A 116,949-nucleotide genomic window follows, 5' to 3' on the forward strand; every position below is an offset into this window, starting at 1 on the left:
AACATAGAATATATAACATAGTATTTATATCATATAAATAGAGTATAAATTGGTGAATATTTGTTTTTTGATTCAGACTGATGCTGATTTAAAAAAACAAATAGACTAAATGAAAGTGGAAAATAATATAAATGTATATTAAAAAATCCTTTGAAAAATGCTAAAAAAAAAAAAAGCAGTTTTCAAAGGATTTTTTTTCTTATCCAACTCTGCACAAAAAATATTAATGCATCAAAATCAAAGTTGTTGCTAATCACTGAGATAAAAAAAAAATTCCCCTGGCATTTAGTAAAAACAAAAGCCTGTTTTATCATCTATTTGACTCTAAATGGGAACATCATTTAACTTAAAATCATGCTGTATTAACAAACACTTCATAATAATGATAATAATAATAATAATAATGCATTTTATTTATAGGCGCCTTTCAGGACTCTCAAGGTCACCTTACAATAAACAATTAAAAACAAAACAATAATAAAACAGCAATGGCAGTAATAATAAACAACAATGAAACAATTACAAATTAGAACAATAAAAACAACAATATATGTGAATATTTTTTTTTTTTTATTGGGTTTTATAATACATACAGCACAAGAACATCCATGAACTCAAACACATCCAGAAACTCAAATGTATTGTGCGCACACCATAAAATCAATAAGAAATAATAATAATAAAAATAAACATGATTAGAATGTCCCAAATATATTAGCGTTAATGACAATAAGAAAAATAAACAGACATTCTGACACAAAGAAAAGCAATAATGGTAATAAAAACAACAATGACAGTAATAATAAACAACGCTGAAACAGTACAGAGAAAAATTGTAATTTAAAAATGATGAATATATTAGGGATAGGCTCGTCTAAACAGGTGTTTTGAGATGTGACTTTTGAATCTCTCCGTCCTGCAGCAGAGAGATAGGAGCCGTCCACTGATGGTGTTGTTTTGCTCCATGAAGGTTTTGTGTATCAGATGATCTGGTATTTAAAGATGGCCTCCAACATGTTGACAGGTCATCTCTCCACCACCTCCTCCAGTGGCTCCAACCTGGCTCCAACCACAGAACCAGCTCTGTAGACCAGAACCAGCTCTTTAGACCAGTCCAATTTGTGTCCATTTCCATAATTTTGTGTCCTTTTTTGGTAATTTTTACATCTATTTTTGGCCAATTTGTGTCTTTTTAGAATTTATTTATTTATAGATTTAGAAGATAAATGCACAATTAATAATAATAATAATAATATTAATATATATAGAATATATAAAACAATCTGAGCAGGGCCTTTCTGCATAAAGAGTACTTTTACTTTTGATGTACTATTACTTAAGTTAGTTTTGAGTACAGGATTTTATTTGTAGTGGACTAATTCTGTAGTGTGGTATTAATACTTTTACTTAAGTAAAGGTATTATATTACTTCTGCCACCACTGCTCTTTATAGATTAGAGGAAAGGTTTTATACTCCCCCTGGTTGGCTTCAATCCAGATTATGACCGAATCTTTTGCAGTGGTGGAATGTAACTAAGTACATTTACTCAAGTACTGCACTTAAGTACAATTTTGAGGTACTTGTACTTTACTTGAATATTTCCATTTTATGTAACTTTTTACTTCTACTCCACTACATTTTTAGGCAAATATTGTACTTTTTACTCTATGATTTAGTTGCCATCTTTAGTTACTTTTCAGGTGGAGATTTAACATAATATATATGGTCAATGTAAAGTGATTAAACGTTTTTTTAATTAAGTCTTTTAACAGTATATTAAGTAATTAAATGAGCCCAATCTTTACAAAATTAAAACACTGCATACATTAAAACACCAATACAAATAATGTAATAATATATTTAGAATATATAAAACAATCATAGTGGGTCCATTCTGCATAACCCGAGTACTTTTACTTTTCATACTTTAAGTAGATTTTGATGCTGATACTTTTCTACTTTTACTTCAGTAAGATTTGGATGCAGAACTTTTACTTGTAGTGGAGTAATTTACCAGGGTGGTATTAGTACTTTTACTTAAGTAAAAGATCTGAATACTTTTTCCACCACTGAGCTTTTGTTCCTGAGTTACAAAAGTAAACAATAGACCCGTTTTGCACGAGCACTTTGTGTTCTGAACATTTTGACGGACAAATCAGGAGAAAATTAAATTTTCGATAAGGCCTCTGTCTTTGCTGCCAACTCTCGCGAGACTTTGTCAGACACATTTACAGACGGAAGCCGATTAGGTTCAGATTGACTCTCAGACGCGGAGCAGAGGCACGCTGCATGTCTTCTGCCTGTTTTTTTTTTTTTTTTTTTTTTAGACAGGAGCAGTTATATTCAACTTATACGTGTTTATTTAAACTTGCTTATTAGAAAAAATATAGTATAAACAACTCGTTAGTTCGCTCTTATATTTTAAACGAGGTTTCGTTTAGCTACACGAGCCGAAGTTGCATCTGTGCACGTGGACGTCCCAGTTCTGCATTTGGGTAAGTAAACTGCAAATAATATCCACTGTTAATGTATTTATTTCATGATACATTATTGTAGAAAACATAATGGGTCCGTTTATGCTGTATAAAGTAAACCCACCGCCTCTAGAGCACGTGGTTCAGTTCTGGCGCCACACCAAACTCTTACCAAACAAGTATATGTGTGTATATATATAATTATTTATAATATTTGTATGTGACTATATCGATTAGCCATATATGTATGTATATACTGACCCGTTAAGGGGTAGAACATTATTAAAAACCTATTTATTCTCCTTGGCGTTCAGTCCCAGCTAGGCAAGAATCCATGGCTTTCTTTTTTTACTTTTTTACCCTTTTATTTGTCTTTTTATCTCTAACACTGTTTTGGATTGAGTTTTTATTACTATTTTATTCTATTTTATTTTATATATAATATATATATATATATATATATTTTATTTTATATATATATATATTTTTTATATTGTTTTTACTGTTTTTAGTATTTTATTGTTTTCATTGTTTTTATTTATACCTATTTGTGTATGATTTATTCTATTTTAATAACTGTACAGCACTTTGGTCAACTGAGGTTGTTTTTAAATGTGCTCTATAAATAAACCTTGACTTGACTAGGACTAGATACGTTTTTTTTTTTTTTTACAACTTCCTACCCCCTTTCGAGCTTGCAGAGCCTGTTTTTTTTTTTTTTCAATTTTTTTGCTTTTTTTGTTTTGTTTATTAATCTATTAATATTTAAACTTGTTTTTTTTTTTTTTGCTTGCATGCTCGAAATAAAGACAATCAATCAATCAATCAATCAAGTAGTTATTTAACGTGAACCCACTTTTTAAGATTAACGAGTCAAAAGAACAGAACTCAAGCATTTTCTAAAGTTATAGCAGCAACTCCTCAATTCGACATGCATCCAACAATCCTAATACTTTTTTATACAATAATGTTCTAACATATTTCCCTGCAAATCACATTTCTGATCTAAATCTTGTTTTTGCAGATGCATGGAGAATAGAGCATTGTGGAGCTGACATACAAGTAAGTATTGCAATTATGTTACGTAATGAAGTGAACAGCCATCCCAATGATTATATCAATCACTACCCATCTGACCCATTCATATGTCTGGGAAAGATTATTCATGAATTTTAACTGAGGGTTTTTGGCATGAATTTTTCATGTAAAGAGCTTGTTCTTTTTTAGTGTGAAATTTTCTAAAAACAACTTTGTTCTTTCAGGGTCGACCTGGTGAAGTGAACATTCAGTTCAGGGGATTTCTTGACACCATTACACATCACCAAAGCACTTGAGTGGTTTGTCTTTATTTTAAGTTATTCATTGTTGTGTTTAAGTCCTTTTTTTTGTTCAAGCTGTGTCGACTAAAAACTTTTTTTGTGTCTGTGATGGAGGAATGAATGAGAAGTATGTTATTTATGTATGTAGACATTGAAATAAAGTATACATTTTGATAAACACACATTGTCTTGTCTGTTTTCTACAACAATCTTGATATTTTCCTTATGCAGGAAATGTTTTTTTTTTTTTTTTTTAAGGGAAGTCTTGCAAGGGACATTTATGCTTGGAATAAATAGCAAGGGTGAACTACTATTAAAACGTATTTATATCCAAGCTAAATTGTTTTGTATAAGACATGTCTGAAGCCAAATTAACTTGCAATTAAATTTACATGGTTAAATCAACATTTAAACAATGCAGTTTTCCTATATTGCTACTTATATTGTTTTGAATTGTATTCTAAATAAACATGGTTTACATTTTCTAGGTGTGTGGAGGGTTGCAACTACATTTCACAGTGGAAGTCTATGTTGTAGAAGTCCTTAAATCAGACAAACTTAAAAAAAAAAAAACCCGGAAACTATTCCATGGAAAAATATAGTTGGCTTTTAGGTTTTAATGTTAACCCGCTAAATGTTGCTAACACTTAGCATGCTAGCAGGGGTAGCAGTGTAGCTTATTGCTAGCATGGTTAGCATGCTAGTAGCGTTGGTTGGGCAATGTATAACTAGCATAGTTGGCAGGGAAGTAGTGTTTAGACCGTTAAATGTTTAGAAGTAGATTTATTTTATTTAACTATAGCTAGCATTGTTAGTATACTAGTTTGAGTGACCATAGACATTTAAACATGTCTGGTGTAATCTATAGATAGCATGCTAGCACGGCTAGCAGCGTAAATATAGCGGAGTTGTAGACAATAAACTAACCAGCCGAGTTAGCATGCTAGCACGGCTAGCAGAGTTAGCATGCTAGCACGGCTAGCAGCGTAAATATAGCTGAGTTGTGGACAATGATAAACTAACCAGCAGAGTTAGCATGCTAGCACGGCTAGCAGAGTTAGCATGCTAGCAGAGTTAGCATGCTAGCACGGCTAGCAGAGTTAGCATGCTAGCAGAGTTAGCATGCTAGCACGGCTAGCAGCGTAAATATAGCTGAGTTGTAGACAATAATAAACTAACCAGCAGAGTTAGCATGCTAGCAGGGGTAACAGTGTAATATATAACTATCTTAGATAAGTGGGGAGTGATTCCTAGACTGTTAAATGTTTATTAGATGTGTTATTATTGAACTATAGCTAGCATCAGTAGCATTAGCAGGTAGCGGCGCAGACGTTCCCCGGAAGTTCTTCTTCTTCTTCTTCGTGGCAGGAGGAGGCGGTAGCTTAGTGCCACGTTGATGGAGACCAGTGGGGACGTGGAAATCTGTCTTGAGTCGGTAGCCGGGACCCGGTAGCCTCTTCTTCTGTTTTTATTGCCTTTAATCCCGAAGCACAACCCAAAGTGGAAGCTGTACGGGCGGAGGAGTGTTATAGGGCTGGTCACCTGGTTTATGTTCATGTAAGAGGGAACCAAAAAGGGAAGGTAAGCCGCTTTAGTGAAGTAATAAGATGTGTGCGTGTAACTGTCTTCCCTCTGTTGTGTTCTGCAGGTTGCAGCTAGCAGGCTACACCACCTACTATCCCCTTGTGGCTGTAGGACATGTTGTTCCATGTTCTAGTGTTCCTTGTACAAAAAGTGACAACAAACTGCAGCAAGTCTACTGTGTTATGGCTTTAATTTCCCCCACTCCTGAGGCTCCTTGTGGGCAGAGCTGTGTGTCTTTTAACGGCTCCATCAGCTGTTAGCATGTTGCTAGCTTGTACTTTTTCCCTGATTTTTAACCTTTGATTGGGGAAAAAGGACTGGTGCTCTAGTTTCCCGAGAGCTAAATATCATTTGTAATGTAATTTCTGCAATACTGCTTTACAATGAAGTGGACAAGAGTTAACCCTATAAAGCCAAGTGTATCATATTTGATACACAAGTTTTTGAGACCTATACATCATCAGTGTGATATTTCTTTCCTGAAAAACCTGACATGTGTTGAAAAAAAACAACAACTGAGCAACAAATTGCACAAAAATACAAAATATAGCAAAAATTATATGCAGGTGATCCACTGGTGGATCAATCATTGCTGCGTGAAAACTTCATATCAGCAGATGTATGATGTTGTGTTATATGGAAAAAAATATTTTGCATGTTTGAGGAAAATGTTAAAAGAAAGTAAAGCCTTAAAAGGTTAAAAATGTTTTTGTTAGTTCAAGAAAGACAAACTGTGAGCAACAAATTGCACAAAAAGAACTGATGTATCAAATATGATACAAATTAGAATCATATATCCCTATTGTTTTTGGATTTTTTTTTTAAATTATCTGTCAGCAGGTTCAATAAACACTCAAGTTTAAAAAAAAATAAATTCTGGCAATTATTTAATGGTTCAGGCTTTATAGGGTTAATTAGTGTCAGCCAGAGTGGGCCTTTTGTGTGTAACTGTCTGACTACTGTATTTAATAATATACAGTAGCAGGGCTGAATGGTGGGAATGCACTACATAAAAATGACAACGAAACTTGAATTACGTGTTAAGGTAACATAATTACAATGTGCATTGACTAGTGTGTCCCTCTTCATAGCTTTAAAGCACGAGTTAACATTTTTATCTTAACACAATCATTTAACTCAGTTGCCAGTTTATTAGGTACACCTGGCTTTAACTAATAAAGCCCTGCAATAATCATGATGTTCAGTTTTAAACTGTTTTGAGAGGTTTCGATTCAACTCTACTGTCATTTTTTTAAGGATGTGTTTCTATTATCATGTCCACCCCATTTAAATCAGTGAGGGTAGACTAAATCACACAAATGCTCCTCCTGCAATTCAACAACATTGCAAACTAAAGCATGCAAAATGAGCGTAAAAACAACTGCTTTAAACTGTTTCAGCACACACTTATTATTCAACATAACTTGTCATTCTATCCTTCATGAAGGAAGGATTTAATGCTGAGCTTTTATATTAAACTGCATACATTTAAGCTATATGTATCTATTAAACTAGCAATTTATATTTACATGTGTTTGTGCATGCATAATTGTTCTTGCTGTCCATACTGTCTAGTTATGTGCTTTGTTGTTGCATGTTGCTATCCTGCCAACAAGGGAACACAAATGAAAAAAGTCTAAATATAAATGCATATATACGGTGCTTTGGTATCACATTACAAAAGGATCTTTTCAAAGCCAGTATGGACAGTAGGAACAAAAACTGCAACTAATAATGCTTTTATTGTTAATGAGGACATGCATTTGTATATTTTGTATGATTTACCACATGTTCCTTCAACGTGTGCACTTATTTTTCCAGGATGAAACTTAAAGAGATCAACCGCACAGCCATCCAGAGCTGGAGCCCTGCACAGCACCACCCCATCTACCTGGCAACAGGTATGAGCATGCAGTATATTATATCATTTCATTCATACAGCCCCTTAAACTGAGCATGCACTTTGCTTGTTTGCCCTTTTTTGGTCCACTGGCAAATGAAAATAACGGATAACGATGCTGTATCATTTACAGCAGCTATTCTCAACCTTGGGGTCGGGACCCCAATTGGGGTCGCAAGATGATTTCTGGGGGTCGCCAAATCATTTTGGAAGTCAGCTCTGTCTCCACTGTGTTAAAGTGTTCATGTGTTAATGTGTTTTAGTCTTTTTGGTCATTTTTAATGATTTTTTGTGTCTTTTTTTATCATTTTGTGGTCAATTTGTGACTTTATTGGTCATTTTATTTCTTTTTTTTTGTCATTTTGTTTCTTTTTTTGGTAATTTTGTGTCTTTTTTGGTCATTTTGTGTCTTTTCTGGTCATTTTGTGTCTTTTTTGGTCATGTTGTGTCTTTTCTGGTCATTTTGTGTCTTTTTTGGTCATGTTGTGTCTTTTTTGACCATTTTGTAGTCAATTTTTGTCTTTTTGGTCATTTTGTTGCCTTTTTTGGTCATTTTGTTTCTTTTTTGAGTGATCTGAATCTGTGTGTGAGTTTGTATTCAGTGAGCGGGGGTTGCGGACAACATGCATGTTAAATTGGGGGTCGCGACTCAAAAAGGTTGAGAACTACTGAATTAGACTATGGAGACTCATCTCCAGAGTGCTCAGAGGATATGCTACTCAGCTGTGTGTAGTTTTTCAGCCCAAAAAGGTTGAGAACTACTGATTTACAGTACCATACAGTTTGGAAGTATTTTTAAGTTTATTTTGCACATTAACGTGTACATTTTAGAAGTAAAATAAGAGATGAGGCAACATCGTGTCTCTTTCTGCAGGAACTTCAGCCCAGCAGCTGGATGCCTCATTCAGCACCAATGCCTCTTTGGAGTTTTTCGAGCTGGACTTGACTGAGCCGTCTCTGGACATGAAGTCATGTGGCAGCTTCTCCTCCTCTCACAGGTACTGAAACTTCTGACTAGGGCTGCAACTAACGACTATTTTAATAGTCGACTAGTCACCGACTATTGAAACGATTAGTCGACTAATCGGATAATTATTAATTTTTTCTTAAATTTAGCACGAAGTTGCTTTAAATATGTGGCAAATGATAATAAACACAAGAAAGATGGGTACTTAAATGAAAAATGCATCTTTTATTCAACAATTCAGCTGCTGATTCATACAAAAAATTAATAAACCTCTGTCCATTTTTTCTGGGCAGGAAAATGTGTTTTATAAAACTGTATTTCTGCTCCATCAAGTGGGTGGAACTGGTTCTGGGTTCTGGATGTAGTCTGGGTTGAACTGGGCTCACCTGTTGGAACCTCGTATCACAGACCAGCACCAGTACTGACTCAGTGAGGAGCCTGTTGCTGCTGCACATCTGCTTCTTCTGCAGAAAGGCTCCATGCTGGCTCTCTTCCTCAGACTGCATGCATTTAATCTAAAATACGTTCGTCAGACATAACGTTAAAGCTCTCTTTTAAAGCGAAAAAATGCGCTCGGCAGAGATTGTAATGAAGTGAGATGCCTCACTCTGTTGGAGAAACACGTCTGGCGACAATAGTCGACAATGGAATTCATTGTCGACTATTTCTATTATCGATTTTTGTCGACAACTTCGACGAATCGTTGCAGCCCTACTTCTGATTACACACATATTATTCACTTACCTTCCCCACCTTTAAGTAGAGCTGTTCACCACATTCTCCTTCCTTCCACAGATACCACAAACTGGTCTGGGGTCCCTATGGAATGGACAGTCAGGGTCACCCAACCGGGGTCCTGGTTGCAGGAGGCGAGAATGGTAACGTCATCCTGTACGACCCTGCAAAGATCATGGCGGGAGAGACGGACGTGATCTTTGCTGAGAGCGACAAACACACGGGGCCGGTCAGAGCCCTCGACGTCAACCCGTTCCAGGTAGGATCCTTTTAACTCCAGTCTCAGTTAATCCAATATCATGTGCATTTATTTATTTACTTTTTATTTATTTAACACGAAAGTATAATGACATTTAAGAGGTTACATGGTGGAGATGCTTATGATAGATAGATAGATAGATAGATAGATAGATAGATAGATAGATAGATAGATAGATAGATAGATAGATAGATAGATAGATAGATAGATAGATAGATAGATAGATAGATAGATAGATAGATAGATAGATAGATAGATAGATAGATAGATAGATAGATAGATAGATAGATAGATAGATAGATAGATAGATAGATAGATAGATAGATAGATAGATAGATAGATAGATAGATAGATAGATAGATAGATAGATAGATAGATAGATAGATAGATAGATAGATAGATAGATAGATAGATAGATAGATAGATAGATAGATAGATAGATAGATAGATAGATAGATAGATAGATAGATAGATAGATAGATAGATAGATAGATAGATAGATAGATAGATAGATAGATAGATAGATAGATAGATAGATAGATAGATAGATAGATAGATAGATAGATAGATAGATAGATAGATAGATAGATAGATAGATAGATAGATAGATAGATAGATAGATTGATTGATTGATTGATTGATTGATTGATTGATTGATTACTTTCCCCGAAGGGAAATTCGGTTGTCACAGCAGTCCGATATTCAAGTACAATAAAATACAATATGATAAAATACTGAGGTAGCATAAATAAAAACAACAATAGAAAAAAACACAGAATAGAACAAGGACACTTAAGAAGTTAAAAAAAGAAGATCAGTTGCTAGGAAGATGATGGTAATTATAACTATACTGATGATATGATGGCAACAATGCTATAGTGACTAGACGGTATATAATTGTAATAATAGTACAGTATATAATATATAATATAATATGAATAATAAATAGTAACAATATAAAATAAAATAAAAATAAATAAAATAATATCATATATAATATATAAATATATAATAATAGTAATAATAATAATAAATAAGGCCGGTATAATAATAATAGTAGTATATTACAGTATATAGTAATAATAATAGTAATTCAGCAACAGTATATATAATAATAATAATAATAATAATAATAGTAGTCATAATATTAATAACATAGCAATGTGTCGTGCGTAGATTTATAGATAATAGTAATAATAATAATAATACATTTGTTTATATTTATGTTCCTATCATAATCCTTTTGAACATTAGACAAATAAATACATTGTATGTAAATAAGTATACACATAGAAAAACAATGATGAAGACAAAATAAATAAAAACATTAAAAAACACACAAAATATTAATAATTATAATAATACGATTTAAAAAAAAATGGGAATAATAATATATAAAAAAAAACAAAGTGTCTAGGGCTCAGGAATCCCCCATATTAACGGCAACCATTATTTATTAAATCTATCAATTTTCAACTGTAATCTTGCTGTAATGTTTTCCATGTTAAAGGCTTTTTTTTTTTTTTTTTTTAAACAATATGTTTATTGATTTTCACAGCACACAGTGAAAAACAAACACAAAGAACAATCAAACAAATAAAATAAAATATATAAAAATAAAATAAAATAAAAAGAACCCACACTGGGCTATACTACACTACAACTCGGCTCACAGACACAGAGAAAAAATAAATAAATAAAAATTACATATCGACAGATGTAAATCCTCGTGTAAATATGGTTTAAATATTGTTAAAGGCTTTTTTATGCAGGAGTGGATAGACAATATAGTAAATTTAATTCGTGTTATCGGAAAAAGAAGATTACATTCTCTCTTCATCTTCAGAAAAATGTGTTCTTTAAATTCTGGACCAAGTGGATTAATTATAAAAAGCCTTTACAACCTTTTAAATGACCCTGAATGAATGATCCTGTACTTTCATTTTATTTTTCTGTCCCCTTTCTGTCTACATTTTATCTCTCCCAAAATGTACAAAGTTCAACAATTGTGGACATATAATTGACCGGGCATTGATGTATTTTTGTTACATTAAACTGTTGCCCAAAAATAAAGAATTAGAAAAAAACAAACATGCAGTGACATATTTTGTTTTGGGTCTTCTCTGCTGCAGACGAACCTGGTTGCATCAGGTGGGAATGAGTCTGAAATCTACATCTGGGACATGAATAACTTTGGCTCTCCAATGACACCAGGACCTAAAACTCAGGTATTTTTCTTTTTACTGTATTAACAAAATGTCACTTCTTTTCTGGTACAATTTGTAAATATCAAGGATTAAATAAAATATAGTTACTGCATCTTTTCACTGTCAAAATGTGAAGTTTTTCTTCCAAAACCGTTTCAGCATGTTTTATTGCTCCGGTCACATTCTACTCACTGTGGCCTTGTTTTACACAGTAATATATTAAATATAAATAAAATATTTCAGTCCTGCACCTCTATGGTGAAAAACATGTTAAATGAGAGCTCCATGCTGTACATATTGAACTCTTGACATTTTGACAACCTGTCCTGTCCTCTCTCCTCGGCTCTGTGTAACAAGCCTGCAGCCCCGTCCATGTTTCACAGCATTTTTGTCACATGACCGTTGGTCTCAGTGGAGTAATTTGTGGCTTCACTTTTCAGAATTAAAAGATTTTTTACAGGCTGTGGTTAGTTCACGCGATTTAATTTTGGCAGCATTTTTAATAAAACATGAAGAATACAGTGACTTAAATTAAATATCACTATTTTACTTTCAAAAGCGTTTATCACACATCATTTTTTCAAGGACCGTCACAAAGTTGAATGATGAACTATGATGTATTTCTGGTGAGGGTTTTATTTAGAAGAAGATGAATACTTTATTAATCCCACAATGGGGAAATTCAACCCTTTATCCTTTTTTTACACACAAGTGAACACACCATGCAAGGAGCAGTGGGCAGCACATTACTGCGCCCAGGGAGCTGTGCAGGGGGGTTAGGTGCCTTGCTCAAGGGCACTTCAGTCCTAGACCTGTCAGTACCGGGATTCGAACCGGCGACTCTCCAGTTACAAGCTTGATTCCTAACCTCTATGTCATAAGAAAACAAGCTTTAAGGTTTAAGGTTTAAGGAACATTGATCAGTTTTTGATATCATCTGTATCATCTCATGCATGTAAATAATGCTTGGAACAATTTGAAGGACTGTATAAATAAATGTGTATTGACGAGAAGCTCCTGTTTTGTTTTCCAGCCTCTGGAGGACATCAGCTGTGTGGCGTGGAACCGACAGGTCCAACACATCCTGGCGTCCGCCAGCCCGAGCGGCAGAGCCTCCGTGTGGGACCTGCGCAAAAATGACCTCATCATTAAAGTTAGCGACCACAGCAACAGAGTACGTGGTTCCTTCTGGAGAAAGTCCAAGACCCAAGAATCTAAATCCTTTTAGCCATTGTTTATTTATTGTTTATTGTTTATTGAATGGATCCCCATTAGCTGACACCTTGGCGGCTGCTAGTCTTCCTGGGGTCCCTAAAAAGACATAGAACATGACATACAAACAACATAAACAAAAACAGTACATACAAGAAAAACAATAACAAACTCAATTAATACATACATGCAATACTGTTAAAAAAAAATATTCTACGTTCATATTTACCCGACAAATGTTATACTGTAAAAATCATTAATTCAGATGTCTATAGTGTCAATATCAGCTGTTTACACTTATAATTTATCATTTCATTAGAGAACATTTAAAAGGAAGAATCATCCGGCTACAGATATAGCAGAGAAAAAGAAATAAAATAAGATAAGATAAAATAAAATAATTAAATTAAATTAAATTAAATTAAATTAAATTAAATTAAATTAAATTAAATTAAATAAAAATTTAATAAAATTTAATAAAATTAAATTAAATTAAATTAAATTAAATTAAATTAAATAAAAATAAGATAAAATCTACTTAACTTTTGTGTGCATTTGTCTCATTTTAGATGCATTGTTCCGGGTTGGCGTGGAACCCAGAAGTGGCGACTCAGCTGGTTCTGGCCTCGGAGGACGACCGGATGCCAGTCATCCAGATGTGGGACTTACGTTTTGCTACCTCTCCGCTCAAAATTTTTGAGAATCACACACGGTAAACTCACCTACTAATACTAATCTCATCTCATACACACATGATTGCACTATTGCACTATTGCACTTAAGGACTTGGACTTTTTAAAACACTGTTACTTAGATATACACTACTGGTCAAAAGTTTTAGAACACACCAACATTTCCAGAATTTGATTGAAAATTATGCAGTTTAATGTCTCAGTGTACTCTGAAATTAATGCACATTTGCAACATTTAAAATTCTTTATTGAGCATGATAGTGTTTTGAAAGTAAAAAAAAGATTCAAAATCACATTTTATGTTGGACTAAAGGACTAAAACAAAGACACAAAATGATTAAAAAAAGACACAAAATGACCAAAAAAGACACAAAATGAAAAAAAAAAAAGACACCAAAAGAAACAAAATGACTTAAAAAAGACACAAAATGACCAAAAAAAGACAGAAAATGACAAAAAAAAAGACACCAAAAGACACAAAATGACTTAAAAAAGACACAAAATGACCAAAAAAAGACACAAAATGACTTAAAAAAAGACACAAAATGACAAAAAAAGACACCAAAAGACACAAAATGACTTAAAAAAGACACAAAATGACTAAAAAAGACACAAAAAGACACAAAATGACTTACAAAGACATGAAAATAATTCAAAAATGGACAAAATAGCCCAAGACTCCATAGAGTTAAGTTGTTAACCCATTTCTTGTTCCCTGAAAAAGGCCTACTTGTATAATTCTGAAATGTACATTATTTTCCAGTTTTGGTTAAGCTTACCTTTTTTTATTTACCTCTGGCAGTTCACCACTTACCTTTGGACCCTTTCAAGCTGTTCATTTGACTTGAACTGCTTGAATTTCATTAAAAAACTGGAAAAATTGGGGTGTTCTAAAACTTTTGACCGGTAGTGTACATTTTATTTATACAGCGTTGATAATGTTGTGATTTTGTTGTAAGTATTTTTCTATATTGATATAAATATCAATATTTTTTTACTGTGCCACTGGAGGAGGACTGCTCCAAACAAAATTTTGTTGTCTTGTACAATGACAATAAAGTTCTATTCTATTCACCTGCTGAATTTGGTTTCAGGGAAAATAAAGGGGAATATCTTTTGTGCACCAACTGAGTTCCCTTCCCTTGTGTTTTAATACTACTAATAATAAAAATTTATGATTAGGGGCATCCTGTCCATCGCCTGGAGTCTAGCTGATCCCGAGCTGCTCCTGAGCTGCGGGAAGGACAACAGGATTCTGTGCTGGAATCCAAACACGGCAGAGGTAAATGTTTACCATGCATGTTATTTACTTACAAGTTATTATCCAGCCACAACCAATAAACAAAAAGAAAATGCCAATACTGATGTAATAGGGGTGTGCCATATCGTATCATTCACGATAATATCGGTATATTTTTTTTATGGTTAAAAAAAAAAAATGCATATCTTGATATTGGCAACGTTTCTACTTCTTGATGTAGTGGTTAAAGTTGTTTTAATCCCAAAAACCTACTTACTTCCTGTAGCTTTCAAAATAAGAGCACAGTGTGTTAAGAGAATCCACCACAGAATTTACAAGAAGACTGTCAAAATAAGATGCCTTAAATAAAACATACAAGAACCTTTATTCTCCTTTACAAAATGTCATTAAAATATGTCCCCGGAACCCCTAAATGGTTATTTTTATTATTTGCTCATACTCAAGAGTCAAGAGTAAATTTTTTTGTATTTGGCAACTGTTGAGATTTGCACTTCAAACTACATTTTAGATTTTAAATTATTTATACAGACTAAAAAGAAAATTATGTTTTCTATATATTTTTAAGTATTTCCTGATATCGTCAAGAATATCGTCAAGTCAAGTCAAAGTTTATTTATAGAGCACATTTAAAAACAACCTCAGTTGACCAAAGTGCTGTGCAGTTATTAAAATAGAATAAAATCATACACAAATAGGTATAAATAAAAACAATAAATACTAAAAACAGTAAAACAATAAAATAAAATAGAATAAAATAGTAATAAAAGCTCAATCCAAAACAGAGTTAGAGATAAAAAAAAAGACAAATAAAAGGGTAAAAAAGTAAAAGAAAGCCAAGGATTCTTGCCTCGCTGGGACTGAACGCCAAGGAGAATAAAAAGGTTTTTAATAATGTTTTAAAGTGCTCAACAGACTGAGCAGCTCTGACCTGGAGAGGTCGGCTGTTATCGCAAAAATAGCCTAAAATATGGTGATATTCTTTTAGGGCCATATCGCCCTACCATGTGAGTTAATGATGTTCTTGGGTCTTCAGGTGTTGTATGAGCTGCCGACCAGCAGCCAGTGGTGCTTTGACATCCAGTGGTGTCCCAGGAACCCTGCAGTGCTGTCGGCTGCTAGCTTTGACGGACACATCGACATCTACTCCATCATGGGAGGAACCAACCAGGCGCAGAGCAAGAGACACGCCGACCAGGTGAGATAAAGATCTCTCCAGATAAAAACGTTTGTGTGTGTGTGTGTGTGCTGCGGATATGAAATGTTTAATCTATCTCCTGTTGTGTTTCCGTGCAGGTTTGTTTACTTTGTCAGCAACAACTTTAGCTAATATGATGTTTAACAAACAGCAGCTTTACCGACTGTTTTAAGACTTGTTTACTGTTCTCAGACCCAGATGTGTCACAGAGTGACTTATTGGTTATGAAGCATTCAGACCCCATAGATCAGGGGTGTCAAACTCTGGCCCGTGGGCCAAATTTGGCCTGCAGTATAATTATATTTGGCCCGCGAGGAAATACCAAAATATAATACTACAAATCCCAGAATGCTCTGCTGGTGTTTTGGCTTGAACACAGTAGATCAGTGTGGAGCAAACTGAGCAACAATTAAAGTTGTCTTTATGCACTTTTTCTTGCTAGTCCAAGGCTTGAATGGCTGCACATTCATTGAAGGATATTATTATTAGTCATTTGGTTTATTATTGTTATTTTATTCTTACATTTATTTTTAGCCTGTGGAAAAAGATTACCGTTAAATTTAAATTTAAAGAAGGCCGCATATAAAATAAAGGGACATATGATTTTTATTTAAATTTTATTTAAGAAATGAATGCCATTGATGTTTTTGTTTGTTTTATTTGATATTCGATTTTGCATGTTTGCAATATTAAGTTATATCAAGCTTTGCTTGTTCCATTTCGTTTGAACTTGTTCAGGTCAATTTTTTCAATAAATATCAATGTTGGCTCGCGACTTTGTCCAAGTTTAAAATTTTGGCCCATTGTGTATTTGAGTTTGACACCACTGCCCTAGATCATCTGGGACACGTTTAATCAGTGTTCCCAAAACCAAGCAGCTCTCTGCTAGCTCTCTGAATACTTACTCTCTTAATAAATATTTAAATTCTACTTTTAATGCAGCTTCCAGTGACTTTAATGTCTGTATGTTTCATGTATTGTCATGCCTCTGTGAAGCACTTTGATGACCTTGTGTTTGAATGCTGCAATACCAATATATTTGCCTTGCCTTAGCCTTTTTCAACCCTGTTTTAGCTCTTGGCTGCTGCTGCTTCAGAAGTTGACCATTAAATTTGCAATTTACAATCGTTCACCACCAGTTCATTTCTAGTTTTGAGCTTTCCCAATGTCCTTGGGACATTTTGTGAATTATGACTCTGTGTTACAGATTAGCAACTCCTTTGGGAACATGGATCCTTTTGGTACGGGACAAACTTTGCCCCCGCTGCAGCTGCCCCAGACTGCTGCCCCTCCAGCTACAGTTAACCCCTTAAAGAAGCCGCCCAAGTGGATCCGCAGACCCGTCGGAGCCTCTTTTGCCGTGAGTCCCTTTTCTTTACTCCGCACGACACTGAAGATTGATTTTTGTTGCTTCACTGTCTAAAACGGGTGTCAAACTCTGGCCCGCGGGCCAAATTTGGCCCGCAGTGTAATTTTATTTGGCCCGCGAGGCAATACCAAATTATTATCTTATTATTGTATAAGATATGAGTAAAATTAATTTATTTAAATATTTTATTGTTGTTGTTTTGGTTTATGTATTTATTTATTTATTTAGGGTTTTTTTTCTCTTATCTTTGTGGTTTCTGTGGAAGTAAAAGTATGCCATGATTATTTTTATTTTATAAGCAACTTATACAACAAATTAACAAATTGTGAAGTTTACAATTTTATCCAGTTATACAGACAGACACATTCATTATAGTGAGGATTTCTGACTTGTAAAAAAAAAAGAAAAAAAAGCGCACTGATATTGAATCAATTCTCAAAATTGCCCTTTAAATTGAGTTTCAGAAATTAATTAATATAAAGAAAGTTTCTGAAATTCTCTAAAAACAATCTATAAAAGCTGACCTGCCGGTATTATACGGCGCATTTACCGCTAATACTACAAATCCCACAATGCCCTGCTGCAGGACCCAGAAACGCTCCTCTGTGACAGTCGTCATAGCAACCTCAAGCTAGAGCTGTCTCCCAGCTACCCCTTCCCAAAAATGGAGAAAAGAAAGGCAGAATTTATTAACCTGTTGAAAAAGTTTATTTTGATATTTAAATCAGAAGGATGCAAATAGAAAAGAGGCATACGATTTATTTTTTATTTAATAAATTAATGACATTGATGTGTTTTTTATTTGAATTTTGATTTTGCATGTCTGCACTATTTAGTTATATATTGTATGTTTATAAGCGTTGCTGGTTCCATATTTAATGTTAAAGCAAAACATGTTTGGTATATATTAAAAGGTTTATTTGTTCAATGTTGGCCCGCGATTTTATTCAAGTTTTACATTTTGGCCCATTGTGTATTTGAGTTTGACACCCCTGGTCTAAAACGTTCCTTCTGGCTCTGGTTCCCTCTGTAGTTTGGTGGGAAGCTGGTTTCTTTGGAGAACACAAAGCTGAACCTGCAGCAGCCTCAGCAGCCCGCTGCACAGTCACATGTTGTCCACATCAGCCAGGTTGTCACAGAAACGGCGTTATTGAAGCGCTCCGAGCAGCTGCAGGCCACTCTGAGCGCAGGCAGCTTCGTGGGTTTCTGCCAGGAAAAGATCGATGGAGCTGAAAATGAGTTTGAAAAGACTCTTTGGTCTTTTCTCAAGGTATGAAAGCCAGAAAGAATATTTTCATCTGGAAAAATGTTGTGTGAAATAATGCTGTCATTCTGATATTTTTTTGTGTGACGACTTTTTTGTGTTTTCAGGCTAATTTTGAAAGCGACATCCGCAGCAAATACCTGGAACTTCTGGGGTATAACAAAGAAGAGCTAGCCTTAAAGGTGAGATTTAGCTTCTGTGCTACTGTATGACAATGAAAACTATATATATATATAGATATATATATATATATACACTACTGGTCAAAAGTTTTAGAACACACCAACTTTTCCAGTTTTTTATTGAAATTCAAGCAGTTCAAGTCAAATGAACAGCTTGAAAGGGTCCAAAGGTAAGTGGTGAACTGCCAGAGGTAAATAAAAAAAGGTAAGCTTAACCAAAACTGAAAAATAATGTACATTTCAGAATTATACAAGTAGGCCTTTTTCAGGGAACAAGAAATGGGTTAACAACTTTTTTAATTCTTTTCATGTCTTTGTAGGTCATTTTGTGTCTTTTTCTAGTCATTTAGTGTCTTTTTGTGTCTTTTTTTGGTCATTTTGTGTCTTTTTTTTAGTCATTTTGTGTCTTTTTGTGTCTTTTTTTTAGTCATTTTGTGTCTTTTTTTAGTCCAACCCACATAAAATGTGATTTTGAATCTTTTTTTTACTTTCAAAACACTATCATGCTCAATAAAGAATTTTAAATGTTGCAAATGTGCATTAATTTCAGAGTACACTGAGACATTAAACTGCATCATTTTCAATAAAATTCTGGAAAAGTTGGTGTGTTCTAAAACTTTTGACCAGTAGTGTATACATATATTCTGTTGCATAGTTTTTGAAAGTGCCATTAAGTGCATATGGTAATATATGTGCATCATTTTTGTTGTCAGATTTCTGCAGCACTGGAGGAAAAGCCTGCTGATCCTCCACAGGTAAGTTTGTGTTGAGAAGTTACTTCTATGGTGCTTTTTTATAGGAACAGTTTGAAAATTTGGTTAATACCCTTAGCAGGATGAGAAGACATTCTGTCCGATGAATTTAGAGTCCGAAGATTGATAAACAGCCTGTCCGGCACTGTGTTATGGTTAAAAAAGCATGTCCCTGCACCTCCTAAAGCTCAATAATTAAAGGGAAATTTGAGTATTTTTTTAGCCCGGACCCTCTTTTCCCATGTTTTTTGTGACATTTTCATGAAATTGCTCCAGTATTTAGATCAAAGTGCTAAATACATCCACTTTAAAGTGTTTGTTTTTGCCAATGACAGGCTCAGATTGTAATTTTAAGTGTCTGTTATGGAAAGGATCCCTGCAGAGAAACAGAGAAACTGAACAATGGCTATTGGTAGTAATTAGCGCCTCAGTTCTGGGCTGGAGTCTCTGTCTTACATTTGGCAATAAAAGAGTTGCAAGGACACATCAAGATGAAGCTTTGTCTCTGTGCTAAAAATACTACTTCCCTTTTTCAGACAGCTTAGAGGAAGCTCTGCACAGACTTTTGATTTTTACAAACACAGGGAAAAACTATTTATTCTGCGTCACGCTTTGTCTGTCACTCTGCCACTCTGAAGCCACTAAAAAGCACTTTTTTCATGGCATCCACCTCAAAAACACATGCCTTTTATTGGAAAATACAGCAGCCTGCGTCATGTTTCACTGAGCAAAATGATTTGACAGCACTCCCAACAGAAAGCTACAGGACTGGTGGGTTATTTTGGCCGTCCTGCTCACACAGAAAATGCCAAGCAGCTGACATCTTTGCAGATAAAGTGAATGCAAGCGAAAGTAGCTGCATTTGTCCACAACAATGCATGTAACATTGTCGCTGTTTTGGCGCATTCACTGCAGCTGGGGTTAAATTAATATTCTAACGTATCTGAACCACAGCATGTCTGCATGCAAGGCACTAGTCTTGCATGCAGAACGGAGAACCATCCTGTTGCATCCTTTATCATTCTGCTTAATGCCATGGCTCAATAGAATTTCTTTAAACCAATCACAATCGATCATTGGTATACTTTCATTTATAAGGCAATATTGGGGCTGCTGCCTTTGTACATTTGCAGCTTAATTACTGTGAGAAATGCTGGATCTTATTCTCTTCGTTCACCAGATCAGTTGTTGCTTTCTGTCCCTTCTGCTCTACAGAGTTGGTAAAAGGGCATTTGTTTACTCTGCACCTTATGCTGGAATATGCTCCAGAAAGAATGGAAATTAACTGAATTTGTTTCTTTGAGCACTTTTAAATCCAAACTAAGAGTTATTGAGGCCAATTCCACAACATGCACTAGTTTCTCATGACGTGTTTACCCATTGACGCCTAAAACGCCTGTAAAACCTCTGGGAGATTTTAAAATAAGCCCCTAAAACCTGAAGTTTTTCTGGAAATTCGACAGAAGTGTCAACGCTTCCTACTAAATAATAGACTTTTCAGCCTCTGTAGCAGATAGAAATGAAATTCAAAAAGTATTTGAGAGCTTATACAAATACTACAAAACGACGTAAACGCTTTCCAGGCTTCAATGGGTTAAAGTCTGTATGTTCTGTAAATATGTAACTGTATTTAGTGTTTGCTGCCTCTTGGCCAGGGCTCCCTTAAAGAAAAAGAGGTTCCTAATCTCAATGGGATATTCCCTGGTTAAATAAAGGTTAAATTAAAAAAATAATGGTTGTATGATGGGGGTGGCTAATGGTATCTGTGTTATTTTGCAGTTTTTTAAACTAACAATCTCTTCTGTTTGAACCCAAATCTTCCCTTGAAACTCAGGTGGAAGTGCCCGCTCCTGCTCCAGCGAGCCTCCATCCTTTACCGGACCTCAGCCTTGTGCCGCCACCTGCTGACACTCCCGAGGCAGCGTTCGACATGATCGCTGCCGCCGCCGCGCCGCCTGCTGAGGACGCGTTCGACCTGATCGCTGCTGCAGCAGCAGCACAGCCTGCTGACACTCCTGAAGCAGCGTTCGACATGCTTTCTGCAGCCGCCGCACCGCCTGCTGAGGAAGCATTCGACATGATCGCCGCTGCAGCCGTGCCGCTCGCCGACTCTCCCGTGGCGGCGTTCGACATGATTGCTGCAGCCGCCGTGCCGCCTCCTGAGGACGCATTCGACATGATCGCTGCAGCCGCCGCGCCGCCTGCTGACACTCCAGAGGAAGCGTTCAATATGATCGCTGCAGGAAATCTTGAACCAGCAGCCACGCTGGAACTGGACTCTGTTCCTGACCCGGAAGAGACTGAAGCGCCAGCAGCAGCAGCAGCAGATCCAGAGGACGCTCCGGCCAGCGAACCAGAAGAAAACATGGACCAGGTTCTCCTAGAGGAGGAAGCAGAGGAAGAGGAGATCCCCTTGGAGGAGGAGGAGGAGGTACACCTTCATCACTGCACACTGCACACTTGTGTTTCACCTGTTAAAGGCAAGGTTATTATAGTTAACGAAAACTGACGAAACAACAAAAACTAGAATTGAAAATACATTTTTGTTAACTGAAATAAAAATAAAAACTAGAGTTTTTAAAAAAACGATAACTAACTGAAACTGTATTTTGTGGTTACAAAACTAACTAAAATTAGAGTGAAAATGTCCTTAGTTTTCGTTTTTGTCAACTTTTTTCATTCATAATTCAGCGTTTCTATTTGAACATGCAACACATGGTGAATATGTTTACTGAGACTGGGATGTTTACACTAGAACCAAAATACAAAACACCCAGAACTGTAAGAGTTAATAACCTTATTGGGGCTGAGATGATAAACCAAAGGAAATAAAGGAAACATTTATTATGACCTCTTTGAATCTGGCACCCAACGTATAGCCCATTACAAAAAAACTAAAACTAACACTAAAACTAATAAAAACTAAACTAAAACTAGAAAACTCACTCTAAAAACGAACTAAAACGAACTGAATTTGAAAACAAAAATTCACAACGAAATTAAAACTAAAACTAATGAAAAATCCAAAACTATTATAACCTTGGTTAAAGGCCCTGCAAACATTAAGTACAGTGAACACACATGGCTGATTTTTTATAATAATTTAAGGTTGATTAGTTCTTTTCTGTGTGGGGAAGCACAGACCGGTTCCACAAGCAGCTACTTGCTTGACATATTTCTGGTAACTGCCACAGTGACCTTTAAGACCGAGGTTAATCAAAGATCAGATGCCTTGTTGGTTTAATTTGATGTCCACACGTAAGTAGGATCAACCCTGCAGCATTAGATTTATAATCAAATAACAGTTAAAACTAGGAGCTGAGAGGAGTAACACAATTATTAACCCTTTATCAGGCAAAGAACTATATTTGGTAACTTCAGGTAATATTTCGAGAAAAAAGTTGCAAATTTACTAGATTAAAGTGGCAAATCTACAAGAAAAAACACTGCAGACTTAAGAGATTTAAAGTGGCAAATCTGTGCTAAAAAAGTCGCAGATTTACGAGAAAAAAGTAGGAAAAAATAAACTTTTTTCTCCCAGATTCACCACTATAAATCTGCACATTTTTTTCTCGTAGATTTGCCACTTTAATCTCGTAAACTTTTTTCTCAAAATATTATTTTCGTATGTCTTTTTTACACATTCTGGCTCATTTGTGATTAGTCTGGTGTTAGCCATGCTAAGTGAACTGTGTAATTTATTTAAAAAAAATTTTTTTAAGACGACACCTGTCAAACCCACAATATATATGTGTGCTGCAACACAAAGGGGAGAAGAGTCAACTTTAGAGCTGACAGGATGTTTCTCTGGTGTTTCAGGAGACTGTAGCGCCAGCAGAGGAGGAGGAGGAGCCCAGTCCTCCAGAGATCTCGCCTCCAGTTGAGGAGCTGACTGAGGCTTTAGCTCCAGTTCCAGCACTGGCTCCGGCTCCGGCCCCTTCCCCGGCCCCGGCCCCGTCTCCTGCCCCCGCCCAAACAGAAGGAGTTAGTCTCAGCATCAGTCAAGGTAACAACTCTCAACCAATCACCCAGAGAGGAAAAAAACTAGATTAAAAAAATAGTTTGTTGTTTAGGCTCCGTTTACACGAGGACGATTGCGGGTAAAAACTACAAAATATTTTATGTGAAGTGCCTTTCGTTTAGACGGTGACGGCGTTTTGGGGGCTTAAAAACGCAAAAATCTGAAACCACCCTCCAAAGTGTAAAAGTGTAATCCTCTCCTCCGTAGCGTGTCGTCTACACTGACAAGACACAAAACTCTGATCTGATCTGCTCACGTCACGTATGTGTTTACGTCACATACATGCTCCAGGACAGGAAATAAAGAAACGTGGGATTATTTCCATGGTGGGACCTTCAAGCTGCTCTGGCAGCTCTAATAAACTTACAGGAGTCTTTCCACCAAATGTCCAGGATATGTACAGATAGTATTAGTGAACAGAGAAGGATCTGGAATTACCTCCATCACATTCTGGATGCAGCGATTGGTGGGAGGAGCCAGACGGCTGTGAACGAGACCTGGGAGATCTAGTGATGGAGGAGAACTTTGTGGAAGGAGTAGCTGATGAAAATGTGTGGCGTGAAAACTTCCACATGCCCAAAGATGCTCTTATGGCTTTAAGTGATGCCGCCTGGCTGCATACAATCACATTTCACACACTTTTGCGTCACCGTATGCAGCAGATTTTCCTCCTGAAAACGCTCGTCTAAACCAGCTATTCTCAACCTTGGGGTCGGGACCCCAATTGGGGTCGCGAGATGATTTCTGGGGGTCGCCAAATCATTTTGGAAGTCAGCTCTGTCTCCACTGTGTTTAAGTGTTCATGTGTTTTAGTCTTTTTGGTCATTTAATGTATTTTTTTGGTCATTTTGTTTCTTTTTTGTGTCATTTTGTGTCTTTTTTTTGGTCATTTTGTTTCTTTTTTTGGGTCATTTTGTGTCTTTTTTGGGTAATTTTGTGTCTTTTTTTGGTCATTTTGTGTCTTTTTTTGGTCATTTTGTGTCTTTTTTTGTCATTTTGAGTCTTTTTTTGTCATTTTGTGTCTTTTTTGGTCATTTTGTGTCTTCTTGGTCATTTTGTGTCTTTTCTGGTCATTCTGAGTCTTTTTTTGGTCATTGTGTTTCCTTTTTTTGGGTGATCTGAACTGTGCGTGTGAGATTGTGTTCAGTGAGTGGGGGTCACGGACAACATGCATGTTAAATTGGGGGTCGCGACTCAAAAAGGTTGAGAACTACTGGTCTAAAGGAGGAATAAAAAGTGAAGACGTGACGCCTCTTTTGCGTCTTCTGTTCAGACCGTCCTCATGTAAACGGGGCCTTAATTGTGACTATCTGTCCTCCCTCTAGATGTGGATGGGCTGATCACTCAGGCCCTGCTGACTGGAGACTTTGAAGGCGCGGTGGAGCTCTGCCTCCATGATAACCGGATGGCCGACAGCATCATCCTGGCCATCGCCGGAGGAGCCGAGCTCTTAGAGAAAACCCAGAGGAAGTATTTCACAAAGACACACAGCAAGATAACCAAGGTAGCAGAAAAAGGGATATTTTATTCAGAGAATTTTTAGGAAGTGAGAGTTTGTTTTACAACTTGTGTGTGTTTTTTTTTGGTCCTCCAGCTGATCAGTGCAGTCGTGATGAAAGACTGGCACGACGTCCTGAAGACGTGTGACCTGCAGAACTGGAAGGAGGCTCTGGCTGCTGTCATGACCTACGCTCAGCCCGACGAGTTCTCCTCCCTCTGTGGTGAGTTCAAGGACACATGCAGTCTTTCCTCTTATGAAGCTCCTCAGGTGTGAATCCGTCCTCTTCTAACTGAGCGCGTCTTGTTTGTTAGATCTTCTCGGGGACAGACTGGAGACGGCAGAGGACGCACAACTGCAAGCTCAAGCCTGTCTGTGTTACATTTGTGCTGGAAATGTGGAGAAACTTGTGTCTTGCTGGACCAGGGCACAGGACGGACACTGTCCTCTCTCTCTCCAGGTGAAAAACTGATTTTATTGGGGGCAGCATCTCTGTCCACCTGATGAATATATGTTGAGTGTTTTTGGCCTCCAAGCGTTAACGCCACAAAATGCCCCTCACAAAGCTGAAAAAGGGTTTCTGTTTTTCTGACATGAAAAGTTGACTATTTTACAGTAAAAATAGATATAAGGAAGAATAAAGGAAAGGAAAATTTAGAAATGAATTCATGATATTAGATTAGATTAGATTAGATTCAACTTTATTGTCATTGAACAGAGTACAAGTACTAGGACAACGAAATGTAGTTTAGCATCTAACCAGAAGTGCAGAGTAGTAAAGTGCAGGGTATTTACATATGAACACAGAGTATAAATATAGTGCAGGTATGAATTGAATATGCTATAGGATATACATTTATGCTCTATTTAATTATAATTTGTTTAATTGAATAGTTATATTTATCAGCTCTTTCAACTCTCATTTAGTTAATCATACATTCATTATCGATTATTTATTACTTATTTATGTATACATTTATTTATACATTTTTACTGGGTCTCCTTACTGTTCTCTTTAATAAGAAACAGCGCCCTCAAAAATCTAAATATATTACATCACTATATCTGTATTTAGGACTGAGCTTAGTAACATTATTATGATGTAACTTTTTCCTGTCGAAGTGTTTTTACTGGCCGGTCTGGAACCGCTCATCTATTGGTTGTTTGTGTTACGTCACTGTGACTTAAGATAATATCAAACATGTTTGATACACATATGATCCAAACCAAGACTAGGAAAAGACTGATATGAAACAGCAGATTACTACCTTAAACTTAACCATGGAGATGACTGGAGCGCTGTGACTCCAGTAAAACTCCTAGATTTACTGAAGACTTTTCAGTTTTTAGTCTGGGACTGGGGGAAATGGTTTGGTGTAAGCCCAGCATCAGAATATTTACCTTACAGCCCTTCCCGACTGGCAACTTAAGTCTTTATCTGAATCCAGCTGTTGTAAAAGACCTGACAATATGTTATGTGGTGCTAATGCTAATGCTAATGTGTGTTTCCGTGCCTCAGGATCTGGTGGAGAAGGTGGTGGTGCTGCGGCGTGCGGTGGAGCAGACGCAGCGCTCTGGACCCGCCGCCATCGGCATCCTGCTGGCTGAGAAGATGAGCCACTACGCCAACCTGCTGGCCTCACAGGGCAGCCTGTCCACCGCCATCACATACCTGCCTGACAACAGCAACCAGGTATGTAACACACCTGGACACCACTGCTCCTGCTCCTTATTAATCCATTCATACGTTTGTGTTTTGAGGTCTGAGTAATAACGTATTACCTAGTGAAACCTTTAGTAAAGTGTAAATAAGTTGCTGGGAAACATCTTTTTTCTTTGCATCATTCAATTAAAATGACCAAAAATGTAGGTAACTGCAAATTACAATAAAACCTTTAGAAAGGCTTCATTGTCATTTTACAGAATATATTTTAAAATTGGGAGCACTACTCTTTTTATCAGTGAAAAAAAAAAGATGCAGGAAAACACCTAAAAAAGTTAAATAGTTAAAATTAATACAATGTAATTTGCACTAGGATACATCAAGTAATTACCCCAGTATGAATGTAATTAAGCTTAAAATTGTGATATTTCTGTCAAAATCACTTTATTCTACATGTATTATTTAACAAATAAACCATAGTACTAATATCACATGGTGAAAATACTCTGTTACAAGTAAAAGTCCTGCATTGAAAGGTTATTTAAGTAAAGGTGCAAGTAAAATGAGGAAAATGTTATTAAAGTGTTAAAAGTGAAAGTACTGAGTGTAGAAGAATCCTTAATTTTGAGAAGCTACAACCATGAAAATAGTGCTGTCAGTCATCTAACTGATCGATTGGATACATTTATAATAAACCCTCATATTTTATGAATTTTTCATATGTTTTGTGTGCAAAAGTTTGTATTCATTTTGTAATTTTGAAAGTAACTTGTAACTAAAGCTGAAAAATACAATATTGCCCTCTAAAAGTGTAGTGGAGTAGAAGTAGAAAGAGGCAGAAAAGAAAAGTACCTCCAATTTGAATTTAAATTTGAAGTGGATTAACCTAATCCTATTAACCTGATGATTGCAAATTAGAATTTTTTTTAGAATGGGTCTAAAATAGTGAGCTAATAAAAATGAAAGATTTTTTTTTCATTTTACAAGACAGTATAATATATGGAGCTAATTTTCAATATTTTTCCTCTTTGGAAAGAATGTCTAATAAAATAAAACATTTTTTAAACGTTTTCAATAAATTGTAAAGAATGTCTAATATATGGAGCTAATTTGTCTTTGAAGTGACAAACAAACAAATAATGAATGAATGAATGAATGCTTTTATTTCGGTTACAAAAAACAACAAAAAAAAGACAACAAAATAAAATCATGTTTTTACAAAAGAATCCATCAGACAGCAACCGAAAAAGGAACAGGCTGAAGCCCCACTAAAGGCTTATTTTTGCCTCTCCTGTACTATCTACATGCATATACATTACATTATATACATTACATTAACTGAGTAATTCACATTGTTACAAAACACATGATACCTTAAACTGAAAAATCAAATTAAATCAAATTTCATTGTAACCCTTGATAATTTTAGATTTTAAAGTCTTCTTGAAAACTAACATAGAATTACACATCTTTATTTCATCATTTAGTCCATAATTCCATAATTTTACACCTAATACATAATGAACCAAAGAGGATACCTGAAGTTCCCTCTTCTCATTTTTTACCCAGGTTGCCGTGCAGCAGCTCCGTGACCGCCTCAGCAGAGCTCTCGGGCAGCAGGCGGTGGCGGTGGCGGCTGCTCCTGCTGCTCCTGCAGCTCCGGTTCAGCCTCAGAGAGTTCAGTCGCAGCTTCCCGCCCGGAACCAGCCTCAGCCCGCCGCCGCCATGCCCCGCCATCCCTTCACCCCCATCCAGCCCGCCATGGTGCCTCAGCCCGCTGCAGCAGCTCCAGTGCCTCCGCCTGCTGCCTCGGCCCCGGCTCAGCCGCAGTATTACCAGCCAGTACGTCCTCACATAACACTCACACAGGTTTTACTGTCCTAAACTCTGAGATATCCCTCCTGGATCTGAGTGAAACCTGCTGTCTGAACATCAGACATCAGGATTCACACAGTTCTTCCTCTTAAACCTCTTCAGACCACATGATGGGGATGGGTTTGATATGTTAAGGCAAAAAAACTGGATAGAAGAAAATTCTATAGACCCTTTAACCCATTAAGGCCTAAAACGCCTGGAAAAACTGCCTGTAAAACCTCTGGGCGATTCTGAAAGAACCCCCTAAAACCTGAAGTTTTTCTGTAAATTCAACAGAAGACTTTTCAGCCACTGTAGCAGATAGAAATGAAATTCAAAAAGTATTTGAGAGCTTATACCCGTGACTTTCATGAGACGTTGAGTTTATTTGTCCAAACCGTCAATAAAGTTTTTTTAAAAATCAACAAACTCAGCAAATGTTACATTTGACTGAATAAAAATCCTATGCATAATACTAATACATGCCCATTAGCAAGATGCTAACATGATATGACCACTGGAAGAACAAGACATAGTTCTCATCAGCCTACTGTAATAAAAATAAAAATAATTATCATAATAATAATAATAATAATAAATAATAATAATACATTTTATATATTGCACTTTTCAGGATACTCAACGACGCATAAAGTAATATAAGACATAAACAGTCATGATTTCTTATATCATCATCACAATCAATTATTATTATTATTACTAATAATATTATTATCTCCAGATGGCACATGCACGCACGTCTGTTGCAGAAGGAATCAAAAGTCTAAATGCCTAAATACAGGAGAAAACTTCCCAGGAGGAGTTGTTATCTGTTTGAAGATGTCGTGTTATGTGGCGGGCTGCCAAAACCAAAATATCAAGACAGCATTTCAACGGTAAAATAAATAAATTGTCCCAGGCAGGCATTATCAGTGTTTGCATACAAATAATTGGTCTATTTATTTATATTTTCTTTTACTAACATTAGATATTTACACAGCGAACAGTCACATTAAGTGTTACAAAAATGTGTTAGCGTACGTAAACTATTAAGTTGTAAGTTAGACGCTCATTAAACGGTTTTGACACAGTTTGGCTTATTAGTTTTTTCGGCCTTTAGGCAAGGCAAGGCAAGGCAAGTTTATCTGTATAGCACAATTCAACACAAGGTAATTCAAAGTGCTTTACATACACATTAAAACAGCAAGACACAATTGAAAACAGTAAAAACAGTCAATTAAAACAGGGAAATAGAAATAATAATATAAATAGGATAAAATAAGATACAGCAGGATAAAAAAAGAGATAAAATAATAAAAAGCACAAGTCAAACATTGTGTAGTTAAAAAGTAAGGGCAGTAGAGTAGAGCAGATAAGTGTTAAAGTTAAGAGTACGCTGCAGTAAACGATATTCACTTGTAAATGCAACAATAAACCTTGGAGATTAGAAAATATTCACATTTAGGTAAATCATAATTTGAATCTGATGAAATTCTATCCAACCCATCCCCGTCAGTCTCTGACTAGCTGGTGAATTGCTCGTTGCTGTTGTGTTGTAGTCATTTCATGGAGTGGGTTTCCATTCTAGCCAGGGTTTAAATTATTAATTAATGAATAATGTGCTTATTGTGGAAAATCCAAAATGTACAGACTTTGTTTTTGTGGATGGAGTTTTGTTTCTGTAATTTGAACCCTGGCTCTGGTGCAAAGCGTTGTGCATTGTGGTGTTATTTGGTGTCCCGACCCCCGACCCCCGACCCCCCCCCCCCCATGCTGCGGCCATCACAGGTGTGTGCCGTGTGTCTCTGTGTGCTTCAGGTGAGGGCTGCCTCCACTGTCACCTCCTGGAGTAACCAAACTCCCACAGCCCTCCCCAATCTCCCTCCTCCTCCTCTTCAAGTAGGCAGAGCCTCAGAGCAGCAGGTACACTGACCTCACACACCTTTACACATGTTTACACATGTTGCACATTAACCTGATGATTAAAAAATGAGTGTTTTCATTAATTGGATCATTAGCTGCTGCGGTCAGAACCCGATCAGTACCAGAAACCTGAAATGTTCTACTTCCTGTCCAAGAAGTTAAAGGCAGTCTTTGATTTAAATACAATAATGTTATCATTGGTTTTAATAGTTATGAAACAGTTTTCAAAATTAATTAAATACTCTAGTAAAGAAAATAGTATAAATAGTATAGTTTATGATGTCTAAAATAATAATTAATTGATGGGTTCCTCATTATGAAATAGATAATTTAAATGTTTAATACATGTATTTATGCTTTTTTTTAGAATGGGTCTAAAGTTATGAGCTAATCAAAATGAAAGATTATTTTTTTTTTCTTTTCACAAGAAAGTATAATATATGGAGCTAATTCTCAACATTTTTCCTCTTTGGAAAGAATGTCTAATAAAGTAAAACATTTTTTTATTTTTTTTTATGAAGAATGTCTGACATATGGAAGTAATTAATCCATTAACCCTTTATCAGGCAAAGAACCGTATTTGGTAACTTCAGCGGATATCCAAAAAAAAAATATTTCGAGAAAAAAGATGCAAATTTACTACATTTAAAATGGCAAATCTACAAAAAAAAATTGGAGATTTAAGAGATTTAAAGTTGAAAATCTGTGCGAAAAAAGTCACAGATTTATGAGAAAGAAGTGGAAAAAAAGGAACTTTTTTTCTCGTAGATTCACCACTTTAATCTAGTAAATTTGCAACTTTTTTCTCGACCCCATTTTGATATCCACTGAAGTTACCAAATATAGTTATTCGCCTGATGAAGGGTTAACAAAACTGTAGAAACGTTTGTACTGCTAAAAATAAAATAAATCCAGGTTTCCGTAATGGATCGGGTCGTGACGACGCCATTTCTCCCGCCTTTCCTCATAGCTGCTCCACTTCCTGTTGACACTCTGGTCTCCTGTGCTGTGATGCATGCTCCATTTGTTTCTCTTGTTGCATTCCAAATATTGGGATTTGACTGCAAAGTACAAAGCGGTCAAAACTTAAACAAAACATGTTTTACAAGTGCTCCACCTGCTGTTGTGGAGGGTAATAACTCCAATTAATCCTCAGCACAATGCAACAGAAACATTGGGTAACGCTTTATATTAAGGTCCTTGTAATAACCATTAATTAACAAGTAATAAGGCCCTTGTAAGTCCTTACAACATGCTTATTAACATAATTGTGTGTTTATAAGCTTATATAAGTGTTAATAATGGCATTACAAACACCCATGACCCACCCATTATGTCTTTGCCATGCCTTTATTAATCTTATTTTGTTTGCTTATTGATATTAAAATATACTTTATTGCTCATCTATTATAAGTTAACTATGCTTTTTGCAACTACCGGATCTACCTACTGGTACTAAACCTGATCAAGACCTACTGGTACTAAACCTGATCAAGACCTACTGGTACTAAACCTTATCAAGACCTACTGGTACTAAACCTTATCAAGACCTACTGGCACTAAACCTTATCAAGACCTACTGGCACTAAACCTTATCACGACCTACTGGTACTAAACCTTATCACGACCTACTGGTACTAAACCTTATCACGACCTACTGGTACTAAACCTTATCACGACCTACTGGTACTAAACCTTATCACGACCTACTGGTACTAAACCTTATCACGACCTACTGGTACTAAACCTTATCACGACCTACTGGTACTAAACCTTATCAGGACCTACTGGCACTAAACCTTATCAGGACCTACTGGCACTAAACCTTATCAAGACCTACTGGCACTAAACCTTATCAGGACCTACTGGCACTAAACCTTATCAGGACCTACTGGTACTAAACCTTATCAAGACCTACTGGCACTAAACCTTATCAAGACCTACTGGCACTAAACCTTATCAAGACCTACTGGTACTAAACCTTATCAAGACCTACTGGCACTAAACCTTATCAAGACCTACTGGTACTAAACCTTATCAAGACCTACTGGTACTAAACCTTATCAAGACCTACTGGTACTAAACCTTATCAAGACGTACTGGTACTAAACCTTATCAAGACCTACTGGCACTAAACCTTATCAAGACCTACTGGTACTAAACCTTATCAAGACGTACTGGTACTAAACCTTATCAAGACCTACTGGCACTAAACCTTATCAAGACCTACTGGTACTAAACCTTATCAAGACCTACTGGCACTAAACCTTATCAAGACCTACTGGTACTAAACCTTATCAAGACCTACTGGTACTAAACCTTATCAAGACCTACTGGTACTAAACCTTATCAAGACCTACTGGTGCTAAACCTTATCAAGACGTACTGGTACTAAACCTTATCAAGACGTACTGGTACTAAACCTTATCAAGACGTACTGGTACTAAACCTTATCAAGACGTACTGGTACTAAACCTTATCAGGACCTACTGGTACTAAACCTTATCAAGACGTACTGGTACTAAACCTTATCAAGACGTACTGGTACTAAACCTTATCAGGACCTACTGGTACTAAACCTTATCAAGACGTACTGGTACTAAACCTTATCAGGACCTACTGGTACTAAACCTTATCAAGACGTACTGGTACTAAACCTTATCAAGACGTACTGGCACTAAACCTTATCAAGACGTACTGGCACTAAACCTTATCAAGACGTACTGGTACTAAACCTTATCAGGACCTACTGGTACTAAACCTTATCAAGACGTACTGGTACTAAACCACGTCAGAATGCCTTATTACTTGTTAATTAATGGTTATTAAGGACCTTATTATAAGTGTGTCAGACTCATCTGTCTTCATGTTTGTTTGCTTTGAGAAAAGATTTCATGTTTATTTTTTGTGTTTGCAGGTGGAGCCTCCAAACCAAATGTACGGGATGCAGCCGGCCAGCACGGCTGCTCCGCCTCCAGCCTCCACCCACGCATACATGTACTCCCATCAGTACCAGCGTGAGTCTTTCTGTTTCTTTGCTAAATATGCAGTTGTGGCTAACTTTAGCTTGCTGTATAAGTTCAGTTGTAGGAGACAGTGTTGCATCCAGACATGAACATGAACTAAAACCTTTCTTCTCTGTGAAACACTGACAAGCATTCTCTTCATGAAATGTTTGACTCTAATCTGTGCTGGTGTACTCCCAGTTAGCAGTGGTGGAATGTAACTGAGTATATGGACTTTATTTGAGTATTTCCATTTTCTGTCATGTTAAACTTCTACTTTGCTACATTTTAGAGGCAGAAATTGTTCTTTTTACATAAAACATGATCAATTTAAAACGATTATGCAAAGTAAAACACATTTTAAGAAGTAAACCACATTACACTATATTAAGTAGTTAATAATGGTAATAATAGCAATTTGAGTGAATCCATTCTGCATAACGGGTACTTTTACTTTTGACACTTTAAGTACATTTTGAGGTAACGCTTTATAATAAGGTCCTTAATAACCATTAATTAACAAGTAATAAGGCATTGTTCTCGCTTTAGATCCGGTAGTTGCAAAAAGCATAGTTAACTTATAGTTAACTTATAATAGATGAGCAATAAAGTATATTTTAATATCAATAAGCAAACAAAATAAGATTAATAAAGGCATGGCAAAGACATAATGGGTGGGTCATGGGTGTTTGTAATGCTCTTATGAACAGTTATAAGATACTCATGAGGCTTTTATTAATGTTCTTAAGCATTTCATTTGCAAACTGTTAACACGTTTCTTATCAGTGCTTATAAATCTCTTATTGCCTGCTATTAGCTGTATTATAATGCCATTATTAACACTTATTTAAGCTTATAAACGCACAATAATGTTAATAAGCATCTTGTAAGGACTTACAAGGGCCTTATTACTTGTTAATTAATGGTTATTACAAGGACCTTAATATAAAGCGTTACCCATTTTGATGCTGATACTTTTGAATGGGCGACTTTTTTCTTTTTTTTCCACAATATTTTTATTTTATTTTCAGTTTATAACACTTTGACATACAGCTTTTACATTAATGTATCGTCATTCAACTTCCATATTCTCAAATAGCTGCATTTACATATGAATGGAGGACTTTTACTTGTAGTGGAATAATTCTGCAGTGTGGTATTAGTCCTTTTACTGAAGTAATGGACCTGAATACTTGTTCCACCACTGTCAGTTAGTCACTAACAGAAGATGAAATAACTTTTTTCTTCTCTTGAATGTTTTGTGTCCTAAAAGCTAAACATAGAGCATGTTAGCATGTTAGCATGCACTGACCTGTAGCTGTTTACTGCTCAGTCTGTCCTGTTGCATGGTTTATATAGAAGATGTTCTGCACTAACAGCATCCTGTGTGACTCCAGCCTACCCCCAGGTCAACCAGTACCAGCCTGGAGCTGGGGGGGCTCCTCCTATCTATCAGCCTCTTCAGTACTCCTCCTCCTCCTCTGCTGCTCCTCCTCCTGCAGAGCCTCCCGGCTTTCTCTCTCACTACACACAGCCGACATCTCCGGTCTATCCGCCTCCCATCAGCCAGTGCCTGTCCTCCTCTCCTCCCTCCCATCCTCCTCCTTTCTATCCAAACGCCTCCTCCTCCTCCTCATTTTCTGCTCCTCCGTCCTCCGGAGCGCCTTTCCAGCATGGCGGGCCAGGATCTCCTGTGTCGTACATGCCTCTACCTCCACCAGGAGTCTCAGGTACACAGCTGGTCTGCAGACTCTGATCCTCCAGCACGACGGGGGTTGGATCTTTAACTAACAGACACGTTTTTAGGGCCAGTTTTAGTCAAGTCAAATGTATTTAACCCATTGAGACCTAAAACGCCTGTAAAACCTCTTAGTCTAGACGGATTTCAGAATAAAGGCCTCCTATAAGAAGTGAGGAGCATTTATGGGTACAAGTCAGGAACCGGCCTACCTTACATATCTCAAGGGTGCTGAGTCCAAAAAAAATGGTTCCCAAGTGAAATTTTGAGTTTTTGACCTTCTAATTTGTATCAAATGGCCACCAAATTGCCCATCTTGCTCAGTCATTGGACCATTTCCCCTTAGTTTTTTTGTAAGTAGGCAATCAAGATGAGGAAATTAAGTTTCTGGATCTATAGTCTAGAGTCAGAGCAAGAATATAGTGGAGGCTCAGTGCCTTTTTTATGTATATATATGTATATGTATGTAAAATACCAACTGGAACATTTAAAAGTGATATTGATTGGATATTTATGCCGGCCTTAAAAAAAACACACAAATAATGCTTAATTTCACCTTAAAAGTTGGTATTTTGCATATATACATTTCGTTGTCCTAGTACTTGTACTCTGTTCAATGACAATAAAGTTTAATCTAATCTAATCCAATATATAAATATACATAAAAAAGACACTGAGCCTCCACTATATCCTTGCTCTGACCCTAGACTATAGATCCAGAAACTTAATTTCCTCATCTTTGATTGCCTACTTACAAAAAAACTAAGGGGAAATGGTCCAACAACTGAGCAAGATGGGCAATTTGGTGGACATTTTGATATGCAAATGAGGAGGTCAAAAACTCAAAATTTCGCTTGGGAACCTTTTTTTTTTGGATTCAGCACCCTTGAAATAAGTAAAGTAGACCGGTTCCTGACTTGTACCCGTAAATGCTCCTCACTTTCACTTTTTGGACAATTCCGTCTAGACTATCTGGGTGATTTTAAAATAAGCTCCTAAAACCTGAAGTTTTTCTGTAAATTCAACAGAAGTGTCAACTCTTCTACTAAATAATAGATTTTTCAGCCTCTGTAGCAGATAGAAATGAAATTCTAAAAGTATTTGAGAGCTTATACAAATACTACAAAACGACGTATCCGCTTTCCAGGCTTCAATGTATTTAAAGCACATAATAAAAATAACTCATGTTCACCGAGGTGCTGTACAGACCAGAGCAGGTATAAGTTCACAAATAATAGACAAATAAAGAAGCCATGGGCACCAATAAAAGTATGTTTTGAACCAGGATTTAACTCTCTGAACCCAATTGTTTGAAAAGTATGTTTTCTTTTAAAAAATCGTCCAAAAATACTGCATTTATCGTAAAAAGAAAGTCTAAAATAGGCCTTACTCTTCCTTGAACAGATGATAAAACATCTATAATACTGTGATGGATAAATGAAATTAAATCTTACCAACTCTAGTTGACTAGAAATAGAATAGCAATAGGCTTTTGCAGTGTTAAATTACAACTTATTATCAATTAATTGTGTGATAAACTCACAAAAAGCTACTATGAATAATAGTGAAAAGTTTCATCTGCATTAAAAACATTAGAAAATAGATTTTTTAAAAATGGAATTGTAATTTTTAATGATTGATTGATTCTGTAGGGCCTCAGAACGGCTGGAACGACCCTCCGGCTTTGATGAGCAGAACATCAAAGAAGAAAGTAAGTAAAAAGAGATATCATACCACCTTCTTCTGCATTTGCATATTTTTTTTATTGAGGTGAGATTTTTTTCAATTTTTTAATTATTTTTATCTCACTTGCAAAACTTGCTTCTATTTTTCTGTTGTTGGACCTTGATTTATTGTGTAAATAAAAAACAACAACAGAACAAATAATGATATTAATAAAAATATATACAGAATGCGTCTTTTATATTCCTTTATTTTAAAGGAAAATATTTATGAATATTTAATATGTTGCTGGGTTTATCATTCCTCTCTGGCAGTTTTAACCCTTTATCAGGCAAAGAACTATATTTGGTAACTTCAGGTAATATTTCGAGAAAAAAAGTTGCAAATTTACTAGATTAAAGTGGCAAATCTACAAGAAAAAAAGTCACAGATTTAAGAGATTTAAAGTGGCAAGTCTTTGCGAAAAAAGTTGCAGATTTACGAGAAAAAAGTGGGAAAAAAGCAACTTTTTTTCTCCCAGATTCACCACTTTAACCCTTAATAGGACACTCATTGAAATACTTGCAAATTACAAATTTCATGGAATATTGGAGAATATTGCATACAGCCAGAATGTGTAAAAAAACATACGAAAATAATATTTTGAGAAAAAAAATTACGAGATTAAAGTGGCAAATCTACGAGAAAAAAATGTGCAGATTTATGAGATTTAAAGTGGTGAATCTGGGAGAAAAAAGTTGCCTTTTTCCCACTTTTTTCTCGAAAATCTGCAACTTTTTGCGCGCAGATTTGCCACTTAAATCTAGTAAATTTGTAACTTTTTTCTCGAAATATTACCTGAAGTTACCAAATATAGTTCTTTGCCTGATAAAGGGTGAAACATTTTAAACTATTGTTGTTTTGCCCTTTTTTTTTGTAATTTGGTGTCTTCATCATCCAGCAGGTTCCATCAAACTACACCCCTCCTGCCCCCATCACTGCTCCCATCATGGCCCCTCTGGGTGGGGACCCCCAGGCACAGCCGGTCCCTGCTGGGGCCCCTCAGGGCCTGAACCAGGGCCCCTACCCAGGCATGCAGCAGCAGCAGCAGCAGCAGCAGCAGCAGCAGCAGCAGCAGCAGCCTCCACCCATGAACCCTGCGATGCCCAAGACCAGTATGGAGGGAGCACCAGGAGCTCCGACTGGAGATCTCATACAGGTACGTAGTTAGGGTTCTATCACACAATGTAAAGATTTGGTAACGCTTTATATTAAGGTCCTTGTAATAACCATTAATTAACAAGTAATAAGGCCCTTGTAAGTCCTTACAAGATGCTTATTAACATTACTGTGTGTTTATAACCTTGGGGTAAAAATGGACCCTCAACTCACCTTTGAGTCACACATTAATCACCTCTGCAAGACCGCCTAAATGTAATGTAAATGTCTTAACCTTTCTTTTTATCTCTCAGCCTCTGCGCTCCATCCCTGCTGAGAAGATCCTGAAGAAGCCGATCCCTGAGGAGCATCTGGTCCTGAAGACCTCCTTCGAGGGACTCATCCAGAAGTGTTTGGCTGTAGCTACAGACCCCGTGAGTCTATCTGACGGGATATTAATACTGTTATTAATCTCCTCTTATGAATCTCAGTCATCAGAAGTCTAATTGTTCTGTGTTTTATCTTTCCACAGCAAACGAAGAGGAAGCTTGATGACGCCAACAAGCGTCTGGAGGCGCTCTACGACAAACTCAGAGAGCAGACGGTGAGTCTTCTGTTGGATCGGTTTCTTATTTGGAGTTAAAATATATTTCAGACATTGACTAAATCAGCAACTTAATTTCAACAATAGATTTTATTTATTTCAATTTATTCAATTTTGTTGTGTTTAATAATGGCATTACAAACACCCATGACCCACCCATTATGTCTTTGCCATGCCTTTATTAATCTTATTTTGTTTGCTTATTGATATTAAAATATACTTTATTGCTCATCTATTATAAGTTAACTATAAGTTCACTATGCTCTTTGCAACTGCCAGATCTAAAGCGAGAACAATGCCTTATTACTTGTTAATTAATGGTTATTAAGGACCTTATTATAAAGCGTTACCTAAACATCTTTTGATTGCAGTTTTAAAAGTTTTTCTCTCAAAATCTGTTTTGTTTGCTTGCCTGACAAGTAACCCCAAATACATTTAGAAAGAAATCCATTTATGCAAATACCGCTAGTCAAATTAACATCAAAAAATGTGTTTTGTGATATTTTCTTTCCACTCGTCTTAAATTCAACATGTTATGGAAGATAAATAGCCTAAAGTGGAATTGACCAGTGCAAGTTTTTGCCTGAAGTGTCTCGTCTAAAAGTAGTGCTGTGATACTCAATGTTTTTTTGTTTTTTTTTAAGAATTTTATTTTATTAATTTCTGTGGGTCATCATATTAGGTACCAGGAAGGACATAAGAACAAAATAAATAAATAAAACAAATAGCAGTTTCAGAATTTCATCAATATCAGTTTCATAGTATTTAATTAAATCAAAGTTACTTCAGAATTTATCTGTCTTATTATGTTCAATGCTTCCCTCAATACTAATAATTGGTTGTACCGACCCAAAAATTAAATTTGGCTGCATTGACTATTTACTTTGATTGACTTTTTATTTTTGTCTTCTGACATTGAACTTTCAATACACAAGTAATACTTCATCAAAGCCTTCCACTTCTCTATTGACGGTGCTTCCTTATTCTTCCAGTTTTTCGATATTAGTTTTTTAAGAATAAGAGAGGAAAAAAGTGTCAGTAAAACTGCAGGTAACTCGATGTTAGCTGCAGTTTTACTGCATTGTAAAAAGTTAATACTACAGTTAACTACTGGACCTTATTATAAAGCGTTACCAACTTTTCTTTTTCAGAATGTACACTGTTGTACAGAGAGGTTTCTTACGAACACTCTCCTGCTGTTTTTTCTCTCTCCAGCTCTCTCCGGCCATCGTCGGAGGACTTCACAACATCGCCCGGAGCATCGAGTCTCGGTCCTACGCCGAGGGCATGAACATCCACACACACATCGTCAGCAACAGCAACTTCAGCGAGACGTCGGCGTTCATGCCGGTGCTGAAGGTGGTGCTGACACAAGCCAACAAACTGGGAGTGTGAAACTCCTCCGAGTCTTGACGGAGACGGAGCGGCCGATTGGTCGAGCTCGTCTCACAGGGAGCTGCAATCTTTTGACTCACAGTGCAAAAAAAGACGAAGGATTCAGAGATGTAAACAAATCCTGTTAGATTCTTCTTCTTCGTGCCATTCATGATTTCTGATCAGACACAAGCCATGCTATCAGTCGCACTCAGTGGTGAAAGTAAAGTCTGAGCCCCGTGCAGACAGAAGGGCTGCAGACTGGAATCAAGTATAAAGTAATAAAACGTTTGTTTTTAATCACAGCCATTAATGAGAGATTAATGAGAGTGTAGTGCAATAGTTGTATTGAAGCGAAATCTCCAAATTAGCAAGCAAAATAAACGTTTTTTGTGGCGGTTGTGGAATAAATATAGTTTATAGATGAAAAAAGAAGGAAAAGGAACAGAAAATTCAGGAAATTTTAAGGGCATTTCTATCTACTTTTGTTAAGATGAAAGAAAATTAATGTATTTACAGTTTAATCTCGATGAATTTGGCATTAACGGCACGCGCAGCATGCTTTTACCTCATTAATCATGCAAACAACAATCATGAAAGAAATATTAGCTCCCTTTATAGTCTTTGGATATTTGTGCACTACATTAATGCTCAGATGCCTTTATAATCCATAAATGCATTGAATTTACTCGTAAAATCGTGCTTTATTTTTACATATAAGTGCATTGCATGCATTTTGCAACAAACCTGCAGACACTACAGGTTGGAGAAGATGGATTAATTTTAAAACGGGGCATTAGATTGACTTAAAGTTCCCCTCACAAGCATTTAATGCATAATTAAGGCTTTTATTTGTACTCTAATCTGCTTTTACTGGCTTACTTTCACCACTGGTGTCACTACATGCAAAACATTGGACCAAGATGTTGTCAGTGTGTGGGAAACGTCAACGCAAAGCAATGCAATCCCATTTGTTGAGGATGTTTTAATGTTTTAGTTCCTTTTTATTCCTTTTTTTTTTTCTTTTCAGTGTAATCATGAGGCTCAGCAGAGTGCAATGAACTTAAAAAAAAACAAACAACGAGACTGCTTTTATGGAATTTTAAAAGTATGCATGCTTAAACAAACGCTAGCGATCTTTAATGGCATCGGAGGTAATTAATTAATCGGCTAATTAATCAGATCTCGGATGGAAACTGGAAACTGGAGACTTGTACTTGATTTTCATTCCAACTACAATGAGAGCTGCAGTCTGAGTGGTCAACCTCAGTTTATGTTGTTAATAAAGGAAAACAAGTCTTTGTTTAAGATTGACTACATGCAATATTTTCAATAAATAGTATTTATTTACAATTTCAGGTTGCTGTCCTAAATGTTAATATTTATGCACATGAGAATTACACTTTATTTCTGCAGGATCAGCAGGTACTATACTTAAATCATTGAACTGGATGGATTTATTTCACAGAAATTAAATGTAAGTAAGCACATTTACACCAGTACTTAAGCACAATTTTGAGATTTTTCCATTTCATGCTACTTTATACTTCTGCCCCCTACATTTCAGAAGGAAATATTCCTTTTTAATGCACTTTATTTTTAAAAAACAGCTGAAGGTACTTTGCAGATTTGCTAAATTATGATATTGTATCAGTATGACTTTAGTTTCTAAAGTAATATATAAAATCTGTATTAAAAAAAGATTAACGCCACCTTTTATTAGCTGCAACATTAAAGTGATGAACTCGATGCATCAATATTTATGATTTAAACATTTTTATGTTACTTTTTATTTCTACTCCTCTACAAACTCAAACATTGAACTTTTTACTCCACTTGTTTTACCACATTTTGTAACAGCTTGAGTTACTTATAATAGCTCCACTTGTTGCATTCACACCTTTCAATTTCATGAAACTTTATACTTTATGCTGCTCAACAATTGGATAATTTTTTTTACAGCTTTAGTTATTCAAATAAGCCTCTATGACCTCTATGTGCTCCAAAAGGTGATACAAACTAATCAATCACTAATTCTAATTTCTTAATGTAATATATTATTCTGAAATAATGAGTACTTACTTACTTTTGGTACGTTTAGGTATGTTTTGATGCTAATAATTATAATAAATAATTGTATTAAATAATATTTTGAATCCAGGACTTTAACTTGCAAGTGAGTGTTTCTACACTGTAGTATTGCTACTTGTACTTTAATAAAAGATTTGCGTCGCTGCATACAGTCTGTCACAGTATGTATATCGTCGCACTGTTAAAATAATCGCCTACATCATTTTTTGTCAAAATTGTTTTGTTTTTTTTGCCTAAATCATCTCCTCATAGCCACCTATGGTAAAATCTCCTACATCCTCAGTTGATCAGATCATGTGATTTTACCCCTTTAAGATAATGGCCTATGTCAAGTGTGTGACTTAAGCTGATTTATTATGCCTAAATCAAAATAAAATGTGACTTAGGCAATTTTTTGAACAAGCCTTTGTGACTTAAGCAAGATATGGTAACACTTTATTTTGAAGGTGTCTACATAAGATAGGATGTGATGTGTCATGAACATTAATGACACTTTGAAGTAACATTAATGCTCATGATACTTGTCATGTCATGTTTGTGACAGGCTTGTGTGACTCTTATGTAGACACCTTCAAAATAAAGTGTTACCATATCTTGCTTAAGTCACAAAGGCATGTTCAAAAAAGTGCCTAAGTCATTTATTTCTCTTAAGTTACATAATTTACACACAGTGTTATTACTATCAATCAATCAATCAATCAGACTTTATTTGTATAGCACTTTTCATACAAGCGAGATGCAACACAAAGCGCTTTACATAAAAAAGAAAGGAGAAAATAAATTAATGATAATAAAAAGATAACAAAACATAGAAACAAATACCCTCCACCCCACCCACCTTCATCCCACCATCCTATTAAAAACAGCACAAACTGAGGAAGCTCCATCTCAACATGGAGCAGTGAGGAAACACTGGAGGCAGCTTAGAAATAAATTAGATAAAGGATAAAGTAAGGGAAAATAAAATAATACTATGCCAATAGCCATCCTTTGTTACATCCTTTTTGAATGAAATGATCAATAAATGTCATAAATTAAATGTAAGTAAGTACATTTACACAAGATTTTTTCCATTTCATGCTTCTTTATACTTCTGCCCCCTACATTTCAGAAGGAAATATTCCTTTTTAATGCACTTTATTTTTAAAAAACAGCTGAAGGTACTTTGCAGATTTGCTAAATTATGATATTGTATCAGTATGACTTTAGTTTCTAAAGTAATATATAAAATCTGTATTAAAAAAAGATTATCCTTTGTTACATCCTTTTTGAGTGAAATGATCAATAAATGTCATATGTTACACTTTTGGTGAAGTTTTTTGTGTTTCCTGCAAAACTTGGAAAAAAAATGAGTTAGGCGATTATTATTAACAGGGTGACGATATTTTTTATTTACATACGTGCTTTTATTTTGAAGAACAGACCGGAAACCCGTCTATCCGGATAAACTCATTATACCACACTTGCTGTGACACCGCGACAAGTCGACGTTATTACGCTTTTACCTGTGTATTGATACGCTATAAACTTAATGTATTAGCTAGTATAGTCATTATTAACGTTACAACAGTCTGACGTCACACACGGAGCCGTTGGAGCGGCGGGAGATCCTCAACCGGGCGGACACATCTATCCAGAATAAAGCAGGTACTTTCTGTTTTAAAACCAACAACCATATCCGGGTTCATCCCCTTTTATGTTTACAGTGTTGTGTTCTGCTGCACTTCCTGTATTGATAATACATTTTATTGTTAATGCTAAATAATGTTTTTTTTTAAATCTGGTAGAGGTGTGTGTGATGCAGGTGAGCTTAAGCTGGTCTCACCTTCAGCAGGTGACTGGCTGAGGCTCTGAGCAGTTTGTTTGTTTGTTTGTTTACTGTACTAAAACAGTAAACATCATGCTTTCTATATTTAAGGCCACACTAGAGGGCACTTCATAAAGTTTTCTTCATTTACAGGCACCCTGTGGGCAGGGCCATATTAACACTTTGCTGTAACCTAGGCAACAATATTCAAGACCATCATCACGGCCCCACAATCACCATAATCTGGCAAAATACAGAATAGATTACAGTAATATATAGTTAATATACTCAATACATCATCTTTTCTGTATTTACAGGCAGCCTCAAGACACTAAAGCACATTTTCTTGATTAGAAGAGCACCTGATAAGGCACTTCATCATATGTTCAGTACTAAGAGGGCAGCCTCTCAACATGTTTTCTCTACTAGAGGAGTATTCAAGGTAGCGCTTCATCACATTTCCTCCACCCTGGAAGGCATCTTTTCATGTTTTCTCCAGTAGAAGGGCACCCTAGATAACACTTTAATTTATCTACCATAGGGGCATCCTTAGGAGCACTAAGAAAATTCTTATTCTTATGCTTATTCTTATTCTTATTCCATTAATCTTTTTTTTTATTGTTTTACACAGTTCTCTAAAATTGACTTTGTCCACAGAGAATCTTGCAAAAGCAGCACTTTAACTTTACAAGTTATGTTGTAATGTTTATGCTGACATGTATCTCTGTTTTAAAATATTAAACAAATTCATCCTTCAGATAAATAAACGTGGTTTCTTCCTCTGTGGTGTCAGAGGACTCAACATGTGGAGCTGCAGTCCGTGGGCTCTTCTCCCTCCGATCTACTCCGCCTTCACTGCTGTCGGACTCTGGGTGGTGTAAGTTCTGTTAATTATAGAGTACCATTAGATGTCAGCCTGACTGCAGAATTTAGGAAATTATAATGATTTAAAAGAACAGAAGCCACATCTCAGGCTTTCTTTGACTATTTCCTACTACTACCTACTCTCGTCCCAGGTGACATTAGAGTAAAATATAATTATTTTATGTTCCCTCTGATGTTTTAACAGATATTTTGTAGCTGTGAGTGATGAGAAGATCGCACCGCTGGGTTCAAAACACAAGTAGGAATTAAACAATATTATATACTGTACAGCTAATAATGACTTTTTATCTTTGTATTAATCTTTAATTTTTGTTTGTTTTTAGGAGGAGAAATGGATCCTTTTATCCTCCCTACATCAGGTACATATTTTCCATTTTAGAATGGTTATTATTGTGATTAATCTTCATTTTTCAGCAGTAAATACAAACATCTCCCTGTTTTTATCATCACAGTATTGCAGGAAACTCTCCGCCAGCCAGCTGCATCTTCAGCGAGGTCCTCAACTTCGCTGCGTTTGTGGGTAAGAAAACTCCTGATTGTGTTACTACAGTTATAATACAAGCTCTCATGAATACAAACTCTGATATTTCAAGGGATTTCTGTATTTTTCTTATTGCAACATTTGCACAAAAAGACCAGCAACGTGTTAGTGTGTCATTTATGGGCTGTTGTATTTATTGGATTTATTTGTTGTTTTTATTTAGAGTTATGTATCATTCTGTAGCTTCTCAGTTGTGTTTCTTTATATATTTGTAGGTGAACATTCACATTACTCCAAATTATCTGTGTTTTGGCGTCAAAATTCTACTTTTCAGTAGGGGTGGGTGATATGGTCCTAAAAGATTATCAAGATATTTGAGGGTATTTTTGAGATAACGATATTCTTGAAGTACAATGTGATCAATCTTGTCAACTTTGAGAGCTAAATGTGAGCAAACACCTACCCACAGAACTCTTTACAATGTGCTTAAAATATAAGGCAGTGTAAAATTACAATTGTTTAATTCATTAGTAGAATATGTTGAGAGACAGAATGAGACTGGGTTTCTGTCTCAGCCTCTGACACTTGTCAAACACAGATGTAATTGATAACATTAAATGGTAAATGGACCTGCACTTCTATAGCGATTTTGTAGTCGCACACACATTCATACAGGTGGCAGAGGCTACCGTAAACGGTGCCACCGTTGAGAATTCATTCATACACCGATGAACGAAGCATCGGGAGCAATTTGGGATTCAGTATCTTGCTCAAGGAGACACATAGGAGGGACATAGGATGTTAAGGGATGTTACGCTGTTAGGCTCGTGTACAAACCCTCTGGAAGACCAATAAAAAATTACAGAAATGAAGCAAAGTAACTTTGAAGCCTCATAGTAATCCAGTAATATATAATATTCCATCAAAAACAGTCACTTTGCATCGGCAGTGGTCGAGTTTATCTAATCTAGTTGACTCTTTGGTCCAAAATACATTTATATTTTAATAACTGCCCACAGACTGTTTCGTATTTTCAAAAATTCCGTAGATATGTCTAATTTGCTGCTCATTCTCCGTCATAATTCAAAATCACATGTAAATATTAGTATATATTAGTAATATCACCCTTTTCGGAACTTCTATGTCCAATTTCCAATCCAATTTCAAACACAATGATATACACCTTTAAGGGGTGGGATTTAAAATGCGAACAAGGAAGTCGAACTTTTCGACTATTTTATGCGCTTAATTTAGTTTAAAAGTGGAAAATGTTAGTTAGTTTTTTTGCAGAACAGATGAGAGGAGAGTAAAATCCTTTTGACTATTTATTTAAGACAGTAATGAAAGAGTACATGTACATGGACCTTCTCTGTTCAGAAATCACAGGCTGCTAAGCAGTTAGCTGTAACCACCTCCCAGAAAAGGATGCCTATTCTTACTTTTACACAGAGTTTTATAATATGAATGTGCGACTATCTGATTGGTCAAAACTGTTGGGGCAGCACCATGGTTTAGACTCAGTCCGCCCATTACGTTGGCACACAGGCTAGTCCTAGCCTCTTGGTGCTTCAGCTTCCAGTCACCGCACTGTGGAAGGAAAAAAGCTAACAGCACACTACTGTATCTTGTCTAGTGTAGGGCTCACAGCTACTCCAGAAGATTCATTTGGATTTAAGACTGAATTCAGTGAGAATTGTCAACAAATTCTCTCCATGCTTCAAGATGGAGGTCGTTCTTTGTCCCCCTCCAAACAAAGACAAACGACCCCACCCCCACAGGTATCTGGAGATACCTAAAGGCGTCTCATTGGCTGATACCAACAGGAAATACAACTTCCAGGTTGAGACACAAAAGTGTCCTGCAAACACCCCTTCTGGCTCTTCTCTTCTCAACTCCCTGAGGAACAGCATGTCTGCTGTCCTGGTCTGATCTTCCAGGAGGAAGATCAGACACCTTCCCTCTGTCTCCAGCTCTAAAGGAAAGGCTGGTGAGGCCCAAACCAAGTGGGCCCACCGCGACGCTTCTGGGTTTCCTGCCTGTGATCTATGCTGGACATGGTCACAGAGACCCTCGCCAAGCTTCTGGAGCCAACAGCAACCACCGGAGCCCAACCAGGAACCAGATTCTTCCTCAAAAGGAGTGCTGTTTTCCCCTTTCAACTCTGGACACTGTGGTGTAGTGCTGGGCAGTTAGTAAGCAAGAACAAGTGTGTTAAGCTTTAATCAATGGTGTTGATCTGTTGTGTGTTTAAGTATATTTGTTGGGATATTTTGTGTAGTTAGATCACTTGAAGTTGTATGATTAATGTTGCTCTACATATCTCAAGCTGTACATGTAATTTAACTATAACTCATTTGATTTGCTCACACACTAGTCCACATGAAGTATACTTTAATTTGGCTTCCTACAACACATAGACCTTCAAGACCGCATGGTCTATTGTTCTCCAAGAGCAAAAGGGCTTCCGCCATTTTGATTTATTTAAATGACCGCCTTTCGGCAGCCATTTTGTTACGCATTCTTTCACCCACATTTCCACTGTAAGTGGTCTTTTAGATTGGTTATTGTGTGTTCTGTTTGCTTTGCTTTATTTAGAATAAATATGTTTTTGGATTGATATGCTTCTCCCTTTAATGTTGCACATGAATGAGTGATTTGCTAACCTCTGCTATGGAAAGAACTCAAAATTCCTTCAACCGTTACTAAATATTAATAAGGTAATTCGATTATAATTATATTTATAATTAATAATCAATGTTCCAAATTGATAATTTGTTAACTTTATGAGACTGATTAACTATGATTTGCTATCTTTTCCTATTCCTAAGTGAATAGGTGGTGCCCCATCGAGTAACTTTAATTCATTTAAAGTATTAAATATTAATTTAGTCAATTCCCGATAGCAAAATTGACCTAAATTAGCTTTACCTCTAAATATTTTGGTACCCCTAATGGAGGCAATGTGTATCTGAAGCAGATACCCCTACATTATTATGGTGCCCCGTGTGAGGCATAGTATAGTTGGCAATCATTCATAATTGTGCAATATTAATAACAGCATATTCATTTTTGGTCCACACCAAAAATATTTTTGATTCCAAATTTTAGACTTGCCAGAAGTCTTTACATTTTACACCGGTAGTCTGCTACAGGAGTAGACCCATCTGTACTCAAAAGTACATAGTGGTGTAAATTAATTAATTTATAAATTAAGTAAAAGCAATTTGAGAGATTTGTGTATTGGTAACTACCACTTTTTAAACCAGTTAAGTCATTCTGCTAAGTTAACCACTTGCTGCTGCTAACTAACTAGGTAAACCTATTCTGTAGAAGTTTAAGAACTTTGTTTCAGCATTTGAATACAGGATATTCAATGCAATCTTTTCAGACATTTGCTGTTAAATAAGTGCTCCCCTTTTTTTTCCCCTTGAGTAAGACACAGCGTGCCCCTGGCCCTGTGCATATAGAGCTGTATTTTTGCTGTTACTGCCGTGCATTTCAGTGTAAAGAAGAGACTGAGTTTGAGATAGAGCCACAGCGTGCTTCCAGCCCTGTGAATAATTGTTGTACCTTGCAGCTTCTTCCATGTGTTTCAGCTTGAGTGCAATCTTTGAGAAACAACCCTCTAACTGTTACTGCCAAGCATTTCAGTTAGTGTGCAAGTTTAAGCTTCAAAAGCAAACCTGCCTTGTAAACTTTGGTTTACATTTTCTGGTTAAAACCTCTACCCACTAGAGCCGCTAGTTGGTGCTGTAGCTGTCCTCTTTCACAGGAAGCTATTGTCTATAGTGTAGCCAGCCTTTTGTTTGGTTAGGCCAGTGTAAGTGTTAAAACTACACTGACGGGTGTCTGTCAAAACAACACCTCAGCCAACCATTTGTTTGTACTAAACCCCCCTGTTTAGTCTTTGATTCCCTAATCATGGAGAACCCCTGTGTAGATAAGTTTATCTCCTCCCTAGCACAGAGCCTTCAACCTGGCTATCCTGAACTAATCAACAAGTTAAACTTCAGTGAGTGCAGTGATGAGATCAACTCCCTACTCAGTGGTAGTTATGATGCGAAAGCTGCATCTAAAGGCCCTTTGGTCAGATGTTTGCTTTTGAATTTCCACAGGCAAGCCAACATTGCTTCTCAGAGCAAATCTGCTCTTGAAAGGGAGGTGGAGTCACTGAGAGCACAAAATGACTCTCTTCTCCAGGAAATTCAAACAGCAAACAAGAAATCCATGCGCTATCTAGAGGATCTGCACTCAGCTGAGTTAAATCTCTGTGTGCACAAGGAGGAATTGTTCAGGCTTAGAGCCCAATGTCTCCCTTCATCACAGACATTTGAACAATGTGACTCAGGTTACTGTGATTCTAACTCCTCCTCTTCTAGTGACAGGTCAACTCCCCCACCTGTCAAAGGATGGGAACACATCCCATATGACTCCAAGTCTGTGGAGATAGGGTCAGCTTCTCAGCTCCCAGTGAGAGACAGAGGTTACAGCCGCCTGACCTCCCATCTCCCTAAAACCGATGTTGAAGAGATTTGTAGCTTATCATCTTCCAGATTTTCTACCAGCTCTTCTTTTCAGTCAGCATCAAATCAGCCTCCCCTCAGACATGCTAATTTGGTCTTGCCCTCAGCAGAGAGGAAACCACAGGCTCCCCGCTGGGAAGAGCTTGACTCTTTAGCAAAAGATGTTGAGATTTTCAATCCAGGAAATGACCAACATGTAGAGGATTATTTCTCTGTATTAGAGTACAATCTAATTGACCTGCCCCATGCAACCAACAGAGAAAAAGTTAAACTTGTGTGGCAAACCAGCGGTAAAGCTGTTCGCAAGTTTATATTGACGTTATCTGCCAGTGTCAGAGATGACTATGCTCAACTCCGTCAGGCATTAATAGAAGAATTCTCTTCTTCTGTTGACAACCTCACATCTCTAGTTGCAGCCCTCACAATCAAACACTCTCGTCGTGAGAATCCTAGAGATTATTACAACCGTTTGAGGTATGCGTATTTTCAGGGCAAGAATGCACCAGGCTTAGAGGAAGACAGTAACTTTAAGGCCTTATTCTTGAGAAACCTCCACCCATGCGTACGCACTCACGTTGTACTCACAACAAATAATGGTAAGCCCTCTATGCACGAGTTAAAGAAAGTGACACAGGTGGTTTGGGAAACTGTTGTCAATTCCAAAGCTAGAGCGAAACCATTTGAGCCTGCAAGTGTAACCACGGCAGCGTCTCAGAGCTCCCCTGCTCTAAACTCTCACCCTCCCAGCAAACCGAAAGGGGGTGAGAAAAGGCAACGCAGGGAGACTAAGCCAGATCGCAGCGTCCACCGACTATACAGAGATAGGCATTCACATAGCAGAAGCTGTAGGAAGCCATACTCTGAGATCTTGGCCCAGAATTATGACCAGACAATGAGCCCTTCAGATGATGACCTCAGCATCTCTGAATCCAGTTCAGAACGTGGTCATAATCAGTTTGACAGCGCCTCTGACTGCATCTCTGCATATGGCCACATGGAGCGTTACAGCCCTGAGCCACGACAGCAGAGAAGTAACAAAAGCTACAGAGGACGCTTTTGAACCCAGACAGGATAGTCCATTTCCGTACTGACAGCAGAACAAATGCTGATTCAGTACCTCACCTTTCTCTTCTTCTTTGGCAGTTTCTTAGGTAAACTTGTGTTTGTTAGCAACAGCAACAAATTTCAGTTAATTTTAACCCAGTAATAGTCAGACATCGTCCTATTAACTGAGTTAAAGCCTAAATTCTGATTGGACTAAAACACCACTGTCTAATTTTACATGTACACTTGGACAACTCCTCGTTAGTACCTTCTCAGTGAGACAGCTTTTGTTTAACATTAGCTTAGGACACACTACCATGACATCACAATAAGTCATACATAGTACCACACCCTTCTCTCCTCTCACCTAACACATTTACACAACTAACATTTTTTTTTTTGTTCTCACTAACCCTGATGTTCAACTGTGTTAGTTATCTCACACCATGTCATTATAGTTGTGTTTATCTGGATTTTGTTTATATCTACTGTTCTTGCTTAGCCAGATAGATAGAATAAACTGCCCAGACGTTACCAACTAAATGAACTTACAAATGAACACTTTCAACTGTGGACCCTTCTTTTCTTCATTAGCTCGCAGAATTACCCATCGAGAGAAACTCTGCGACCGAAAAGGGGGATATGTAGGGCTCACAGCTACTCCAGAAGATTCATTTGGATTTAAGACTGAATTCAGTGAGAATTGTCAACAAATTCTCTCCATGCTTCAAGATGGAGGTCGTTCTTTGTCCCCCTCCAAACAAAGACAAACGACCCCACCCCCACAGGTATCTGGAGATACCTAAAGGCGTCTCATTGGCTGATACCAACAGGAAATACAACTTCCAGGTTGAGACACAAAAGTGTCCTGCAAACACCCCTTCTGGCTCTTCTCTTCTCAACTCCCTGAGGAACAGCATGTCTGCTGTCCTGGTCTGATCTTCCAGGAGGAAGATCAGACACCTTCCCTCTGTCTCCAGCTCTAAAGGAAAGGCTGGTGAGGCCCAAACCAAGTGGGCCCACCGCGACGCTTCTGGGTTTCCTGCCTGTGATCTATGCTGGACATGGTCACAGAGACCCTCGCCAAGCTTCTGGAGCCAACAGCAACCACCGGAGCCCAACCAGGAACCAGATTCTTCCTCAAAAGGAGTGCTGTTTTCCCCTTTCAACTCTGGACACTGTGGTGTAGTGCTGGGCAGTTAGTAAGCAAGAACAAGTGTGTTAAGCTTTAATCAATGGTGTTGATCTGTTGTGTGTTTAAGTATATTTGTTGGGATATTTTGTGTAGTTAGATCACTTGAAGTTGTATGATTAATGTTGCTCTACATATCTCAAGCTGTACATGTAATTTAACTATAACTCATTTGATTTGCTCACACACTAGTCCACATGAAGTATACTTTAATTTGGCTTCCTACAACACATAGACCTTCAAGACCGCATGGTCTATTGTTCTCCAAGAGCAAAAGGGCTTCCGCCATTTTGATTTATTTAAATGACCGCCTTTCGGCAGCCATTTTGTTACGCATTCTTTCACCCACATTTCCACTGTAAGTGGTCTTTTAGATTGGTTATTGTGTGTTCTGTTTGCTTTGCTTTATTTAGAATAAATATGTTTTTGGATTGATATGCTTCTCCCTTTAATGTTGCACATGAATGAGTGATTTGCTAACCTCTGCTATGGAAAGAACTCAAAATTCCTTCAACCGTTACTAAATATTAATAAGGTAATTCGATTATAATTATATTTATAATTAATAATCAATGTTCCAAATTGATAATTTGTTAACTTTATGAGACTGATTAACTATGATTTGCTATCTTTTCCTATTCCTAAGTGAATAGGTGGTGCCCCATCGAGTAACTTTAATTCATTTAAAGTATTAAATATTAATTTAGTCAATTCCCGATAGCAAAATTGACCTAAATTAGCTTTACCTCTAAATATTTTGGTACCCCTAATGGAGGCAATGTGTATCTGAAGCAGATACCCCTACACTAGTGTTCATCAGTGTCTATCTCCACCTGGGCCTGTGGCCTTGAATTGGAGCACAAAGAGTGCTTTAGTTTTTTATTTGCTTGCCCTCAAAATATGTGGCGATGTGCAAAGCGTTATCAGTATGTCCTTTCTGGTGATACTCCTTATTTCTGTGTGCTGTGCCTGCAACATGAAATGTGTGTTCCATGCCCCACCAGACACACCTCTAAGCAGCGTTTTACTAAAGGTCATAATGCAGACCATTGCTAATTTTATTACTCTGTAACAGTCCCTCCTTTTACACCTCTTTGAGGTATAACAAACCAATTTTGTCCCTAGTGGAGAGAAAAGTTATAACTCCCTCCTTTTACACCTTTTGAGGTGTAAATACATTTACATTTACATTTAGTTATTTAGCAGACGCTTTTATCCAAAGCGACTTACAGGAAGAGTAAAAAGCGAACAATCAAGGTGTAGTGCAATACCTTGATTGTTTGCTTTTTACTCTTCCTGTAAGTCGCTTTATAGTAATAAACATATTACTCTGTAGGGACTGTCTGGGATTTGTTTTTAGTTGGCAAGCATATCTAAGTTTTAGCTTATTTACAAAAAGCAGTTGAGAGAGAGAGAGGAAGAGAGAGACATCAAGAAAGGAAGAGAGAGAGAGACTCAGCTGATCCTTTGTATTCCCTGTTCAAGCCATCCGTTGTGGCCTGGAGCTTTTAACCTTCTTATTGATGACCAATTGGACCAATTGGTAAATCTGGACAGGTGCACTGGGGAGGCACGCCTCCTGCTGGCAGGGCTTGTCCTCTTGTTTGTCCACAGATGGCTCTTGAGTGCTGGGCCTTTTTCTCAGGGGAGGAGTGTCGTCAGGGCTATCAGCTTTTTCTGATGTCTGCTCTGTCGGCTTTGCTATCGAGCTGAGTTTTCAGCTTCTCCACCTCTCTCTGGAAAAGGCTCTGCCCTGTGATGGCTTTGTCAGCACTCTTAGCCCTGAGCTCCTCGGAGAGCTCACGGTTGAGAGCCATCTGAACATTGAGCTGAGTTTTCCGCTGCGGACTCTTGTCTGGACAGGTGCACTGGGGAGGGACGTCTCCTGCTGGCAGGGCTTGTCCTCTTGTTTGTCCACAGATGGCTCTTGAGTGCTGGGCCTTTTTCTCAGGGGAGGAGTGTCGTCAGGGCTATCAGCTTTTTCTGATGTCTGCTCTGTCGGCTTTGCTATCGAGCTGAGTTTTCAGCTTCTCCACCTCTCTCTGAAAAAAAGGCTCTGCCCTGTGATGGCTTTGTCAGCACTCTTAGCCCTGAGCTCCTCGGAGAGCTCACGGTTGAGAGCCATCTGAACATTGAGCTGAGTTTTCCGCTGCGGACTCTTGTCTGGACAGGTGCACTGGGGAGGGACGCCTCCTGCTGGCAGGGCTTGTCCTCTTGTTTGTCCACAGATGGCTCTTGAGTGCTGGGCCTTTTTGTCAGGGGAGGAGTGTCGTCAGGGCTATCAGCTTTTTCTGCTGTCTGCTCTGTCGGCTTTGCTATCGAGCTGAGTTTTCAGCTTCTCCACCTCTCTCTGGAAAAGGCTCTGCCCTGTGATGGCTTTGTCAGCACTCTTAGCCCTGAGCTCCTTGGAGAGCTCACGGTTGAGAGCCATCTGAACATTGAGCTGAGTTTTCCGCTGCAGACTCTTGTCTGGACAGGTGCACTGGGGAGGGATGCCTCCTGCTGGCAGGGCATGTCCTCTTGTTTGTCCACAGATGGCTCTTGAGTGCTGGGCCTTTTTCTCAGGGGAGGAGTGTCGTCAGGGCTATCAGCTTTTTCTGATGTCTGCTCTGTCGGCTTTGCTATCGAGCTGAGTTTTCAGCTTCTCCACCTCTCTCTGAAAAAAAGGCTCTGCCCTGTGATGGCTTTGTCAGCACTCTTAGCCCTGAGCTCCTCGGAGAGCTCACGGTTGAGAGCCATCTGAACATTGAGCTGAGTTTTCCGCTGCGGACTCAGGTGCACTGGGGAGGGATGCCTCCTGCTGGCAGGGCATGTCCTCTTGTTTGTCCACAGATGGCTCTTGAGTGCTGGGCCTTTTTCTCAGGGGAGGAGTGTCGTCAGGGCTATCAGCTTTTTCTGATGTCTGCTCTGTCGGCTTTGCTATCGAGCTGAGTTTTCAGCTTCTCCACCTCTCTCTGAAAAAAAGGCTCTGCCCTGTGATGGCTTTGTCAGCACTCTTAGCCCTGAGCTCCTCGGAGAGCTCACGGTTGAGAGCCATCTGAACATTGAGCTGAGTTTTCCGCTGCGGACTCTTGTCTGGACAGGTGCACTGGGGAGGGACGCCTCCTGCTGGCAGGGCTTGTCCTCTTGTTTGTCCACAGATGGCTCTTGAGTGCTGGGCCTTTTTCTCAGGGGAGGAGTGTCGTCAGGGCTATCAGCTTTTTCTGATGTCTGCTCTGTCGGCTTTGCTATCGAGCTGAGTTTTCAGCTTCTCCACCTCTCGCTGAAAAAAAGGCTCTGCCCTGTGATGGCTTTGTCAGCACTCTTAGCCCTGAGCTCCTCGGAGAGCTCACGGTTGAGAGCCATCTGAACATTGAGCTGAGTTTTCCGCTGCGGACTCTTGTCTGGACAGGTGCACTGGGGAGGGACGCCTCCTGCTGGCAGGGCTTGTCCTCTTGTTTGTCCACAGATGGCTCTTGAGTGCTGGGCCTTTTTCTCAGGGGAGGAGTGTCGTCAGGGCTATCAGCTTTTTCTGATGTCTGCTCTGTCGGCTTTGCTATCGAGCTGAGTTTTCAGCTTCTCCACCTCTCTCTGAAAAAAAGGCTCTGCCCTGTGATGGCTTTGTCAGCACTCTTAGCCCTGAGCTCCTCGGAGAGCTCACGGTTGAGAGCCATCTGAACGTTGAGCTGAGTTTTCCGCTGCGGACTCTTGTCTGGACAGGTGCACTGGGGAGGGACGCCTCCTGCTGGCAGGGCTTGTCCTCTTGTTTGTCCACAGATGGCTCTTGAGTGCTGGGCCTTTTTCTCAGGGGAGGAGTGTCGTCAGGGCTATCAGCTTTTTCTGATGTCTGCTCTGTCGGCTTTGCTATCGAGCTGAGTTTTCAGCTTCTCCACCTCTCTCTGAAAAAAAGGCTCTGCCCTGTGATGGCTTTGTCAGCACTCTTAGCCCTGAGCTCCTCGGAGAGCTCACGGTTGAGAGCCATCTGAACATTGAGCTGAGTTTTCCGCTGCAGACTCTTGTCTGGACAGGTGCACTGGGGAGGGATGCCTCCTGCTGGCAGGGCATGTCCTCTTGTTTGTCCACAGATGGCTCTTGAGTGCTGGGCCTTTTTCTCAGGGGAGGAGTGTCGTCAGGGCTATCAGCTTTTTCTGATGTCTGCTCTGTCGGCTTTGCTATCGAGCTGAGTTTTCAGCTTCTCCACCTCTCTCTGAAAAAAAGGCTCTGCCCTGTGATGGCTTTGTCAGCACTCTTAGCCCTGAGCTCCTCGGAGAGCTCACGGTTGAGAGCCATCTGAACATTGAGCTGAGTTTTCCGCTGCGGACTCTTGTCTGGACAGGTGCACTGGGGAGGGACGCCTCCTGCTGGCAGGGCTTGTCCTCTTGTTTGTCCACAGATGGCTCTTGAGTGCTGGGCCTTTTTCTCAGGGGAGGAGTGTCGTCAGGGCTATCAGCTTTTTCTGATGTCTGCTCTGTCGGCTTTGCTATCGAGCTGAGTTTTCAGCTTCTCCACCTCTCTCTGAAAAAAAGGCTCTGCCCTGTGATGGCTTTGTCAGCACTCTTAGCCCTGAGCTCCTCGGAGAGCTCACGGTTGAGAGCCATCTGAACATTGAGCTGAGTTTTCCGCTGCAGACTCTTGTCTGGACAGGTGCACTGGGGAGGGATGCCTCCTGCTGGCAGGGCATGTCCTCTTGTTTGTCCACAGATGGCTCTTGAGTGCTGGGCCTTTTTCTCAGGGGAGGAGTGTCGTCAGGGCTATCAGCTTTTTCTGATGTCTGCTCTGTCGGCTTTGCTATCGAGCTGAGTTTTCAGCTTCTCCACCTCTCTCTGAAAAAAAGGCTCTGCCCTGTGATGGCTTTGTCAGCACTCTTAGCCCTGAGCTCCTCGGAGAGCTCACGGTTGAGAGCCATCTGAACATTGAGCTGAGTTTTCCGCTGCGGACTCTTGTCTGGACAGGTGCACTGGGGAGGGACGCCTCCTGCTGGCAGGGCTTGTCCTCTTGTTTGTCCACAGATGGCTCTTGAGTGCTGGGCCTTTTTCTCAGGGGAGGAGTGTCGTCAGGGCTATCAGCTTTTTCTGATGTCTGCTCTGTCGGCTTTGCTATCGAGCTGAGTTTTCAGCTTCTCCACCTCTCGCTGAAAAAAAGGCTCTGCCCTGTGATGGCTTTGTCAGCACTCTTAGCCCTGAGCTCCTCGGAGAGCTCACGGTTGAGAGCCATCTGAACATTGAGCTGAGTTTTCCGCTGCGGACTCTTGTCTGGACAGGTGCACTGGGGAGGGACGCCTCCTGCTGGCAGGGCTTGTCCTCTTGTTTGTCCACAGATGGCTCTTGAGTGCTGGGCCTTTTTCTCAGGGGAGGAGTGTCGTCAGGGCTATCAGCTTTTTCTGATGTCTGCTCTGTCGGCTTTGCTATCGAGCTGAGTTTTCAGCTTCTCCACCTCTCTCTGAAAAAAAGGCTCTGCCCTGTGATGGCTTTGTCAGCACTCTTAGCCCTGAGCTCCTCGGAGAGCTCACGGTTGAGAGCCATCTGAACGTTGAGCTGAGTTTTCCGCTGCGGACTCTTGTCTGGACAGGTGCACTGGGGAGGGACGCCTCCTGCTGGCAGGGCTTGTCCTCTTGTTTGTCCACAGATGGCTCTTGAGTGCTGGGCCTTTTTCTCAGGGGAGGAGTGTCGTCAGTGCTATCAGCTTTTTCTGATGTCTGCTCTGTCGGCTTTGCTATCGAGCTGAGTTTTCAGCTTCTCCACCTCTCTCTGAAAAAAAGGCTCTGCCCTGTGATGGCTTTGTCAGCACTCTTAGCCCTGAGCTCCTCGGAGAGCTCACGGTTGAGAGCCATCTGAACATTGAGCTGAGTTTTCCGCTGCGGACTCTTGTCTGGACAGGTGCACTGGGGAGGGATGTCTCCTGCTGGCAGGGCTTGTCCTCTTGTTTGTCCTCAGATGGCTCTTGAGTCCTGGGCCTTTTTCTCAGGGGAGTAGTGTCATCAAGGCTGTCAGCTCTTTCTGCTGTTTCTGCTCTGTCGGCTTTGCTATCGAGCTGAGTTTTCAGCTTCTCCACCTCTCTCTGGAAAAGGCTCTGCCCTGTGATGGCTTTGTCAGCACTCTTAGCCCTGAGCTCCTCAAAGAGCTCACGGTTGAGAGCCATCTGAACATTGAGCTGAGTTTTCCGCTGCGGACTCTTGTCTGGACAGGTGCACTGGGGAGGGACGCCTCCTGCTGGCAGGGCTTGTCCTCTTATTTGTCCACAGATGGCTCTTGAGTGCTGGGCCTTTTTCTCAGGGGAGGAGTGTCGTCAGGGCTATCAGCTTTTTCTGATGTCTGCTCTGTCGGCTTTGCTATCGAGCTGAATTTTCAGCTTCTCCACCTCTCTCTGAAAAAAAGGCTCTGCCCTGTGATGGCTTTGTCAGCACTCTTAGCCCTGAGCTCCTCGGAGAGCTCACGGTTGAGAGCCATCTGAACATTGAGCTGAGTTTTCCGCTGCGGACTCTTGTCTGGACAGGTGCACTGGGGAGGGATGTCTCCTGCTGGCAGGGCTTGTCCTCTTGTTTGTCCTCAGATGGCTCTTGAGTCCTGGGCCTTTTTCTCAGGGGAGTAGTGTCATCAAGGCTGTCAGCTCTTTCTGCTGTTTCTGCTCTGTCGGCTTTGCTATCGAGCTGAGTTTTCAGCTTCTCCACCTCTCTCTGGAAAAGGCTCTGCCCTGTGATGGCTTTGTCAGCACTCCTAGCCCTGAGCTCCTCGGAGAGCTCACGGTTGAGAGCCATCTGAACATTGAGCTGAGTTTTCCGCTGCGGACTCTTGTCTGGACAGGTGCACTGGGGAGGGACGCCTCCTGCTGGCAGGGCTTGTCCTCTTGTTTGTCCACAGATGGCTCTTGAGTGCTGGGCCTTTTTCTCAGGGGAGGAGTGTCGTCAGGGCTATCAGCTTTTTCTGATGTCTGCTCTGTCGGCTTTGCTATCGAGCTGAGTTTTCAGCTTCTCCACCTCTCTCTGAAAAAAAGGCTCTGCCCTGTGATGGCTTTGTCAGCACTCTTAGCCCTGAGCTCCTCGGAGAGCTCACGGTTGAGAGCCATCTGAACGTTGAGCTGAGTTTTCCGCTGCGGACTCTTGTCTGGACAGGTGCACTGGGGAGGGACGCCTCCTGCTGGCAGGGCTTGTCCTCTTGTTTGTCCACAGATGGCTCTTGAGTGCTGGGCCTTTTTCTCAGGGGAGGAGTGTCGTCAGTGCTATCAGCTTTTTCTGATGTCTGCTCTGTCGGCTTTGCTATCGAGCTGAGTTTTCAGCTTCTCCACCTCTCTCTGGAAAAGGCTCTGCCCTCTGATGGCTTTGTCAGCACTCTTAGCCCTGAGCTCCTCGGAGAGCTCACGGTTGAGAGCCATCTGAACATTGAGCTGAGTTTTCCGCTGCGGACTCTTGTCTGGACAGGTGCACTGGGGAGGGATGTCTCCTGCTGGCAGGGCTTGTCCTCTTGTTTGTCCTCAGATGGCTCTCGAGTCCTGGGCCTTTTTCTCAGGGGAGTAGTGTCATCAAGGCTGTCAGCTCTTTCTGCTGTTTCTGCTCTGTCGGCTTTGCTATCGAGCTGAGTTTTCAGCTTCTCCACCTCTCTCTGGAAAAGGCTCTGCCCTGTGATGGCTTTGTCAGCACTCTTAGCCCTGAGCTCCTCAAAGAGCTCACGGTTGAGAGCCATCTGAACATTGAGCTGAGTTTTCCGCTGCGGACTCTTGTCTGGACAGGTGCACTGGGGAGGGACGCCTCCTGCTGGCAGGGCTTGTCCTCTTATTTGTCCACAGATGGCTCTTGAGTGCTGGGCCTTTTTCTCAGGGGAGGAGTGTCGTCAGGGCTATCAGCTTTTTCTGATGTCTGCTCTGTCGGCTTTGCTATCGAGCTGAGTTTTCAGCTTCTCCACCTCTCTCTGAAAAAAAGGCTCTGCCCTGTGATGGCTTTGTCAGCACTCTTAGCCCTGAGCTCCTCGGAGAGCTCACGGTTGAGAGCCATCTGAACATTGAGCTGAGTTTTCCGCTGCGGACTCTTGTCTGGACAGGTGCACTGGGGAGGGATGTCTCCTGCTGGCAGGGCTTGTCCTCTTGTTTGTCCTCAGATGGCTCTTGAGTCCTGGGCCTTTTTCTCAGGGGAGTAGTGTCATCAAGGCTGTCAGCTCTTTCTGCTGTTTCTGCTCTGTCGGCTTTGCTATCGAGCTGAGTTTTCAGCTTCTCCACCTCTCTCTGGAAAAGGCTCTGCCCTGTGATGGCTTTGTCAGCACTCTAAGCCCTGAGCTCCTCGGAGAGCTCACGGTTGAGAGCCATCTGAACATTGAGCTGAGCTTCAGATGGCTCTCAACCGTGAGCTCCTCGGAGAGCTCACGGTTGAGAGCCATCTGAACGTTGAGCTGAGTTTTCCGCTGCGGACTCTTGTCTGGACAGGTGCACTGGGGAGGGACGCCTCCTGCTGGCAGGGCTTGTCCTCTTGTTTGTCCACAGATGGCTCTTGAGTGCTGGGCCTTTTTCTCAGGGGAGGAGTGTCGTCAGTGCTATCAGCTTTTTCTGATGTCTGCTCTGTCGGCTTTGCTATCGAGCTGAGTTTTCAGCTTCTCCACCTCTCTCTGGAAAAGGCTCTGCCCTGTGATGGCTTTGTCAGCACTCTTAGCCCTGAGCTCCTCGGAGAGCTCACGGTTGAGAGCCATCTGAACATTGAGCTGAGTTTTCCGCTGCGGACTCTTGTCTGGACAGGTGCACTGGGGAGGGATGTCTCCTGCTGGCAGGGCTTGTCCTCTTGTTTGTCCTCAGATGGCTCTTGAGTCCTGGGCCTTTTTCTCAGGGGAGTAGTGTCATCAAGGCTGTCAGCTCTTTCTGCTGTTTCTGCTCTGTCGGCTTTGCTATCGAGCTGAGTTTTCAGCTTCTCCACCTCTCTCTGGAAAAAGGCTCTGCCCTGTGATGGCTTTGTCAGCACTCTTAGCCCTGATCTCCTCGGAGAGCTCACGGTTGAGAGCCATCTGAACATTGAGCTGAGTTTTCCGCTGCGGACTCTTGTCTGGACAGGTGCACTGGGGAGGGACGCCTCCTGCTGGCAGGGCTTGTCCTCTTATTTGTCCACAGATGGCTCTTGAGTGCTGGGCCTTTTTCTCAGGGGAGGAGTGTCGTCAGGGCTATCAGCTTTTTCTGATGTCTGCTCTGTCGGCTTTGCTATCGAGCTGAGTTTTCAGCTTCTCCACCTCTCTCTGAAAAAAAGGCTCTGCCCTGTGATGGCTTTGTCAGCACTCTTAGCCCTGAGCTCCTCGGAGAGCTCACGGTTGAGAGCCATCTGAACATTGAGCTTAGTTTTCCGCTGCAGACTCTTCTCTGGACAGGTGCACTGGGGAGGGACGCCTCCTGCTGGCAGGGCTTGTCCTCTTGTTTGTCCACAGATGGCTCTTGAGTGCTGGGCCTTTTTCTCAGGGGAGGAGTGTCGTCAGGGCCAACAGCTTTTTCTGATGTCTGCTCTGTCGGCTTTGCTATCGAGCTGAGTTTTCAGCTTCTCCACCTCTCTCTGGAAAAAAGGCTCTGCCCTTTGATGGCTTTGTCAGCACTCTTAGCCCTGAGCTCCTCGGAGAGCTCACGGTTGAGAGCCATCTGAACATTGAGCTGAGTTTTCCGCAGCGGACTCTTGTCTGGACAGGTGCACTGGGGAGGGACGCCTCCTGCTGGCAGGGCTTGTCCTCTTGTTTGTCCTCAGATGGCTCTTGAGTGCTGGGCCTTTTTCTCAGGGGAGGAGTGTCGTCAGGGCTATCAGCTTTTTCTGATGTCTGCTCTGTCGGCTTTGCTATCGAGCTGAGTTTTCAGCTTCTCCACCTCTCTCTGAAAAAAAGGCTCTGCCCTTTGATGGCTTTGTCAGCACTCTTAGCCCTGAGCTCCTCGGAGAGCTCACGGTTGAGAGCCATCTGAACATTGAGCTGAGTTTTCCGCTGCGGACTCTTGTCTGGACAGGTGCACTGGGGAGGGACGCCTCCTGCTGGCAGGGCTTGTCCTCTTGTTTGTCCTCAGATGGCTCTTGAGTGCTGGGCCTTTTTCTCAGGGGAGGAGTGTCGTCAGGGCTATCAGCTTTTTCTGATGTCTGCTCTGTCGGCTTTGCTATCGAGCTGAGTTTTCAGCTTCTCCACCTCTCTCTGAAAAAAAGGCTCTGCCCTGTGATGGCTTTGTCAGCACTCTTAGCCCTGAGCTCCTCGGAGAGCTCACGGTTGAGAGCCATCTGAACATTGAGCTGAGTTTTCCGCTGCGGACTCTTGTCTGGACAGGTGCACTGGGGAGGGACGCCTCCTGCTGGCAGGGCTTGTCCTCTTGTTTGTCCACAGATGGCTCTTGAGTGCTGGGCCTTTTTCTCAGGGGAGGAGTGTCGTCAGGGCTATCAGCTTTTTTCTGATGTCTGCTCTGTCGGCTTTGCTATCGAGCTGAGTTTTCAGCTTCTCCACCTCTCTCTGAAAAAAAGGCTCTGCCCTGTGATGGCTTTGTCAGCACTCTTAGCCCTGAGCTCCTCGGAGAGGTCACGGTTGAGAGCCATCTGAACATTGAGCTGAGTTTTCCGCTGCGGACTCGCGTCTGGACAGGTGCACTGGGGAGGGACGCCTCCTGCTGGCAGGGCTTGTCCTCTTGTTTGTCCACAGATGGCTCTTGAGTGCTGGGCCTTTTTCTCAGGGGAGGAGTGTCGTCAGGGCTATCAGCTTTTTCTGATGTCTGCTCTGTCGGCTTTGCTATCGAGCTGAGTTTTCAGCTTCTCCACCTCTCTCTGAAAAAAAGGCTCTGCCCTGTGATGGCTTTGTCAGCACTCTTAGCCCTGAGCTCCTCGGAGAGCTCACGGTTGAGAGCCATCTGAACATTGAGCTGAGTTTTCCGCTGCGGACTCTTGTCTGGACAGGTGCACTGGGGAGGGACGCCTCCTGCTGGCAGGGCTTGTCCTCTTGTTTGTCCACAGATGGCTCTTGAGTGCTGGGCCTTTTTCTCAGGGGAGGAGTGTCGTCAGGGCTATCAGCTTTTTTCTGATGTCTGCTCTGTCGGCTTTGCTATCGAGCTGAGTTTTCAGCTTCTCCACCTCTCTCTGAAAAAAAGGTTCTGCCCTGTGATGGCTTTGTCAGCACTCTTAGCCCTGAGCTCCTCGGAGAGGTCACGGTTGAGAGCCATCTGAACATTGAGCTGAGTTTTCCGCTGCGGACTCTTGTCTGGACAGGTGCACTGGGGAGGGACGCCTCCTGCTGGCAGGGCTTGTCCTCTTGTTTGTCCACAGATGGCTCTTGAGTGCTGGGCCTTTTTCTCAGGGGAGGAGTGTCGTCAGGGCTATCAGCTTTTTCTGATGTCTGCTCTGTCGGCTTTGCTATCGAGCTGAGTTTTCAGCTTCTCCACCTCTCTCTGAAAAAAAGGCTCTGCCCTGTGATGGCTTTGTCAGCACTCTTAGCCCTGAGCTCCTCGGAGAGGTCACGGTTGAGAGCCATCTGAACATTGAGCTGAGTTTTCCGCTGCGGACTCTTGTCTGGACAGGTGCACTGGGGAGGGACGCCTCCTGCTGGCAGGGCTTGTCCTCTTGTTTGTCCACAGATGGCTCTTGAGTGCTGGGCCTTTTTCTGAGGGGAGGAGTGTCGTCAGGGCTATCAGCTTTTTCTGATGTCTGCTCTGTCGGCTTTGCTATCGAGCTGAGTTTTCAGCTTCTCCACCTCTCTCTGAAAAAAAGGCTCTGCCCTGTGATGGCTTTGTCAGCACTCTTAGCCCTGAGCTCCTCGGAGAGCTCACGGTTGAGAGCCATCGGAACATTGAGCTGAGTTTTCCGCTGCGGACTCTTGTCTGGACAGGTGCACTGGGGAGGGACGCCTCCTGCTGGCAGGGCTTGTCCTCTTGTTTGTCCACAGATGGCTCTTGAGTGCTGGGCCTTTTTCTCAGGGGAGGAGTGTCGTCAGGGCTATCAGCTTTTTCTGCTGTCTGCTCTGTCGGCTTTGCTATCGAGCTGAGTTTTCAGCTTCTCCACCTCTCTCTGAAAAAAAGGCTCTGCCCTGTGATGGCTTTGTCAGCACTCTTAGCCCTGAGCTCCTCGGAGAGCTCACGGTTGAGAGCCATCTGAACATTGAGCTGAGTTTTCCGCTGCGGACTCTTGTCTGGACAGGTGCACTGGGGAGGGACGCCTCCTGCTGGCAGGGCTTGTCCTCTTGTTTGTCCACAGATGGCTCTTGAGTGCTGGGCCTTTTTCTCAGGGGAGGAGTGTCGTCAGGGCTATCAGCTTTTTCTGATGTCTGCTCTGTCGGCTTTGCTATCGAGCTGAGTTTTCAGCTTCTCCACCTCTCTCTGAAAAAAAGGCTCTGCCCTGTGATGGCTTTGTCAGCACTCTTAGCCCTGAGCTCCTCGGAGAGCTCACGGTTGAGAGCCATCTGAACATTGAGCTGAGTTTTCCGCTGCGGACTCTTGTCTGGACAGGTGCACTGGGGAGGGATGTCTCCTGCTGGCAGGGCTTGTCCTCTTGTTTGTCCTCAGATGGCTCTTGAGTGCTGGGCCTTTTTCTCAGGGGAGTAGTGTCATCAAGGCTGTCAGCTCTTTCTGCTGTTTCTGCTCAGTCGGCTTTGCTATCGAGCTGAGTTTTCAGCTTCTCCACTTCTCTCTGGAAAAGGCTCTGCCCTGTGATGGCTTTGTCAGCACTCTTAGCCCTGAGCTCCTCGGAGAGCTCACGGTTGAGAGCCATCTGAACATTGAGCTGAGTTTTCCGCTGCGGACTCTTGTCTGGACAGGTGCACTGGGGAGGGACGCCTCCTGCTGGCAGGGCTTGTCCTCTTGTTTGTCCACAGATGGCTCTTGAGTGCTGGGCCTTTTTCTCAGGGGAGGAGTGTCGTCAGGGCTATCAGCTTTTTCTGATGTCTGCTCTGTCGGCTTTGCTATCGAGCTGAGTTTTCAGCTTCTCCACCTCTCTCTGAAAAAAAGGCTCTGCCCTGTGATGGCTTTGTCAGCACTCTTAGCCCTGAGCTCCTCGGAGAGCTCACGGTTGAGAGCCATCTGAACATTGAGCTGAGTTTTCCGCTGCGGACTCTTGTCTGGACAGGTGCACTGGGGAGGGACGCCTCCTGCTGGCAGGGCTTGTCCTCTTGTTTGTCCACAGATGGCTCTTGAGTGCTGGGCCTTTTTCTCAGGGGAGGAGTGTCGTCAGGGCTATCAGCTTTTTCTGATGTCTGCTCTGTCGGCTTTGCTATCGAGCTGAGTTTTCAGCTTCTCCACCTCTCTCTGAAAAAAAGGCTCTGCCCTGTGATGGCTTTGTCAGCACTCTTAGCCCTGAGCTCCTCGGAGAGCTCACGGTTGAGAGCCATCTGAACATTGAGCTGAGTTTTCCGCTGCGGACTCTTGTCTGGACAGGTGCACTGGGGAGGGACGCCTCCTGCTGGCAGGGCTTGTCCTCTTGTTTGTCCTCAGATGGCTCTTGAGTGCTGGGCCTTTTTCTCAGGGGAGGAGTGTCGTCAGGGCTATCAGCTTTTTCTGATGTCTGCTCTGTCGGCTTTGCTATCGAGCTGAGTTTTCAGCTTCTCCACCTCTCTCTGAAAAAAAGGCTCTGCTCTGTGATGGCTTTGTCAGCACTCTTAGCCCTGAGCTCCTCGGAGAGCTCACGGTTGAGAGCCATCTGAACATTGAGCTGAGTTTTCCGCTGCGGACTCTTGTCTGGACAGGTGCACTGGGGAGGGACGCCTCCTGCTGGCAGGGCTTGTCCTCTTGTTTGTCCACAGATGGCTCTTGAGTGCTGGGCCTTTTTCTCAGGGGAGGAGTGTCGTCAGGGCTATCAGCTTTTTCTGCTGTCTGCTCTGTCGGCTTTGCTATCGAGCTGAGTTTTCAGCTTCTCCACCTCTCTCTGGAAAAGGCTCTGCCCTGTGATGGCTTTGTCAGCACTCTTAGCCCTGAGCTCCTCGGAGAGCTCACGGTTGAGAGCCATCTGAACATTGAGCTGAGTTTTCCGCTGCGGACTCTTGTCTGGACAGGTGCACTGGGGAGGGACGCCTCCTGCTGGCAGGGCTTGTCCTCTTGTTTGTCCACAGATGGCTCTTGAGTGCTGGGCCTTTTTCTCAGGGGAGGAGTGTCGTCAGGGCTATCAGCTTTTTCTGATGTCTGCTCTGTCGGCTTTGCTATCGAGCTGAGTTTTCAGCTTCTCCACCTCTCTCTGAAAAAAAGGCTCTGCCCTGTGATGGCTTTGTCAGCACTCTTAGCCCTGAGCTCCTCGGAGAGCTCACGGTTGAGAGCCATCTGAACATTGAGCTGAGTTTTCCGCTGCGGACTCTTGTCTGGACAGGTGCACTGGGTAGGGACGCCTCCTGCTGGCAGGGCTTGTCCTCTTGTTTGTCCACAGATGGCTCTTGAGTGCTGGGCCTTTTTCTCAGGAGAGGAGTGTCGTCAGGGCTATCAGCTTTTTCTGATGTCTGCTCTGTCGGCTTTGCTATCGAGCTGAGTTTTCAGCTTCTCCACCTCTCTCTGGAAAAGGCTCTGCCCTGTGATGGCTTTGTCAGCACTCTTAGCCCTGAGCTCCTCGGAGAGGTCACGGTTGAGAGCCATCTGAACATTCAACACATTCAAATGTACACGTTTCAAACAAGAAATGTTCCAGCACTTGACTAAAACTTGAATAGAGAAAACAACTCACCTCATTCAGGCAGAAATGGTATCGTCTTTACGGCAAATGTCCTTTAAAAATGTCCAAACTTGAGTTTTGAGCCAATCACAACAGGGTAGCACTGTGGCCTGAGGTAAAACTTTGACATTTAAGTCTGTTAAACTTACAAAGATGAGTACACCCAATGACTGTCTCAAACACTCTTCATATACTCATACTGTTTCAGTAATGCAATAAAACTCATCTTTAAGTGGAGAGTGGAGTGGAGTGGAGATTCTTCACATATGTGTCTTCTAATCAGTTCTTCCCATTATATAGACTTGATGATGTCATCTAATATGTCATACTAATTCTCTGATGTCAACTGATGATGTCATCGCTTTGATGTTGCGTTCTATTCTTTCCTTTGATCTTCCATGGTTCATTTAATTTTAAAAAATCAATTGAAATTGAAAAACTTTATTGATATTAACAAAACTGTATTGGTATTAACAACACATGTTGTTTACACAGCAAATGAATACAATAAAATACAATATTTCTTCATAAATAAATTTCTTCATTCAAATATTTTCTAATGTAAACACAAGGGCTGCCCCATTATGAATAGGATCAAAGCATTATGCACTGCTATAATCAGATTATAATGCATTATAAGTATGTTGATAATGCATTTTTTAAAATGCGAAACGTATGAAACATATTTAACTTGTCTATGATGTTCCAATATTTCTAAATTATATTTTCTGTCCGTTTTCTGTCTTCAAATGAAAGGAAATGTCTCAATGTCGTCTCCAGTAAACATCATTAGGATATTTTTGGTTTTGTTCTGTACACACACATGTACACACACACACACACACACACACACACTAACACAGGGACACACACATGGACACACAGGTAACATACACACAAACACACTCTCCCTCTCACACACACAAACACTAACACATGCATACACACTAACACAGGGACACACACACACACTAACAGGGACACACACACATTAACAGAGGGACACACACACACACACACACACACAGGTAACACTCTCTCTCTCTCTCTCTCACACACACACACACACACTAACACAGGTACACACACACTAACACAGGGACACACACATACATACACACACAGACACACATTGACACACACAGGTACACACACACACAATCGCTCTCACACACACACAAACACAGGCACACACACACACACACACACTTCTACAGAGTCTCTGTAGAAAAACAGACTTCCCTCTCAGCTCAAAAAACAGACTGAAGCCTTTTCTATACACTAAAAACGCTTCAGTATCCTGACTACCAGTTCTGAAGCTGTTCTTAATTATTAAATCCTCCACTTTCAAGTTTTTATTTTCTTGCCATATCCATACAGAGTGTTATTGTTTCCCTCAGCTCCTGATGGTGATGCTGCTCACTGTGTGTGAGGGGCTGAAATTGGGATTTCAACAATAAAATACTTTCTATTTGAATTAAATTTAATTAAAATTAAATTATCAAAACATCTTTCATTTATTTCTACAGATGAAAAAACTTTTTTCCCTTATCCTAAGCTAAGCTAATCATCTGCTGACTACAGTGTCATATTTAAAGGATGGATATGAGTGTTATCAATATTCTCATTGAACTTTTGGCATTAAAGTTAATAAACATATTTCAAATTATTTTTGTAAGGGCACCCTGGAGAAGCTTTCCAGAGAGGATTTGCTGTTATAAACATAACTCATCAAAGCATAACATAATAATGCAGTATAACATGCAGATTACAGGGATATTTCCTCATTATACTTTATATATAGACTGCAATATATTGATAAAAAATATTGATGTATGTAGTGAAGGGTTAGGCTAATGTACGGCTCAGTTGCTCTACTACTCCACATGTCTGTGGTTGAAGCGAAAAAAAGCTCCACTGTAGACAGCAAACTGTATTCTTACTGTGGGGAATGTTTTTGACGATATATTGTAAATGATAACATATCCTTTCAGTGGCCCCAAAACTCCTGTGTTCTGATTTAGGTCAAATTACTATTTTTGTCAATGAAGTCTGGTGGCTTTGAAGAGAGCAATGTGTACTGCTGTGGATGGGGCAGCAGCAAAACTTATTTCAACCACTTAAAAATAAACCAATAACATTTAGTGTGGAATATATTATACATATATATATATACGTCTCCTCTCTCTCCGTTGCAGGACGGATAGATTCAAAATATCCTTGTCTCATTCTTCAAGAGATTCTACCAGACTAACTGAATTTCCCCTCGGGGATGAATAAAGTTATTTTGATTTGATTGATTTGATCTATGCGTTCCTCAAAGTTACCAGACTCCATTGACAAAATTGTTATTTTTTAAACATTTGGTGGTCTAGGCTTTAATACACACATAATGCTTGTTAGCAGCATTAAATAATTACATTATTTCTGTTGATTCTTCTTTATTTCAGGGTTCATAATCGGCGTCCTCAGATACCTTCAGCTGAAACACAGATTGGACAAACAGTGGCTGAATGTCTGCAGTCTGGTGGCGTTTTCTCTCGGCTGCTTTGGAATGACGCTCGTAGGAAACTTCCAGGTAACGTGCAACACTGACACATACATGTATGTCACTTTTTTACAATAGCTTGAGCTGCTTAAAAACTTTCATGCAGAAATTACGTCAACGTTACCTTGATTAAAATTATAGATTTCCCCGGTTTGAATTGTTAAAAACACTTAAAAATAAAGAAAATATAAGAACAAAACTCAACAATATATAAAACATAGGTCTAGTTGTTTTTAGACAATTTAATGCAGAAATGTTGCACACAGTATTATACTTTTATTAAAAATAAAATTATTATTTAATGAACTGACAAAATTACTGACAGACAGATTTATAGTTTGTGATAATAGCATTAGTGAAAATATCTATAAAATTCTTAAAATAATTATACAGTTTAAAAAGGATTCATATAATACAAAAACACTTTAAATATTTTTAAAATCCTTAAATAATTTAAAATAACTTAAAATTATTTTTTTAAACTAAAGTCATTTTTAAAAAGGAAATAAAATCATAAAAAAATTATGAATAATAAAAAAGTCTTAAAATATATTATTCAAAGCCTTAAAATAATAATCAAAAAGCACTAAAATACATTAACTTAAAATAACATAAAAAAGCCTTATGATAAAGATAATTTTTTTCCTAAATAATTTGAGGAAACCCAAATAAATTAATTATGAAAAGCCTTAAAATAATTCAAAAGTCTTTAAAAATAATAATTTAAAAAGTATAAAATATTTTTTTAAAGCCTTAAAATAATTGATTGATTGTCTTTATTTCGAACATGCAAGCAAATAAAAAAAACAAGTTTAAATATTAATAGATGAATAAATAAAAAACAAAACAAAAAAGCAGAAAAAAAGAGAAAACAGACACTTTCTCTATATCTATATACATATATATATATGAATAATCAATATAGTCACATACAAATATTATATATATGTATATATATATATATATATATATATATTTATATATATACTATAAACAATTTATATTACATTGTAAAAACCTATACATGTATATTGTAAATTACTATATATATATAAATATTATAAACATAAATACAATTACCATGTGTATTACAAAACTACAGTCTACATATGTCCATGTTACAGAGGCTTTTCTAAATTTCTATAATAATTACAAAAATAAATAAATGGCATATTATACCTTTATTTCACTGGTTTTGGTTTCAGTTATTCACTGAGGAGATGGTCCATAACTTCGGCACCTCTCTGACCTTCGGACTCGGAACGCTGTTCTGCTGGTTGCAGTCGTACATCACGCTGAGAGTTAATCTGAAGAATGAAGGGAGGAATGCTGCTATCATCCGTTTCCTGCTGTCTGCATCCATCACCATCTGCATGATTCTCTGTATCCTTTAACCCTTTATCAGGCAAAGAACTATATTTGATATTTGAACTTCAGGTAATATTTCGAGAAAAAAGTTGCAAATTTACTAGGTTAAAGTGGCAAATCTACAAGAAAAAAGTTGCAGATTTAAGAGATTTAAAGTGGCAAATCTACAAGAAAAAAGTTGCAGATTTAAGAGACTTAAAGTGGCAAATCTACAAGAAAAAAGTTGCAGATTTAAGAGACTTGAAGTGGCAAATCTACAAGAAAAAAGTTGCAGATTTAAGAGAAAAAAGCCACTTTTTTTCTCCCAGATTCACCACTTTAAATCTCATAAATCTGCACATTTTTTTCTCATAGATTTGCCACTTTAATCTCGTAAACTTTTTTCTCAAAATATTATTTTCGAATGTTTTTTTTTTTTACATTCTGGCAGAATGTAATATCCTCCAATATTCTCTAGGGTTGAAATTTGGAATTTGCAAGTATTTCAATGAGTGTCCTACAAGGTTATTATAGTTCACGAAAACTAACGAAATAACAAAAACTAGAATTGAAAAAACATTTTCGTTAACTGAAATAAAAATAAAAACTAGAGTTTTTAAAAAAACGATAACTAACTGAAACTGTATTTTGTGGTTACAAAACTAACTAAAATTATAGTGAAAATGTCCTTTCGTAGTGGAATAATTTCAGAGTGTGGTATTAGTACATTTACTTTAGTAAGGGATCTGAATACTAAGTATAAAGTTACATTTTTAATTAAGTACATAAATGTTAATTGGAAACAGCAATGCTGGGTTAATTTTAAATCATAAAGGGGTTTACGAGAGATCCCAGGTTGCCATGTTCTGTTTTAACATGCTGTAATCCCTCCTTCTGGACGCTAACCTTTAACTCCCCCGCTGCAGACTCATCTCTTATGGCTCAAGGCCTCCACATGCAGGCGGCTCAGGGCCAGTGGGCGCTGGTCATGTTCTTCCTCGCCTTCATCGGCACGTTTGGCTTCGAGTTTCGCCACAACCGCTTTGAAATCATGTGCACGGACCACACGCCACTCTCTGAAGCGTCCCGATACGAGCCGGACCAGCTGTAGGCCTGTTACATCATCTCACGGTTAAAGATCCTCAGGTTTAACTGCAGGAGTTGCAGCTTTAAGAGGCACTTCTTCCATCAGAACAAGCAGTTTTTAATTTATTTTACAGGGATTACAGATCAGTCTCAAAATACATTTATTCACAGTGTTATTATAGCACCCACACCTACTGTATCTTATAAAATGACATGGAAATCTCACTTTATTTTTACAATAAGGGACCTGAAACTCTAATTTTTATTTATTTTTCCTATGGTTTTTATGGTCTTACCCTTACAGAAGGTGCTATGCAAATAATGATTGATTGATTTATTATTATTGACTGTACTGTTACTATTAGTGACACATTATCATGACTTCATGTATGCATGGCTTGGCTGTTACATGTATTTTTAATCGACAAGGGTATTAAAGGGATTTATAATTTCACTTATTTACATGCAAACAGGTTTTAATTGGTGAATTGGTTTTTACTTCTTTTTAAACATCTACGTGTTTTTTTTATTACTTTTTTAATGTTTTGCAGGTATGTATAAATCAATTGAAGTTATGATTTAAATTGCAATTTTGCACAGAATTAAATCAGTATCAATAAAAAGAAAGCACAATTTTGTTTTTTGACAGTTTTGTCAGTCTTCTTTTTGACAGTTAGAAAATAAACATATTTCCCCTAAAAAAAAATCGTTAAAACATGTGTCTGTATGATTCAATAATACCATAAGTGCAAATTGAGTTACTTTTTTGAGGATTTCGACCCTTTAAAGGGGATCTATGATGCCTGTTTTCAGATTCATATTTGTTTTCCACTACAACAGGTTTACATGCTTTAATGTTTAAAAAAAAAAAGTTGTCGTACGGTCAATACTGTATTTACCCCCTTAAGTGTTTGATACTTTCACAGTATCTATAGATCACCTACACTGTAAAAGAAAAGGGTATTTTCAGAAATGTACTGTATTACTTGACAGAGTCTTCTTGTTTTGTTTTCCTCTACATTAAGTGCAAATGAAAAATAAAAATAATAAAAAAGGGTACATTTATTTTATCACAAATATTAACCAAAACTAAAAGTTGAAATCCATAAATTAATAAATGGGACATTTACGATTTTTACAGTATTAGTCTTGATTGTTAAATTACAGTGAATTTAATGTTAAAAAATATATAGAGAGGAGGCAAAAATGAAAAAAAAAAAAAAGTAATTAAAGTTTAAAAAAAACTTGTTTATTCACTGTATTATTTCAAAGGATTTTTTTTCAACGCTTTTTCTACATGCAAGTGAAAATACCATAAAAAGGACATTTAAATCTGTAAATTAATTTAATGGGACATTATAGATTTTTTTACAGTATAATTCAATTGCCTAGTGGTCTTGAATTTTAAATGACAGTAAATTCTATGTAAATAAAAATAATACTAAATGGACTAACCCACTTATATAGCACTTTTATCCAAAGTATTATTATTATTAATAATATCCATATTAAAATAAAAAACACCTTTATTCTATTTTTTTTCTTTAAATATATTTACTGTATATTATCCATATTTTTAAAGTTAATTGTAAAATAACTTAAGTGGATATATATATAATATATATTTATAATATATTATATATATAGAATATATTATATATATATTATAACAACAAACAAAACAAAAAATAACAACAAAAACAACTTTATTCTATATATATATATATTTTAAAAATAGATATTTACTGTATATTATCCATATTTTTAAAGTTAATTGTAAAATAACTTAAGTGGATATTTATATAATATATATATATATAATATATAGTATATATATATATTATATATATATATATAATATATAGTATATATATATTATATATATATATAATATATATTTATATAGAAAATATATAAAATATATATATATATATTATATATATGGGACCTTTAAACTTAGAGTTACAGTCTAAATGTTTCCATCTAGTATTTTAATTAATAATTGGACATAAGCGTTTGGACGGAGGGAGCAGACAGACTCTGTGTGAGACAAGGCATTTATTGGAAGTTTTTAGATCATTTCCTGAATAATACCAATTATGTTTCACACAAATAAATCATCAATTTGGCAATTTTTTTTAAGGGTAACTTTCCAACACCAACATTACAAGGATGGCACATTTAAATAGACACCATTCACCTGCTGAGGGGAGAGAGACTAGTCAAGACAAAGTCTGAAATGAGAACTTCCTGTCAGCAGCGTCTCTGCTCAGTGCATCTATACTGTAGCTTCTACTACTTTCTAAAACATTACAATCACTGGATAAAACTTCTGCAACACGCGTGTGTATGTGTAGAGGGAGAAAACAGCACATGGATGGAAAAATGTTTACAAAACGGTGACAAATACGACACAAACAGTTGGAAAGTTCTGATTGGAGAACAACCGTGTACGCTTCATGTAAAAGGTAAAAAGGTAAAGTAACTTCACAGGTTGTGTGCAGTTTCCCTTCAGGCTGTGTTTCTTTTTTTTATTTATTTATTTACAGCTTTTCTTTCCTCTTCACAGTCAATCAAATGGTCCGATGAGAGCGATTACGCTCCGTAGATGTGAAAGGCAGACTGGGCAGACTGGGAGAGTCCCAGCAGCATCTCCTCCTACAACTTCAACTGTCAACAAACAAAAACATTAGAGTTGCAAAAAAAAAAAAAAAAAAAAAGGGAGGGAGGTGAGAAGGGCAAAGAAGAGAAGGAACAGGTCATTATGAAATGAAGTCAGAGAAGTTTTCTGCCTCCTCGCTCCGTGTTAAACCTGTCCCGTCAGTTCAAGTTGGCTAAAGGATGAAACCAGGTTATAGTGGGAACGCTCGTCATCCGTCAGCTCCATGTTCCCGGGTCGCACCACCACCACCACCTTCATCCCCGCTTCTTCAGCTGCTTTAGCCTCTGCAACGACAAATACACTACCGGTCAAAAGTTTTACAACACCCCAATTTTTCCAGTTTTTTATTGAAATTCAAGCAGTTCAAGTCAAATGAACAGCTTGAAAGGGTCCAAAGGTAAGTGGTGAACTGCCAGAGGTAAATAAAAAAAGGTAAGCTTAACCAAAACTGAAAAATAATGTACATTTCAGAATTATACAAGTAGGCCTTTTTCAGGGAACAAGAAATGGGTTAACAACTTAACTCTATGGAGTCTTGGGCTATTATATATATATATATATATATATATATATATATATAGTCTTTCCTGTTGTATTGTGTACAGCCTTTATAGAGCTCTGTTGGGAGAGCTTGTGTTATAGGCAGTGTTTTGCTGTCATTTCCTTTGTAATATGCATAATGTTGCAAAGTAAAATAGTCACTATTTTTCCAGTTTGTCTATATTTGTCATTTTTATAGTTCTACATTTTTACGAGTCCTTTTTCTGGGAAAAGATGGCCCATCCACTTTTGTACTGGCCCACCCGAAATATTATTTCTGCCTTCGCCACCGGGTGTCTCCATGGATACCAGATGATGACTGAGAGATGCAGATCAGAAGGATTGCGGGTCACTAGAAACTTTGTGTATGTAGTGCAATCCGTTTTGGACCCAGAGGGAATACTACCAGTGGCGAAGGCAGAAATAATATTTCACACAAGCTCTCCCAACAGAGCTTTATAAAGGCTGTACACAATACAACAGTAAAGACAAAACATGCGTATCGGCTCTATCGCACGGCACAATAAATCATTTTATTGCACAAAGTGCTCACGAGAAAAGTATCTCGTGCTCACGAGAAAGTATCTTCTGTTTCTCTCGTGAGCACGAGAAACATTTCTCGTGCTCACGAGATACCACATTTTTATTTTTATTTTCACCATGTCCCTTTAGGGGCTCCGTAGAGGGTGATATAATAAAACAAAATAAAAGTACAGTACTAAATCCTAAAGGCTTTATTTATTAATATGTATTTAAAATGCAGAGACCTGTCATAACCATATTACTGCTATAACATATTTACCTCGAGTGACGTCGGTCAAGAACGTGATTTCCTCTGGTTGACAACCGATCCTCTCTGCAATCCTCTCATAACTTTTGGCGTCCACTTTAGCTCCTATATTGGTGTCAAAGTGTCCATCTAATAACTGAAATAATAAGAAAAATATTAGCCATAGTATATAAAACATTAACAGCATGAATTTATAATTGTTTTTAATTCATTAATGCTGGGATTAAACCAAACGATTTTCACAGTCCCAGACTAAAAACTAAAAGTCTTTAGTAGTTTAAGTTTAAGGTAGTAATCTGCTCTGTTTCATATCAGTCTTTTACTAGTCTTGGGTTTGTGATCATATCAAACGTGTTTGATATTATCTTAAGTCACAGTGACGTAACACAAACAACCAATAGATGAGCGGTTCTAGAGTTTTTTTCAACACAAACCACTGCACACACTAGAGCAGCTGGAGCCAAAAGCTGCTTCTCCTCCATTTTGTAAGTTTTTACTAAAAGCATGATGGGAAAAAAAATGCAAGGTAGGTAAAAAATGCTAAAAGAATCTAGTTGTAATCTTGTAAATAAGGACCCTGCAAGATTCACAGTCTGTCTAAAATCTCAGTGTGAGACTTAAGCCTGATTTCCACCGGGCGCGTTACTGCAGCGTCACGTCAGCGTCGCGTATGACGTTGCAAATAGGTAACACTCTAATCAATGAGAGCGTTTCCACCGGGCGCGTAGCGTAACGTTACTGCAGCGTCTCAGCAGCGTCTCTACGCAGCATTAGGTAGGACTTCTATTTCTCCGCGAGACGCTGCCAAATCGCGTGAATCTCAACAGAGCAGATCGCACCAGACAGGAAGTCCGACTCAGAATCAGCGTAAAACACTTCCGCCCCTTTCAAAATAAAACACAATACGCAGTTCATGCAGCCTAAAACTACTTCACATCAACATTATGTTATGACCGGGGCACCAGATCAGCAATCAATCAATCAATCAATCAATCAATCAATCAATCAATCAATCAATCAATCAAAGGGTCTCAGAGGATCGGCGACACGGAAGACAAGAAACTGATTGTTGAAGTGGAACATCATACAATCATTTATGACATAACATATTGTTTTTATAAGGATAGATGGTCAGATCAACATATCTTTCACCTCAGAGAAGCAAAGTAAGCTGTTGGTTGTTGTTGTTGTTGTTTACTTTATACACACAGTTTATCCATAGACTGTATAAATAGAGTTTAAAGTTTATCACGGGAGCTTGCGGTCTCCCGTATGGTCAGGATTATCGCGTGATCTCGTTATCTCGCGTGTATACGGCCGGCTCGCTAAGCTGACGTGCTGCTGCTGTAACGCGCCCGGTGGAAATCCCCAGTAAAAACTCTAAAACACTTTAGATGTGAGCAGGTGTGAGGTGATAGTCTTCCAGGAGTTGTTTCCAAATCTTTTCAAAGTCTACGTAGCATTCGGCATGTTTTTTAGGAAATATGTTAATTTAGGCGACTGTGGCTCGGTTGGTAGAGTGGTCGCTCCCTGATGGAAAGTTAGGTGGTAATTCTACTCCTTAAAGAATCATCACTAGCACTTATTGATGCACTAATAGCTCTTATTGCACTATACCTTTCATTGTTTGCTTTTACTCTTCCTGTAAGTCTCTTTGGATAAAAGCGTCTGCTAAATGACTAAATGTAAATGTAATGCTTTGGATAAAAGGAGTATATAAGTGCAGTCCATTTACCGTTTAATTTTCTGATGAGTCTGAAATAAACACAGGATGAGAGTCGGCTGTACTCACATCTAGAACGTCTCCTTCCACTGAGTATCCAAACAGCAGCTTCTGAGCCTCCACACTGCCAGACGAGTAAATGAACACTTTGAGGCCTCGTTCTCTCCACGTTTTAATGGACGGGATTACATCCTGGTACACCCTGTAGGCAACAAGAAAAGAACCAGAAAGAAACATCATTTAATGACTTTTTTTTTTTTTTTAAACATATGTTTATTGCACATTTTGTTAATTTACAAACGGTGAACAACATAGAACAAGAAGGCACATACAAGAAAAAATTATAACAATAATAATAATAGCAATAATTATGATAAAAAATAAATAAATAAATAAAAATAATAAATAAATAACTGAGGAAAGAAAGAGAGAGAGAGAGAGAAAAAAGGGGGGGCTTTATAACTTAATGACTTTTATAAAGTTCACTGATAAAAAGTGGGTTCGTAGAATTATTATTATTATTATTTTTTTTACTTTCTTTTTATTGAACATTTTAACAAACATTTTGCATACATCTGGTATCCATAAATCAAACCCCTCCAATAACACATCTTCAGATTACACTTGCCATCTTTCATCTTGGATCAGATATAAATTAACTTTACATTTTTATTCACTCCAATAAAATTGTGCAACTGAAATAGTAGTCATCCAAAAATGATGACTAATCAAACAGCAATTTGTTCCAGTGTAGCAAAATTTTAGAAATAAAAATAGGCAAAAAAAACAATAAAATAATTTTAAAAAAACAAAAAAACATAACTTTTCAACTTCTGTAGCTACGAACCAGGGTACTTTTCCTTCTAATGATGGTCATCTCAGATAAAGTCAGATCTAATTGATTTTATGTACTCTAGAATTATTATTATTTATCTATATTATTATTATAAGTTCCCTCTGAACTGAAAAACCAACATGGTCTCACAGAAATCCGTGAAATAGCCACGGATTTCGCTTGACTCAAAATCCGTGGAATAGCCACGGAATCGCTCAAATTTCCGTGAAACTGACACGGATTTCTCTACAAAGCAAGTTAATGCCAGTCATATCCCGTGGCTATTCCAACATACAAAGTGATTATGTACATTCACTGAGTGAAGATTTAGAAAATAAAACATATATTTCTTGCTAGAAATGTGATCAAAATCCATTTTTTTTTTCAGAAACTAAGTCAAAATATTGATTTTTTCACTAAAAATGAGAGAACTGTCCGCCATGTTTTTTGTTCTGACCGCTGGGACCTTGAAAGTCACGTGACTTGGAACAAACCAATAGGAACAAATATCCATGGAATAGCCACGGGATATGACTGTCATTAACTTGCATTGTAGCGAAATCCATGTCAGTTTCACGGAAATTTGAGTGATTCCGTGGCTATTCCACGGATTTTGAGTTAAGCGAAATCTGTGGCTATTTCACGGATTCCTGTGAGACCAGGTTAAAAAAAAGACACAAAATGACTAAAAAAAAGACACAAATGACCCAAAAAAGACACAAAATGTCCCAAAAAAGACACAAAATGTCCCAAAAAAGACACAAAATGACCAAAAAAAGACACAAAATTACAAAAAAAAAGACAAAAAAAAGACAAAAAAAGACACAAAATGACCAAAAATAACATAAAATTAAGCAAAAAAGGACTCAAATTGACCACAAAATGACAAAAGATAACCACAAAAAGACACAAATTGACCAAAAAAAGGCAACAAAATGACCAAAAAAAGACACAAAATGACTAAAAAAACGTCAGAACCTTGAAAGTCACGTGACTTGGAACAAACCAATAGGAACAAATATCCATGGAATAGCCACGGGATATGACTGTCATTAACTTGCATTGTAGCGAAATCCGTGTCAGTTTCACGGAAATTTGAGCGATTCTGTGGCTATTCCACGGTGTTTGAGTTAAGCGAAATCCGTGGCTATTTCACGGATTCCTGTGAGACCAGGTTCAAAAAAAGACACAAAATGACTAAAAAAAAGACACAAATGACCCAAAAAAGACACAAAATGTCCCAAAAAAGACACAAAATGTCCCAAAAAAGACACAAAATGACCAAAAAAAGACACAAAATGACTAAAAAAAAGACACAAATGACCCAAAAAAGACACAAAATGTCCCAAAAAAGACACAAAATGTCCCAAAAAATGACACAAAATGACCAAAAATAACATAAAATTAAGCAAAAAAGGACTCAAATTGACCACAAAATGACAAAAGATAACCACAAAAAGACACAAATTGACCAAAAAAGACAACAAAATGACCAAAAAAAGACACAAAATGACTAAAAAAAACGCCAGAACCTTGAAAGTCACGTGACTTGAAACAAACCAATAGGAACAAATATCCATGGAATAGCCACGGGATATGACTGTCATTAACTTACATTGTAGCGAAATCCGTGTCAGTTTCACGGAAATTTGAGCGATTCCGTGGCTATTCCACGGATTTTGAGTCAAGCGAAATCCGTGGCTATTTCACGGATTTCTGTGAGACCATGTTGGTTTTTCAGTTCAGAGGGAACTTATAATAATAATATAGATAAATAATAATAATTCTAGAGTACATAAAATCAATTAGATCTGACTTTATCGGAGATGACCATCATTAGAAGGAAAAGTACCCTGGTTCATAGCTCCAGAAGTTGAAATGTTATGTTTTTTTTAATTATTATTTTTTTAAATTATAATTATTTTATTGTTTTTTTGCCTATTTTTATGTCTAAAATTTTGCTACACTGGAACAAATTGCTGTTTGATTAGTCATAATTTTTGGCTTTTTCTATTTCACGGATTTCTGTGAGACCAGGTTGGAAAAACATGTAGAGATGATGTGAAACAGTCCATACATGCAGTATTCATACGGATCATTTTGCCAAGTCATTACTTGTTGTGTTTCTAAACATCAGATTAGTGAAGAGAGGAAATCGATCAGTGTACTTACTCGCCTTTGATTCTCCCCGAGGAATACGCCGCCCTCCACATGTGACCCTGGAGCTGTTTGAGTGCCGTCGACTTCCTGTCCGCCGCCATCTGCCACAGCACATTATCCACCACTTCCTTAATGGCCTTCTCCTCGTCTGTGTGGACCGTCTGGTCCACGGTGTGGACGGGGCACGACCGGTTCTGTCTCATGTCCTCCTCAATCTGCAGCAGCACTCACTCAGTCAGTTTCTAAATCAAATCCAGAGCTCTCTGGAGCACAACAGGCTTCTTCCACCAGGTTCTCAATCACATTTTATTCAATCAAGAAAATAAATCTGGGTTTTTTTTGGCGTCCACAGGTGTATCCAACATATTATGACCACAAGACCAAATAAATAATGCAGCTCTGCAAATATGCACTTTATGTGTTTTTTATGCACACTGTTCATTGCACCTTATTTGTGTCATAGCAACAACATTTTTATACTGTATATTCATATTTATTCTGCACTGGAATTCTACTCCTTAATACATACTCCTTCTTTAGACACTTTATTTATATTTTTACATTACATTTTATTGTATTTTATTGTATTTTTATATTTTATTGCTTGAAGTATGCCTAGGTTGTTCTTTTTATTTAATTATTTAATTGTGTTGTTATTGTCTCTGTGTGTAATGCTGCTGCTACACTGTAATTTCCCAGCTTGGGATAAATAAAGTACATCTATCTATCTATCTATCTATCTATATAATAGACCATTTTACTGCATCCATTCTCAGTTATTTGAGCAAAATTAAGACATAAACTACATTTTTGTAGGATAATTTTCACAATCCTGCATCCTCACATCCTGACACGTGTGTTGTTTGGGCTCGGGACTTGACTACATTAAATTAAATTAAATAAAACATGGACTTTTTGACTTTCTGCTCTAATTTGAGCATTCACATCGATTTTTTTTTGTAGAAATTACAATTTATTTTCTCACATATTCTGCAATGTCAGGGGGACAAAATGTAACAGACTCAATTAACACAAACTTAAATTAATCATATGTGCAATTTAGTTGCAAATGCTTTTCAATAGCTATTACTAATAAAATTTAATAAATTTGTCATCTGGACAAATCACCATCAATAAAAGCAACTATTTTTCTAGCAACTATTTTTCTAGCAGTCTGGAGCACAACAGGCTTTTTCCACCAGGTTCTCAATCACATTTTATTAAATCAAGAAAATAAATCTGGGTTTTTTTGGCGTCCACAGGTGTATCCAACATATTATGACCACAAAACCAAATAAATAATGCAGCTGTATACTGTAATAGACCATTTTACTGCATCCATTCTCAGTAATTTGAGCAAAATTAAGACATAAACTACATTTTTGTAGGATAATTTCCACAATCCTGCATCCTCACATCCTGACACGTGTGTTGTTTGGGCTCTGGACTTGACTACATTAAATTAAATTAAATAAAACATGGACTTTTTGACTTTCTGCTCTAATTTGAGCATTCACATCGATTTTTTTGGGGAGAAATTACAATTTCTTTTCTCACATAGTCTGCAATGTCAGGGGGACAAAATGTAACAGACTTAAATGAATCATATGTACAATTTAGTTGCAAATGCTTTTCAATAGCTACTACTGATAAAATTTAATAAATCTGTCATCTGGACAAATCACCATCAATAAAAGCAACTATGATTTCTTTTTTCTAGCAAAAAGGCCAATACTCAACTTAGGTTTAGTTTAGGCTTCTTCCACCAGGTTTTGAATCACATTTTATTAAATCAAGAAAATAAATCTGGGTTTTTTTGGCGTCCACAGGTGTATCCAACATATTATGACCACAAAACCAAATAAATAATGCAGCTGTATACCGTAATAGACCATTTTACTGCATCCATTCTCAGTAATTTGAGCAAAATTAAGACATCAACTACATTTTTTTGTTTTTTTTTGTTTTTGTTTTGTGTCATTAGTTTGTTGTTTATTTCTTTTCTTAGAGATCCTCATTTGGGGAATACCAGTTTGCCTTGTATATATGTTTGCCTGTTTACCCTATGTTTTTGTTATTTACTTTGTGAATATATACCGTGAAAAAAAGGGGGGAAAAAAATGCAAGGTACAATATTGTAAAGAAAACGAAATGACTCATTATGTTTGTGAAAGTAAGAAGCCTTGCAATAAAGTATTAAAAAAAAAAAACTACATTTTTGTAGGAATTTTTGTAGGAATTTTCACAATCCTGCATCCTGACGTGTGTGTTGTTTGGGCTCTGGACTTGACTACATTAAATTAAATTAAATAAAACATGGACTTTAGAGATAAAGTATTTTGACTTTCTGCTCTAATTTGAGCATTCACATTGATTTTTTTTTTGTAGAAATTACAATTTCTTTTCTCACATCGTCTGCAATGTCAGGGGGAAAAATGCAACAGACTCAATTAACACAAACTGAAAGTAATCATATGTACGATTTAGTTGCAAATGCTTTTCAAAAGCTACTACTAATACAATTTAATAAATCTGTCATCTGGACAAATCACCATCAATAAAAGCAACTATGATTTCTTTTTTCTAGCAAAAAGGCCAATACTCAACTTAGGTTTAGTTCAGGCTTCTTCCACCAGGTTTTGAATCACATTTTATTAAATCAAGAAAATAAATCTGGGGTTTTTTTGGCATCCACAGGTGTATCCAACATATTATGACCACGAAACCAAATAAATAATGCAGCTGTATACCGTGATAGACCATTTTACTGCATCCATTCTCAGTAATTTGAGCAAAATTAAGACATAAACTACATTTTCGTAGGATAATTTTCACAATCCTGCATCCTCACATCCTGACATGTGTGTTGTTTGGGCTCGGGACTTGACTACATTAAATTAAATTAAATAAAACATGGACTTTAGATATAAAATTTTGAATTTCTGCTCTAATTTGAGCATTCACATCGATTTTTTTTTGTATAAATTACAATTTATTTTCTCATAGTCTGCGTCTAAGAAATGGGTTAACAACTTAACTCTATGGAGTCTTGGGCTATTTTGTCCATTTTTGAATTATTTTCATGTCTTTGTAAGTCATTTTGTGTCTGTTTTTGGTCATTTTGTGTCTTTTTTTGTCATTTTGTATCTTTCTTTGGTCATTTTGTGTCTTTTTTTAGTCATTTTGTGTCTTTTTGTCTTTTTTTGTCATTTTGTGTCTTTTTTTGTCATTTTGTGTCTTTTTTTAGTCCTTTAGTCCAACATAAAATGTGATTTTGAATCGTTTTTTTTACTTTCAAAACACTATCATGCTCAATAAAGAATTTTAAATGTTGCAAATGTGCATTAATTTCAGAGTACACTGAGACATTAAACTGCATAATTTTCAATTCAATTCTGGAAAAGTTGGTGTGTTCTAAAACTTTTGACCAGTAGTGTACGTGAGTGTAATTTTCACAATCCTGCATCCTGACATGTGTGTTGTTTGGGCTCTGGACTTGACTACATTAAATAAAATAAAACAAAACATGGACTTTAGAGTTAAAATTTTGACTTTCTGCTCTAATTTGAGCATTCACATCGATTTTTTTTTTGTAGAAATTACAATTTCTTTTCTCACATAGTCTGCAATGTCAGGGGGACAAACTTAAATTAATCATATGTACAATTTAGTTGCAAATGCTTTTCAATAGCTACTACGAATAAAATTTAATAAATCTGTCATCTGGACAAATCACCATCAATAAAAGCAACTATTTTTGTAACAGATTAATGATTTCTTTTTTCTAGCAAAAAGGCCAATACTCAACTTTCTCAGATGTGAATTTTTTGCTGGTTTTGTCAATGATATATGATTAAAAAAAAAGTAAATATATTTGTGTTTTGAAACTTAAATTGGACAAAACATTTTTTTGATAACCGATTCACCATTTTTTTGCAAAAAATGGCAATATTGCACTTCTTAAAATATGAATATTTACTGTTTTTTTCTAATCTGGTATGATATTCAACTCAATATATTTGTGTTTTGGACTGTTAGTCAAACAAAATAAGAAATGTGAATTTGTATTTGAATTTTACTATTTTCTTGCACTTTATGGACCAAATGATTAATTACTTTATCAAGCAAATAATGGATGGAATAAATAATAAAAAACAATCAATAGCTTTATTACAATAGCATACATGTTAAGTACTAAAGCCTTTTTCCTCATTCACTCACTAAGTTGTTTACACCACGAGATCGTTGACAGGAAGTGATTTGCATTTAAATTTGATTTAGTCTTGAAAGCTGCTCACTCTTTTTTTTACCTGTTTCTTTAGGAGATGGACATCTTGTTTGCACTCGTCTTCCTCCCAGTGAGTGGACAAGTATTCCTCGAGATGCTCCCTGATGTACGGAAATAAGATATCCTGAAACACACAAAGTGGAGTCATTAGGCACGTTATCACAAGCACCTCACACTCTGAGAGAAATAAATAATTCAGACACAGAATGTACACGCTCAAGTGTATTTATTTAAGAGAAAAAGGCTTCATATTTCTCACTTTATTGCTTTTGATGCAAAATATTTTGACGTTTTGTGTATTTGTAGTGCATGAATGTTATGTTGCGTTCAATCTATGTGGGATAAATGAGCATCAAGTTAGATTCACGTCATCTGATAACACCTAATAGCTGTATGATGACAAAGTAGGTCAATCAATTTTGCTTTGATTCTATGCATTAACAATAAAACACAATATTCTTTAAAAGTAGTGTTAATTAATGCACTTTAAACGGCAGATTTCTGCATAAGTGACTCGTCAGTTGTTGTTTTTTAGCCACTTCCAAATTATTTAACCACAAGGTCGTATATTTCAGTACTTTTATAGTAAGATTATAAACGATTTTGTTATGTAACATGAATAAAAAGCGACTAATGCAGAAAGGGATTATTTAAATTGTTATTCAAATTATCTTTAGATAGTACGTCATTATTTTTTGGTAGTAAGTCATTATTTTGGGAAACCAAATCGTTATTTTGAGATACTAAATCATTATTTTTAGATACTAAATCATTTATTAAATACTGAGTCATTATTTTTAGGTGCTATGTCATTGTTTTGGTATACTAATGGTTATTTTGAGACACTAAATCATTATTTTTTAGATACCACATCATTGTATTAAATACTAAGTTATCATTGTGAGATACTAAGACATTATTTTTAAGTGCCATGTCATTATTTTGGTATACTAATGGTTATTTTGAGACACTAAATCATTATTTTTTAGATACTAAATCATTTATTAAATACTGAGTCATAATTTTTAGGTGCTATGTCATTGTTTTGGTATACTAATGGTTATTTTGAGACACTAAATCATTATTTTTTAGATACTACATCATTGTATTAAATACTAAGTCATCATTGTGAGATACTAGGACATTATTTTTGTATACTAAGTCGTTATTTCACAGATGCCCCAGTTGTAATTATGACTTTGGTGTTATTGTGAACGTTATTGACAAGTTGGCGAATCGAAATTACGACAACTCCTTTGTGACTCGAACGCGTCACACGGTTTGTGTTATTCTGACAATTGGACAACTAGTTAGATTTTAAACAATATAACGTTATACTACCTGAATACAAAGGGACTAATAAAGAAAATATATAAGCAGGAAAAGAAAAAACTGTCGTTAAATAAGGCACGGCTCTGAGATACTAAATCACTATTTTTAGATACAAAATCATTATGTTGAGGTAATATGTAATTGTTGTTGTTTTGGTATACTAATGGTCATTTTGAGACACTAAATCATTATTTTTTAGATACCACATCATTGTATTAAATACTAAGTCATCATTGTGAGATACTAAGATTATTTTTTAAGTGCCATGTCATTATTTTGGGAAACTAAATCATTATTTTGAGATACTAAATCATTATTTTTAGATACTAAATCATTTATTAAATACTGAGTCATTATTTTTAGGTGCTATGTCATTGTTTTGGTATACTAATGGTTATTTTGAGACACTAAATCATTATTTTTTAGATACTACATCATTGTATTAAATACTAAGTCATCATTGTGAGAAACTAAGACATTATTTTTAAGTGCCATGTCATTATTTTGATATACTAAGTCGTTATTTCACAGATCCCCCAGTTGTAATTATGACTTTGGTGTTATTGTGAACGTTATTGACAAGTTGGCGAATCGAAATTACGACAACTCCTTTGTGACTCGAACGCGTCACACGGTTTGTGTTATTCTGACAATTGGACAACTAGTTAGATTTTAAACAATATAACGTTATACTACCTGAATACAAAGGGACTAATAAAGAAAATATATGTATATATATATATATAATATAACTTACCTTTACAAATGTGATTGGTGTTGTTGTTCCTTCGATATCCAGCAAGAGTGCAGTGGTACAAGCAGGAATTGACACAGTGGCCATTTTTTAAGGAGAGTCTGCAGCTGGTTAGCTGTTAGCTTATAATTAGCAGCAGCACAGTGTTGAAGTAAAGCGGTTCTCTAACTAACTAACCCGGGACAGGTGAAGCACAGGTAAACAGGTTATCCACGCGCTCAGGAATGGAGACGTAGCACCTGGGTTGTTGTTTTTAGCCGCTTGCTAGCGGTGCTTGGCCATCAGCTCGCAGCGAACACTGACTGGACTGAAGGAGCAGCTAGCAGCACACATGTTCACAGCTGGCAGTTCAGGCTGCGGCTCGGTGGGGGCGCTGCTGAGCTCATTCTCATACATACAAACAGGCGAAGAAGAAATATTTTTTTTCTTTTTCTTTTTTTTTTCTTTTTTTTAAAATTTAAACAGTAGTACAGTAACAGGAGTAGCAGGGTAAACATTACATTAATAAAATTTAAGAAACATCTAAATAATACAAAAATAAAGATAAATACATAATTAGAAAATGAAAATAACAATAGTAGTGAAATAATAATAAAAGAGAAAATAAATAAATATATATATATATATATATATATATATATATATATATATATATAAATAAAGATTGCCAGGGGTCACAAGCGAAGAAAAATTAAATTGAATCAAAAATACTGAAGTGGGAGCATAATCGCACAGTTTTTATAGCTTTCTTGTTTTTTAAATTTTTTTTTATTTTTTATTTAAACATACAGCAGTAGTACAGTAACAGGAGTAGCAGGGTAAACATTACATTAATAAAATTTAAGAAACATCTAAATAATACAAAAATAAAGATAAATACATAATTAGAAAATGAAAATAACAATAGTAGTGAAATAATAATAAAAGAGAAAATAAATAAATAAATATATATATATATATATATATATATATATATATATATATATATATAAAGATTGCCAGGGGTCACAAGCGAAGAAAAATTAAATTGAATCAAAAATACTGAAGTGGGAACATAAACAGTAGTACAGTAACAGGAGTAGCAGGGTAAACATTACATTAATAAAATTTAAGAAACATCTAAATAATACAAAAATAAAGATAAATACATAATTAGAAAATGAAAATAACAATACTAGTGAAATAATAATAAAAGAGAGAAAAAAATAAATAAATAAATAAATAAAAAAAATAAAAAAAAATAAAAAAAAAAATATATATATATATATATATATATATATATATATATATATATATATATATATATATATATAAAGATTGCCAGGGGTCACAAGTGAAGAAAAATTAAATTGAATCAAAAATACTGAAGTGGGAGCATAATCGCACAGTTTTTATAGCTTTCTTGTTTTTAGCATTAGAAATTGATTTGAAGTAAATCTCCAGTTCTTTCATAAAAACATTTTTTTTTTTTTTTTTTTATTTAAACATACAGCAGTAGTACAGTAACAGGAGTAGCAGGGTAAACATTACATTAATAAAATTTAAGAAACATCTAAATAATACAAAAATAAAGATAAAAACATAATTAGAAAATGAAAATAACAATAGTAGTGAAATAATAATAAAAGAGGAAAAAAAAAAAATATATATATATATATATATATATATATATATATATATAAAGATTGCCAGGGGTCACAAGCGAAGAAAAATTAAATTGAATCAAAAATACTGAAGTGGGAGCATAATCGCACAGTTTTTATAGCTTTCTTGTTTTTAGCATTAGAAATTGATTTGAAGTAAATCTCCAGTTCTTTCATAAAAACACAAAATACAGGTTTCACTTTGGCAAATTTACATTTATGGATGTAATACTTTGCAAGGATTATAATTAGATTAATTAAATAATATTCTTTTTCAATTGAAATGTTACTCATTTTAAAGCCAAAAAGCACATCTTGCAAGAGGAGCTTGAAGTCACTGGTAATATTATCTAAAATAAATCTGCAAATATCTTGCCACAGTTTATAGGTATATTTACATTTCCAGAACAGATGGATAATAGTCTCAGTATGGGAGTCACAAAAGGGACAAAATAGACAGAATATATATGACAAATATAGGAAAAATAGACAGAAGAAATAAAGTATGGAAGAAAGATCCGAGATAATGTTAGTCATTCTAATGAGACACTTTTGTCGAAATTATGATTTTGTAATTGAAAATACGACTTACAAAATTATTTGGAACTACTAAATCATAATTTTTAGATGCTAAATCATTATTTTGAGATACTAAATCACTATTATTAGATATAAAATCATTATGTTGAGGTACTATGTAATTGTTGTTTTTTTTTTAAATTAATGTCATTATTTTAGGATAAGTATTAATTATTACTATTATTAGTATTTTGAGATACTAAATCACTATTTTCAGATACTTAATCATTATTTTGAGATACTAAATTATTATTTTTAGGGATTTTGTCATTAGTTGAAGATACTAAATTATTATTTTGAGATACTAAGTCAATATTTTGAGATACTTAATCACTATTTTTAGGGATTTTGTCATTAGTTGAAGATACTAAATTATTATTTTGAGATACTAAGTCAATATTTTGAGATACTTAATCACTATTTTTAGATACAAAATCATTATGTTGAGGTACTATGTAATTGTTTTTTTTTTTATTAATGTCATTATTTTAGGATAGGTATTAAGTAATTATTTTGAGATACTAAATCATTCTTTTGAGATACTAAATTATTATTTTTAGGGATTTTGTCATTAGTTGAAGATACTTAATTATTATTTTGTGATACTAAGTCAATATTTTGAGATACTAAATCACTATTTTTAGATACAAAATCATTATGTTGAGGTACTATGTAATTGTTTGTTTGTTTTTTAATTAATGTCATTATTTTAGGATAGTATTAAGTAATTATTTTCAGATACTAAATCATTTTGAGATACTAAATCACTATTTTTAGATACTAAATCATTATGTTGATGTACTATGTAATTGTTTGTTTGTTTTTTAAATAATGCCATTATTTTAGGATAGGTATTAAGTAATTATTTTGAGATACTAAATTATTATTTTTGAGATACTAAATCATGTTTTGATTATGTCGTTTAGTATCCTAAGTCATTAACTTAAGATGCTAAGTCATTATTTTGAGGGTACTTAGTCATTCATTTGCAATACTTAATGATTTAAAAAAAAAAATACTAATAAATTAATTTGCAACATTACATCAGTATTATTTAAGTAACAACAATTTAAGTTTGATTTAAAATAACTTGCTAATAACTGGATGTGTGTGTTTTTAATCACAAATTAAACTTATTTTTTGTTTACTTTTTTGTTTGTTTTGGGCGGAAACGGGCTTCCTCACGTATCAGCTTCCACCGGAAATAGAAAGAAGCTGCGATGAAAACAAATCACCTCTCAAACTGTAGCAACTGAGACTTAATTTCGCCTTCATCAAACACATTTTAGCCTAAAAATTCGAACTAACTTTAGTTTAACTGACTTCGAAAAAAACAAATACGTCGCTCTAAATTAACGCCAATAGGTAACGTTACCGGCTAACGATATATCTGTAATACTTAATGATTTTTTTTTTAAATACTTAAAAATTAATTTGCAACATTACATCAGTATTATTTAAATAACAATAATTTAAGTTTGATTTAAAATAACTTGATAATAACTGGATGTGTGTGTTTCTAATGACAAATTAAACGTATTTTTTGTTTACTTTTTTGTTTATTTTTGGCGGAAACGGGCTTCCTCACGTGTCAGCTTCCACCGGAAATAGAAAGAAGCTGCTTTTTTAAAAAATTTATTTATTTATTTATTTTTATTATTATTATTTTATTATTATTTAGTTAAACTCAGGAATGTGTAAAGTCCCGGTCCACACTCCATATCAGTAGGTGGCGGTAATACACAAAAAGTTGTTTGTCAACCGCCATAAAACAACACAAAGAAGAAGAAGAAGAATTAAAATAAGAAGAAGAAGAAGAAGAAGAAACGGGCTTCCTCACGTATCAGCTTCCACCGGAAATAGAAAGAAGCTGCTTTTTTTTTTTTTTTTTTTTTAAATAAATTAATTAATTAAAAGTTGTTTGTCAACCGCCATAAAACAACACGAAGAAGAAGAAGAAGAAGAAGAAGAAGAAGAAGAAGAAGAAGCAGTAGAAGAAGAAGAAGAAAGAAGCTGCGATGAAAACAAATCACCTCTCAAACTGTAGCAACTGAGACTTAATTTCGCCTTCATAAAAACACATTTTAGCCTAAAAATTCGAACTAACTTTAGTTAAACTGACTCATAAAAAACAAATACGTCGCTCTAAATTAACGCCAATAGGTAACGTTACCGGCTAACGATATATTTGTAATACTTAATGATTTTTTTTTTTTTTTTTTTTTTAAATACTAAGAAATTAATTCGCAACATTACATCAGTATTATTTAAGTAACAATAATTTAAGTTTGATTTAAAATAACTTGCTAATAACTGGATGTGTGTGTTTTTAATGACAAATTAAACTTATTTTTTGTTTACTTTTTTGTTTGTTTTTTGGCGGAAACGGGCTTCCTCACGTGTCAGCTTCCACCGGAAATAGAAAGAAGCTGCTTTTTTTAAAAATGTATTTATTTATTTATTTTTATTATTATTATTTTATTATTATTTAGTTAAACTCAGGAATGTGTAAAGTCCCGGTCCACACTCCATATCAGTAGGTGGCGGTAATACACCAAAAAGTTGTTTGTCAACCGCCATAAAACAACACGAAGAAGAAGAAGAAGAAGAATTAAAAGAAGAAGAAGAAGAAGAAACGGGCTTCCTCACGTATCAGCTTCCGCCGGAAATAGAAAGAAGCTGCTTTTTTTTTTTTTTTTTTTTTTTAAATTAATTAATTAATTAATTTTTATTATTATTATTTTATTATTATTTAGTTAAACTCAGGAATGTGTAAAGTCCCGGTCCACACTCCATATCAGTAGGTGGCGGTAATACACCAAAAAGTTGTTTGTCAACCGCCATAAAACAACACGAAGAAGAAGAAGAAGAAGAAGAAGAAGAAGAAGAAGAAGAAGAAGAAGCAGTAGAAGAAGAAGAAGAAAGAAGCTGCGATGAAAACAAATCACCTCTCAAACTGTAGCAACTGAGACTTAATTTCGCCTTCATTAAACACATTTTAGCCTAAAAATTCGAACTAACTTTAGTTTAACTGACTTCGAAAAAACAAATACGTCGCTCTAAATTAACGCCAATAAGGTAACGTTACCGGCTAATAACGATATATATGAGATCAAAACAATATTAGCTAACCGCTAGCTAGCATCAGCTGTCAGTTAGCTAACTAGCTTAGCTTAGCTTCTGCAGGGAAACTGACGTAGTTTGAGCTCAGCGACGACTTTTAGAAAGAAGAAACAATGTCGGAGGATTATGAATTCAGCGATGATCCGACCATGATGAGGATGGAGGAGGACGGGGAGGCCAACAGCGATGACCCGATGTCTGCGGCCGGGGACGGGGGACAGCTGGGGGGCGAGGCCGAGGGCTCCAGGATAGACGCCAGTAAAAACGAGGAGGATGAGGGGTAAATTACACTGGTTTCACTGGTAAAATCACTCAACCAGGGATAAAGACACTACAGCCAGGGCCGGTTCTAGCCCATTGGCTGCCCTAGGCGATATTGAGATTTTGCGCCTATAGATTTTGTACCTATATCATTCTGATATAGGTACATTATGTTATATGTATTATGCTGTACACTAATATTTGATACATGAACTACAAGCAAGGTAATGGTCTCAGAACATTTTTATTTTTAGAAACTTTGGAACTTTACCAACAACAACTGAATTGAAAATACGAATAAATAAATAAGAAAACACAGATCTTCATCAAATTAAGAATGGCAAAGACTGAAAATAAATAAAATGTAGACATACAAATGCAATAAAAATAAACATAAAAATGAAATTTAAATGTACATTTATATTTGATACATGAACTACATACAGGCAATATAATGGTCTCAACATTTTAATTTTTAGAAACTTTGGAACTTTACCAACAACAACTGAATTGAAAATAAGAATAAATAAATGAGAAAACACAGATCTGTTGATTGTAAAGACTGAAAATAAATAAAATGTACAAATGCAATAAAAATAAATATTGGCAGGGGCGCCCCCTGCCAATTTGGCGCCCTAGGCAGCCGCCTTGGTGGCCTGTAGGAATAACCGGCCCTGGTTAAATTACACTGATTTCACTGGTAAAATCAGTCAACCAGGGATAAAGACACTACAGCTGCTGCAACTGCTGTTTTCCACTGGTGGAAAGTATATCGTCACACTGTTAAAATAATCGCCTATGTCATTTTTTGTCAAAATTGTTTTTTTCTGCCTAAATCATCTCCTCATAGCCACCTATGGTAAAATCACTTACATCCTCAGTTGATCAGATCATGTGATTTTACCCCTTTAAGATCATCACTTCTTTGACAATTTGCCACATTCATAGGCATCAGATAAGAACCCAGCAAAGAAGAGCTAGAGGGAGATTGTTTAGTTATCAGTTTAGTTTATCAGTGTTTTATTGTTGACACTAATATTGGTAACACTTTACTCTAAGGTGTCTACATAAGAGTCAAGTCAAGTCAAGTCAAAGTTTATTTATAGAGCACATTTAAAAACAACCTCAGTTGACCAAAGTGCTGTACAGTTATTAAAATAGAATAAATCATACACAACTGGGTATAAATAAAAACAATAAAAAGAATAAAATACTAAAAACAGTAAAAACAATAGAATAAAATAGTAATAAAAACTCAATCCAAAACAGAGTTAGAGATACAAAAGACAAATAAAAGGGTAAAAAAGTAAAAAAGAAAGCCAAGGATTCTTGCCTAGCTGGGACTGAACGCCAAGGAGAATAAATAGGTTTTTAATAATGTTTTAAAGAGTGACATAAGCGTGTCATAAACATGACATGGGATGTGTCATGAACATTAATGACACTTTGAAGTAACATTAATGCTCATGATACTTGTCATGTCATGTTTCTGACAGGCTTGTGTAACTCTTATGTAGACACCTTCAAAATAAAGTGTTACCATATATTGCTTAAGTCACAAAGGCATGTTCAAAAAATTGCCTAAGTCATTTATTTCTCTTAAGTTACACAATTTACACACAGTGTTATTACTATTTTACATCCTTTTTGAGTGAAATGATCAGTAAATGTCATATGTTACACTTTTGGTGAAGTTTTTTGTGTTTCCTGTTAAACTTGAAAAAATGAGTTAGGTGATTATTTTAACAGGGTGATGATATTTACTCCATTACAAATGTTACAAATTTTCATTTCATGCAACTTTATACTTATACTCCACTACTTCTCAGAGGTAAATAATGTTCTTTTTACTCCGCTACATGTATTTGGTTTCTTTACAGATTCAATTTCCCAACACAAAATATAAATAAACTAATGAATGATGAGGTATTGTTTTGGATTGAGCAACCCAAAAGTAAATAAAGTAATATAAATGAGATACACCTTTTTCAACTGCAACTTCAAAGTGATAATCAATAAATAGAAATGTTCCAGTTGAATGACCTACTGTACATTATTCTGAAATGGGCCATTCATACATGAGTACTTCTGCTTTTGGTACTTGAAATTTGTTTTGATGCTAATACTTTTTACTTTCACTTTAAGTAAGAATGAATTTGTTTGCTTTCACTTCCATGTTTGAATATTGTGTTTACAAACACATAATAATAATAATAATAACATGTTTATTTATATAGCACCTTTCAAAACACAGTTACCAATGGCTTCACATAGCATTATTAAATATAATATTAAATTAAATATATTAAAATAGGTCCCAATTCCTGCATAATGTGCCTTTAAGATAAATCAACTTTAAACACTGTCTTGGATCTGTATTTCTTATCATCACAAAGCTGAAAACAGCTGTTTTCTGACTTGTTTTTAAGCAGGAAACATTTAACTGCACAATCAATACTTAAAGTGCATTTTGCTGATACATACTTTTACTGAGCTAAGGTTTTAAATGCAGGACTTTAGCTTGTGGTGGAGTATTTCTAGTGTGATTTTAGTACTTTCAGTAAAAGATCTGAATACCACTTCCACCACTGTTCACTGTTTTCTCTCATTATGAGTCACTGTTTCTTTAAATGTGCTGTTTTGTCAACAGGAAGATGTTTGTAGGAGGACTCAGCTGGGACACGACTAAGAAGGACCTGAAAGATTACTTCTCCAAGTATGGCGAGGTCGTAGACTGCACCTTAAAGCTGGACCCCATGACTGGCCGTTCGAGGGGCTTCGGCTTTGTGCTCTTCAAAGAACCTGAAAGTGTTGACAAGGTATCGTCCTGTTCCTGTAAGCAGCGTTTATTTACATTATATGCAGAAACTGCACATCAGAAATGCCACATGCAAAGAAAATGCTGACTTAAAATATAAAACAAGGCTGTTAAATTAATAAAAAAAATTTTGTTATTGCTGTATATATTAAGATATATGCTACTTCAAGCAAATTAATTTTGTCTACTTCTGAATATTATCCTTAGTTTCTTTTGTTCAGACAAGGGAAAGTAGGAGATGTTTTTTTACCTGACATGTTTCGAATGACAACTTCAGTCTTCTTCAGAGGTGTTTGAAGAACATCTCCTACTTTCCCTTGTCTGAACCAAGGTTATAATGGTTTTGAATTTTTCATTAGTTTTAGTTTTAATTTCGTTGTCAATTTTTGTTTTCAAATTCAGTTAGTTTTAATTAGTTTTTAGAGTGAGTTTGCTAGTTTTGATTAGTTTTATTTTTTGGAAAATGCTTAGTTTTAGTTTAGTTTTTATTAGTTTTAGTTTTTTTGTAATGGGGTATTTGTTGGGTCCAAATTCAATAAGGTCACAATAAATGTTCCTTTATTTCCTTTGTCTGATCCATCTCAGCCCCAATAAGTTTATTAAGTCATAAAACCAGATAGATGAAATAGATTTCATATCAACTAAAAAAGTTTATGTATGAAAAAAGTTGACAAAGATGAAAACTAAGGACATTTTCACTATAATTTTAGTTAGTTTTAGTTAGTTTTGTAACCACAAAATACAGTTTCAGTTAGTTATCGTTTTTTTAAAAACTCTAGTTTTTATTTTTATTTCAGTTAAAGAAAATGTGTTTTCAATTCTAGTTTTCGTTATTTCGTTAGTTTTCGTTAACTATAATAACCTTGGTCTGAACAAAAGAAACTAAGGATAAGATATATGCTACTTTGAGTTTTTTTATAGGCCAATTAATTGCTTAGCTCTGTGGCTTAAATGTAACAGCAATACAGGAGAGACAAAAACTGGAGCTGAATCAACAAAAAAAGTAAAATATCTGCCGTGACAAGCTTCTAAAATGGTAAATGGACCTGCTGGGATCATTTCCACTTTTTCTGTTGTAGATTATAATGAATTGAATGTCTTGAATAACTTTTTTACATAATTAACTATTTTAATATTTCACCTTGGGGTGTATGAACTGGAATTGTGAACTATTTTCCCACTATTTTCTGAGATTCGGAATATGTAATTTCCTGGCGTAGGGTGCAAAAAGTTATAATTCCTTCAGTGTTCATCGGTCAAGGAGGTTTTTACCGGGAGCCGAATTACCCACAAAGGTATCCTCCTTCCCAAAACAAACTGATCCAGTGATTTAAACCAGTAAAAACACTGAATAAATAAGTTTCACTGTAAATATCTGTGTTTCTCTTATGCTGTTTTGTATGCCAGCAGTGTTTGATCAGCTTGTTTCTCTGAAAACTTAAGATCCAGACATTCTGTTTCTAAAATACTGCATCCAGTAAAAAACATAGAGTCAAAACTACCCAAATCTAAAAATTGGACCCAGTCAGAATAATAACTTTATTTGTATATTTACTAGAAACAAAGATTGGTAACACTTTACAATAACAACTAAGTAATGTTTATAGATGGTTTATAAACCAATTATTAACCATTTACAAAGTGCTTTACATATTTAATCTTTAAATGTTTTCAACCAATTTCTTAAAGGTGTATGAATCATTTCAAAATCATTAAGATACTTAATATGGTGTTAAAAATGTTAAAATGAGTGCAACTAAAACTATTGATAAACTATTAATTATAATTTATTGGTTTCTTAATGGTAAAGTAACTATAAACTTACATTAATATACCATCTATTTGTAATTTATGAATGATGGAGTTAGTTAGACATTAACTAATGATGTATTTACCATTCTAAATGGTCTATATACAGTTTATATATGCTGATTAAACATTAATAAACTATCTGTTTGCCATTTATAAATGATGGTTATTGTAAAGTGTTACCCGAAGATTTATTTTCTATATATTCCCTTTTGTCTCTTGATTATTTTTTTATGCAGGTTGCCACACAGAAGGAACATAAACTCAATGGAAAGGTCATTGACCCCAAAAAAGCCAAGGCCATGAAGAGCAAGGAGGCGGTGAAGAAGATCTTTGTTGGCGGTCTCTCTCCAGACACTCCGGAGGAGAAAGTCCGAGAGTACTTTGGTGCCTTTGGAGAGGTAAAATCAGCATTCAGTTGGTGCTGTCGTTCCTTTAATCATATCTTTTAGTCCATTTTTATAAATGTCTTTCCATTAACCCTATAAAGCCTGAACCGTGAAATAATTGCCAGAAAATTCTAAATTTTCAAAACTGGGGTGTTTGTTGAAACATTTTTTTAAATTCAATATCAATTTTCATATATGAATTTAATTTGGATCATATTTGATACGTCAGGTCTTTTTGTGCAATTTGTTGCTCACAATTTGCTTTTCTTGAACTCACATAATCACATAAAACCTAATATTTTTAACCAAATAAAACTTTGACTTTCCTTTTAACATTTTCCTCAAACATACAAAATCTTTTTTTCCATATAAAACAACATCATACATCTGCTGATATGAAGTTTTCATGCAGCAATGACAGATCCACCAGTGGAACCAGCAAATCATTTTTGTTACATCTGGTATTTTTGTGAAATTTGTTGCTCAGTTTTTTTAATCATCAATTCATGTATTCATCAGGTTTTCCAGGAAAAAAATATCACACTGATGATGTAGAGGTCTCAAAAACGTATCAAATATGATACACTTGGCTTTATAGGGTTAAATCATGTTTACTTGCCTATTGTTTCTCTTTATAAACATAATTTAACACTTATATAATTGTTTTCTACATTCATTGGTAATGTAAAAACAGCTGGAGTCAATTGAACTTCCCATGGAGAACAAAACCTTTTTTTTTTTTTTTATATAAAATATATATCCTGCAGCTCTATGGAATAGCATAATCATGGCTAGAAGTTTTGTGTTTCTCTGCTCACTGAGGAGCAGAATTTAATGTTTTTAACAGGATCTGGTTATGTGTGTAGGCAAAAAAATATATATATATATTTTGACAGATTTATCACAATTTTAAGCTTTCATTTGGTTACTTAACAGAAACTTTTGTAACCCACTTTGGGGCCTTCGGAGAGGTAAAATCAGCATTCAGTTGGTGCTGTCGTTCCTTTAATCACATCTTTTATTCCATTTTTATAAAAGTCTTTCCATTAAATCATGTTTACTTGCCTATTGTTTCTCTTTTTAAACACAATTTAACACTTGTATAATTGTTTTCTGCATTCATTGGTAATGTAAAAACAGCTGGAGTCAATTGAACTTCCCATGGAGAACAAAACAAACAAAAGGAGAGGCTTCTGCTTCATCACATTTAAAGAGGAGGAGCCAGTTAAAGGCATCATGGAGAAAAAGTACCACAATATTGGACTAAGTAAGGTACAGGCTCTTTTCTCCCTGCCAAATAAAACTTTATTACCTAGTAAATGGGTTTGGCACTTATGATGTCTATTTTCAGTGATAGATGTGGAAATAAAACTTAATTGTTGTTCCTTTTAGTGTGAAATAAAAGTGGCAATGTCCAAGGAAGAGTACCAGCAGCAGCAGTACTGGACACGCAGAGGTGGATACTCGTCCAGGTCTCGAGGAAGAGGCGATGGTGAGTCAAATTCATTTGTAATAATACAATTTCAAAGAATGCATATTTTGAATCCCTAATTACAGTAGATTCTGAATCTTAAACAGCGGCATAATTAAATTGTCTTCACTTATTTAACCCTTTGATGCACAACATGGGTCTAAGGCATGGGTCTCAAACTCGCGGCCCGCGGGCCAATTGCGGTTTTATATGAATGGCACTTTACCGTGTTGTGTGTGGAAGGTCCCTTTAATTACTTTTTTTTTTTATAATTTAGTGTCTTTTTTTAGTAATTTTATGCATTTTGGGGGGAATTTTGTGTCTTTTTGTAATAATTTTGTGTCTTTTTTAGTAATTTTGTGTCTTTTTTAAGTAATTTTTTTTTTTTCTGTCATTTAGTGTCTTTTTTGGTCATTTTGTGTCTTTTTAGTAAGTTTGTGTCTTTTTTTGGTCATTTTGATACTGCCTCCAGCGGCCCCCAGGTAATTTGAGTTTGAGACACCTGGTCTAAGGTGACCCGACGTTTTTATATTCTATATCTTTGCAATAAATTAATTTTATCATTCAGTATTGCAGGTTTTCCTCAAATAACTTGTTTTTGATCATCATACATCCTAATTTTTTGTTTTCATTTCTTAATTTTTGAATAAAAACCCTTTTTTTTTTTTTATCACAACGCTTCTAATGCACAAGGTGATTTTTGACCCATGTTGTGCATTAGAAGGTGTTTATATGTTGTCACCAATTTAAAACCTGACAAAGAAGACACAAATATTAACAACCCTATATTGTTAAATTGGTGTTTTTCCAATGGAAATTGTTATTTGGTGGCTCTAATAAGTCTCAAATGTTAAAATATGTTATTTTCCCAAATAATCTGGTGGTTCTAAAAACTCTTTTAAAGTTAAACCTTCAAAATAAGACAAACATATTTACACATATACTTAAAATGTTAATTTAGTGCATCACTTTTTGTATCACTACGCTTCTAATGAACAAGGTAATTTTTGACCCATGTATGTAAACTTGATGTAATAACACAAAAACGATTTTTCTTCATAAAGTATGAAAAGAAAAATGGATGTAATGATCTGTTGTAATAATAATAATAATAATAATAAAAAGATATTCAAACACACAGCCAGCATGAAATAACATGGGAAATGAATGCGGGTCATTTTGACCCATGTTGTGCATTAGAAGGTGTTTATATGTTGTCATCAAAGGGTTAACCTTCTGATCCCCAACAAGCCATTTCAAGGCGTTTTTTGCTCCTTTTATATTTTACTCACTGTGGCCTTATATATATATATATATTTATTTATTTTTTTTATAAAAATCTATGTCCTGCAGCTCTATGGAATAGCATAATCATGGCTAGAAGTGGGAATAACTCAAAAATATATTTGGTGTTTCTCTGCTCACTGAGGAGCAGAATTTAATGGGTTTTTTTGTGTATTTATTTTTATTGTTTTCATAACAGAAAAATATAAATAAATTATATATACAAATTAGAGATAGTTGGTGGAGCTACACAGAACAATACATGTTTTTTGTTTTTTTTGACAACGTTTTTGACATTAGACAAACAAAACAAGGGTATAACATAAATGGCACAGCAACAGAATAGCACTAATTCAGTTTTTAGACATTAAATCAAGAAAAGGTTCCCATATTTTAAAAAAGATATCCTCTTTAGTAGATATGATGTACCTGATTTTCTCCAAGTGTGATACATTTCCCAGCTCTCTCAACCACATTTCAAACCTAGGAGCCCTTTCAGATTTCCAAGATTGTAGAATTAACTTAACTTTTCTTTACTTTTAACTTTTAATTAATTAATTAACTTAAACCTGCCGGGCTCAGAGGGTTAAATACCAATAAAATGTGATTAAAAGCATTTAATTTAAATCCTGTTTTATTGCAGGTCCCAATCAGAATTGGAACCAGGGTTATGGCAACTATTGGAATCAAGGCTATGGGAATTATGGCAATTATGGTTACAGTAATCAAGGATATGGAGGCTATGGTGGCTATGATTACCCTGGTTACAACAACTATTATGGATACGGTGACTACAACAGTAAGTACACCAAACTTAATGATTCAGTTTGTGTTCTGTTCCTATTGAAATGATTAAAAAAACATCTGAAATCAGACTTTGTACCACACTTGTAGATCAATCTGGTGGATATGGCAAGTCGCCACGGCGTGGTGGTCACACCAACAGTTACAAGCCGTATTAACGGAGGAAAACTCTTCCTTAAGTAGGTATGTAAAGACAAGAAATGCACCTTTTACCTTTAAACTTTAAAGTAGTTATATTTACTTTGCTGTTTGGTAACATTATGTATAATTTCCTCTTGTAAATTTCTTTTTCTCAGCACCCTCAAGTGCTTTACAGTAGTGGTAACATAGAGGCTACACTGTGATTATTTTAACAGCTGGCCTTCTGCTGCCTCTTTTGCACCTTTTTTTTTTTTTTAAACTGTAAAGTTAACAGGTAAAGTACTGCTACTACAGTAAATGGATACCAAAAGTTAAGGATGTGCAAGGAAAAAAAACAGAAAAGGAAGTATGTTGTCTCCTAACTCTGACATACCTTGTTTGTACCTGCCAGCGGAGCTTCCTTGCAGGCCATGAGCTGACTCCCAGATACTCTCAGGGCCCGCTCAATGCGGACCGGGTACGAGAAGCATACGCTCTCGAATGCTGCCATTTGGTATGGTCTTACAACATCCTGTATCAGCATTTCTAAACTAAACAATATGGGACACGTCCAGCTTTGTCATCTTTCTTTCCATTTTAATTTCTTTGCAACTGTTTGTAATGTAAAAAAACTTAAAATATACACATGTAATTGTCATTTTTTACAGGCCCTTTTTACTCCCCCACAAGTAATGATTGATTTATAAATATGAAAGAATAACTATTTGCTTTTCAAAGGATACGATCTCTGGACTTTCCAGTTCCTATTGTTAATATATGCATTTCTAATCTTTATCTAAAATGCTTGTTTCTTTATTTAGCTCTTGTAGCCAGTAGTCCATGAGCTAAAACCTGGTTCGTATTTGGACGAGACTGTGTTGTTGGGGGGATAAAGTGCTTTACTTTGTCTACATGTATTGCTCTGTTTTGTGTTACTGACAGCGATGGAAAAGACTCCTCCTTTTGTTAATTTTCCTGTAACAAATTTTCCCTTTTATAACCTTCTGTAAAACAAGAAGTTTCCAGAAATTTGCATGTAATGCTTTTCTTTAATGTGTATTTTTTTGACCAATCGAAGGTTTCTTCCATTAAGTATTTTGACTTCTTCGATTTATTGCACCTCAGGATTTCTAGCTTATGGACTAACTTTTTTTTAACTGTAAAAAATGTTAAAATATTTCTTCTCAGTTTTGTTTTTTCTTATTGCTTTTGACATTATAAACACGGGGGATTCCTTTTTTCATTTATTTATTCATAATTTAACAGTTCTCTGTTCAACTATGGCTGATTTGTGTCTGTTTGTTTCCCGTAGGTGTCAGAGTGATGAAAGGCAGCCGTGGGCTGGTGGAGCATTGGCCAGAGAGATGATACGATCCAGCAAAGATCACTATCTGATCATAAGAGAAATATGAAGAGAGCACTTTGACCTACAGTACATTTCTTCTATATTTACCGGAGTATTTGTTGTATCTTCAAAGTTTTTGGTGTTTTGCATTTATTTAGAAAAAGCTGCAAAGCTTTGGGCTGTTTGCTTTCCCCCGTCCCTTCTTGTTTTTGTACTTAAAGGGTTAGTGAGGATTTGTTGAAGTGGTTATACTGGTTATACTTTGTTTCCATCTTCAGTCAGTCTGACAGATTTCTGTGGGGGAGAGGAATTGGATTTTCCTTAACCAATCTGTCATCTGAGTCTGCTAACTGGAATGTGATAAGTAATTCAATCATGCGGCTCTTTTAAATAAGTTATCTGTCAAAATTGAAGACTAAAAAAATATTAATAAGTCATTTTGTGAGGGTTGCAAACGTCAAAACAATTAAACCACGTTCCCCCTATGCCTTAACTACAAGTTCACCCAACTTGGCTGTGATTGGCCAATGAGCCCAGACCCAGATCAGGCACACAGCTGATCAGTTTGAAAATTAAACTGGCTCAGTTTGAAAATTAAAACAATCTGTAGGTGTGAGGCAACAGCCACTACTAGATTAACACACCTGTTGGGGCACAATTGCATACTGGGTATTGTACACTGCAAAAAAGCCAACTTGTATTTTTTGGGCCTAAAACAGTGATTTAAGTTGGTAAAACTTGGAAATATAAATGATTGACATTTAGGACAATAATGTAAGTTAGCACAACAAAGGAAGCCAGTTGTCTGCTCAAAAACAAGTTGGTGAGTTGTTGTTACTTATATCTTTAAGTTGGGGTTCACAACAAGGGACAATAGTTCTGATAACTCTTATTTCTTTGTTGGGAAATTCGGTCATTAGCGAAAGCTAGCGGCTAACTGATGCTAGCGGCTAACTGACGCTATCGGCTAACTGATGCTAGCGGCGCTGCTTGTTACAGCTACAAGAGTAGCCATTAGCGTATCAATGCTAACTCAAAAATATTTAGTTTGATTGTCCAACTTAAAATTTTATCGAAGTTTGTTGCCTTGAAATTTTGAGTTCACCCAACTTTTCTTTTTTTGCAGTGTAATAACCATTAATTAACAAGTAATAAGGCCCTTGTAAGTCCTGTGATTGGTCAAATCAAAAAAACATTCTTGACAGGTGATCCACCCGCTCTAAAGTCTCCGTTCTGCATAGAAACCCTCCACAACTTTTCTGTGCACCCAAGGGCCGGTAAAGAGAGAGTTTGTTTGTATGTTTTTGTTTGTTTTTATGACCCAAACCAGTTTTCTCCCTGCAGGCCAGAGGGCTAGAACACCTAAAACAAACAATGTCAGGTGACCCGTGGTGCTGATTGGCTGAATGTTGGTCCATCCACAGCGATTCATCACATTGAATGTTATTTTAACTGAGAAACTGCTGATTTATGTCACAATTCCAGATGAAACACCCACCTCAAAGGTGTGAACGTAGGAATAGTCAGGTGTCTTAGCCAAATAAAGGGGACACGTCGGACAAAAGCACCAAATTTCTTCCACATGCTCTCTATCACTATAGGTTTCAATTTTTGGTAGGAGCCACTTCATCGAGATTGTGGATCGGAAATGGCAGCCATATAAAGTCTATGAGAAACTCTATATCTTCCAAGCCAATTAGAAGGTCAATCTTGGTGTCAAAATCTACATTTTCTGTGTCAAAGAATAATTTAAAGCTACTGAGAATATCACTAGATAATTATTTGATCAAATAGATATGTTCATTTTCACCCAGACTGGTAGGTCTTCAAGTGCTGCAGCAGGGAATCCTGAGCTGAAAATGAATCTATGTTCACGGGAGAGTGCGGATTAGCTGCAATGTACACTGCTAAAAAAAAAAAATCAAGGAAACGCTTTAATCTCATGTCAGATCTCTAGTGATATTCTCAATTGCTTTAAATGATTCCTTGACCCAGAAAATGCATATTTTGACACCAAGATTGACCTTTTGTGTGGATTGGAAGATATATTGGTTCTCATAGACTTTATATGGGTGCCATATCCCATCCACAATCTTGATGAAGTGGCTCCTACCAAAAATTTAAACCTATGGCGATAGAAAGCATGTGGAAAAAATGTGGTGCTTTTGTCCGGTGTGCCCCCATTATTCTTAAATCTGGTCCTAAGCCGCCTGACTAGAAAGATGTATGAGGTAATTATATATTATTATAATTATCCACAGTCAGTGTATATTACCTGCAGTAGAAGACGCCTCCAGATTGGAGAAGCAACCCAGAAGCTAAGAAATGTATGTGTCAAAATATTATTCTCTGCATCTTTGTGTGATATGCTTGTGTGTATTTCCTATTATTGAGGACATGCAGTAAAGTGTACACTATATTTACAATATTTTCACAGCTTTACCATGCCACTAGACAGCCCTGTTTTAGTTTAATGTGAGGAGAACTGAAGCAGTTATCTATGCTGGTTTAACCCATTGAGGCCTGAAAAACCGCTGGGCGATTTTAAAATAAGCCTCTAATTTTCTGGAAATTCTGGAAAAATTCTGGGGAAAAAAGTGTGAACTCTTCTACTAAATAATAGATTTTTCAGCCTCTGTGGCAGATAGAAATGAAATTCAAAAAGTATTTGAGAGCTTATACAAATACTACAAAACGACGTGAACGCTTTCCAGGCTTCAATGGGTTAAAGACACTCGATTCCTTTGACAAAAGCAGTAATTTCAGCTTGCAGAACATGAGAGTTGCTTCCATTGGTTGGTTTGTTTGTTTGCTGTTGTGTGACTTTGGTGTTTTAAAGAAGAGATTCTCAATCTTTTCTCTCAAACTTTTTTTAGTCTTGGTTATGTGAAAGAATAACACAAAAGATATTCATTATGAATATATTCGATGTGTATTAAAAATATGTGCGCCATCTCAAAAAATAAAAAAAATCAATGCAACTGACATTGATTCAGTTAGCTGCAAGCAAAAATGAACTTCAACAAAATGTCGAAAGGCAAATCAAGAGAAGTGTTTCACTCTCTAAATAAAACACTTTTTTTTTCAAATCCTATACATTTTTTAAGATAATGTGAAATATAAACTATTTTTCATAAAAATATATAATAAAAAATGTCATTAAACTTTGAGAATCACTGTTTTAAAGTGTTAATTCAGATTTGTCAAAGTGGCACAATGACCCAAACTAACTTGTGCAAGCTAATATTACTGTTTATTCCTCAATGGAGTATAAAAAACTGCATCACATTCATGTTGGAAATGTCTGTCTGATGGCAAGGTAAGTGTAGAAAATAATCTAAATAATACTTAAACTTATATATAATGTTTTATGTGGTTTATTATGTTTTGCTGCTGCAGGTAAACACTGACTCTGGATACGTTCCTCATGCAACCACACTTCAAAAAATCTGAACTGTCCCTTTAATTTTTAAGATGCTGTTTGTGAATTGCTTCATTTATTACCATAACTACAATGTTAGCTTGGTTGGAACAGATCACACACACATATATATATATAAACAGTATTGTGGTAGCAAATAATGCATAAAATGCATTTTTACAATTTATCCTCTTTATCATAGTCATCAGTCACATAGTTCATATGTTATTACAAGGTTTGACAGTCATGAAAATACAGTATATATATACACATACAGGTAATTGGACAAAAAAAGAAATGCAATAAAAATGAAAATAAACTTTTGGATTTGTGATCCTTTGTGAAATAATAATATGACGCTACGTTAATGACTGTTGGAGTGTTAAGAGAAGTATTTCAGCCAATTTTTTTTAACAATTTGCAGCTGATGCTACAAAATTGTGTTGAATTTACATAAACATTTCCTGAAATCTTTCTTCGTTTGAGCTGAAATGATCAGACACGCTCTCATGAGTGCAATTAAACGCTAAGAAAATGCTCAATGATGCTTTCAGTCCTGAGCTGGTGACGGAGTGCAGGAAGGCTTTTAAATGACCTTTGTGGCAAAGAGGATGATGAGGACGATGATGATCACCACAACCACGCCAATTATGATCATCATTTTAACATTTTTCCACCAGTATTTCCTGGCCACCCGTGTGGATGTTCTTTGGAACGAGTCGGCCTGAAGAGAAAAGAAAACATAACTAGTAATGGAAGAAGCAGAAACTTACAATTTTACCCATAAAACTCAGTTAACCCTATAAAGCCTGAACCATGAAATAATTGCCAGAAAATTTAATTTAAAAAAAAAACCTGCTGACAAATAAAAATAATAGATATGAATTCTAATTTGTATCATATTTGATACATCGGGTCTTTTTGTGCAATTTGTTGCTCACAGTTTGTTTTTCTTGAACTAACAAAAACATATAAAACCTAATATTTTTAACCAATTAAAACTTTGACTTTCCTTTTAACATTTTCCTCAAACATACAAAATATTTTTTTCCCCATATAACACAACATCATACATCTGCTGATATGAAGTTTTCACACCAAAAAAAAATGTATTTCTTTGAATTATTCGAGAGATATCTCAATTTTACTCTTAATATACCTAATTATGTCAGTTAAACCTTTACCTAGTTTACCTAAATGAGAAAAAGACTGTATGTTGCTTTATTTAATGCATAATGTATGAAATGCAATAAAATGACAACTGACAAATTTTCAAATAAGTTATTGTGTAACAAATATGATACATTTGGCTTTACAGGGTTAATGGGTCTTCAGAAGTGCTTTGTATGGAGCCTTTAATGGCTCAGTTTGAAAATTAAAACAATTTGTAGGTTTGAGGCAATAGCCACCACTAGATTAATACACCTGTTGGTGCACAATATGCATAATGGGTAATGTACACTGCAAAAAAGCCAACTTGTATTTTTTGGCCTAAAACAGTGATTTAAGTTGGTAAAACTTGGAAATATAAATTATATAAATATAAAATAACGACTTATAATCCCCAAACAATGACAGTATCTTAAAGTAATGACCAATACCCCAAAATAATGACTTAGTTTATCAAAAAAATGACTAAATATCTCAAAATATTAACATAGAATCTTAACGTAATGACTTAGAATCTTAAAATATTGACCAATATCTAAAAATAATGATGTAGTATTTCAAAAATAATGACTAAATATCTCAAAATATTGACTTAGTATCTCAAAATAATGACTTTGTGTCAGAAAATAATAAAAGTATTTTTAAATAATGACTCAGTATCTCAAAATAATGACCTAGTATTGCAAAACCTGTAATTTAGTATCTCAAAATAATGACCTAGTATTGGGAAATAAGCTATTAACTCCAGTGTTGCAGCAGCTATTCTTCCCGGCACCACAAACAGACTTTACACAGCGACAATGCAACATTACACCATAACTGCTCACATTACAAAAACAATCAAACCATAGTAGAAGACTAAAATATCCACAGACAAGACAAGCTCCTATAATCCAATATGATTAATCTGTGACACTCTAATGTCCCTATATGTCCTAAATCATAATTCAGACTGAATCTTAAAATAATGAAAAACTTGCGCAAAAGATACCAACTCATTATTTTTGAGAGAATTGGGTAGCGCTTTATATTAAGATCCTTGTACACTGCAAAAAAGCCAACTTTTTGGCCTAAAACAGTGATTTAAGTTGGTAAAACTTGGAAATATAAATTACTGACATTTAGGGCAATAATGTAAGTTAGCACAACAAAGGAAGCCAGTTGTCTGCTCAAAAACAAGTTGGTGAGTTGTTGTTACTTATATCTTTAAGTTGGGGTTCACAACAAGGGACAATAGTTCTGATAACTCTTATTTCTTTGTTGGGAAATTTGGTCATTAGCGAAAGCTAGCGGCTAACTGATGCTAGCGGCTAACTGATGCTAGCGGCGCTGCTTGTTACAGCTACAAGAGTAGCCATTAGCGTATCAATGCTAACTAAAAAATATTTAGTTTAATTGTCCAACTTAAAATTTTATCGAAGTTTGTTGCCTTGAAATTTTGAGTTCACCCAACTTTTCTTTTTTTGCAGTGTAATAACCATTAATTAACAAGTAATAAGGCCCTTGTAAGTCCTTACAAGATGCTTATTAACATTATTGTGTGTTTATAAGCTTATATAAGTGTTAATAATGGCATTACAAACACCCATGACCCACCCATTATGTCTTTGCCATGCCTTTATTAATCTTATTTTGTTTGCTTATTGATATTAAAATATACTTTATTGCTCATCTATTATAAGTTAACTATAAGTTAACTATGCTTTTTGCAACTACCGGATCTGAAGCAAGAACAATGCCTTATTACTTGTTAATTAATGGATATTAAGGACCTTATTATAAAGCATACTGTGCAGTAAATGTTGATTGTTGCAACATTTCAAATCCAAGAAAGTTTTGAAGCGAGCATTGTTCTTTTGGAATGTATTCTTCTTGCTACTTGTGTCTTTTTGGCGCTGTGTCGGTATTTTCATATCTTTGTGTGCAAAAGGTGACACACAGAAAGGTCCCAAACAGCAAAATGAGGAGAAAAAAAAGGAAAATCTAGGCCAAGGACAGTATACCAGAGGTGTCAAACTCTGGCCCGTGGGCCAAATTTGGCCCGCAGTATAATTATATTTGGCCCGCGAGGAAATACCAAATGACAACCAGAGCTGGCCCGCCGGTATTATACAGCGCAAATATACTACAAATCCCAGAATGCTCTGCTGGTGTTTTGGCTTGAACACAGTAGATCAGTGTGGAGCAAACTGAGCAACAATTAAAGTTGTCTTTATGCACTTTTTCTTGCTAGTCCAAGGCTTGAATGGCTGCACATTCATTGAAGGATATTATTATTAGTCATTTGGTTTATTATTGTTATTTTATTCTCACATTTATTTTTAGCCTGTGGAAAAAGATTACTGTTAAATTTAAAGAAGGCCGCATATAAAATAAAGGGACAAACGATTTTTATTTAAATTTTATTTAAGAAATGAATGCCATTGATGTGTTTGTTTGTTTTATTTGATATTCGATTTTGCATGTTTGCAATATTAAGTTATATCAAGCTTTGCTTGTTCCATTTCGTTTGAACTTGTTTAGGTCAATTTTTTCAATAAATATCAATGTTGGCCCGCGACTTTGTCCAAGTTTTAAATTTTGGCCCACTGTGTATTTGAGTTTGACACCCCTGGCTTAATACAAACACAGCCACACACTTCCAGTGGGCCATAAGTTATTGTGCATATTCCACCTTCAGCCTTGCTGTTTTATTGAGTCATATACACTGTAAAAAATATTTGTAGAAATTACAGTAAAACACCTTTCAAATTGCATGACAAATAGGGCGTAAAATAAAAAATTGCATATCACCGTAACAGACACTTTAAATTACCGTAAATCAAGGAATAGTACAAAATTTTAGAAAACACAATTTTACTGTAAAAATGTAAAACAATTCATGTAAAATTAATTGAGACATACCATAATGTCACAAGGACACAATTACCCTAAAAACAACAGGAATATTCAGTCTAAATTACAGTTTTTGATCGTATTTACATTTAAATTTACAGCAGAAAACCCACTCGCTCTTTTTTTTACGGTAAAATTCTGGCAACCACAGCTGCTGGTATTTTACCGTAAATTAAACAAAACATTTTTTACAGTGTATGAAAACATGAGCGCTGACACTGAGCCATCATGATCAGATACTTACAGACGCCTGCAGGTCGTCCGTCTTGCCGATGAGGTCATCTAACCTGTCTCCTCTCTCCAGCACTTTGCTGATGTTGTCCGTCAGGATGACTTTGACCTCGTTCACCTGACCCTGCACCTGGTCCAGTTTAGCAGACGAACCGGGGGCCGGCGCCTGAGGGCGTGTGTCAGCCTGAGAGGAATCAAGTCAGGTTCATTTATATATCAATATCACAAAGCATTAATGAGCATCACATGGTTTCAATCTGTAGCTGAAGAAGTATTCAGGTCATTTAATTAACCCTTTATCAGGCAAAGAACTATATTTGGTAACTTCAGGTAATATTTAGAGGAAAGAAGTTGCAAATTTACTAGATTAAAGTGGCAAATCTACAAGAAAAAAAGTCGCCGATTTAAGAGATTTAAAGTGGCAAATCTGCACGAAAAAAGTCGCAGATTTACAAGAAAAAAGTGTAAAAAAAGCAACTTTTTTCTCCCAGATTCACCACTTTAACCCTTAATAGGACACTCATTGAAATACTTGGAAATTCCAAATTTCAACCCTAGAGAATATTGGAGGATATAACATATTGTCAGAATGTGTAAAAAAAAACATACGAAAATAATATTTTGAGAAAAAAGTTTTTGAGATTAAAGTGGCAAATCTACAAGAAAAAAAGTTGCAGATTTAAGAGATTTAAAGTGGTGAATCTGGGAGAAAAAATAGCTTTTTTCCCACTTTTTTCACGTAAATCTGCGACTTTTTTCGTGCAGATTTCCCACTTTAAATCTCTTATATATGCAACTTTTTTTCTTGTAGATTTGCCACTTTAATCTAGTAAATTTGCAACTTTTTTCTCAAAATATTACCTGAAGTTACCAAATATAGTTCTTTGCCTGATAAAGGGTTAAGGAAAATAACTAAAATGACTCCACTACAAGTAAAGTCCTTCATTCAAAACGTACTTAAATATAAGTACAAATAAAACAAAGTATCAGCATCAAAATCTACTTTAAGTATCAAAAGTAAAAGTCAGATTGTAATATATATATTCTAAATATATTATTGGATTATTATTATTGATGCATTTATGTGAGTTGGTTTAACTGTTGTTAAGGTAAGGATCATTTTAACTAGACTGGAAGAAAAAAAAGTCTTAAAATATAAAAACAGTAAAGAGTCTGGCAGCTAAAGTTGCCAAACACTAACTGTCAAATTACAGTGAACAACTAAGTTATTTTACAGATCATTCTCAAAAAATATGGATAATTTACACTGTAAACAAAACAAACAATAGCTACTCAATAAAATTGAGGCAACAGATTGCACGCAATATTATTTATTAAATCAAACTACGTTACAAGTTGAGTTAATAACAACTTAACAGGAAGTGCCTGTCGATTAAAAACAGACTAATTCTATTATGTTTCTTAATTCTCTTGATTTAGAATTACAGACACATAAAGATTATATTTAATGTGATCAAAATAAGTAGATTCTATCTCAAACATTTTATATTAAAGTTACTTAAACAACTGCCTCAAAATCAAGGATGCATTTATATTTAATACATTTTATCAAATATATTTAGTAAAATTAAATGACTACAGAATAATTTATTACAGTGTATATATATACACTGTTAAAATCTTTGTAGAAATAACAGTAAAACACTGTCAAATACATCAGAAATAGGGCGTAAAATAAAAAATTGTATATCACCATATTAGACACTTTTAATTAATCAAAATCAAATCAAAGAATAGCACAAAACTTAAACTTTTTTCTGCCATAAAGTGGAAGAAACACACAGTTTTGCTGTAAAAATATAACATTTTCATGCAAAATTTATGGAGAAATACCATGATGTGTGAATGAATGACACAATTACCCTAAAAATAACAGGAATACTCAGTCTAAATTACAGTTTTTGCTGATATTTACATTTAAATTTAGAATAGAAAATCCACTCACTGTAATTTTTACGGTGAAGTTCTGGCAACCACAGCTGCCGGTATTTTACCGTAAATTAAACAGATTTTTTTTACAGTGCATATATATATATATATATATATATATATATATATTTATATATATATATATGAAATACTAGCAGCTAAATGTAGTGGAGTAAAAAGAAGAATATTTCCCTCTAAAATGTAGTGGAGTAGAAGTATAAAGTCACATAACATGGAAATACTCTTCTAAAGTACTTAGTGGTAGTAAGTGAAGATAATTGGGAAAACAATTTTAAAAACAGGACATTCAATAGACGTCGTGTCTACAGAATAGAACAACACAAACACACAAAAGTGGAAGTGAATTGTTCTATTTTTAGGCCACAAATGTGCCGCCACACTGAAGTCAAACACAGGAGCAGAAAACCTCCATTATCACGCTTTTAAATGACCAAAAGCTTCACTTCCTGCAAGTGTGCTAACAGGAAAAGACGCTATCAGTTGTGTGAGTCAGTTTACAGAGGCCTGAGTGTCACATGAAGCACAAAGTACACCCACTGAACATAAAGTATGAGCGAATAGACGCATTTATGATGATTTAGGATCATATTTAAAGGAAAATAAACAGGTTATATATGAAAATAAGAAGAATATTCAAAGTTTAAACTGAACACTGAGGTCAAAACTCACCATATCAGCTCTGTTCCTCAATTCAAAACAGCTTCATACAGTATAAAAGCCTCCAGTAAGTCCTGTTATCCAGTCCAGCCAGTCTAATAAACAAACAGATCTGAGCTTCTTGTGACTGTAAGAGCTGAACAAATGTCTGCTGAAGGTTGCACCTCTCCTCTGTTACTCATTAACTGCTTGTTGCCTCAATCAGACTCTCATTGGCCCAACAGGAGCCACGGGGAAACCATTAACATGCAATACTTTCATTTCCTCAATCTGGTGAACCACAGTCCCATCAAAGATCCCTAAACTGCTGCTTTTAGTTGATAAAATAACCTGTTTTAGTTGAGTGTGAGTGTGGTTACGTACCATCAGCTGTCAGATGTTTCTCAGTCAGAGTTGAGCTGATGTGTTCGGGCAAAGGCCTCTTGTTTTCTCAGCTCACAGAGATATTTGCAAGGCAATAAAGAGGAGGTGCAGCCACTGTGTTGCTTCATTTCCTCATCCTGTGTCTGCAGCTTGTTGTTTCAGCAGCCAGCGGCAGTTTATGTATGCAAATATGCTCCGTCAAACAAATGCTTGTTTCAAGTGAGATAAGCTCAGTTTTTGAGAATTAACTGAGTAACAGAACATTGACTTTTAGTGATTATAGTAGATAAATTATTCCTAACAATGTCTCATAAATAGAAAGTATATTGTTTTTTAATAATAATAATAATAATAATCAAAGTGTTTTTATTGATTTTCATATTCAAACATCAAACATCCCATTCATGATAAAATAGTAGGATTCAAAATATACATTACAAATACAGGTCTAAACTACAGACAGGTTAAAATATATAGATAAATAAAAATAACAAAAATGACATCAACACCAATAAAAATATTCATTAATTACAAAATAATAATAATAATAATAATAATAAATAGTAAAATAATAATAATAAATAGTAAAATAATAATAGTAATAATAAATAAAAATAAAAATAAATAAAAAAATAAATAAATATGGGGGGGGGGGGGGGGGTCAAAAGCTGCCAATTATGTTGGAGCAGATGAAAACTCGCGTTCAAAATAAAAAATAAAAGGCTGCCAGACCTTAGAGTATCTCTGAGTATATTGTTTTTTAAAGGACTGCAAAAAATATTCTGATTATTCCTAAATTTTGCACTGAAAATGCTTTAAAAAAAGAAAAAACTAGGCACCTATTTATGGATTATAGCTGCTTTCTTTTCTTTTTTTTAAATTGCATTTGGTAACACTTTATGTTAAGGTCCTTGTGATTAATGTTTGCATTATTATATACCAGAGCTGGATCTAAAGCTAAAACAATGCGCTGCATGTCAGTATTTGCAAGCTGCAATTGGGAAAAGTCAAATTTACATTTCAGATTAAATATATGATTTAAAAACAATAATTTCTGGATTATGTACCGACATATAACATGTGAAAGAACATTTTTTTAAATGGCTTTTCACTGTTTCACTGACTCTTTTTTTAAACTGTGCCTGCTGAGTCTTATATAAGTAATCATAGTTATCATGGACTTTGCACAGCTGAGGTGTTTTGAGTTTATACAGCTCCTCAGTGAAGTAACAGCAAGGGTTTAAGATATCATAAATACATTAAAAACAACACAACGCATAAGCAATGTGTGTTACTGTAGGGGTTAAAAAGGGACTTACACAACAATATCATCCCATGTACAGTACACTGAAATTTATTATACTCACTCTGTAATAAATATTACTTTGTGAAGTTTATAATGTGTTTTTGTTCCACTAAAGGCCACGCCTCTGTTTCTGTGATGCTGTTACTGAGCAGTTTAAGTACACAGAAAAAAGAGATGTGTCAAAAAACAACACACGTGGTTGTGTTATATATCATTTTGACACATGTTGTGTAGATTTTAGCACACAATGTGTTATTTTTCTTTTCTTTTTCCCCCATGTCTCTGGATAGATTGACATAATACATGTGTCATCTGATTGGAGGAATTTTACAGGCCAAAAATGGGTATGTTGCCTCAGAGCAACACATAGAGGGTTAAGGTTATTAATAAGGTTATTCCAATAGGTTATACTGTTATATTCCTCTGTCAGGAGCACTTTCAGTAAGTCGGCCTGGTCAGTAAGGAGTGCAGGTGTGTGGAACTCAGTACCTGAGGAGGTTAAACTGCTAACAACATACAAGGCCTTCACAAAGAAGTTGAAATTGTGGCTTTTCAACACCTACAGCTGCCAACACTAAAAGATAAGCCTGCTGTGTTGTTTTGATGTTATGATAAAATGTTACGTTGTGATGTTGTATGTGATGTTGTATTTTTTCTTAATTGTATCGTAAGTGTTTGTATATGTATTTTGTATTTTGTACGTATTTTTATTTTTATTTTTGGTTGGTTTGTTGGTTTGTTTTTGTTTGTTTGTTTGTTGTTTGTTGTTTGTTTGAAAAAATGAAATATTCCTTGAGAGGCTCGGCAGCCAATTTTTATAAAAGATGGCAGCCTGTCATCACATATGTGAGTACCCTCAATATCCAATTTTTTAAAATCTTTTTTTAATTTTTTTAATGAGCATACTTGGCATCCTGTGTTTATTTATGTATTGGTATTATTAGCATTATTGTTAATGTTTCTGTTTCTCTGCTTTTTTTTGCCTCCCTATATATTATTATATATTATTATAATACTATGTTTTTTGTTTTGTTTTGTATTTATTTTTCTTTTGTGGTTCTTTGTTCTAATGTATGCTACCCTTTAGATAGATAGATAGATAGATAGATAGATGGATGGATGGATGGATGGATGGATGGATGGATGGATGGATGGATGGATGGATGGATGGATGGATGGATGGATGGATGGATGGATGGATGGATGGATGGATGGATAGATAGATAGATAGATAGATAGATAGATAGATAGATAGATAGATAGATAGATTACTTTATTCATCCCCGAAGGGAAATTCGGTTGTCACAGCAGTCCGGTATTCAAGTACAATAAAATACAATAGAATAAAATACTGAGGTAGCATAAATAAAAACAATAGAAAAAAACACAGAATAGAACAAGGACACTTAAGAAGTTAAAAAAAGAACATCAGTTGGTAGGATGGTTGACAAGATGATGGTAATAATTAAACTGGTGATATGATGGCAACAATGCTATAGTGACTAGACGGTATATAATAATAATAATAATAATAATAATAATAATAATAATAATAATAATAGTACAGTATATGATATAATATATATAATATAATATGTAATAATAGATAAAACAATATAAAAATAAATAAAATGAAAAATATAAATAAAGAAATTTTTAAAAAACAAAAATGTGGAAAACAGCTGTGGAATAAGTTATGTCTTGTAATGATGCTTATGAATGCTAATTTCCAATAAAAATATATTAAGAAAAAGGAAAAAAAATGATGGATTTTAAATAAACTACTACTACTACTACTACTACTACTACTACTAATAATAATAATAATAGGTTGTGACATATGGAGTTGATACGACTTCTTTCTGAAATAAAGAGCGTATATTACGGTTACTATTGCGTGTAGAGGGGAAACTAATTTGGCCGATTTCATATTATTTTTATTTTTAAAATCTTTTTTTATTTTTTATTTTTTTAATGAGCATACTTGGCATCCTGTGTTTATTTATGTATTGGTATTATTAGCATAATTGTTAATGTTTCTGTTTCTCTGCTTTTTTGCCTCCCTATATATTATTATAATACTATGTTTTTTGTTTTGTTTTGTATTTATTTTTCTTTTGTGGTTCTTTGTTCTAATGTACCCTTTAAAAAACAAAAAAGTGGAAAACAGCTGTGGAATAAGTTATGTCTTGTACTGATGCTTATTAATGCTAATTTCCAATAAAAAATATATTAAGAAAAAGGGGAAAAAATGATGGATTTTAAATAAACTACTACTACTACTACTACTACTAATAATAATAATAATCTAAATAAAAAAAATAATAAAATAAAAATCTTTCCTGCCACATGCCATCACACTGTACAATACCAAATAACCTGGTTCATTACATACTGTCTATGCACTTTATGTGTTTTTTATGCACACTGTTCATTGCACCTTATTTGTTTCATAGCACCAACATTTTTATACTGTATATTCATATTTATTCTGCACTGGAATTCTTTTCTACTCCTTAATACATACTCCTTCTTTAGATACTTTATTTTTTATTATATTTTATTGTATTTTTATATTTTATTGCTTGAAGTATGCCTAGGTTGTTCTTATTATTTAATTGTGTTATCATTGTCTCTTTGTGTAATGCTGCTGCTACACTGTAATTTCCCAGCTTGGGATAAATAAAGTATATCATCTATCTATCTATCTATCTATCTATCTATCTATCTATCTATCTATCTATCTATAATAA

At 36.6% G+C, this 116,949-nt stretch overlaps 5 protein-coding genes and 1 long non-coding RNA gene across 17 annotated transcripts; 4 read left to right on the forward strand and 2 right to left on the reverse strand.

Moving 5' to 3' along the window:
- The first annotated feature begins 2,323 nt into the window (after positions 1 to 2,323).
- On the forward strand, positions 2,324 to 3,865 carry LOC131992838 (uncharacterized). The gene is made up of 3 exons (XR_009396255.1): positions 2,324 to 2,496; positions 3,500 to 3,537; positions 3,738 to 3,865. It is a non-coding gene; the product is annotated as an uncharacterized LOC131992838 (long non-coding RNA).
- A 1,053-nt stretch (positions 3,866 to 4,918) lies between these two features.
- Positions 4,919 to 41,231, forward strand: sec31a (SEC31 homolog A, COPII coat complex component). Of its 7 annotated transcripts, none has more exons than XM_059357649.1 (28): positions 4,919 to 5,375; positions 7,200 to 7,279; positions 8,153 to 8,276; positions 9,041 to 9,239; positions 11,372 to 11,467; positions 12,480 to 12,620; positions 13,228 to 13,370; positions 14,533 to 14,632; positions 15,645 to 15,806; positions 17,014 to 17,166; positions 18,209 to 18,445; positions 18,547 to 18,621; positions 19,335 to 19,376; positions 21,208 to 21,804; positions 23,193 to 23,379; positions 24,720 to 24,898; positions 24,989 to 25,115; positions 25,207 to 25,352; positions 26,412 to 26,585; positions 28,125 to 28,397; positions 30,228 to 30,332; positions 33,250 to 33,349; positions 34,717 to 35,067; positions 36,728 to 36,786; positions 37,699 to 37,956; positions 38,210 to 38,329; positions 38,428 to 38,499; positions 39,715 to 41,231. In XM_059357649.1, the coding sequence occupies exons 2-28, from the start codon at positions 7,201 to 7,203 to the stop codon at positions 39,892 to 39,894; spliced, it is 4,479 nt and encodes a 1,492-aa protein (XP_059213632.1). In that variant the 5' UTR covers positions 4,919 to 5,375; position 7,200; the 3' UTR covers positions 39,895 to 41,231. The 7 variants fall into 7 exon arrangements, with proteins under 7 accessions (XP_059213632.1, XP_059213633.1, XP_059213634.1 ...); XM_059357650.1 differs by having other exon boundaries at positions 37,702 to 37,956; XM_059357651.1 differs by having other exon boundaries at positions 34,735 to 35,067.
- Positions 41,232 to 44,481: 3,250 nt separating this feature from the next.
- tmem150c (transmembrane protein 150C) lies at positions 44,482 to 72,323 on the forward strand. The gene is made up of 7 exons (XM_059357664.1): positions 44,482 to 44,648; positions 44,841 to 44,894; positions 44,980 to 45,015; positions 45,109 to 45,176; positions 68,922 to 69,049; positions 70,225 to 70,402; positions 71,293 to 72,323. The coding sequence occupies exons 1-7, from the start codon at positions 44,488 to 44,490 to the stop codon at positions 71,475 to 71,477; spliced, it is 810 nt and encodes a 269-aa protein (XP_059213647.1). The 5' UTR covers positions 44,482 to 44,487; the 3' UTR covers positions 71,478 to 72,323.
- A 1,172-nt stretch (positions 72,324 to 73,495) lies between these two features.
- Positions 73,496 to 86,889, reverse strand: enoph1 (enolase-phosphatase 1). Its single transcript, XM_059357665.1, has 6 exons — positions 86,540 to 86,889; positions 84,473 to 84,574; positions 80,175 to 80,377; positions 77,237 to 77,369; positions 75,457 to 75,580; positions 73,496 to 74,398 (listed from the first exon to the last, which is right to left on the reverse strand). The coding sequence occupies exons 1-6, from the start codon at positions 86,621 to 86,623 to the stop codon at positions 74,259 to 74,261; spliced, it is 786 nt and encodes a 261-aa protein (XP_059213648.1). The 5' UTR covers positions 86,624 to 86,889; the 3' UTR covers positions 73,496 to 74,258.
- A 4,554-nt stretch (positions 86,890 to 91,443) lies between these two features.
- Positions 91,444 to 103,534, forward strand: hnrnpd (heterogeneous nuclear ribonucleoprotein D). Of its 6 annotated transcripts, none has more exons than XR_009396200.1 (8): positions 91,444 to 92,161; positions 94,793 to 94,961; positions 97,009 to 97,170; positions 98,299 to 98,430; positions 98,551 to 98,650; positions 100,557 to 100,712; positions 100,788 to 100,900; positions 101,250 to 103,534. XR_009396200.1 is itself a non-coding variant. In XM_059357661.1 (8 exons), exons 1-7 carry the CDS (start codon positions 91,995 to 91,997, stop codon positions 100,873 to 100,875), a joined length of 954 nt encoding a protein of 317 aa, XP_059213644.1. In that variant the 5' UTR covers positions 91,444 to 91,994; the 3' UTR covers positions 100,876 to 100,900; positions 101,250 to 103,534. The 6 variants fall into 6 exon arrangements, 4 of the variants coding, with proteins under 4 accessions (XP_059213644.1, XP_059213645.1, XP_059213646.1 ...); XR_009396201.1 differs by having other exon boundaries at positions 102,150 to 103,534; XM_059357661.1 differs by having other exon boundaries at positions 100,808 to 100,900.
- Positions 103,535 to 105,659: 2,125 nt separating this feature from the next.
- On the reverse strand, positions 105,660 to 112,782 carry si:ch73-234b20.5 (uncharacterized protein LOC449923 homolog). Its single transcript, XM_059357666.1, has 3 exons — positions 112,540 to 112,782; positions 109,913 to 110,083; positions 105,660 to 106,327 (listed from the first exon to the last, which is right to left on the reverse strand). Exons 1-3 carry the CDS (start codon positions 112,540 to 112,542, stop codon positions 106,190 to 106,192), a joined length of 312 nt encoding a protein of 103 aa, XP_059213649.1. The 5' UTR covers positions 112,543 to 112,782; the 3' UTR covers positions 105,660 to 106,189.
- Between the last annotated feature and the right edge of the window lie 4,167 nt (positions 112,783 to 116,949).

The sequence above is a fragment of the Centropristis striata genome, chromosome 19 (assembly GCF_030273125.1).
Source record: "Centropristis striata isolate RG_2023a ecotype Rhode Island chromosome 19, C.striata_1.0, whole genome shotgun sequence".
In the NCBI taxonomy this organism is placed as follows: Eukaryota; Metazoa; Chordata; class Actinopteri; order Perciformes; family Serranidae; genus Centropristis; species Centropristis striata.

Bases quoted from the DNA above. Each gene is read 5' to 3' on its own strand.
- sec31a (XM_059357649.1), top strand. From the start codon at position 7,201: ATGAAACTTAAAGAGATCAACCGCACAGCCATCCAGAGCTGGAGCCCT. The intron at 25,353-26,411 runs GTGAAAAACTGA...TCCGTGCCTCAG, and splicing joins ACTGTCCTCTCTCTCTCCAG to GATCTGGTGGAGAAGGTGGT. The intron at 30,333-33,249 runs GTACACTGACCT...TTGTGTTTGCAG, and splicing joins GCAGAGCCTCAGAGCAGCAG to GTGGAGCCTCCAAACCAAAT.
- si:ch73-234b20.5 (XM_059357666.1), bottom strand. The intron at 106,328-109,912 runs GTAAGTATCTGA...TTTTCTCTTCAG, and splicing joins CGGACGACCTGCAGGCGTCT to GCCGACTCGTTCCAAAGAAC.
- tmem150c (XM_059357664.1), top strand. From the start codon at position 44,488: ATGTATCTCTGTTTTAAAATATTAAACAAATTCATCCTTCAGATAAAT. The intron at 45,016-45,108 runs GTACATATTTTC...TTATCATCACAG, and splicing joins TTTTATCCTCCCTACATCAG to TATTGCAGGAAACTCTCCGC. The intron at 69,050-70,224 runs GTAACGTGCAAC...TTTTGGTTTCAG, and splicing joins CGCTCGTAGGAAACTTCCAG to TTATTCACTGAGGAGATGGT.
- hnrnpd (XM_059357660.1), top strand. From the start codon at position 91,995: ATGTCGGAGGATTATGAATTCAGCGATGATCCGACCATGATGAGGATG. The intron at 94,962-97,008 runs GTATCGTCCTGT...TTTTTTATGCAG, and splicing joins AACCTGAAAGTGTTGACAAG to GTTGCCACACAGAAGGAACA. The intron at 97,171-98,298 runs GTAAAATCAGCA...ATGTAAAAACAG, and splicing joins ACTTTGGTGCCTTTGGAGAG to CTGGAGTCAATTGAACTTCC.
- enoph1 (XM_059357665.1), bottom strand. From the start codon at position 86,623: ATGGCCACTGTGTCAATTCCTGCTTGTACCACTGCACTCTTGCTGGAT. The intron at 77,370-80,174 runs GTAAGTACACTG...TGTTGCCTACAG, and splicing joins TCGGGGAGAATCAAAGGCGA to GGTGTACCAGGATGTAATCC. The intron at 75,581-77,236 runs GTGAGTACAGCC...TTATTATTTCAG, and splicing joins TGGAAGGAGACGTTCTAGAT to TTATTAGATGGACACTTTGA.